Source organism: Spermophilus citellus, assembly GCF_964194105.1.
Source record: "Spermophilus citellus genome assembly, chromosome: 5".
NCBI lineage: Eukaryota > Metazoa > Chordata > Mammalia > Rodentia > Sciuridae > Spermophilus > Spermophilus citellus.
The window spans coordinates 20,958,019-21,102,197 of NC_138186.1; the positions used below are offsets into that span (position 1 = coordinate 20,958,019).

Consider the following 144,179-nt stretch of genomic DNA (forward strand, 5'->3'; position numbering starts at 1 on the left):
TTAAACTTGCCAAGTTCAATGTTGTTCTATTTATTAAGGGAATGGCCTGATTTTGATTCCTAGGGCAGCTTTTTAAAAAGCAGTTAATATTCTGGTTTAACTCAAAAAAAGAGATGTGCATTTGAGACAGACTGTCCCAAGTTTTCTGGGAAAATAGAAATATGAATATAGGGATATTTTTGAAAAAAATATGTAGTTTGCCCTATGGCCACGGGCTCAAGGACCACAGGTTGGGAAGGAGACAGATGAAGCAGACAACCAGCCATCTGGCCTTCCACGGGTTGCGCTCTCCTTTCCTACTCCCCTTTGCAGCCCCCTCCCTACCCTGTGGATTGCACTTCCTAAATTTTATCCAAGTCTGTCTCCTCCTCTTTATTCCCATTGGCAGCTTAGTCTGGGTCTGCATTGTCTCTCCCTAGAGAAGAGGGTGGCAGACTGTTCCTTTCTGAGGCCAGAAAACGCAGCCATGCACTGAATAATGACATTCCAGGCAAAGATGGACCACATATGTGGCGATGGTCCCTTAAGACTAATAGAGCTGAACAATTCCTATGGCCTAGTGACGTCTTAGTCATCCGGGCACCAGAGCACAGCTCATGACTCACAGGTTTGTGGTGATGCTGGTGTAAACACACCTGCTGTGCTGCCAGTCATGTAAAAGTGTAGCACATACAATTATGTTCAGTTCATAATACCTGAGTTAACAAACTAAGTTACTGGTTTGTGTATTTACTATGCTCTACTCTGATTATTATTTTAGAGTGTACTCCTACTCATTAAAAAAAAAAAAGTTCATTGTAAAATAGTTTGTGTAAGTAAATTCTACAGTGTTCACACAATGTCAATGTCACCTAAGATGCATTTCTCAGAATGGATCCCTGTCATCAAATAGCACATGGTTGTAGCTTTAGGCTCTGTAGACATATGGTTTCTGTTTCAACTAGTCATATCACCCCAAGTTCCAGCAACCACAGACTGTGGGTATGTGAACAGGTGTCGCTGTGTTCTGGTAAACACCTCCCCACCATGGTGTGGGCTGGGACCTCAGGCTGGCCTTCACCAGCCTCTGTATAGCATCCCTCAACCCACTGTTGGCCTGTGCTTTATACCCCTAGGGCCTATTACAGAGTGTCTGGCACTTAAGAGACATTCAATAAAAATGCATACTACCAAAAGTGCAATGCAGATTTAATGCAATTCCTATTAAAATCCTAATGACATTCTTTTTTTTTAATTTATTTATTTATTAGTTATTGGCGGACACAACATCTTTGTTTGTATGTGGTGCTGGAGGATCGAACCCGGGCCGCACGCATGCCAGGCGAGCGCGCTACCGCTTGAGCCACATCCCCAGCCCCTAATGACATTCTTTATAGAAATAGAAAATCAGTCATAAAATTCACTTGGAAAAAATAAGAGACCCCAAATAGCCAAAGAAATCCTCAGCAAGACAAGTGAAGCAGGAGGCGTCACAATACCAGCCCTTAAACTATACTACAGAGCTATAGTAACAAAAATAGCATGGTATTGGCACTAAAATAGACACATAGACCAATGGTACAGAATAGAAGACACAGAGACAAACCCACATTTAAATATAGTTATCTCATACTAGACAAAGGTGACAAAAACATATATTGGAGAAAAGATAGCCTCTTCAACAAATGGTGCTGGGAAAACTGGAAATCCATATGCAACAAAGTAAAATTAAATCCATGCACAAAACTTAACTCAAAGTGGATCAAGGACTTAGGCATTAGAACAGAGACCCTGACCCTAATAGAAGAAAAAGTAGGCCCCAGTTCACATCTTGTTGGCTTAGGATCTGACTTCCTTAACAAGTCTCCTAAAGTGTAAGAAGTAAAATTTAGAATCAGCAAATGGGACAGATGCAAACTAAAAAGCTTCTTCATAGCAAAGGAAACATTCAAGAATGTGAAGAGAGCCTTCAGAATGGGAGAAAATCTTTACCACATATAACACAGAAAGAGAAATAATCTCCAGGATATATAAAGAACTCAAAAAACTGAACACCAACAAGAAAACCAAAGACAATAACTTAATCAATGAATGGGCAAAGGAACTGAACAGGCACTTCAAAAAAATATGAAAAAATGGGGGCTGGGGTTGTGGCTTAGCAGTAGAGCACTTGCCTAGCACGTTCAAGGCCCTGGGTTTGATCCCCAGCACTACATAAAAATAAATAGATAACATAAAGGTATTGTGTCAAACTACAACTAAAAAATAAATTTAAAAAATATGAAAAAACATTTAATCTCTCTAGCAATTAGCAACATGCAAATTAAAACTACACTGAGATTTCCTCTCACTTCAGTCAGAATGACAATTATCAAGAATACAAGCAACGATAAATGTTGATGAGGATGTGGGGAAAAAGTCTACTCATACATTGCTGGTGGGACTGCAGATTGGTACAGCCAATATGGAAAGCAGTATGGAGATTCCTTGGAAATCTGGGAATGGAACCACCATTTGACCCAACTATTGCTCTCCTCGGTCTATACCCAAAGGACTTAAAATCAGCATACTATAGTGACGCAGCCACATCAATGTTTATAGCAGCTTAATTCACAATAGCTAACCTATGAAACTAACCTAGCTGCCCTTCAACAGATGAATGGATAAAGAAAAAAATACACACACACACACACACACACACACACACACGCACACACATACACACACAATGGAACATTCCTAGCCATTGAGAAGAATGAAATTATGGCATTTGCCAGTAAACAGATGGAACTGGAAACTATCATGCTAGTGAAATAAGCCAATCCTAAAAAAACAAAAGTCAAATATTCCCTCTGATATGTTGATACTGTCTCACAATCGGCATAGGTGGGGGCAGTAAGGGAGGAGTAAAAGTTCACCCAGTGGGACAGATGGAGTAGGGAGAGGGAAGGAGAGATGGGACTGGGAAAGATAGTAGAACAAATCTGACATTACTATCCTATGTACATATATGATTACACAACTAATGTAATTCTACATCATGTACAACCGAAAGAATGAGAAGTTATACTCTCTATATGTACAGTATGTCAAAATACAGTCTACTATCATGTATAACTAATTAGAACAAATTTGAAAAAGCAAAAAAACATTGAACCTATATTTTAGCAGGTGGACCTAAAAAAAAAAGTGCATTAGAAGAATGAATGAGGTCCCTAGTCACCTATGCATACCTATACCATTCTATAACTAAGCTGCAAAATATTATTTCTAATTTCATTAAAATAAAAGATTTGGAAGCCAGGTGTGGTGGCTCATGCCTGTAATCCCAGCGACTCTAGAGGCTGAGGAAGGAAGACTGAGAGTTGAAAACCAGCCTCAGTAACTCAGGGAGGCCTTAAGCAACTCAGCATGTCCCTATCTCTAAATCAAAAATAAAAAAGGCCCAGGGCTGTGGTTCAGGGGTTAAGGAGGCCACTGAGTTCAATCTCAGGTCCCCGCCCCACCCCCACAAAAGGTTGGAACCCTTTTGAGATTTACTGTAAATTACAAGAAGTCTTTCTCCATTCTAGCAACATAATCAGCATATTAACTTATTGTTTCACACACAGTCACTGGAGAAACAGAATTCAGCCTCTCTGATTGTGGTATTTTACAACACATTCCTCTTGGTGAGGGTAAACGTGGTAAGTCTGATCAGGGCTTAAACAAGAAGGGTTTTGTTTTTGTTTAAACAAGAGCATCTCAGACACAGCATGATGAAAAGGTCTACAGCTGGCAGGAAGAATATCATATCATTAAACTTGGTGTTTGGTCAGACATATTTTGCATACCTTTAGGGTTACTCATTCTTGGGAGAAAGAAGATCCTTACCTAATGACTCTAAGTCACAGCAAAAGGGTTTTTGCTTTGACTGTTTGCTTTTGTACAGAAAGGTTGCCGGGCAGCACAGGCTTCCTCTGTCTCAGCAGAACCTGAGGTGTGCCCCTCGGGATTGCATGAAGCTCGGGTGTCCCACATTGGGTGGGCACAGCCACAGCTAGGATGCACCTCTGAGTCACAATAAGATTTGGGTGAATTAACCACCAGCTGCATTAGCAAACTCAAGACACTGTGATTTTGCTCTCTCTCTCTGTGTGTGTGTGTGTGTGTGTGTGTATGTGTGTGTGTGTGTGGTGCTGGGATGGAACCTAGAGCCCTGAGCATGTTAGGAAAGCACTTGGCCACTGAGTTAAACCCCCAAGCCCCTGGCCAACACTGTCACTGTGCTTTTATCAAACTGTTAGAGGATCACAAAGCTAAAATATCACCCAAACAGGCAAATTAGGCTTGGGGCTAGACTCCTAATATATTCATCTGCAAACCACAGTAGCCAGTTAGGTGCTGGAACTGTCTTTTATCATCTAATAAGAGCCACTTGTGTACATCTCTTCCCCGTGACTTCACACTGGTGGCCTGAGGTCAATGATGGGGCAGTAGGTACACAGTGGGAACAGATAAGTAGTATGCATCCGAGTTTTGGGCCTGGAAAACTGATGGTCAACATTTCCTATCACATCACTGCTCTAACTCCTTTGTAGTGTCAGTTTTTCTCACCCTCCCACCCTGGGATGAGACACCCTGTATCCTTTCTGCATCTCAGTTAAAGCCCCCTAACCTCTCTGCATCTCAGTTTTCTCATCTGTGAAATGAGAGTTGTTATGGTTTGAATGTCCCGACCCAAACTCATTTGAAATCTCATCTCCATTGGGAGGTAGTAAGAGGTGGGAGGAGGTGACATTACCAAGTCCTGTTGGCTTTGCCCATCTAAATGGAGCAATCCATTCACAGATTCATGGATTCATGAGTGATCTCTGAAGTACCTTTGTTATAAAATTAAGCTTCTGGCCTGCTTAATCTGTCTTATCATTCAGTGCCTCCAGCAAATCATGAATCTGCCAATGTCTTGGCTGGGCACAGAATCACGAGCCACCACACACCTTGTAGATTCAAACAGCAATTCTTTATTCCCGAACTCACACCGGCCTCTACACACGATCTGGGGAAATCCAAGTTCTGCTGCCGCCCAATTCACCTACTCCACGAGGTTTTTTTCCCAAACTTTTTTTCTGAATCTCACGAGAACTCAACGGGAACTCAGGTAGCAGGAACGCCCTAATCCCAGCAGCAATAATCTTCAACCTCCAACTTCCCTAAAACCCATATTGTCTTAAACTGGGAACGCCCTAAACCCAAGGACCGGGATACTTCCTCAAACCTGATCAGCTCTAAACCCGGGTCCGCCCTGGTCCTTGAGCAAGGTCACCTTACATGCAATGTCAACAGCTAAATTCCAAGGCAAGTCCATTTAACATGGGGTACGCTGGCAAGGAAATTTTGATGCGTCATTTCTACTTGGCAATGGCCCTCAGCATGAATCAGTTTGCAGGCCCTTCCAGATGCTGAGAAAATGCTGTTTGTGTACTCTTACTTTTCCAGCCTCCAAAACATGAGCTGGAGAAACCTTTATAAATTAACCAGTCTGTGGCATTTGGCTATAGCAACAGAAAACAGACTAAGACAAGACTAAGAATACTTAATTTACAGAGAAGATTAAATTATGTATAAATGACAGCTAGATTATTGCAAGATGGACTGTATTATTACTAAAGTAGATAGGGGCCAGATATGAGAAGGGTAGCAGACAACTAAAAATTTAAAGCAGTGGTTTTAGTCTAGAGATCACCAAGTAACTAAAGGGGCCAGTGTCAGGCATCTGGTCTACCATCAAAGCCCAAACAGAACATAAGAACCTGGCAGGCAGAGACTTGGTTCTGCTCCTGAGTTCATGTCACCTGTGACTTCAGCTTCACTCACATAGCCTCATCAAAGAACTCAAAATATAATCAAAAGAGGAACAGCTGTTCCCCAGTCCTACTTCTCCGGCTACCATCAAGGTCTCAAGAACTGCCGCAGCATAAGCCTGGTATAAAGGTAATGACATGTGGAGCTCACAGTGGAGCTGATGTCTGTGGAAGCAGGAAGGAGTCATATGATGGCTGGAACCTGTCTGAGTTGGTTGGCACTCCACTGAGCTTTGATAAGGAAGTGCTTAACTGTGATAACTGGGTCACCGTGGACATTCTGAGCAACCACGAAGGAGAGATGAGCTAAGCTCTGGTTCCCTTCCAAGAAGTAGAAAAGATTGTTTCCTGTGCATATTAGGGGATCACTACAACAATTTAATTGATATCACCATACTCCCCGGATGATGGAAATCCATATTCGCAAAAGGAAAATTGTTCTGATTATTTTAGACACCAGGACTTAGAGTTGTAGCTGTATATATACTCAGAAGAGATAAGGAGGAAGAAGTTTTGCTAACAGTGGATTTATATCAGAAATTTCAGTTGTTGTCAATATGATAGTGCTAAGAGGTGGGCCTTTAAAAGGCGACTAAGCCATGAGGGTTTCTTCCTGGTGGATGGGATTCAGGTCCTTATAGAAGAAGCACAATGTTTAGTTAGCTTGCTCTTCTACTTTTCTGCCTTGTGAGAAAACAGCACTCCTTGCCTCTGGAGGATGTAGCCTTTACCAGAAAATTGAACTTTCCACTACCATGATTTTGGACTTTGCAGCCTCTAGAACTGTGAGAAATAAATTCCTGTTCTTTATGAGTTACCCAGACTCAGGTATTTTGTTATAGTAACACATATAGTCTTAACAAACAGAAAACAGTTTTGCTAGCTTAAGCAAAATGGGAAATGATTGAAAGGATATTGAGCCCCAGAACTCTTAGAAGGTGGATATCCAAGCTTAGAAATTATGCAGTCAGTAGCCCCTCTCTGCCAGCTACTTTCAATAATACTTCGATGGCTACAGCTGTGCGTTTCCAACTCCTGCCACACTTCTGATTTGGGGCATCATCAGTCCCTGGCTGCAGTTGTAGCTATAGTCACCACCACTACTTCCCATGGGAACTGGCCTCCTTCAGTAGAATAGATTCTGCAACATCTTTGTTTCTGTATACCACTAGCCTCTAACTTAAGGTTTGGCATAGGTGTGTTTGATTGTTGGAGCTCAGGTAATACGCCCATTCTGAATTGCACAGGGAGTTGGGAAAGTGAGCAATTGGCACTGGAAGGTGTGCTCGACCATTTAAGGTAAGAGATTCCACAAAAGAATTCAGATCAATAGATACGCTTTTGACTGCAAATAATTAGTTCAATTCCAACTGAAAGTGGTTTAACTAAACAGGACTAAGGACTTATTTTCTCATGAAATCCAGAATTAGGTGTTTCCAAATATGATAACGTGAGTAACAAATAATCTTATTAAAGATTGAGATGTGTTCTTTCTGCTCCACCATCTATAGAGCAATGCCTTCACCTTTAGGTTTAGATTGTTATGGTTTCGTGATGATTGCTGTTTTAGTCAGTTTTTGCATTATTGTTACCAATATACTGACAAGAACAACTTAGAGGAGGAAAAATTGATTTTGGTTCCCAGTATTAGAGGCCTCATTCCATAGATGGCTGACTCCGTGCTCTGGTCCCAAAGTGAGGCAGCACGTCATGGAGGAAGGGCCCAGAGGAGAAAGCGGCTCAGCTCGTGGTAGGGTCAGGAAGCAGAGTCAAGAGAGAGATGGGGCCTACAGGAAGAACAGCCCCTTAATAGCATGCTCCCAGTGACCCACCTCGTCCAGTTGTGCCCCACCTGCCTACAATCACCACCCAATCAGTGTGTTTGAGCTCAGACGGTCTCATTAGGTCATGACTCATAGTCAATCATGTCACTTCTGGATATTCCTGCAGAAACACAGGAGCCATGGGAAGACACCTCCTATTCAAACCATAACAACGGCCACAGCTCAGAGACCACACTGGCACATAAGCCAGTCCCAACTGCAGAAGGTGGTGTTCCTCCTCACACATGAGAAAATCATCACCAGAAGTTCTGTAGGAGACGTCCCCTTGTGTCCCATTGGTCAGAGTTAGACATATGTCTGTCATAACTGCCAAGGAGGCTGGACAATGGAACACCTGACATTCTAAGCCTCCATAGCACAACGTAGATGTTGTCAAGAAAGAAGAAGAGCAGGGCAGAAGAATGGGATGTTATACTCCATTTGTGTGTGATGTGCCAGAATGCGTTCTACTGTCATGGGTAATAATTAGAGCAAATTTAAAAAGACAGAGAGGAAACCTGAGCCCTTCCCTCACTCTGGCTTCCTAACCGGCAATATATGCTCTTGTTACTGGCATTCCTACCGTTGTGATGCCATCCACCGTGAGGTCCTAACTAGAACTGAACTGATGCTGATGTCATGCTCTTAATCTTGAAAATCATGTCCTTCATAAGCCTCTTTTCTTTTTATAGTATTGAGCCTTAGATATTTCATTATACTAATGAAAGACTAATACAATTGGTTACAGGATTATTTTCACTTTATATTTCTTCTTGAGTCAGTTTCTATAGTATTTTTTTTTAGAAATTTGTCCATTTTGTATGATTTTTAAAGTGAATTTATATAACATTGATGACAGTATTATCTTATTTTTAAATATGGGCTAATCTGTATTGAGCTTAAAATATTTAAAATATTTTGCCTTATTTCTTTTCCTTGCTAAATCTATTTTTGTTAATTTTTCATCTCTGTTGATTTCTGCTATTATCTTTAGTAGTACATTTCTAATTGTCTATGAGTTTATCCTTTTCTTTATCCATTTTCTTTTTTATGTTTCTTTTTAATTTTTTTAAACATTTATTTTTTAGAAGTAGTTGGACACAATACCTTTATTTTATTTATTTATTTTTATGTGGTGCTGAGGTTGAACCCAGGGCCTCACAGTTGCTAGATGAGTGCTCTACCGCCGAGCCACAACCACCCCCATCTTCATCCATTTTCTTAAGTTAGATACACACCCCAGTCATTTTTATCCTTCTGTTCTACTGTAAGCATTCAAGGCAATCAATGTATTTTCTAATATAAATACAATTTATGATATAAACACTTAGAATATAAGCATCTTTTAAGATAAAACTTTTGTAACATAAGCGATTCTCTCATTTTAACATCAGCTTTAGATACAACAAATTTTGTTTTTAAGCATAAAATATATTTCTAATATAAGCATTTATTAAGTGTAAGCATTATTCCTAACAAAGGTATCCATTCTTAACCGCTGTGGCTCTTCCTATTTTCCTCCTGTTTTATTTATCCCCATAGCATTTAATATCATTTGATCCATTTTATTCTTATTTTATTTTGTTTTTGGTGCTTTAAAAATTCCTTATTTATGTGAAAGTTAAGTGATGTAATAAAAATCATATTTTAAAAATAAAAAAAAGAGAGAGAGAAAGAAGAGAAGGATAGTAGCTGTGCAATCGGGTCCACTATGGTCACCACCCTTGGGAATGTTGGGTGACTACCAGGCTGATAGAAACTGGGGATACCATTAGGGTTCATCCTGTGGCTTCCCTTTCAGTAGCACCTACCTGGTGTGTTTTGTTGGGAAGGATTCTGGATGCAGCAGAAAAACACTAAAAAAAAATCATCAGCTAGTGATGTCTTCCATGGGTGTGGGAGAAGGAAGTGTTGCCAGGTGAGCCACTATTTGTCATACCCATCCTGGAGAGGGACCAACCTGTTTATGAACTCTTCCTTTCTTTTCAATCTGCTCTTGAAGAGCTTTTCAAGCCAGCACAGTTCCAGTGTCTGAACTTCTTTGATGTGTCATCCACATACCAACCTGGATTGTTCTATTCCTGGTGTTTGTAAGTTTTTTGAGCAAGTAATCTTGAAGGAATTAAGGATTATACAACTATGGTTAAACAACCACTGTTATTTTGCAATATTGTAATATGTTATTTCTTTAAGAGCTAAACTTGATTAATATTAAAAACATCAATGTAATTGTGGTGCTGTTACTCATCTTTGTATATTAAAGGTGTTCATATTTTCCAGGTATACAAGTCTTTAAGGTAAAAGCTTTAAAAGAGCATTATATCAAGCTGGTGTTCTCCAAACTAAAGTTGCATGGTGATTTTTGGCTTATAAAAATACTGTATTAGAGATTTATTTATATCATTTAATGTCCTGTAACTGGACCTGTTAATATAAAGTTCTATGCACTGGGGTACAATTTAAATGTAATATCATATTGTGTTAACTAATATTCATGTGACCTCAAACAACAATATATGTAAACTTTATAAAATGATATTTAAGAAGCAAAGATCAGCTTCAAAACTAGAACACTTTACCTAAGATTTAAAAAGAGTCACACATCTTACCTGAGATAAGGCTCTGCCTCTCATCTTACTACATGTCAGAATGACTCCAAAGTAGGCCAGACTTTAGTTAAAGCCCAGTACTCTTAATTTAAGAATGATGAGACTAACTTGCTAGATGTTTAAGATCAAGACTTAAAGTTAAAGTTAAATTAAAATGGCCAAGAAAACCAACAATTGGCTCTTACCCTCAGATTCAGTCTGAATCCAGGGAACAGGGAACTTCTCTAAAGAGCTTTGCAACACTGAGCCCCATAACCTACTCAATCAGGGAGATTAATGAGACCACTGGAGAATGAAAAGCCAATCAGTGCACTTGCTGTGAATAGGAGGGTCACTGGAGAAAGGAGACATGCCTGATGCTTCCAAGGGAAGCCACATGGTCAAGCAAGACCTGGACCCATCCTAGCACAAATGGCACTAGCAGAACTAAGAAGCTGCTCTCAAGTTCCCCCACGAGTGACCCCTATGGAAACTCAGCTGACTCTTCACACTAGATAGAAACAAAGTCAATTTTGACCAGCTTGATTTTAAACACCTAACAAAACCAGTTAAACCAAAACACAGTCATTCCTGGGAGTAATGAAGGACAAGAACAGCTAGAAAAGAGGAGACAGCAACTAGGCCAACAGTCTCCATGGGAAATGTTCAGTCAAGTATGGCCTTGGCTCCTCCCCCTCACAGGACCCCTATTAATCCTCTTTATGTTTCTCCTAATAGGACCATGTCTATTAAATTGCCTACAGAAGTTCCTACAAGATCAGATACACAAATTCACCAACCAGTCAATCAACTAGTTCTTTAAGACTACCAGCCCCCAATGCCCAAGAGACCTATGACGACTCATGACCAACTCCTCCAGCTCCAGAGACTCTGCCCCCATCTAAAACACTCCTGGGACATTTTTCCAGTTTTTACAACCCCTCTTGTACTTCCTAGGAATGAGAAGTACTCTCCAACAGGACCACTTCACTTGTTCTATCTGCTCTACAGAATCCCTTCGAGGAAGCATCAAACCTAAACTCCCCAAGCATCAGATGAGGAGCACCAGCCAGGTGAAGCCTGGCAGATCAACTTCACTCATGTGCCTAGGCAAAAAAAGCTTCGCTACCTACTTACTTGGGTTGATACTTTTTCAGGTTGGATGCCTTCCCTATCTCCAGGGAAATTGCTGACACCATCACAGATCATCCCCAGGTTCAAACTTCCCGCCTCCATCCAGTCAGACAATGGTCCAGCCTTCACTTCTCAGGTTATTCACCTAGTCTCCAAAGGCCTCAATATCACTTTGGAGGTTTCACATCCCCTATGGACCTGCATAATCCTCAAGTAAGGTTGACAGGGCTAACAGCATTCTCAAGGATCATCTTGCTAAACTTGCTATTGAACTCAGGCTCTCCTGGCTCAATCTCCTGCCATTGGTCCTCATCTGAATTCAAGCAGCCCCTCAGGCCTTAGCCCCTTTGAGCAACTCTATGGGTGCCCTTTCTTAATCAACCAAAGCTTTCCAGTCACTCCTCCTCCCCTTGTGTCCTACCTGACCTATCTCATACTTCTACACAAAATCCCAAGGGAACATGCAGACTGGTGTCTTCCTGCACCATCTGCTGCCTCAATCCCAATGCAACCACTAACCACATTGGACTCTCTTCAACTGAGTGACAGTCTTACTTCCAGAACTGCATCCTCAATTGTTGGAACCTTGCAGACAGGATCCCATACAGTCATATTTACTACCCCAATGGGTGGCCAAGCTTTTGGGCTACTCCCCCTGGTACCATGTCTCCCATCTCAAAAAGGTGCCTGTTCCAAATGTCCAGTCCTAGACTTCCACCACTCCTACCAAACACAAAATTTCTCGCCAACTCTCTTCTTCTTTTACTAATCATTAATCTCTCTCAAACTTCTATCCCAACCCACAGATGACACTTCTACATCCAAGAGACATAGAACCAGGATGACACCACCCACTCTCAGTTTATGGGTCAAGGTGATTGCCCTTCCACTGGTTTGCAATTAGCAGTCACCCTTAACATTACTGGATTCAACCAAGCCACCTCTGATGTTTCCTGGAGTCCCCACGACAGGACCAATGGCTGATACCAAGGATCTGTTCTGCTCAGAAAGGAGATAATTTGTGGTTTCAAGGAATCTTTATGGACTTTATCCCTTCCAAGATAACTATATATAGCCACTAGATGTTATCTCTAGCTGCTCTGGTATTCCCAAGCCTGTCCCCGAACTTTTTCCCCCACTCCTGCTCTCCAAGGTAGGTCCCACGCCACCTCCTCTCAGCAGGAAGTAGCCAGATGAATTTTCACCACCCCAACATCACTTAGAAAAAAAAAGGGGAGGGATGTAAGTGCAGGGTAGGCTGAATGAATGTTAGCTGCAGAATAACCCAAGAACTCAAACTCCCCTCTGTCTGGTCTTTTATCACTTGTTTGCGTCAAGTCTGAACACTTAACCACACTCAAGGCTGAACACTCAGGCATTCCAGTCAGAATGACGCCTGGCATTTGCCAGAGGGAATGTTTGAAAGGTGATGCCACCGAACCACTGAGATGATGATTTGAGTTAAGCTATATATAATTGCTGTGATGCTGGATTGATTGTATTGTATATTTGACCTTTACTGTTGGGCAATGGGGCGGCTCTTGCTGCCTCGGGCGCCGCTACTTTGGAGTTCTCCTGGGGATTCTCAGAGAGTTCCCATTGGTTGGGGAAGTGCCAGGGGAGGGATTTCCCGGAGGAGGGATTTCCGGTTTGTGTGTGGTGTGTCCCGGGAGAAGGCCGCGTGGGTGGCATTGGCAGAAAAGCGCTCGTGCAGTGCCGGTAAGAGTTGAAATAAAGTAGTTGCTGTTTGAACCTACAAGGCTTTGTGGCGTCTCGGTTATTCGTGCCCAGCCAGACTGCGGCACTCAACCCCCACCTGTCTGGTGCAACAGAAACCCACATCTGACCGCTGCCCCATCTGCCTGCAGGCAGAAGATGACACCCTCAGCAACTACTGTGTGATCCAATCACTGTACGCCAACAAGGCAGCTTGCATACCCAAGGACCCCATTAGATTTTGGCTATAAAAACTCCCTCCTGCCAGGCCCCTCTCTCTTGCTCTCTCTTTCTTCTCTCGCTTTCACTCTCTCTCTCTCTCACTCTCTCTTCTCTCTCTTTTCTCCTCTTTGCACTGCTGCAGTAAAGATCTCCTGGTCACTCCGAGTGTTGTGGTCACTGTCCTTTTAGTGTTCATACTGTCTCTTAACCACACTTTTCCAGCTGGAAAGATTGGCATGAGTCCTGGACCTAGGAATGAAGGCTGGTTGGTGCCAGTACTGGCTGGGGGAGAGAATCGCCTGTGTGTGGGAAGGTCCCATGTTTTCTTCAAATGTTTATTTCACCTATAGTGGACGCTGTAGATAAACTTGCTCTTGTCTCACCCACTGTCTACTCTTGAAAACCAGGGGTATTTGGGTTAAATGTACATATTACAGGCCAAAAGGAGCTGAGTCATTTGGCCTTTCTAAATGCATATAACTGCGAATAAAATGTTTAGTAGTAAGCACTTGTCACAACCACAGCTACTGTCACCACTGCTAATGATAAGTAACTATAGAGATTAAACTCCACAGTTTACAAAACACCTGTGTATACACGTCACCACTAAGTTTTAAGTGTGACAACAATCTTATGAGTTGGTCAGTGTGGGTAATAACAGTAGTTAACTTTTGTTGAGTATTTATAACTTTCTAGTCACTAAGTGTTCACATACATGCATTTAGTTCTTGAATCAATAACATGAGCAAAGTGCTGTTGTCTTTCATTTGTCAGATGAGGAAATTCAAACCTAAAGAACTTTAGTAACTTCCTCAATGTCACATTGCTTGTAAGCGGTAGACTCTGTCTTCAAATACATATGTGTCTCACACTAAAATCTAAGTTTCTACCTCTCCTTTATGACTATTTTTATTTTAGTGTCATTATTATTCCAACTTTTGGTAAACTGAGATCTAATAATTAGGAGTGGTTAATCCAAGGCCACCAGCTGATAAAAGACTTCTTATTTCATTATCTCAGGGGCTAAAGACAGATGATTGGGGCTACAAAAAAGTGGGGTTAGAGCTTTTAGAGAAGTTGGGTAATTGGGATATGATTGCTGGATTTCCCAGTTCATCAAATATTGAATGAACTCGGTAGAATGCTAGGTAGCCCAGGTGAAAGAGGATAGGCTGGGAGGCAGATACACCTAAGTGGGAATTTGGGTCAATTACTTAACTTCTCTGAGCCTCTGACTCATATTTGGGGAATACATCCTATTCTGTAGAATCTTTGGGAGGATTAAATGAGATAGTTGTACAAACTAATGCCTCTAATGCCTGATAGTTAAGTACCCGACTATCCTTTGTCATGTCCACATGCTTCTCATCTTTTCTTCTGTTTGCAGAAGGTCTGTATTTCCCACACTCTCCAGGGAATGTTTCATGAGTTTTTTTCCCACAGGGATTGACGGGAAGCCTGGACATTCTCACTGTTTTGCAGAAAATTCCTACATAAAGGCTTTCGGCTTGTAAAGAAAAAAAACAAAACAAAACAAAAATTACATTAGATGTCCTTGTCTCATGTTTGATGTTAAATGCCAAGTCTGAACAGCATTTACACTTGTGTTTGAAATCAGAGATGGCTTCTTCAGTATTAGAAGGTCTCCGACCTACAACTTTGTTTGGCTGATGGAGACAAAAAAAAATCGGCGTGACCACCAGTGGTAATACATCATTATTCATTTACTTTCTTCAAAATGGACTTTGAGATCTTTAAAGAGAGCTACAATTTAGTCATGTCTTATGTTGACTGCTGCTAACTTGGGAAAGTGTTCCTGATCATAGCCTGTATCTAGCTATGTGAGTCGGGCCCTTCATCAAGCGGCTTAGATACTAAGTTCCCTGAGGGAAGGGACATCATTCTAGCTTAGTCCATAGTTGGTGCTCAGTAAGTGGTCATGCTGGGTGTTGCTGGTAGAGGGATGAACGGATATATGGATGGGTAGACAGAAGGATGGAAGGATGGATGGACAGATGGATGGATAGAAGAATGGATGCATGGCTGATCCCAAGTCCTCAATAATGGAAATATTATAGAACGGAGACACTGTAAGTACAGAAATAGAGACCACTTCCCTCTGGGTTTTTGGTAGAAAAATTTCCCCCTAAATTTACAAAGAAATGTACGTCAAAGGAACACTGGATAAAGGAAGTAAGACTCTGTCTGGGATGACATTCGTCGTGGCCACAGTGGGCCACAGCAGAGGAGCAGCTATCACCAGGCTCCAGTGTGGGCTGCAGCCAGGAGGACAAAGCCACTTCAGCTTTCTGTGATGAGCTCACACTCACGCCCACAGTCTTCTGTCCTTGGTTAAGAAGGAAGTGGCACCAGAAGTCAGGAGACCCATTTTAGGTTTTTCTTTTTTGAATGTACAGGATGAATAAACATGAAACAAAATTTCCTTCTCAACCTTGCAACAGCCTTGGGAAATTGGTTGTAGCTTCATTTGAAAATCTACAGACTTTGCAGACAGCCACCGCAGGCATTTTAAGTCACAGTTTGGAGGAGAGATGAGGGCACTCATCTACAAAGGGCCTACTGTGCACTAAGCACAAAGCTGGCTGGATTTACAGGTAGTTTCCCTCAGCCTCACAATAGCCCTCTGAATTAGGTGTTCTGTTTTGTTTTGTGGTTTTTGTTTGCAGTAACATCCATGGGCATGCAAGTTAACATTTTGCTAAGTACGTGTTAGGTGGGAATAAATTAGATTTTATCTTCATTCAGGTTAAATGAAGGAAAAGTAAATCCATAAGGAGGTCACAGGACCATGATTCAAATAAAAGTACAGAGTTAATAGAGTCAAATCTAGCAGTAAAATAAAATTATTAAGTCTAATGAGAAACATTCATGTGAAATAATAAGGAAGTAGAAACAGAATTCAGGATGGCTTAGCACATTTGCTGTCTGCATCAACCATAAATGATACTACAGTGATCATATAGGTTCATGCTTTGATTTGCTGACACACAGTCTCTAAATCATGTGCTTTGGCTTATTTTGTTTCCTGCTACTCGAACTCAATTCATTTCAACATCTCTACAATCATTCATCTCATTGCTCTTCTACTCACCCAGATGCTTGGCATAACATTTACCTTTCGGCATCTCCCAAACTGGTGACTTGTAGAATACTTCTCCACCCAATATTATTAAAGGGGACTCTAAAAACATCTTGCATGAATGAATTTAAGCAAAATTAAAATTAAGCAGATGCACTTAATGCAGGTCTTTTCAGTTTTCAGGACCTTTAATCTGCTAAAATGCATAAGAAGTTGTCAAGGGACACAGAGTGGACAATATTTACCAAAATTATTTGAGCCCCAGTCCAATTTTTTATTTTGATGTCACACTTAAGAACACCTCCAAGAGTATGAAATACAATTTGGGAGAATTCAGACTAAATGGATTTGTTTTTTTTTTTTTTTTTTTTTTTTTGCAAATCAATCCTTGGAGGCAACTTCTGCCTAAGTACCTTGTCTGCAATTTGAGGAGCTCCTATCAGACTGTGACTTTATTCTTGGTGTCTGGTACCAATGTCCTCCATGACACTATTAACTTAGGCTGATTAGGTGTTTGAGAGTCCCAGACTGATGCTTTTGAGGATTTTGATGACCTCCTAAACTACAGCCATTCCATAAATGTCAAACAATAAATACCTGTCTTGTAAAGTACTTTGAAGTCTCAGAGTTCTTCCTTTTACCCATACACCAAGCCATAGTCATTTACGTGTTGATTTTTCATTGAGAGCAGGGACCGTGTCTTGCTCACCTTCCTATCGTCATTGTTGGCCAGTCATGTCTGTGGGAATGGTCCTCAGTTAGATACCCGCCTGACTCTGCAGGTAGGCAAGGCTGGTCCTACTGCCTCCAACCGACAGCCAGGGAAACAGGCACAAAGAGGCCAATCTCCAGTTGATGAAAACTGGACACAGCAAAAACAGGACTGGACCTCCTGACTTAGGAACTCCCAGCTTGAATCATCAGATCCTCCTATGGCACCTTGAGAAGGCTCTAAATTGTCAGTGAATAGCCTTCCAGAAGGGGGGGAAGCAAGATTGAGAGAATGAGTGCATTGGCCTCTAGCTTAACTTAATGCAGACAGAATGCCCATGTAGCCTCTCCGATCACACCAGTCTTTCTGAACAGCCCCCAGCCCCCAGCCCCTGTTAGTTGCCACAGGGCTGAAGATGTTAACAAGCAAAAATAATGAAATAAGCTCTTTCACAACTGTGTAAGTAAAAAGAGTAAATCAGAGCCTTCCTGCCGCTGCCCATGGATAAAACATGCATGTTGAAACCATTCCCACTCGGCCTTTCTGTAAAACTTGCCTCCGCAGACTCACTGTTCAAAGCTGGGTCCCCATGTGTTGATTATGCTCAGCCCTTTGTCTGTGAACTCTATAAGGGGAGAGGCAATTCCAGGGATATAAAATAGCTTATAAATTTAATTTAGGCAAAAAAAAAATTATCCTGTGTATTTCTGCAACACAAAAGTGCATGAGGTAGTGAGATTTACTGTTGACGTGAGCCATATGGGGCCACCTTTTTCTCAGGTTCTTTATCACAGCTCCCAAGTTGGAGTGCACCGAATAAATCTTTCTAATGATCCATTACTGTGCCTAACCCAGAGACGAAGGAAGGAGATTTAAAAACTATCTGTCCAGTTAAAATATTGAAACTCAGGGAAAGAAAGCTTCCTTAAGCATTATTTTAATAAAATAATGCTCATTTTGGAAAAACTTAGAATGAGGAACAATTGACTTCATGCTTGTGATTTGCCAAAATCAGTAGCAAACCGCAAAATTTCCATGAGGATAAGAGAAAGCTCCATTTCTAGAGCCATTTCAACAGTCCCACTTAGAATTGTAACCCGGAGAAAAATCCAGAGAATGACACTGTCACCCATGGGCATAAATGACCCGTGAGGTCAGACTGGGAATATTGAGTTTGTCTCTAGAACACGTCGAATGCGAGTGAGCCGGTCTGAAATTACAATCACAGGATATTAGCCTTTGAGCCTAGGGAGGCCTGGACCACCTTCTTGTGGCCATGCCGGTGACACTAGGACCTGCCGCCTCCCACAGCTGAAGAGCATCACAGGGAAGGAAGTGGGCTCCAAAGATAATCTGATGCAGTGCTTCCTGCCCTTTTATGGGAAGCAATAACCGGCTGCAGTGGGGAGCGTGGGTTGTGGAGTCAGACGGCCAGGGGTGGAATCCTGGCTGTGCCGTTACTTGCTGTGAGTTGAACGAGCTCCTGGCACCCTCTTCCATGTGGAAATGACAACAACGGAAACACGGAGAACAGTGCCTGGCTCGGAGTGTATGCTCATGAACAGTAGCCGTTGGCACAGCACCTCTGACCCAGGAGAGGGGCCCCGGCCCAGGCTTTACAGGGCCCATCTGGACCCCACTGTTGGGCGAGGATGTGCCCACCAGGGCCCATGTGTCTTTCTCTAGGTCATAGTTCAGGTAACTGGGACCCCAGATTTCCTGCCTGAACTGTGCTTTGGGCCCACATGGGTCTGTTTCCTGGGGTCTATCCTGTAGGTGACCTTACCCTGGGGCCCAAGGAGGGAAGATAGGCAGCTGCTGAGGGTCTGTGCATGAGTGTGGACGTGAGAGTAGGGGAGTCTATGTCATGTATAAGGGGACACCAAGGTGCTGGAGGACAGGTGAGCAGGCCACGGGCCGAGGGCTGGTTTCTCTGGTCCTGCATCTTACATATGCCTTTAACTTCAAAGTGTTCAGAAATTCCGAATTGTAACCTGATCTTCAAGTTATTACATAAGTAAATTTGCAAGGGTGGGAGATGAGAACCACTTTAACAGCTTGATGAAGTATGCAGACCTATGGGGTATGGACTTCCATTTGTGCTTTTGCCTGAAACCCCTCAAACATTAGGGGCAGTAATAACCACTTATATTTTTCAGTGTCCCATCCACTCTCTTGAAGACCCCCCAGTTGGACACGAAAGTCCACTCTGGCCTGAGAGGCTCATCGATAGGGCTTCTTTTTTATGTATTCCCAAGGGAAGTGTGGACAAACCCTAAAGAAAGACCAGCCTGCAGCACAAGCTGGCCTCCGCACATCAGAGTGTAGTTCCCTGGAGCTTGTTCTAGAGTCCGCATGACCCTCGCAGAATGGTCACCTTGGCTTCCTCAGAAGCAGGAGTTGATTGAGCCCAGTTCCAGCTCTGTCATTGGTGATGCTCAGCTAACTCCTTGGCCCCAGACTCTTTCTCTGCATCTTTGAAACAAATGTTTTCCCTTCTAGAAACTCATTCTATAAAAACCAGCAGAGCCAAGTTGGAAGCCCAGGATGAGGAGGGTGGCCACATCTGCTTTTCTTATGTATGTCTTTCTACTCACAGTGGGATGCCCAGCACATAGCAAGTCACGGTCAAAATATTTGTGAAGAAAGATGCTTACTGAGATGTTATGGGTAATAGTGAAAATATTGTGAACAATCCAAATGTGGACACTTAGAAAAAAAAAATGTTTAACATTTTGAACATATGATAGAATGTCAAGCAGTGATTAAAATGTTTTTCAATTAATTCCAGTGACACAGTAAAGTTACCACAATCTATTTTTAAAAAGCAGGATATGTAATTACATACAGAATATACAATGTAAACCTAAGTGTGTAGGGAGCACCCACATTTAGTAGAGTTGTCATCTATACTCTGAGCATCTGGAATTCGGAGTAATTTTTATTTTTCAATTCATTCTCTATGCAATACAAAGCTATCTCATTTATTATTTATTAATTTATTTTTGCAGTATTAAGAGTTGAACCCAGGGACTCTTTACTACTTTGTTTTGTTTTGAAGCAGGGTCTCTTTAAGTTGAGATCCTCCTACCTCTGCCTTCTGAGTTACTGGAATTATAGACTTGCACCACTGTGCAAAGAGTTATTTTTTACAACAGAAAGTCCCATAAACAAATTTCAAGTGAAAATTTGTACCAAAGAAGAATTTTGCAATATACCCAAGTCATAAGATTACTATCGTTATATCATGTATAAAGAACTCATGTATCAAAAAGCAAAATTGGTAAAATGGGTAAGAGATCAGCTTTCCAATAAAATCTGCGTCTGCTCTGCAATCCTGGCTTTGTGCTGGGTCAGCCTATCCAGTTGCACTGTGTTTTCCTTTAGAGTTAGGTGTGGCCTTAGGACCACATTCTCTCCAGTTAAGGATGATGGAAGTAGTGTGCACAAATTTTATGTCTGCTTCCACAACCCTCTGGGGCAGTTGATGAAACAATAGAATCCTGTTTCCAAAACTTAGCATATATTGAGCTATTAACATGTGCTTAACACTTTACAGACAGGATCTCATTTAGCCCTAACAACAAGGCTTAAAACAGGTATTATTTTCCCTACTTTCAAGATAAGGGTAGAGACAAGGTCCACCCTTGACATGTGGAAGATGTATTTATGGAAATGGTTTGAAAGGCAATAAATTGAAACACTATGGTGGTTATTTCTGGATGTTTAGACTACAAGGACTGTGTATACACATGTTTTCTCAGCAAACACACGTTATTTATATGATTTTCAAATAGTAAAAATATTTTAAATGACAACAACTGATTAGAATTTCATAGACATAGATTCAACAACTTAAAACAGTTGCCAAAGAATTTTCAGAGGTATATAAATAAACCACCCTCCCCTCTTTTTTTTTCTGGCACATTCTTTAGACAGAAAACAATAATAATGTTCACCACCAAAAATTTAAACCAAGTCTGAAAGTTTCCAAAGGAGGTAAGAAATGCTGATAATCACTAGGACTTTAGTATCTACCCTGACCTTTTGTCTGTTATAGTGACACAGAACTGTACTTCATTTTAAGCTACTCCGACTTCTGAAGATTCCTACAATGTTTTTGACAAGCAAGAAGAGGCTCTCAAAGATGGCCAATAGTGTCGCTGCCCATTAGGAAATGTGGTGAGTGAATAGTACTACCTCTCCTGGGGACAGACAGGTGGCTGCTTCTGCATGACAGAGTGAGACCCTCTGACTCACATCCTCTTGCAGTAACGCAGCCTACCTGCCCGGGTTTTTGAGTTTCTGACACATGTGCTAATATTAGCATGTTATAAACCTGGGCCTGCACATTTTTTTCTATGAAAAGTCAGATGGTAAATATTTTAGACTTTCAGGCCATATAATCTGTTGCCACTAGTCAATCCTGACATTGTAGCAGGAGTAGGGTGTGGTTGTGTCCCAGTAAAATTCTTTACCCAAACAAGCAGCTGGTACCAAGCTACGCTACACACTCATACCCTTGCTACTCAAAGTGTGGTCCCTGAGCCAGCAGCATCACTTGAGAGCTGTCAGGCATCCGGAAGCCCAAGCCCCTTCCCCAGTCTACTGAGAATTTACAGCTTAGGAAGATCCACAGGTGATTTGAGTGCAAATCAAAATTTTTTTGAGTGCAAATCAAAGTTTGAGAAGTGCTGTCATAGAACCTGATTTTCAAGTCTGGCTGCTCATTGGAGAAACCTGTGGAGTATTTTTACATGTTATGTTATAGGGTAGACCTGGCATGTCTCCCAAAGGCTCATGTGTTGGAAGTATAGTCCCCAAAGCAGCAATGTTTAAAGATGGGGCTTTAGGGAAATAATTGGATCGTGAAGGTTTTGATCTCATGCATGGATTAATCCATTAATGGGTTCATATTCAGTGGATTATTGGGAGGTGGTAGAAACTATAGCAGGTGAGTCTAATTGGAGGAAGTAGATCACTAGTGGCATGCCCTGGAAGGATATATATTGTCCCCAGCCCCTACCCCCTTTCTCTCTCTCATTCTCTTTCTTTCTGTTTCTTTGCTTACCATGAGGTGAGTAGCTCTGCTCTGCTCTGCCACATGTTCCCTGTCACGACATTCTGCCTGGATGAAGTCTCAAAGTGACGGCACCAAGTCACCACGGACTGAAACCATGAGCCAAAATAAACCTTTCCTCCTTTAAGTTGATTCTCTCAGGCATTTTGTCACAGAGATGAAAAGCTGCCTAAGTACTGAGGCCCAGAGATGCTCATTTATTCTGGCAGAGTTCTGGCACTGGGATTCTTAAAAGTCCCCAGGAGATTCTAACCAACAGCCAGAACTGGTAATCTATAGAGATGGGTACTTGAACCATATCCAATTCATGATGCAATAACCAAAAATTCTACTTGTCAAGAGGACAGATAAAGCACTCTACAAAACACTTGCCTGTTGCAAGAGAAATTACATTATTTATCCACAGGTAGCACTCAGGCCTGTTCCCCTGATCCGTGTTCTCGGGAACTGGTTCCTGTGTGGCTTTCATAGCCTGTTCATGGAAGACACGGAGACCTAGGAGCCAGGCGGAGCCACACAAAGAGTAAGACTCTTGGGCTATGATTTAGCTTAAGGAGAACCTGGAAATACTTAGATTTCATCAGTCCAGAAAGAAAGGATGATTGTCAAGTCAGGATGAATCACATGATCAGAAAGCCTAACTCCCAATTGTATCACAGAACTTATTCATAAAAAAGAACAAACATCCAGACTCTGAATGCCAGATGGAGTCCTTTCCTTGGGGTTGGGGAGGGTAGAGCACACGCTGCAGCCATCAGATCTGTGGTTGGGGGGAAGGGGATCACCAAAGGCAAGGCACCCTCCAGAGATTAAAATGTATTTGAATATAGAATTTGTGCAGAAGCTCTCACTGTGGCATGGGAACTGAGGGAAAGCAATGTGACAGTGTGGTGACATATAAACCTGCCTCTAACGGAGCCTGAGAATGCATTCCTGTGAAACTTAGATTTTCCCCTCAAACCTGAAATCTGTACCCAAAAAGCAACCATGCAAGGGTGTAAATGGAAGAATGACCCACCCCTTGACCTGGAGAAGGCACCCATCACCTTCATCAGCCCAGCGTCTTCCTCATTTGCAAATGGTCTGATCTGGGGTCTTCTCCAGCTCAGATGCACCTTTGGGCCTCTGAAATCAGCCAACGAAGCCTCTAACTAAGCTTACGCATTCGTGAAATAGCATCCATGAATTTGGCCTGCTTATTTTTGGAGAGCTGGCTTTGTTCTTTTACATGTTTGCAGACAGAATGCTTTAAGTTTCCTGCCACAGTCTCATAATTAGCTCAAAATGAAGGCTATGGATGTTCCCACTTTGGAAAACTTACCTGGCCTGTTATTTTCCAAGGCTGGGGTTGGGAGTGGCTTGAAGGCTTTGAGCAGGAAGTTGGTGTACCTCCTCTGAAATTAGTTAGCATGAGAAACCTCATCGGAACAGAAAGGGAGGTAACCACAGACTACATGGTTCAAGTTGGAACAGCAGGCCCACACTGAAGCTGCTCTGGACAAGTCAGCCACTCAGTGACCATGCCACTTCCCACTGACACATCACATTGTGTCCTCTGGCAGAATAAAGAAACTAGGGTGTCTTGATTTGGCCAGGAGGGCAATCCATGGAGAAAATATAAGAGCTTCATAATGTATTTCTCTAACAGTCTTACTGTGACACATTTCTTGTGCCATACAAAAGCCACTCCTCCTTCTTCTATGCAACTTTGTTCATAAAAAAGTGCAACACAATTCACAATAGCTAAGCTCTGGAGGCAACCTTGGTGACTTTCAACAGACGAATAGATTTAAAAAATGTGGTACATATATACAATGGAGTATTACTCAGTCATTAAGAAGAATGACTTCATGGCAATGACTGGTAAATGGATGGATTTAAAGACTATTATGTTAAGTGAAATAAGCCAATCCCCCAAAAAACAAAGGTCAAATGTTTTCTCTGATATGTGGAAGCTAACCCACAATATTAGGGAGCAGGGGTTCATTGAATTAGATAAAAGGGCATGAAGGGAAGGGAGGGGGATAGGAATAGGAAAAACAGTGGAATTAATCTGACCTAACTTTCCTATGTATGTATATGAACATACCCAGTGAATCTCACCATTGTGTATGTCCTCAAGAAATTAATTAAAAAAATAAACAACTATGGGTAAATGACAGACAGATCAATAAAGGGGAGGGAGTAGGAGGTGGAAAAGGGATGTGGAAAGAGAGGTTCTAGGGTCTGATTTAGATTAAGGTCTATTCCTTCCCCCCCAGTTTCCCTGATGCTCAACTGCATGTCATTGTTTATGTGATTCAATTGTTCAACATTTTAATTGTGTGAGTCATATTCATATCCTTTCAATATTTCCCCTTTTATTTTAACTATTTTGAGTTGGAGGTATGAGAATTTCAATCCAGATTTCCCCGTCCTCACTTGTCCAGTCTTGCCATGCATTGGAATCTTCTCCATTAAGGTGATAGTCATCAAACTCTAGCTGCTGGATGCAGAAGAAGTGAATATTGTGATTGTTGGTTTTACTCCATTAAATTTGGGATAGTTTGCTACACAGCAATAGATAACTGAAACTCCTATTGTACTAACATTTCATGAAATATTAAACTCTAGGATGTTTCTCTAAAAAAAAAAAAGAATAAGCCTATTCCACATTTGCATAAGTATATCAAAATGGATTCCACTGTGACGTGTAACTAAGAAGAACCAATCAGGAGTCAGGCTGCTGTCTTTTGAGGATGTCCAGGTGCATCAACACAACATGTTCAGGAAATTATTTACAGCACAGACCTCATGTTGGAGGCCTCCAGGTGTGTACCTGGGCTGGCCCGGGCTGCACTTAGATCCATTCTGATATGTAAAGTTGCCCTTTCTAGGGTATACAAGATACTATGGCCCACACGACCTCCTGTTGTGAAAAATGCTAAGTGCATGCCCTTAACTATTCTTTAATAAACTGGACACTTTGCTGTTAGGGAGACTGAATAGCTCATCTCTAAGCACAAACTGCAGATATGAGGCAAGCAACTATTTACTAGTTTAAAGAGGAGGAAGAACAATAAACCAACCAAACAAATGCTCCTATGATGCTTTCACCTTAGGAATGTTTTCCTAAAGAATGTTTTCCTAAAGATTAGGGATCACTAATAAAACTGGAGAATTAAAGAATAAGTTTCATCCACTTATTTGCTTTGTAGACTTGCTTACCCTGCCTCAGCTTTCTCACCTGTGAAATCAGAACAGTACTGCTATCCCCATCTCTTAGATGCCAAATCAGGTGCACGCAGGACTTTCTTGGCACAGTGAGGGGCATGTGGTACCATTCAATTACTTCCTCAGTGGATGAATCCAATGATACCTGAGTGGACTACTGAGAGGTGGGACCTGGTTGGGGATGTGTCATGGGAGGGTTTATCTTCTCCCCTGCCCTTTCTCTCCTCTCTTTGTCTCTCCCTCTCCTTCCACTTCCCAGCTTCCATGAATGGACAGATTTCCTCTGCTTCGCCTTTCCACCATGATGCTCCTACCTTGGAGCCAGCCAATCAGCTGGCCGTACCCTCTAAAGCCATGAGGCAAAATAAATCAAAGTGGATCCCAAGTTGTTCTTGTCAGGTACTTTGGTCAAAATGATGAAAAGTCAACTAACACACCAGGTGGATCGTTAAGGCCAGGAGACCCTGGCCATGACTCTCCAAGGACAGCAACAGAGAACATACAGCAGTTGAGGAGTCAGTGAAACAGCAAGTTCCCAGGACCCTGAACTTGTCACCGGCATGGTTGTGCTTTCTTCCAAACCCCACTTAGGTGTGTCCTCTGAGCAGCTACAACTCGTCCTTATCCCAAGGCAGGGATATCAATACATCAACACGAGAGATGTCATACTTGGTGCCAAGGTGGCCAGCTCACAGCGCTCACCCAAGAAAAGAAAAATATGTTTTTGAAACATATCTAAAGCCAATTAACATTCCTAAACTCTACTCCACCCTGGTCACCCCTTCCTAGGAACAAAACTAGCTCTGTCCTTTGTCCTGGGAGCCTGCATGACACTCTCTTGGTCAGTGCTGTATCCCCCTTGCTGGATGAGGAAATCCCAACAGTCTTGTTCCCTTGCAGTTGTGCCTTGATTCTTCTGTTGGAGAGCTCGAGAGCCTGTTGAGCTGGTAGCCGATCCTTCCCTGGGATGGCGTCTGTCTCCAGTGGCTGAGCCACTCCTGAGACACTTTCTGCCCTTTGGCTTCCCTGGCTCCCCACCACCCTGGGAGGAAACCTGCACCACATCATTGCTTCACCCTCCTCTTCTCTTTGCTTCCACTGGAAAGCCATTGGGTGTCCCAGGGACTCTGCTATGGTGTGTCCCTTTTGAAACTCATGGTGGGCCCACTGTGGCAGTGTCAGAAAGGGGGCCTCTCCGAGGTCAGTGGATGAGTCCATTCATCAAGCCAGCTCTCTCCAGGGCTGGCTCACTCTGTCTCAACACACCCTGAGCTGAAGCAGCACAGGCTCTCGCTTGAAGCCAACCAGAAGTGGCCACTCTATCTTGGGCTTCCCAGAATTTGTAACTGTGAGCCTAAATAACTAGGTTATCTAGTCTTAGGTGTTCTGCTATGGAAACAGAAAATGAACTAAGACAGGCTCACTATGAGCTGGTCTCCCCAAGATCACCTCTGGCCTCAGGGTCTGGGGTGGCCAGCCTCAGACAGCCCTTGTCACTCAGGTTGACCAATCTCAGTGTCTTCTGATCAGCAATCCCTATCGCTGATGCCTCTGTTTAATTTACCCACGTTCTTGTTGCTCAAGAAGGTTTGTGATGTTCCTGTGCTGTGCCCTAGGACGCACTCCCTCGTCCACTCTCCCTCTCTGGGTTTCTGCAGAGTGGAACCACCTCTGCTGTTTCCCAGGGCCCTTCCTCCACTTCCAGGGCAGCTGGGGCCCAAGGAGCCTGGCATTTGTCTGCACTCTGTACCAGCTCAGCATATGAGGGAGGGAGGGAGCGTGTGACGGCCATCCTCCCCATGTGCGTAGCCGAGGACACCTTCACTTACCTTCCCACCGTCTTTTTGCAGAGTCTTGGATCATCTTAGTAGCTCAACACATCTTTTAAATGGAAGTGGGCTAGAGACTGACGTAAGAGGCCTGACCAGAGCCGGGGCTGGGATCTCCCATGTCCCCTCTCAGTGAGGCCATGGAGACAGTGATAAGTTGGCAGTGCTCTCTGACAGAATGGCCATCAGCCATGGGACCCACCCCCAATGCCCCTTTCTGTGCCTTGGACATCCAGGCCCCTCCCAGCATCCCTAAATCCTCCACGAGCCCACATCCAAAGAGTGACCGGGACACAGCAGAAGGACTCCAGAGTTCTGCTCCTGCATTTCAGCAAACGTCCAGTCTGTCCCTTGGTGCCTATGAGAGTCTTTTTTTTTTTTTTTTTAAAGAGAGAGAGGAGAGAGAGAGAGAGAGAGAGAGAGAATCTTAACATTTATTTTTCAGTTCTCGGCGGACACAACATCTTTGTATGTGGTGCTGAGGATCGAACCCGGGCCGCACGCACGCCAGGCGAGCATGCTACCACTTGAGCCACATCCCCAGCCCCTATGAGAGTCTTATTAAATATAGCAAACATAGTCTGAGCCTGCCCCTGAGTATGTACACTTAGAGGAATATAATGCTAAGTGATTTTGGGTTGTGCAACACACCAGTGTGGTCTGGGTGCATCACCCACGTGGCCTCTGGGTACAATCAAGAGAAGCAATAAACACGAGATGGATGGGCTGCTTTCAGAGTCCCACTGCAGACAGGTTTGTAGAAAACCTGTTTTTCCTAAGTAAGAGTACTCCACAGTAACCATAAATACCCAGTGCCAGTCACATGGATGTTTCTTACCATTCTCCAGCACCACACACTGTGCCTGATTGCACGTGTGTACTCTACCCTGCTGGTGGCACAGGGGTTTTGTCGACACTGGTGTCTCCACAACCAGGTGAGGAATGTGCTGTGTTTGGATGTTGTGTTGGCTACAATGTCACTGGAAGACAGGAATGTTTTAAGACCCCTATGATCTTAGAAACCCACATTCGCAAAGCCTTTTGTTGACCAAAACATCGTTGTGCAGCTCAGGCCTGTATTTTGTGATAAAGTTCTGTTGTGTACTGATAGTTTCAGGTAGGAGTAAACAGAAGAGGAGTGTGTGTCCCCCCGACGCCAGGAATCACAGGTGAAGAACACACTAGCTTCAAACTGCAGCCCCCTTCCATGGCGGTGCATGCCAGGTGCCACGGCAAGGGTGAGGCATGTGCAAAAAGAGTGGGCAGCAGCCTCCAGGGCACAGAAGTGCTCTTGGCTCTGTGACAATCAGGAGGGAACAGCTTTGGCAAGCTTGCTACCCAGCACCCAGGGCGTCTCTTACAAGAGCGATCCCAAGTCACAGCAAACACAGAGGAAAGAGTCCGCAGGGCACAGAGCAGACAGGTGCCCGCTGAGCAGCCCCGGGGAGAGAGGCCGAGAGGCATGTGACGCAGTGTCTTTTCCAGGTAATGCCAAAGTTAGGGTGTTTTTTCCCCCAGCAGGGCAGGAAGGATGCCTACTTAGCATCCCAGGAAAGCTATCTTCGCTACTTACCTTCAAATGCAGACATCCTGAGGAACTTCGAGCTGGTTTGGACATGCAAGATTTGAAGCAGGGAACAATAAAATCGTTTACAAGATTAATTAGGACGGGAGTCAGTGCAATTTGTCAGATAGTTCGATATTGCCTTTCATGCTAATTTTTCAATGGCAGAGGTGATAGGGTTGGGAACCAATGCTCCGTGTCCCCTTGCTGGGCAGACAGGAATAACATCATAGGCTATCCATCAATGCCACAGCCCACAGGAGAATGCTTCACTGGGGCTTTTATTGGCAGGGCTGGTCTTCTGGTGTCTACAGCTGTGAAAAGTTTGAGTGCCCTTGGAGGAAGGAGAAACAAAGCAATACACACACACACACACACACACACACACACGAGAGGTACATGTGCTGATGTGTAAAAATAATAATGTCAGTGTGGTTTCAAAAGTAAACAGAGATTTCAGCTATGAGTAAGAGAAAAAAAAGCTGAAATGATATTCCTGCCAGCTGAGCTGGGTTAACTTAAACACACACTGCTTTTCTGGTCAGGAAGGGTCTGTATTTTCTTTGCAAGCAGCGGCCTCAGAGGAGATGAGCTTACGCTTTGGCACATGCTTAGCCATGCATGTTATTACACATCCTTGCTGATTTCATCTCATTTTGTTTTCCTGGAAGGGATTTCAAGCTGGTGCGTGAGAATTACACGTTAGTGGCCGGAAAAAGAAAATAACAACAGAGAAGCTGCTTTCTTGACCAGCTTTCAGTAGTAGGGAGGGGTGCCTCCGGAGCTGGAAATCATCTCTTTCTCTTTTGCTGCCAATTATCACGTATGGATCTATTATTTATTTGGAGCAGAAAAGAGCGGACACAAAAGGCTCTCTGTGGAGTTCTGTGCCGTGGAACAAAGCAGCACATCGCTGGAAGTGGGCTTCCCTCAGAGGATGGCCCTGTGTGGCCTGCCCTCCTCGGCCCCCTCTGCAGGCCTGTGAAAAGAATTGGTCACCTCCAGCAGTGTTAGTGTGACACCGAGGAATGACTGGCATGTGCAGGTCCCCGGGGGCTTGGCTCAGCGTCCCTGGAGGGTTCACACAGACTCCGGGGAAACACTGCATCAGGGACCTCACATTGTCCCACCTCCCTGCCCCAGTGAAACACTTCTTCCTCTCATCCCACTCTCCGATAACATCTTAAGTATTTCTTTGGTGTTTTAAATAAACAGAATTAAACTCTTGAGTTTCAAGTTCCTTTGAGCAAAATTTCTGCGTCTCAAACTCAGCCCAACCCAAAACTTGGCTTCTCCGCCATCTGCTCCTGAGCACTCTGCCTGGGTTAGAGGCACCGTCACATGGGAAGAAATCTCAGAGCCACTCCCATCCTCCCCTGGTCCCAAATCTAGTTAGTGCTCAGGACTGACGATGGGTCCCTCCCATGCTCCTTCTCCCTCTGTTTCTGCCAGTCCTTCCCAAGTTCACAGCTGCGACCTGCTCTGCAGTCACAGCCCAAGACTGTCTCTCACAGTGCCTCCTCCACACCACACCTGGCACCTTCCAGGACAGGTCGGCTCCTGTCACACCCAGCCCAACACAGGGGCATGTGCACCACACACGCAACACACATGCAACCAATACACGCAGCACACACACAGTAAACACACTCAACACATACATACACCCAACAATATACACTCAACACACATACCAACTCACACACTCCCAACATACACTCTTAACACACACGTGTGCCCAACACATATATACATCCACTACACGCCTGCCTAAAATACAACCCCAACAGACACACCAATGCGCACATGCCCAATATACACAAATACCCAGCACATATAGCCACTCAACACACACCAGTAACACACTCAATACATACCAAGTACATACATCCAAACACACATATGCACAGCACATACGTTCCCAGTACATATACATAGCTAATATGTACACTATACACACATATACACAATACACATACACACCTAACATACACACCAACACACACCTAATATACCCACACAGTACATGCATACCATAGTACACATCCCCAACACACACACACACACACACACACACACACACACACTCTTATAAGCTCTTTACAGATCCTCATCATACTCAGAATAACACCTCAACACTCCTCGTCTGACATGCTCAGCCCACCACAGGTAACTCCAACCCAGATCGCTGGCCATGTATCCCACCAGCCGGTGCCCCAGAGACAAACCGTTAAGGGACTGCTTCAAACATATGTTATCACTTGAAGCAGAAAGCAGTTTTCAATGGTGTATTTCCTGTTTGTGTTACGTGTTGGGCACAAGAACAGTAAAAACAGCATATATACTGCATACGAACACACAACACACACAACACATACACACACATGTCAACTGTCACAGGCTGTGAATGTCTGTGAAGAAGGGGGAAATGTTCAGATGCAGGCCGCCTGACCTGGGGACTTCTGGAGTGGAGAGGGGGCGTTCCCCACAGGGTTCAGATGCCACCCTCCGACTCGCTGTTGGCGTCTCTGCTATGGCTCTTCCCACAGCAGCTGTCATCCCTGACGTCCCTGCCTGCCACTGGATGAAGATTCTGTCACGAGTGAGCCCTAGTGGCCTCGTGTGAAGCAGGGCTCAGATTTTATCACTCGGTTTGCTGAGCACCATGGTGCCTCTGACAGCCACAAATCTTACGTTGCTCTCAGTCATAGTTTTCCAAGGTTTAACTCAGATCCAGAATAGACCATTGGCCAAATAAACAAGGCCTCCGGGATGTTGAGCTTATTTAAATGCAGGAGATGAAGAAAAAATATATGATCATTCCTCAAACAAGCCTCAAAAATGTTTCCAACTGCATCCAGAGAACTGAAACTCTTAGAGGATATCTGGGAAGCCATATCTCAAAACCACTGATTGATTTTACACTTATGGTAAAAAATTTAACAAAGTACATCTTCTCTGTTACCATTTTTAAACCAAATATGAACATTTTCTTTAAAAAACTGAGTTCATAGTCCATTTTTCATACCTTAAACATGGTTCATTTCAATCTTCTTGTTGTTTGTCCAGACCCAGTACAATATAAGAGGTCATTAAGTCATGTTTTTTCATATAAGATTAAAATGTTAAAAAGTACAAGTCACTCCTTAAATGAGAAAAAGTAAAAATGCATCAAAATCTGATCATCATAATATTACATTTGAAACATTTCATAAGACTTCCTTTGCTATACTATTGATCTAACGTAAGATACTAAAGTTGGGAAAATGTTTGGTTATAGTTATATGGGAAAGGGGTTACATGGGTTGGAAATAACATTTTCCTATAATTTGGTGTATTCATCTGTTTTCTGTTTCTGTAACAAAATATCTGAGGCTAGTCACTTAATACAGGGGAAAAAAAGGTTTATGTAGCTCACAGTTATGGAGGCTCAAGGGCATGGTGCCAGCCTCTGCTTACGTCTGACGAGGGCCTCATGGAATGGCATCACAATGGTATGAGAACATGTAAAAAGAACACAAGTGATAAATGTTGGCAAGAATGTGGGGGGAAAGGTGCTCTCATACGTTGCTGGTGGGGCTGCAAACTGGTGTAACCACTCTGGAAAGCAGTATGGAGATTCCTTGGAAAACTTGGAATAAAACTACCATTTGACCCTCTATCTCACTCTTTGGCATATACCCAGAGGACTTAAAATCACCATAGTGTTCATAGGAGCTCAATTCACAATAAGCTATAGAACCAACCTAGGTCAATGGATAACCAACAGATGAATGGGTAAAGAAATGTGGTACATATATATTATACACAATGGAATATTACTCAGCCATAAAGGATAATGAAATTATGGCATTTGATGTTAAATAGATGGAACTGGAGGTTATGGTGCTAAGAGAAATAAGCCAATCCTCAAAAACCAAAGGCCGAATGTTTTCTCTGATATGTGGATACTAACACATGATGGGGGCGGGGCGGGGTTGGGAAGAATAGAAGTTCATTGGATTAGACAAAGGAGAATGAAAGGAAATGAAGGGGTAGGAATAGGAAAGAGTAGAATGAATTGGACATAACTCACCTATGTTCATATATGAATATGCCACAGGTGCAACTCCACATCATGTATATAAAGAACAAATAAAAAGATTTTTTTTAAAAAAGAATAATCAGACAGGAAGATAGGAAGAAAGAGACCAGAGAGGGTCTAGGATCACTCTTTTTACTTCTCTTTTTTTTTTTTTTTTCAGTACTGAGGATTAAATCCAGGGGTGCTGTACCACTGAGCAACACCCTCATCCCCCTTAGTTTATATTTCGTATCTTGAGACAGGGTCTAGCTAAATTACTGTAGTAGGCCTCAAACTTGTCATCCTCCTGCCTTAGCCTCCTGAGTGGCTGGAATTATAGGCATGCTCCGGTCAGGTTTCCTTTTTTATAAAACCCACCCTCATGGGAACCAATTCATTCCAGGGCATTGTCCCCAGTAACCGAATCACCTTGCACGAGGCCCTGCCTCTTCAAGTTCCCACCACCTCCCACGGCCACACTGAGGACCAAACCTCCACACGTGAATGTTCGGGGGACCCACGCACACCATTTCCGAGCCATGGCACAGAATCAGAATCACACAGTAAGCTTGTTAAACAAGGAGACTTCTGATTCTCAGGTCCATGAAACACAGTCTCCAAGAGGGATGCTGGGCACCTCTATTTTTAACAAGCATCCGAGATGATTACGAGCATGAATCTGGTGTGGGAAACACCCATCTTGTCAGAAAGCAGATCCCTTAGGCAAGAAGAAGCCAGAAAAGCAGGTTTGCTGGCTGGCAAAGCAGAAGGAGCCCAGATCTGAGGGTGGTGCTGCCCTGGAGGATCCTAGAAAGTTGGGATCAATGGAGAAGATCTGGAAGGAATGGATCGAGAATTAGGGAAGGATTAAAGACGCAGATTATCACTCTGGAAAGCAGTATAGAGATGCCTCAGAAAACTTGGAATGCAACCACCATTGGACCCAGCTATCCCACTCCAAAGGACTTAAAATTAGCATATTATAGTGGCATGGCCACCACAATGTTCACAGCAGCTCCATTCACAGTAGCTACGCTATGGAACCAACCTAGGTGAATGGATAACCAACAGATGAATGGACAAGGAAATGTGGTGTATATATACACAATGGAATATTACTCAGCCATAAAGGATAATGAAATTATCCAGTAAATTTGCCAGTAAATGGATGGAGCTGGAGAATATCATGCTGAGTGAAGTTAGCCCATCCCCAAACACCAAAGACCAAAAGTTCTCTCTGACATGTGGATGCTGACTCACAGTAGGTGGGGTTGGGGAGGTGGAGGGGTGGAGGTTCACTGGATTGGAGAGGGGAATGGGATTGGGCAAGGCAGTAGAATGAATCAGACATAACTTTTCTGTGATTCATATATGTATGAATACACGACCAGTGTAACTCCACATCATGTACAACCACAAGAACGGGAAATTATACTCCATATATGTATGATATGTCCAAATACATTCTACTGTTATGTATAACTAAAAAGAACAAATAAAAACATGATGCAGGTTATTGCAATTGGGCAGATTCAATTACTAAACTTAGTTCTACCTCTTACCAGTGACCTTGGTTAGTTACTGGCCTCAGTTTCCTCATCTGTATAATAGGGACTTTCAAAAAAAATCATCCACCTAGAATTGTGGTAACGTTTAAACAAGAGCAAAGTAATGAACCCACAGCAGCGAACCATAAACGAGAGGGTGGGAATGGCTTTGAAGAGTGGTTTTGACTCTGCCTTTTGGCCTGTCCCAGAGAAATTATTAGTATATATATTTTTGAAACTGTAACTTGTCTCTTGTCCTATTCTTTCAGGTATGGACAGTTTATTCACAAATCCAGCCATTCTGGGTACCCATACCATTTCACTCAGGTGGTGCTTCAGTCATTAAACTCTCTGAGTTTGGAAATTATTTATTCTTTGGAGTGGTCAACTTAGAGCATTTGGTTTCTGGGCTTAATCCATGCTGTGTTCCAAATGTAGTTTTTCTGAGATTTTGTGGGAGAAGATGGGTGTTCTAGAGAAAGAGAATCTTATAACATAGACTTCTCTGGAGTAATCAAAAAAGCCAGGTTGGGGGTTATGGGATGGTCTATGCTGAGATTTTTTTTTACTCTGGTCTCACCACAAACATTCTTCTGTTTAACATCCTCCGGCCATGGAAATGTAATGGTTAGCCTGGCTTACAAATGGGAGAGACGGTTCTAGAGGCTGTAAAATAACTCACTGGAAGCGTACAGGCTGGTAATGAGATTAGAGACTCAATTCTCAGACATCACACAGAATAAAATACATATTCAAATGCCCTCCCCTACCCTTCAGGAGGCCCGGACATGCAACCCAGTAGATGTTATGCAAATACAGAGGGTAGGTATTAGTCAGGAAAGTGATGAAAATAGAAAGAAAATAATCTCCAGACGGCTCTTTTCCTTAAAGAAAAGATGTGACTGGCTCCGAATTGCCCCCTGAGAGGACGCCTCCTCCTCCTCTCCGTCCCGGCTGGCTCTGAAGAATACAGAGTGGATCAGCAGCTCTGGGAAGCCTTATGCAAATAAACCCCCGCCTGGTTTCCAGCATCCAGGGCGCCCAGGATGCTAACAGAGCTGCAGCAATCAAGCGAAAAGGAGGAAAAAGAATGCAATGATTATTTTCCTCTTTGTCCCTTGTGGTGAGACATGGTTACTCTCAATCTATTGTTGGAGTTGATTACATTTTCCTATCTCTACCTTCCTTACAGGTAGTGCTCTTAACTGATTAAAATTATTAGCATATTTCAGTAGAAATTCTGACAGCAGACCTGTGCCACCCAGGGATCGATGTCTTCTGAGTAGAGGAACGAAACTGGAAGTTTAGGACATTCCCATTCATAAAGTTATGTATCCACAGACTCTCTCCTTGATGGTTCTCTGCCTTCTAGTATAGACTGACTGAAAGCCAGAAGGTGTAAGTGAATTTTAGAAGGAGAGCATGAGAGATCTGTTAGGACTCATCCAAAGTGCCATTTAAAATTTACTAGAAAGGTCTGAAATGAGTGCTTCTCAAATTGGGAATGCAATCTATAAATAGGCTTGTTACCACGGAGAAATTGTTCCCTCAAAATGGGTGAGAAGATTCAGGCAAAAATAAATGGTGTGGCTGGGGTACCTGTGGCACAGTGGCAAAGCACCTGCTTAGCATGTTTGGAGCCCTGGGTTCGATTCCCAGCACCAAAACCCAAACCCAACAAACAGACAAAAAAAATAGAAATAATGTTATGATGTCTGGATGTGTAAACAGACACACACACAAATCTTATTATCCAGGTAGTAGCATTCTATACAAAGTGAAGCTAGCATCGACACTAAGGAAATGTAAAGCAACATTTTAAAAGAGTTCACTTTGATTACCGTCAGGGACACAGTCACTATTGCTTACATTACACAACAAGTTCCTTCTACTCTGAAAACAAAACCACGGTGGAATTAAAAATTGATAATGGAACTTATCAGAGACACCAGATGATCAGGTTCTAGAATATCATCTTTCTCTCCCTGCAGTGTCCAAGAGCTGGGTTAATTCATGATCTCTTAGGCTGATGTGTTAGTCAATTTGGTGTCACTAACACAAACACCTGAAATAATAAAATAAGTGGGTGGGGGGATGAGGGGGTATTCCAGTGCCCAACTACTGCTGCTGACAAATCTGAATTTTTAAAAGATAAACAATAATCCTGAGACCTCCACAGCTTCTTCTCAAGGCATGGAGTGATCATTTATCTTTTATTAAGAGGCAACCAACAATAGAAAAGAATTCTCCAGTAACACAGGCACTACTCTCACTGGATTAGCCACCTCCTTGTAAAAATTGGTTGAGTCAATGCATGAATGAGTGGCGAAAGTTTGGGAAAGGTGTGGACAAAAGGGGACTTTTGAAGTGCTGGATAAATAAATTTAGATTCAATGGGAAAATATACATGAAAGACACACATGCTTATTTTGGGAAAATAGACATAGGTTTTGTGTCTGCATTTATATCAGGAAAAAAAAAAAAAGACTTCTCTCAAGATGAGCAATAAATCTTCAGGGCCTTTAGGAATCTCATTTCCCTAGGAAGTGTGCCGCTCACATGCGTTGTCATAGAATCTTTTTAAAAATGTGGGTCTCCAGCCATGTTGTTTCACTGAGGAACCTGGTAGACTCCCAGCATCCCTCACACTCCTCACTGCCCACCCGCCACCAGCAAGGAGACCATGTCCCTCCTCTGGCAGAAAAGATCCTGGAAAGGCCATTTGTTTGAAAACACCCCTTATGGCTCAGAACCAGTGCACGACAGGGGAACACGCAGCTATCACAGAGTAAACCTCAGGAGGCAGAAGCCAGCCACAGGCTTCAGGAACACATGTACAGTCAAGTATCTAATTGGGGATAATTTGGAGTATGTGGAAATATTTCCAGCCACCTTATTATTAAATTGCTTGACATTCAATATTTACGTGAATTAGTTAAATGGCATGAAAAATTAGCCTAAAGAATATCCTTAGGGGGCTGGCGGGGGGGGGGGGGGTAGTAACTCAGTGGTAGAGCGCTTGCCTAGCATGTGTTCGATTCTCAGCACCACATATAAATAAATGAAAATAAAGTTGTATCAACAACTAAAAAATAAAATTGATTAAAAAATATCCTTAAAAAAAAGAATATCCTTAGGTCTATTTGTTTTCCTATGAGTCTCTGATTTGAACAAGGGTATTTCCAGACTTAGCGTTGCTTTCCCCTCACCCATCACCCTTCCTCATTTCTAGACACTGTGAAATAAAATGAGAAACCCAACAATAGGGAAATGAAATGAATCAGATGAACCCAGTTTCTGCCCAATATCCTGAGTTATCAAATGTATTCATTTTGGGGGGGGAAGCTACTTCAATCCCTTTTTGGAATGAGATAGTTATAAGTTCAGGGGTCCCTCCATATACATGGGATCCGTATCTGTGAGTTCTGCATCCAAGGATTTGACCAACCAAGGATCAAAAATATTCAAAAAGAAATTGCACTGGACTGAACACTTAAACTTTTTTCTTGTCATTATTCCCTAACCAATACAGTATAACAACTACTTGCATGGTATTAGAAGTCACCTAGAGATGATTTTAAATATGCAGGAGGATGGGCACAGGTTCTATGCAAATACCACATCCTTTTTAGAGAAGGAGCTTGAGTTTCTGCAGGTTTTCACGTCCCTGAGGTGTCCTGGAATCCATCCACAGGGGACACCAAGGGACAACTGCAATTGAACAGTATGCGTGCAGTTACATTCTAGGAAGAATGACATTTCTTCTAATGTGGGACTCAAAATTATTGGAATTAATTCATTAGAAAATACTCTCCTCAATGCCATTTTCTCTCTAATGAAAAATACTGACAACATGTCAAAACCTGTTTCCCTGAAGGGAGCCCCAAACAGCAAAATTAATCACCAAGAACTGTTATCTTTGAGTACTAAATTACATAAAGGCCTCTGAAGACTAGACAGGGCTTAAACTACACCCGGGTGTGGTTGTGGGTGTGAGATGTGGAGAGCGTGTGAGCTTTGGCTGTTTGCCAGGCATGCCCACACAGCTGCCCAGGCTAGACAGCTACGCCAGAGGCTTGACCATTTTTCGATGTGGTTGAAAGGGCCATTTAGGCTCTGTCAAGGCAGCTACTCTTGTGTTGTCTGTCTTTCAAATGCAGTGCACTTGCAAACCAAGAAAATGTACTGTCAGACAGGGATTTGCTGATGCTGAATTTGGAGTGGAGTTTCAGACAGAGTATAATCAGAATCAAAAGAGATGCCAGTCTGCTGAACTTCGAAATGGGTTATTAACAAAAAACAAAATCTGTGGAGCAGTCTGCAATTGCTTAGCTTCTAAACAATAGCTGTAGTTTAGTCCAAGATTGGGCATAAAAACCAGTATTGGTTTTCTAGGGGGAAAAAAAGTATGTATGAATATATATATATATTTTTGGGGGGGGATTGGCAAGAGAGTGGTGGCAATAAAGACCCCGAAACAGAATTGTGTGCGTGCATTTATTCTCTCTCTCTCTCTCTCTCTCTCTCTCTCTCTCTCTCTCTCTCTCTCTCTCTCTCTTTCTCTCTCCACCCAGAGGTCCAATATAAGCAGTATAAACAATTTTTATTAGATAAATAGGAAGTAGATGTTCCAGTTTTTCTTAGTTCTCCTTCAATCATTGATCCAAATTGGATTTGGGAGAGAAGACAGTTCTTTTTCTAAATCTTTAAACATTTATACATTTATGTTTTCCATCTTGGCCTATGATATCTGTTCTGGACCGAACCCAGGTTGTTTTGAATGTCTGAATTACAGAGCCCCTGGGAAAAGAGGTTTCAAGTATTGTCCTGCCTGGGTAATTGTCAGAACAATTCATCCTGACAACTAGTACAAATGAACTGGAGTCTAGAAAAGTCACTCCTTGAATAAGACGGTAGATTTTGTTTCATTGCCCTGGGCTTTTTCCTGGTTTCAGTTCACCAAACACTTTACCTGAGCAGAATGTAATTCTCCACTGAGAAGGTGTACACAACCACAAGACAATGTAGAGCAGAAAGTTGACAACCAGCCAAGATACTTGGGACAATACAGACCACTAAGTAATTTGGTAAGTAATAAGGTAAGTAATTTGGGCCATACTTCAAAATAAATATTCTGGCCAACTAGGGGTGAGGGGAGAAAGGTAAAATTATAGATTTTACTGATATAGCCATCTGCATTGAGCAAACCCAGGTACAGATATATTAATACAGCAGTTTCCTCCCCATCTGTAAGTCTGCATTTTGCAGTTTTACTTACCCATAGTCAACCATGCATCCAAAATGTTAAATAGAAAACTCCAGAAATAAAAAAATAAAAACTTTTAAATCATACTTCATTTTGAGCAGCATAATGAAATCTCGAAACATCCCAGACGGGGTGTGAATTATCCTTTTTTTCAGTGTATCCATTCTCTATATGCTATCCCCTCATTAGTCACTGGGTACCCATCTGGATCATTAGATCGACTGTCAAGATATCACAGTGCTTGTGTCCAAGTAATTTATTTTACTTAATAATGGCCCCAAAGCACAAGACTAGTGATGTCAGCAAATGTATTATAGTCTAGTGTTATAGTTGTACCATTTTATTATTACTTGCTATTGTTAACCTCTTGCTAGGTCTAACTTATAAATTAGACTTTGCTATAGGTATGCTGGTATAGGAAAAAAAAATATAGTGTATATCAGGTTCAGTACTCTCCATGGTTTCTAGCATCCATTGGGGGCTTGGAATGTAGCCTCGGCAGTAAGGAGGGTGTAAACAAAATGAATTTGGTGATTCCTCTCTGAAACTGGGAATGGCTTCCTCGTGCTGAGAGTAGAGGCTGGGTGGGGGGCCAGATGGGGACCAAAGAAGCTGAAAATGGAAATTGTCTCCAGCCCCTGCCTGTATAGCACAAGTTGATGAGATCTGCATGAGTACATTCTTTGCCATTTTTTCTCACTCCTCTGACTCTTCTTTAAAAGTTCTGCTCACCTTCAGGGATTCTGATGATGGAATTTCTGGAACAATTAATTTTCTTCTCTCTTCCTTCAAAGATGGCTTTGAATAAAACCTGTTTTTCTACCGATTGGACTGAATGTTGCTGGAGCAGCAAGCCTAGCCTCTCCTTCCCTGGGTTGGTACTGGGGCCACCTGGTAACAGGGGGATGACTGTATACATGAAAGCCAAAATGGAAATCGGAATGTGGTTATTTTTGTCACGTAAGAGGGTCACCTGGAACTCTGAAGTCCTCTTGACTGGTAGTAAGGTATCTTCAAGTATTCATATAATATTCCCCCACTTCCTTAGACCAGACTTCAAAAAAATAATCACAATTATTATGTCAGGAATACAAAGAGAAATAAACCAAAGTTTCTCCCCTCAGGATATGAGATTCCAAAAGGAAGGCTCTTGAGATTCCCATAGGAAGACCACAGAAGATCAAGAAATAATGGTTATGCCTTAGAAAGAAAGGAAAGGAAATGTCTAGAGTCAGGTGGGATATGGGGCAGGGAACGTAGTGGCCGGGGTGCCTTGGCACTGGATGGGAAGGGAATTGAGAATAAAGAGGACCAATTGGTAGGCGGCACATGCTGCCCCATGGATGCCAGCCACGCCTCGTGCACTGCAGATGTCTAGGATCTGCTTTCCTGTCCTTGTTGGGCCAAGACCTGGCTGTATATGACTTCCCTTGAATGGCCCAAACAACATAATTCCTCCAACACAGCAGGGTTTTGCTACTCAGTAATGCTGCTGGGAATAAGTCCAAGTCTTTTTAGGTGGGAGATGTTAAATGGTAGGATATACTAACTATTGCAAATCTGTGTCCATTCTGATACGTGTAAAAGGATGTATTCTATCCACATCTTTTCTGCAATACACTGACTTTATAAGGTGAGAGGCACTGGGATGCATCCTTGGTCTTCCACACCATGAGCTTTTGCTCACTTAGTCCTAAGTGTCTGATCATGTGATCAGACTGAGACTGCACCGAATGGGCAAGATGCTTGGCATGTAGACACGAGCAGATGTCCAACGGAGTGAGCATCAACCCAAATCTCCAGCCACAGCTCCTTGGACAAGCCTGAAGGAACTACATCCCCTTTCACTGACTCATAGAATAAAAAGCTTACTGAGTACCAGCCTCAAAAGTCTTCATGTTGTGTGATACAACTAATGCATTCAGGACAATACCTCTGCCCCGCAGAGCTTGAATAATTTCACAACCGACGTTCACTGCAGTTAAGTGATGATTAAAGTCCCCTTTCAGCTGGAAGTTTAAATGATCCTCTTGAAGTTGAGTTGACTATCTAACTTGGGGGATTTGGATATAAAATGCAATATTCTGGACCTAATTTACGTGGGGCTCTTTTGTTGAGGGAGGTGTGCAGTAAACTCAGACTTATCAGGAATAAAGAGGCTTGAAATACAGCTGCTGCCACATCTGTCACCGTGTGGCTAACTGTGAAACTGTCTTATATGCTCCATGAATACTTTAGGAAGTTGTGATACCCACTCTGTAAATATTCTGTGAAGTTGTCTTACATGATTTTGAGTACCCCATGAAATCGTTTTAAGGAAGGTTCATTTTATTTTACTTTTTAAATTTTTCTGTGTATTTTTAAAAATTGTTAACTGATATCCCCAAATTTTAAAAGCTGTACACAGTAATGGGGTACCCATGTACTGTTTGATACATGTGTATATGCATTGTATTATGTTTAAATTAAATTAAGCATATTTTTTCCTCAGATATTTATCATTTCTTTGAGGTAGAAACTTTCAAACTCCTTTTTTCTGGCTTTTTGTAACATACACTGTATAATTGTTATCTATAATTGCCATACTGTGTACTAGTACCCCAGAGCTTCTGTTCCTATCTGACTGTAACTTAGAACCCATTGGTTAACTTTTCCCTATCCCTCCACCTCCTGCCCCATTGTGGTTGGTCTCTGGTAGCCACGTTCTACTCTCAACTTTTATGAGATGAACATTTTTAGATTGCACCTATGAGTGAGACCATGCAGTACTTGTCTTTCAATGCCTGACTTACTTTCTTGAACATGATGATCTCTAGTTTCCTCCACGTGGTTTCGAGAATTTCATTCTTTTTTATGGCTGAGTACTACTCCATTGTGCACAAGAAACAAATTTTCTTTATTCACTTCTCAGCTGATGTGCTCTTAGATCATTTTCATTTTTTTGGCTATTGTGTATAGTGTTCAGATGTCTCTTTGACATGTTGACTTCATTTCCTCCAGGCATATACCCATAATGGCTGTTCTAATTTACATTCCCACCAACAGTGTGCAAAAAATCCGTTTCTTTCCTCCACATCCTCACCAGAAATTGTTTTCTTTAGACTTTTTTATATTAGTCATTTTTACTGGGGTGAGATGATACCTTTGTGTGTTTTTGATTTGTATTTTCCCTATAATTTGTGTTGTTGAGCATTTTTTTCATGTACGGATTGGTCATTTTTATTTTGAGAAATGTTTATTTAGATCTATTGCCCATGTTTAAATTGGATTTTTTTTGTATTGAGGTTTTGGAATTCTTGATATAGTCTAGATACCAGTATCTTGTCAGATTTATACATTGCAAACATTTTCTTTCATTCTGTAGGTTATCTCTGCATTCATTGAGTGTTACCTCTGTTTTACAGAAGCTTTTTGTTTTATGTAATCTGTCTATTTTTGCTTTTATTTATTATGCTTTAGATGTCTCAATCAAAAATTTCTTCCCATTCCAATGTCCTGAAGCATTTCTCCCTAGGTTTTCTTCTAGTAGTTTCATAGTTTTAGGCCTTACATGTAAGTCTTTAATGTTGATCTTCATAACTGGTGAGAGATAGGGTCTACCTTCACTTTTATGAAGTTATTTTTCAGATTCTGTAAACACTCTATGAAGTTATCTTACGTGCTCCATGAATACTCTATGAAGTTACCTTATAAATTCTACGTAATATGTGTCTTCTATCATAGAAGATATTGACTGACTTTGTTTTACTTTTTCCTTGACCTTTGGCTCAATGAATAGTCATTGGTTTGAGACTAATGTTAATATGATTGATAAAATCCTGTGGCTACTCATGCTGATAGTTAATCTCAGCCTTAATATCATGGTGAGAATAGCAGAAGAAATAAATGTGTTCTCAATGCAGAAAGTAGGGCCTTACCCTTCTCTTTTTTTAAAAAAAAATGTACAGCTTGATGTTTGAAATTATGCATATATTATCTGAATTCTATAAAGAGTAGAAAGATATTATTTTTCCTCCCCAACATTTTTTTTTGTGTGTAAAATTTTTCACGTATTCACAAAAGGTGAAAAAATAAAATAATATGATAGGGCCTGAATCCCTTCTCTCTGATACCACAATTATTAACATTTTGCTATAGTTCTTCATATATCTATATATTTACCTATCTGTATTTATTTATTGCAGGATCAGTTGAAAGGTGATACATCATAATGCTTTCATACTAAGTACTTCAGCCTACAAACCCTTAAAAAAAAAAAAGGACATTTCTATTACAAAGTACCATTAATATGCTGCCTTAGTCAGTGTTCCATTACTATAACAAATTCCGGAGGTAGAAAACTTTTTTTGTGGGGGGGGGGGTATTGGGAATTGAACCTAGAGGTGCTATGCCACAATTCTAGCCCCTTTATTTATTTATTTATTTTTGACAAGAAGTAAACTTGTCGTCCTCCGGCTTCAGCCTTCGGAGTCACTGTGATTACAAGCATGATGGGCCACCATGCCCAGCTTTGAGTTAAATAAACTTTTGAGGAGAAAAGGTTTATGGTTCACAGTTTGGGTGGTTTCCGTTTATGCCATTGGTCCTTCAGTGCATGGCCTGTTTGGGGCCTGTGGCAAAGCAGCACATCATGGCAGCAGAAGCCACTCACCTTGTGGTGGTCAGGAAGCAAAGAGAGTGATGCAAAGGGGTCAGTGCTTTAGTCCCCCAAAGGCCAATCTGTTGTAGGTTTGGGCCCCAACCCTTAACACTCTAGGGAGGTGGTGGGACTTTAGGACGTGGGGCTGGTGGAAGGAAGTTAGGTCATTGGGGGAGTGCCCTTAAAGGGGATGTTGGAGCCTCTTGGCTGCCATGAGATGAGCAGCCTCCTCTGCCATATGTTCCTGTCCAAAAGGGACTGGGTTAACCATGGACTGAAACCTCAGAAAACATGAGCCAAAACAAACCTTTTACCCTTACAAGCCATTTGTTTCAGTTTTTTTTTTTTTTTTTTTTTTTTTTTTTGGCCATGGTGATGGAAAGTTGACCAGCACAACTAGAGTCCCAATATCCCCTTTAAGGCACACCCCCAATAACCTAAATTCCTCGCACTAGGCCCCACCTCTTAAGGTTACACCACCCCTCAATAACACCACAGGCTGGTGATGAAGCCTTCAGCACATGGGGAGATTCTAGGCCCAAACTCTAACATACACGTAGAAAAATAAACAGAAATTCTAAAATAGCATATTAATCCTGTTTATATTTAAGTTTTCCTAGTGATCTAAGAATTATTCTTTATGCTTATTATGTGGTTTTATTTTTATATACTAGGTATTTTAGTCTGCTTTTTCACTGCTATGACTTAAAGACCTGACAGCACAATTGTGGAGGAGGAAAAGTGTGTTGGGGGGCTCATGGTTTCAGAGGTCTCAATCACAGATAACAGGCTCCATTCCTCAGGGCTTAAGGTAAGGCTGAACATCATGGCAGAAGAGTGTAGTGGAGGGAAGCAGCTCACATGATGATCAGGAAACAGAGGGAAAGAGCTCCACTTACCAGATGCAAATATATACCCTAAAGCCATGCCCCCAGTGCCCCACCTTCTCCAGCCACACCCCACCTGCCTTCAGTTACCCCTGGACTAATCACATCAGTTAATTAATTCACTGATTGGGTTAAGGCTCTCACAACCCGATCATTTCCCCTCTGAACCCTCTTGCATTGTCTCACATGTGAGCTTTTGGGGGACACCTCACATCCAAACCATAACACTAGGAGTGACTATATTGACACATGGGCCTTTCTAACTATTGTCAGAAAGCAGGGCTTAAGGGGCTGTTCTAATGCTGAAGTTGTCATTTATACTCCTAAACTGAGTTACCTGGAGGCACGTGCTATTTGACAACAAAGTTAACCTGGTGAAGCCACCAGAAATCTATATTTGGAAACATGTGAAAAACAATGAAATAATATAACTGAAATTTTCCCAGGTCCAAATCACCATGGACACATTTTAGGGCAGATGACACTGGGATCCTGATTGTTCCGTTGTCCGTGCATCAGAGCAGTTGCTGGGCTGCAGGATCTTTCAGTGGCCGCTCCTTGCCCTACCACCATGCAGCAGTGAGAAGCTCCTCAGATGTCATTGTGAGGAGTAATCAGATTCAGACAAGCTTTTCATGTGAAGGGAAGCCTGTCCAATCTGTGTATTCAGTTGGTTTTAAAAAGCACAGGGAAATGCCTCCAATCAGCAAAACAGAATACCTGCACTTTGCCCCAGGCCAGCAAACATGACCTCAGTCATTTGCTGTTCTTGGGATAGAGTAGTCTACAAAGCAAAAAGCCTTCCACAAGTTTACCTCGTAATTAGGGGACAGTTCACAGATATCTCACACACACACACACACACACACACACACACACACATATCCTCTGAAGAAACATAAAGCACAGTTTGAATGTGTCTCCTGAAAGTTCATGTGTTGGAAACTTAACCCCCAAATTCATGTTGATGACATTTGGAGGTGGAGCCTCAGGTAGGGAAATTAGGACTAGGTGAGGTCATGAGGGTGGGCCATCACAATGGCATTAGCTAGCAGCTTTCTAAGAAGAGGAAGAGAGACCTGATCTTGCCTGCTTTTGCTTCCTCACCACATGATTCCTTCCACAATGTTATGACACAACAACAACAACAACAAGTCCCTCATCACATGCAGGTGCCATTCTGTTGGACTTCCCAGCCTCCAGAACCGTAAGAAATAAGTCTCTATTCTTTATAAAATACCTTGTCTCAGTTATTCTCTGATAGCAACAGAAAACAGACAAAGACACATAGCAAAGAGAAAGAGTGTTGAACAGGAGTGTGCCCCTTCAGGCAGGAGGTCAAGGGTGACTTCTGATGTCTTAAAAATGGTGGATTTGAGCAGAGATCACAGAGGGAGATCCAGGAGGACACAGGGCAGAGTGTTAGGTGGATGCAACAGTTACTGCAGGACACTGAGGTGAGGCCTTCCTGGCATATTTAAGGAGCAGACTAAGAATGTGAGTGTGTCAGGGAATATTGGGATGGCAAGGTGACAGAGGCAGCCACGGGGAAGTCTTGTAGGCTAGGCTAACATTTTGGAGTTTAATTCTAATACAGAAAGTCACTGGAGGGAAGCCATTTGAAATTCATGTTTGGTAATTGAATGGCTTGTTATCCAGCCATTCCTCACCTCCTTCTTTCTTCTTCTTCTTCTTTTTTTTTTTTTTTTTTTGGTCCTGGGGAATGAACCCAGAGGTGCTTAACCACTGAACCACATCTCCAGCCCTTTTTATTTCAAGATAGAGGCTCACTAAGTTGCTGAAGCTGGCCTTGAACTTGCAATCCTCCTGCCTCAGCCTCCAGAGCCACTGGGATTACAGGAGTGTGCCACCACACTGGGCACCTCCTTATTTTTCAACATTTCCCTAGGCCTTAAATTCTGATTTATGTACTTTTTATTGTACATATGTTTTGGGAAGTTATCTCAATTCTTTGTGTAATCAAATAAGACCTATATCTATCTCTATATTTATATGCATGTCACTATTCTGTATCAATTTAACTATGTGGCAAAAGTTTATATCCTTGTTTTAATATTAGTGTTTGGTATGAGGCACTATGTTATCTCAAAACAGGTAAGAATGAAATTCAGGCATGAAAGTTTTACTTCTATTCAGAATATAAGGAAATGCAGAATCCTAGCAGTAATAATGATGTCTTATTTAACGATGCAGAGAGACACAATGTTTGTCCTAATGTAAAAGACAACCCTAGTACAAATATTCTGGGTAAGCACTATGTCTGTCTTAAGTCACAAGGTTGATCCATAAATATTTCAAAATTAAACTTTAGACTTTCTTCCTCCTACATAGTTTCCAGAGATAAGCTCACTAACTATGCTTGCGGCAACTTAACGGCCAGTAGGTTGAGCAGATGTGAGCTAAAAGGTGGGTGGAAAAAAGCTCAGCTTCAAACCAAACATAATGTCAATCATGTCATATATTCATGCATTCCTACATTTGGGATCTATAGGGGCTGGGGTTAGTACAAAAGCTCTGCTGTCCTAAAGCTGTTTGGACCTCATGGATTATTTGTTTACTTGAAGATTGTTTACTGAGTGCCAGTAGGAAGACTGTAAAACTCTAGCAACCCTTCCCAATGGGATTAGTTAACCCTGTGACTAATACTGATAGTCTTAAACATTCTTAGGTTTTCACAAGTCTTGGTTGTTACAAGAATGGTGACTGATGTTGTGTCTAAGCCTTTGCAATGAACAAAGCTAGATGATACAGTTGGCCTTCCATGTTCATGAATTCAGCTAACTGCTGAATTAAGATATTTTTTAAAATTGCATTTATATTGAACATGAACAGGCTTTTTTCTTGTGATCATCCCCTGAACAATACAACAACTATCCATATAGAATTTACCTTATATCAGGTGTTACAAAAACTCTAGAGATGATTTGAAATATCCAGAAGGGTGTATACAGATTATTTGCAAATACTAGACCCTTTTAAAGAAGGGACTCATACATTTTTGGATTTAGGGGCTCCTAAAATCAATCCCCCTAAGAAATACGGAGGGGTAACTGTAGTGATTATTTTACAAACAGAAATGTAAATGATTATTTCATATAAATATCACCAATTCAAACTTGTGATTACAGGAGTTTTTCTTCTTTGATTTTATATGTATCTTTCACCTAAAGTCTTGATTCTTATGGATATGATTTCTCAATTACCTTCTCCTACCAGGTATAAATAAAAGTTTTCAAATAAGAAAAGAGAGAGAGAGAGAGAGAGAGAGAGAGAGAGAGAGAGAGAGAGAACTTATATCCAAACACCTCCGAGGCAGCTAAGGGTAAAGTCTATTTCTTAGGCCTTAGATCAGAGATTCCATCCTCAGAAAAGGGGTAGCATGAATCACAAGTGTTTGGCAGGAGTGTGCAGAAAGGAGGCAGTCAGGATGGGGCGGGATTGCCTCGCCTTGGAGTAGCAAGGCTCAGAAGGTACAGAAGACATAAAAAGATAGATTCATAGAGAATTCACATGGGGAGAATCTTGATGGTCATCTGTAGCCCAAGTTGACTTCATGGTGGTTGTGGTTTGGATCTTAACTGTCCTTTGAAGTCCTATGTGCTAAAGTCTTGGCTTGCAGCCTGTGGCACTATTGAGAGGTGGTAGAATCCTTAGGAAATGGGCCTCCAGGGAGAAAGTTAGGTCACTGGGGGCATGCCCTTTAAGGGGCTATTGATACCCTAGCCCCTTCCTTTCCTCCTTTGCCATGAGACAAACAGAACTCCTCTGACATGGCATTTCCACCAGGATGTGCTGCCTTGCCACAGACCCAAAACAACAGGATTAAGTGAGCAGGGACTGCAACCTCTGAAACTGTGAACTCAAATAAAACTTCACTGCTTTATCTCAGGTATTTTGTCACAGTAACAGAAAGCTCACACAGTAGTTGAGGAAACTGAGACAGATTAAGCTCAATTGATGGACCGTGGCCATAGAGTAGCTCATCATCAGCAATGATGCAAGAGAAGTGACCATGCAAATGAGAGAATTTGCCTGGATGAACTTTCAAATCCTTTTCAATTACCTCAGTAGTGCTCAATCATTGGGTTGCATTTGGAAAACACTGAAAGTGCACAAAGAAAAATAGAAGTCTGTAATCACATTCTTGAGAGAAAATTACCATGAACATTTGGGTTTGTCCCTTTTAAGATGGTTTATTGCCTGGGGTTTGTGTCTCTGGGAAAATCTGGAGTTGATGATGGTTTGTGAAACTTGCTAAAATGTCTCATTATTGGAAATCAAGGGATGGCTTTGTTTCTATGAGGACAGTTTTGGTTTGCTGGCTCATTCATTCAGGTATGTCATTCAGTCAGTTATTGAAGAGATATTTAGTGAGCACTTACTGGATGCCAGCCATTGCACCTTGTGAATACGAATATGCATGAGACGGTGATCATTCTTGGCCTCCTAGAGATTACAGTCTAGCCAGAAAAACATGAGGAATACTTCACGATCATTATGAACCTATGCAGGTTCATAATGATACGATTGCACCACTTTCTAGACAAAATGAGGTTTATGCTAGGATTAGCCTTGCTACTTAGAGCAGATTACAGAAGGGCAAGCTCTTGCATTGTATTAGAAATGAAGAAGTTCAGGCCTCCACCGAGAACTTCTGCATCACAATCTGCTTTTTAAGATCTCAGAGAATTCCCAGGTACTTTAGTTTGAGAAGCACTGGTCAGAAAGATGAGTGGGAATCAACAGTCCAGGCATGGGTGAGGAAGGCCATTCTACACTGAGGGCCTGCTGGGTCTGTTCGTGGCTCTGGGTGGGAAGGCACTTGGTGCTTTGGGAAAGTGAAGGAAGACTGGGATCAAGGCCAAGAGACAGTGGTAGAATAAGTATCAAGCAGAGCCTTGGAAGTCCTTGGTATGGGGCCAGCTCTCTGTCCAGAGCCACTCTGGACCCCTTAGGAACCTTTAGTTTCTACTTCTGCCAAGGAAGAATGATCTTCTCCTTCCTGTCCCTTTGGGCTGCTGTAAGGATCACATCAGTCAGTGTATTCGAAAAACTGTTTACAACTGTGAGATCCTGTCCCTATTGTTTTGAAGACACACACACACACACACACACACACACACACACATCAGCTGCACTTTGAGGGATGCTTACTGAATTATTTCACTGCTTCTAGAACAACCAGAGAGGCAAAAGTCAAAACGGAAATCATGGTGCTCCTATGAGTATTTTATCAATCCGAGAGCTTCCAACTCATCCAAGCACAGGTAGCCTGTCTTTAGCTCTAGCTTTTATATTGAGGGAGCCAGAATGAAGTGGGAATGGGAGTGGTAACAAATGCTGGAAACTGTAAGTGTGGGTCACTCTGGGGCCAGCATCTCCTCTCCTCTCCTCTTCTTACCTCCTAGCTCTATACTTTGGGCAGAGTACTCAATCTTATTTCAGACTGAGCTGCTATTGTGTTAGATGTCAAAGGAATGGGTTACAGAGGGTGAACTGGGGAAATGACTGTCAATTTTGTGTCATCTTTCTCTTAACATTGAAAGCTGGGGAGCAAGGCTAGAGTGAAACAAACGAACAAAAACCCAAAAACCTAAACCAAGAAAAAACAAAGGAAAAATCAACAAAACATTCATACATCCCTTCCAAAGTGAAGGCCTTGGATTTCATGAAGACTTTTATTCTCATTATTTACTCTTATTAATTGGGCTGAGTGTCTTGTTTCCAAGGCTCTTACCTACAACTAGGGCCCTTCCTTGGATACACCTTTGTAATTTTAAACCGGGCTTGGATCTGGGACAGGTGACCCAGAGAGCTCCTATTTGTTTTCCATTTCACCTTCTATTCTGTAGCCCCAGGCACTGGACTAGCTAATCAGCTTGATTTATAACCCGAAACCACTCCTGCTCCTCTGGATGGCTTCCTGACATTTATATAACACAGGTCCTCAACGGTGTTTACAGCACGCTTTCTGCCATATGCTTTTTTATTATCCTTAACAACAGTTGAGGACTTTTTTATATTTTGGTTTTAAATTCCCAACTCAATTGGAGATAGCACTTAAAAAGTTCCAGATTTCAGAGTATTCATATTTTAATTAGGGATGATCAACCTGGTGAAGCTTATGAAAATATTCTAAAATTAAAAAACAAAACAAAAAACTCTCGAGATCTGAGACATTTCTAGTTCCAAGCATTTGAAATAAGGGATAGTCAACTTGTATTTATTTCAGGGATTCTTTCCTCATTTTCTTCATCACCCTTAGAAAATATTTAAAACACAGAAAAATATTAAGAAGAAAATATTAATAGCACTTATTCCCACCATCTAGAGTCAAGCACTACTGACTGGCCTCCCATAGGCCCTGTTCCCCTATTAAAAATTACACAAGTAATAGATGCATTTATTTAATTAAAAATGTACATAAGAGCATTACAGAAAAAGCAAAAATTCTCTTGACACCCTCCCATCTGGACTTGTTCACCACCTCTAACGGAACTTTACTGATTTGGTAGGTCCCTTTCTAAATTTACTGTTGTTTTGTTATGTGTAGCTATATTACCATATTATACCCATCATCTATTTCCACTGACATTCTGTAACTGAGATTGGTCCACGCTTTTTTAACTGATTCATTTTTGTGGATGCGTAGTAGACCATCATGCTGTAATTTATTCATGTGGCAGTAATTTATTCTTCTCCCTTTCCATGAACATTTAAATCACTTACAATTTCTCACTTTAGTAAACTGTGCAACAATGAATGTCCCTGTGTGTTTCTCTTAGTACATATGTGGAAATGTTTTTCCAGGATTGAATCCTAGAAAAGGGAATTGTTGGGACACAAGTTATACACATTTTTTTGTTGTTGTTGTTTTAACAAATACTACAAACCTGTTTTCCAAAGAACCTCTTCCAACTGATGCACCAATATTAGTCTATAAAGGTCCTTGTCTCTTCACACCCTTGCAAAAGTTCTTGTTCTTGTTAAACTTGAACAAGCAATTTTTTTTTTATAGGTTAGAAGTATGACTCTCAAATGGTTCTGCAAATATGTGTCAAAAATATTCTACTTGTTAATTAATGAGAATTTGTAACATGATAAGGCTGATTCAAAGACCATTTGAGGGCCTAGGTTTATATGATCTTTTAAAAATAAAAGTTAAAATAAGCTTACTAGGCTAGATTTAAAAAAACAAAAAACAAAAAACAGTTAATGTCCTAAAGGGCAATAAAAGATAACCTTTAGGGTAAACTTTATTTTTTTCTGGACAAAAATTATTTGTATCGGTCCTGGGCATAAATCTACAAATTTACATGACTTCACAGTCCTAGCATTTTGTTAATAATAAATAGCAAAATAAAAGAAAGGTATATGGTCCAAAGAAATTAAGTAATCTTTGGGCTTTTAAACAATAATTCAACATGACATTGAATGCATGATTATCCTTTTCATCTTATTTCCAGAATTTGGATAATTTCTCTTATTTAAGTAAAATGCACCAATTAGATGGCATCTCATTGTGTTTCAATCTGAGCAACTTTTCAGCATTTGCTATTTTTACTAAGCCATCTAGTTTTCTCAAGTTCCAGGTTTCTTTAAACAAACACGTGTCACTAATATGAAAACACTTTTTTTTTTTTTTTTTTAGTGAACAGGAATGCCTGGCACAAACTGAAGGGATTAGGCCTCTTAAGGCAACAGGGGAACGAAGACCTGATTGTCTCTAGCAAAGACTGTTCACACAGCAAGGGTTCATAAAAGCACCATAAACCTGGAGGTCCCAGAGATGCTGATGGGGGAGGGGAGAGCAGAGAGGGAAATCAGGTGTGTGTCCAGGGAGGATGGAGAGACAGAAGTGCCTCCACCGGGCTTTGAAGCTGCCAGCTCCCTGAGTGCTTCTGTCTTCAGGCCTCTCCCTTTGGCCAGTTATCCGTCAGTAAACACTGATTACCCTGGTTGGGGGTGGGGGTAGTTTGGGGAGTGGTTCCAGATTGTGGAAAACATCTTCTCCAGTTTGCAGGGCAAAGGGGAGGCTGACCAACAGGGAGAGGGGTAAAGACAAACCCTGATAAAGAACTTTGAAGATATATATTCACAAGTCCCTGGGGGCAGTCTGAAAAAGACTGGGGGGGGGGGAGTAGGGTGGTGGAAGACAGACATCTGGGTCCGGACTGGACACAGAGAAAAGCCACCTGTCTTCAGCCTCTGACGTTTCTAACGCTGCGTTTGGGCTCATTTGGGAGCTGTAGATTTTCTGGAACAGCGTAAAAGGCTGTAGGGCTTCTCTTGGTCTCCCACCCAGACCTTAGCAATGTGTCGTCACCGAGTCACTTACGAACCCAACTTCCAGTTCTTACTATTGTTAAACATTATCTTCCAATTAGAACAGCCTAAGAAATACGCAAATGCCTACTTAATGTGGGCAAATTTCCCAGTTCCATCTCCGAAATCCCTCAGCTCTCAAAAGGGTTGGGATTCACTCCCAGATGCCCTTTCCGAGGGGACCCCTTTTCCCATTACTGTTTTGTCCCACGTCCCTTTTTGGAGAGCTGCCCCTCAGCTAGCTGGCTGAGCTCCTAGGGGCCCTCCACCCACGCTTCTGGTCTGACTGTCCCGCCGCGTCGGGGCAATGGCCAGGCTTAGGCACGACCGGAATGCGCGGGAGGAAGCGGGGCGGAGACGTCAGGCACCCGAGGGGACACGGGGCGTCCAGCCCCGGTCAAGGCCACCGGGCCCGGGTGGATGGGATGGGGGCGGCGAAGAGATCAAGGCAAAGCCAACCGTGCGGACTCCTGGCGTTCCGCCCGGCCCTCGCCCCCCACGGGGACATGCGCTGGCCTGCCTCGGGACGCCGGCCCGCGAGCCCGGCGACGTGCTGTTTCCATCCCCTCGCGGAGCGGGTGGGGCCCGCAGCTCCTAGAACAGAGAAATCCTGAAGATCGAGAAACGGAAAAAGAAAAAAGTCTCCACCAAGCGCCCCCGTGAGCGCAGGGCCAGCCCCGCCCTCCCCTTCCAGCTTCTCGTCCAGTCACCGACCAGCGGCGGGGGGCCACGGAGGGAGGAAGCGGCGGCGCGGCCCGGAGGCGGGGACGAGCGCTCGGGTCCCCGCGGCCGCAGTGGCGCGGGCTCCGCGGAGGCAGCGCGGGGCGTGGGGCGCGGTGGGTCAGGCCACCCCCTCCGCGCGCGGCCCGTTGCGGCCTTTCAGAGGGAGGGGGGAGAGAGGCGGACGCCACCAGGACTCGACGTCGACAACCGCACCGCCCGCGATGGGAAGTGTCTTATAAAGCCGCCGCCGGGCCGGACAGACCGACTTTTGTCGCGGCGGCGCCCGGATCGCGGGCAGCACCGGGAGTGCGCGCAGAGACCGGGCAGACGCGGGAAGACTCCTGCAGCTCCGGCAGCCCCAGGACGGACCTCAGACCCCAGTACGACCCCGGCTGGGGACAGACCCCGGCTGGGGACCGACCCAGGTCGACTCCAGTCTCGCACAGACGCGGGTCCCTGCGGATCCCGGCCCTTGACGCACTCGAGACCGGACGCACCCGGCCGGACCCCAGCTTCAAACAGACCCCCGGCGCGGGCGCGCCTCCTGCCGGCGGGTGGGCAGGCAGGGGCCGAGGGCGCCCCCGGCGGCCAGGGCATGCCAGGCCCGCGGTATGGCCTCGGCGGTGTTTGAGGGCACGTCGCTTGTGAACATGTTCGTGCGCGGCTGCTGGGTGAACGGCATTCGCAGGCTCATCGTCAGCCGGCGCGGCGACGAGGAGGAGTTCTTCGAGATCCGCACGGAGTGGTCGGACCGCAGCGTGCTCTACTTGCACCGCAGCTTTGCCGACCTAGGCCGCCTGTGGCAGCGCCTCCGCGACGCCTTCCCCGAGGACCGCCCCGAGCTGGCGCGCGGGCCGCTGCGGCAAGGTGTGGGGCTGCAGAGCACCGGGCAGGGGTTGGGCTGGGAGGACCGGGAGATGGGGAGGGGGCACGTCGTGACGAGGCAATGCAGTGAAATAAGCAGGGAAGAATAACTTAAACCGATTATGCGTCTTTCCGCTCTGTTGCCGGCGGGACAGGGGACACTTAGACTTGGAGCTTCTAAAAGAAGGACGCCAGGGCAGACCTAGCGCCAGCCCTGGAGCCAGGAGGCACTCACTCCTGAGGGAGAGATGAGATGAGATGGGAAAGGGGCCGAGGCCGGCAGACGGGTCCCCTGTCTCCAAGGACAAGTCACTTCTGAGGAAGTCACGGTCTGGTCACTACTCAGCCCTAGCCCCCTAGGCTGGAGCGATGACCCCATACCTCCACCCTCAGAAGAGCCAGTCGGTGGCAGAAGGAGGGTTGGGGAAGTGTTTGAAAACAATTAAAGCGTGTCCGAATTGGGGATGGAGACGGCTGGGACAGCTGCCTCTGAGTCGTTCCACCGGGAGACCGCGCCTCCTTTTCCCTGGGAGTCAGCTGAGCTTGAGTGCGAGGTGCCACGCAGCAGCCCTTTCACCCCTCCCCAAGAGGGGGCCGCCCCGCCTGCGGCTGCATGGACAGCACAGGGTCCCCACCCCAGGCCTGAGTCCACATTCGGGTTTGATTAGCTGCGGCCGCCTCCTCCCTGGCCTTGTGACTAGTCCGGCTTGGCCAGGACTCTTGTTTTCAGAAACTGGTGGCTTCCCTTTTCCTACTGCCAGAAAGGGGGCTGGAAAAAGGGAAGAAGCAAGAAAGAGAGGGGCTGAAGTTGAAAAGGGAAGAATGTGGGGTGAGTAGGTTGGAGACATGAGGGCAGAGAAGATGTGAGTTGTGTGGTCACTTGAGTCGTCTTCCAAGCAAAGACCCCTGGCAGCTGAGGTGAAGTTACCTGAGCTGGGCAGCCAGCACAGGTCTCTTTGGCTGCCTGTTTGGCTGAGGTCTTGAGATAACCTCTATTTTCCCCTGGCAATAGGCCCCACCCCATGTGTGAATTTTGTGGATAATTAGCTCAGTTCTCATGACAAGTCCTCTGGCAGACACATCACTTGGAAAGGCTCCCAAAGTCAGCCCTGGGTGAGAAAACCTGCCTCTCCACTTCTCTTTGCTTCCCAGATTCTTACATGTGTAACTGTTTTTGAATTGGAGTATTATTTCAAGTATGGAAACAGATTTCTTTGAATTTGCTATTTATTATAACATTTGTAATTCAACAAATGAATGCCAATTGAAAAAAGGATGATGAAGGAACAGCAGTTTATTCAGTGACTTTTTCTGGAACAAGGCAGGCCATAAACAAATGGGACTTCCTGAGTCTCACTCACTCTGGCCAGGTGTCTGAGCTCAGCTGTGACCCCAGGCAGACTGGTGGGAATCCAGCTCTTCCCTGTGACATAGTACTGACTGCCTGGTGTCTTTTGCAAAGATTAAAATGCATGATAAAGTGCCTGACAATAGTAAACCCTTGGTAAATACCAGTTGTTTTCATTACTGTCAGCATTAGCTACTTCTGGCTAGGGTGGCTGCTCCAGGTGGTGGGGAAAGGGGTGTGGCTTCATTGTGGAGGCCCAGATGAAAACACCTTCCCAGGAGCAGAAGGTAGGTGAGTGGGGGCAATTTGCCTTGTCATGCACATGTCCCAGCACTGCATGGGGTCGATTTGTGCTGGGGTCAGTTCCTGGAATGGAGTGTCTCTGCAGAGTGACTAAAGAAATATTTAGGAAGTGGTTGATTATCATGAAGAAAAATAAGAAGGTTTGTGATAGCTGTCTTTACCTTTTAAAAAAGGAACAAAAGTCAGAAATGGGGATTGGAGGCCAAGGTGATAGGACTGGCAGAGGGCGGTTAGGTTGAGGACCAGTTACCGGATGTAAAGGACTTCCTGACAACCTGCCATGTAACTGTTGGAACTGTTGCTGAGGCTGATGGTGACCTGTTTGGTGGGGGCCTCTTGTAAGGACCAGCCCACAGCTCCCTAGAGGGGTTGAAAAGAGGCCCAGATGAGGAGTAACCTTCAACCCTGTCTCCCTTCCAGTCCTTGGTCTCTGCTTGGAGGCAAGCTGGGTCTGCCCCAGTTCCACCAGAGTTTTGTTGTGCCACACCAGGGAAGTCCCTAAATTGTCTGCTAAGCAAGGTATATCATAGAAATAGAAAAGTAGATTCTTCCTTTTTCTCATGGAGATTTATTATTTGCATAGAAAGATTATCAGAATTTGCAAACTATAAACACCAAAAGGCAACCAGATGCATGTATTGTATTGGCAATGCCAGCTTCTCTCCCTATAATTTATCTGTTAAGATTCTCTGGTCTACATTTGTTGAAATTTCTGGGCTGTGTTAAATTTGCAGTCTCTGGTTTCATGAAAAAGCTTGGAGAGGAAGTCTGAGTTCTGAGCTTTGCTGGCAACAAGCTGGTAGCTCTCATCAGTGTTTGGCTGCACATTCTCAGACGGTATGGAAGCTTTGGTCCCCTGCTTTGCATTTTTGAATCTGTGTGCAATTAAAATGATGTGGAGCCCTTTTTCTTGGTCCCTCAAATATTGCAGTGGGGGGAGAGTGTGCATTTGGAGACAATTATACTTTTTGTCCTTTGCATACTCTGGAGTCATGCTTGGTAGCAATCCGTGGGCCCTTGATGACACATCTGCAGGGATATTAACCCCAGTATGGGATGGAGATTCAATGCTCACCAGCTTCCCTTCCTGGCCTTTTATTTGGGTAAAGTAGGACAAGGCCTTTTCCTTGGAATCTGGGCCTCTCACCAGATCCTAACCTTCTTCTTGACTTGAGTCTAATACCTCTTCCTTTCTAGTCCCCCAGCCCTAGTGGAGGGAGGTAGCTACTTATCTCCGGATTCACAAGATAATTCCCTGCACTCTAGCACCAGTAAGGGCCAGGCCTTGAACTTAAATCTCCTCTATGCAGTACCTAACAGGGTTCAGGGTTTCCTCCCTGGAGCATGATCAAGTTCTCTTACCTTATTTCCATCTCTCACATTTAGGAAAATTTGGGATTTAGAACATCACCATGCAATATTTATTCATTGAATGAGTTTGTTTTTTTTTTAACTATTTTGGTCCTTTTAAAATCACACCTGTTTCGGGCCTGTCACCTTTGAGCTGGCCTGGTCACATTTGCTGCAGCAGATTCTATTTCTAAGTAGTTGGGTGATCTTCAATACTTGGGGATTATACCATCAACATTTTGATTTTACATTCATTCATTCAATCAAATATCTGCTGAGTGCCTACTGCGTGCCAGGCTCAGGTGCTTTGGACAATGAAATGAAAAGACCACCCTCCCCACCCCACCCCACCCCCCGCCCTCATGATTTTTATATTCTGATTGGAAGAAATCCAATAATAAACAAGATCAACAAGTGGATAAAATATGTTAAATAGTGATAAATGTTGAGAAAGAAAATAAATAAGCCAAGAAAGGGCTATGACTTTAGGGGAAGGGGAGGGGCTCAGCTTTCAGGATGGTCTGGGACTAATGACCTTTGAGTGACCTTTGAGTAGACACTTGAAGGAAAGAAGGGAGCAAGCCAGTGGATATCTAGGTAGGGCACCCAGGTAGAGAGAGAGCCATTGCAGAGGCCCTGAGTCCCATGTGCGCCTGTTGGGTTTGAGTAGTGAGTCTCTACTGCATCTGCAGTAGAGAGCATGGGCTGGGAGTGAGGAAGATTGCAGTCAGACTTGGGCTCCTATTCAGAGGTAGCCACCCTCCCTGGAGGGCTCTGAGCAGATGACTGATTCGATCTCAGGTGAACTCAGATGGCTGTGCTGAGAAGGACCCTGAGCTGGACAAGAGGGAGACACTGAGACAGGCAAAGAGGTACCGAGCCTGGGGTCAGGGCAGCAGAGCCAGTCTAGAAGGTGTTAAACTGGTTGGTCTGGAAGAGGGAGGCACAGGAGCCATTGAGGGACCACAGGTCCAGTGTGAGCAGCCTCAGGATGAACCCAGAGTGTTGATTCTGGGACGTGGAACTGTCATGAGCTGGTGTAGGCAGGAGGTACCTCAGGAGCTTGGCTTGGAATTAGCATTTAGCATGTTTTCCAAGTAAGTTCTATAACGTTAGCCAGTGTGTGGTGCTCATGTACTCCTCGCCGTTCCCCTCATTTCATGCTGACAGATCTCACGCTGCCCCAGGTGACACATGAGTTACCTTGCCAGTTGTAGAAGAGCCAGCCAGGGACTTATGTGGATGGATCTGAGCTTGCTGCCAGGTTGTGCTCACTTCTCACCAGATCTTAAAGGAGAAACTCACTTCTGCTTCCCCGTCAGAAGTCACTGTGAACCCGCTGGCAACATCCGGCTGCCCTTGCACTTCCCCCAGCAACATGGGCACCCTACCCTTTAAAAATGTCTGGGCCAGATACTTCTCTGCTTTTTGTTTTTTCTTTTTCTTCTTTCTATTGTGGTGCTGGGGATTGAACCCAGGTGTGCTCTACCACTGAGCTACACCCCCAACCCTTTTAAAAAAAGTTTTAAGACACAGTTTCACTAAGCTGCCCGGACTGGCATCAAACCTGCGCTCCTCCTGCCTCAGCCTCCCAAATAACGGGGATTATAGGCGTGCAGCCCTGTGCTTGGTTGTGCCGTTTTGATGGATATTTTCCCAGGGTCCAAAGATGTTCCTGCATTGTGAATAGTTAAAATAGGGGCAGAGTCGAAGTTCTGGTGAGCCCGGATTGTACCAAGCAGTTTATCCAGTGCCTGTTGAGTTTGGCACCTCTACTGGAGTTTAGCATGCAGGCAAGTGACACTCAGGGGAGAGACTTGGGAGGCTGCACAGACTTGGGAGAACCTGAGCCCAGGGCTCATTTTCTCTGAGGGGCATCAGTAACAGATGGTCCACGCCATGACCTCCTCCCCTGGGCAGTCGCAGCCTGGAGACAGTAGATAGGAGGGTACGTTGCTATCAGTTGTTGGCACAGAAAGACTTTTATTCTCATTTATTTATTTAGCAGGGCTGAGGAGGGAACACAGGGTCTTGTGCAGGCTAAGCTCGTGCTTTACCACTGAGCTATACTCCAGCCCCTTTTATTGGCGTTTTTGTTCACAGAAGGTATCCAGTAGCTGGTTTTGGTTGTTACCCCTAAGAATATTGTTCCTTTCTCACATAACAGGCCTGAGAAGCCCCTAGTGCCCTTGATGTGAACTCTCTCCCTGATGATGTGAAGGGCAGGGAGGGAGTGTGAGGCCCAGGGCTCTGTACTCCCTTCTTTCCTTGTATGATACCATGTCACTGAAGCACATACCCACAGTGACCCTCCTCCACACAGACCCCTCCAGCCCCTGCCCTCTTCTTATCCCACCTGCCAAGCTGAGTGATGGTGGTGGACAAAACATGGTTACTCTTTTGCTAACTCACACTTGCAGGTTTTCTCCCCATTCATTTTAAGAACAAAAGTCTTAATTATCCTTTGCTGACATGTAATTTAGAATCAAGTTGGAAAAACACGAAGAGCAGCACCTGGACAGAGGGGGGAAGGGAGGAGGGGGAAGGCACTTTTACACACAGTGTCTCCTAGTCCCTGCAGTCACCTTTCCTGCCTCCTGTGTAAGCATATCCAGGCTCTGTGAGATTGAGTGGCAAACCAGGGTTATAGCCAGGTGATGGTGGAAGAAGTCAGGCTTGGGGGTCCCCTGCCTGGGGACTCAGCCAAGTGACGGTCAGGTTCTGGTTGAAAGCACTGGCTTTGGACACACATAGGCCGGTATTTGGATACCGGCTCTGCCACCTGCTCCTTGCTGAGTGACTTCAGCAAGTTGCTCAGGGCTCCAGGGCTCCAGGCCCTGTGGATACAAGAGTAATAATGGTATCTGCGTGGCATGTTTGTTAAGAGTCCTGCTAATCTGTAATAGCCACAAAGTGCCTAATACCTACTGGACCCATGTGAGTTGCTGGCCTTGAACTCGGGCTGTCCACCCTTTGCCCTGGCACAGGCAGTGTCCCTGATGACAGCCTCTTAGAGGGAGAGTGAGGGAGTGAAGTGTCCTGCAGGACTGACCCACCCGTGTGCCAGCCTGCTGTTCCCTACAAAACCTTCTGCAGCTGTGGCCACCCCTATCCTTCAAGGATATCCCTGCCTGGACTAAGGGGAGCACTCACAAAGGAGGGTCACCACCCTACCTTGTTGGGACCCTCATGGATTGACTCATGGCTTTGTTGGTTCAGAAACTAGAATTTGGTGCTTGCATGTGAGCTGGGCTTGAGTTACTGTGGTATCCTGGAGCCAATGTGTAGTTAACCCCAAGAAATAGAATTGCCACATACATAGAGCTCTTGTGGCTAAAACTTACACAGGAAGCTGTGGTCCCCTTAGCTCTCTGGGAAAACCCTTATGGGTTCTGCCTCCGCTCTCCCCACCCCTCCACTGTCACCAGCTATCAGGGCCTCCTCACTCCCTGATCTCACCTGCTTCCCTCCCCCTGTCTCACCTCTGCCATCTGCTCACCCGCAATCCTCCCCTTCCAGGAGTGGGGCATGCCCTGCTGTGTCGCTTAGCATCTGGAGTCCGCCTCCTAGGTGACACTGTATGGTCAGTGTTGGCCTCCTGTCCACCTTCCTGGTGAGCAGGAACACATGGGGGAGGCAGGGATCCTGCCTGTCTTGGTGGCTGTATTGTAGAAGCTCCTGATGGCCTGATGGGTGAGCCCCACAGATTGGTGTGTGAATGAACCAGTGCTTCCTTCCTATTTAGAGAACTGAGGATGGGCCAGTATCCTCGATGCTTTTCATGTCTTAAGACACACTGGCCAACTGAATGGCTTTTTAAAACACTTTAAGTCTAAAACACTTTAAGTGGTAGTTTTGCTTTTGGTGGGGAGAATAATGAAGAGGCCCAGTGAGGAAGAATTAAGGGGAGAGCATAGTAAAAATCAGAAAATTCAAGTCAGACATGTTTTTTTTTTCCAGTTCATGAATTGACTTACTCAAAGAGGCCACTCCCCAGAGCAGGAAGCTGTCCTGGAGGGGAAGGAAGTACAACTTCCTCTTTCAGGGTTCTCCGGAAGTTTTACTTCATCTCCACCTCTTCTGTCTCTTCCCTCTGCATTCTCTGCCCAGCTCTTCATTCTTGGGAAAAATGTAGAGCAGAATCGACCCTCGACCCCTATTGATCGTTCCCCAATACTGTGCAAGGGGAGCCACAGTGGAGGGGTGAACCAGCCCGCCAGTGTCCCCTTGTGAGTGAGTGGGGGGGGGAGCAGTGTCCTGCCCTGGTCAACACTGCCAGGTGCACTGCTCTTGCTCTGCAGTTACACACTGGGACACCGCTGGGGGAAGCAGGTGGGGCCCCATACTGAAGGGTGTGGCCATTTTCTGGGATAATAGAACTTCCTCTGGGATGCTTCAGTCATGCAAACTAGGACCTCCTCATTCCTTACTCCCTGCCGTCTGGAGTATTAACTACCTGGTTAGAAAGGTGGGGGTTGGCTATAGCTCAGTATTTGAGGGAGCACTTGCCTGCATGCTTGAGTCCCTCAGTTTGATCACTAGTACCAGTACCACCCTCCCCTGCAAAAAAGGGAAAAAAGAAAAATATGTAGGAATACTAAAAGTTTTCCTAAAAAAATTAAAATATTGTGTTTCCAAACTTTGTATTACACTTTCAATAGTGTATATCCAGGGCTGGGGGTGTAGCTTAGTGGGAGAGTGCTTGCCTATCCTGTGTGAGACCCTGAGTTTGATCTCTAGAATTGAAAAAAAAGATATAGATATATATTCTTTTGGGGGGATTGATTAACCATGTGTTCTATCACTGAGCCACACCCTCAGCCCTAAGAATACATATACATAGACATACAAATACATGTATATGTGTTCTTGATGACATCATTTAGCACTTTACGGAGCAGTGTGCTTCTGTGCACAGTACATCGATGTGCATTTGTTAAATGGAAAAGAAATGATTTGAATGCAACTTGCTATTTGACTGTGTTTGAAAATTCCCTGGGTAGAAAGCTTCCCCCCCGGGCTGTCCATTGTGTCTCAGTCATAAGCTTGCTGTCTTCTTATAAGAGAGGCCTTGCTTTGGGTCATGGACGTTCCTTAATGTGTGCTCTTCTCAGTTCACCCACGCAGTGTAGTGCCTTTATGTCCAAACTTCAGCCACATAAGCACTCAGGTTAGATTCCGACTGCCCAGGTCCTCCAGAGAGGAAGCCTGGGGGGTGTCAGAAGTGTGGAGCCCCCAAAGTCTCAAAGAAGGCAGGGAATGGGAGTCTTGGACCCTGGTTTGAGATTAGGAAACTGCATTTATTTATGTTTGCTTTTGCTGACAGATCTGGGGTCGTTTTGGTTTCAGGAATAAACCAGTTATTTGCATTTGCGTATGATGGCTAATCCCAAGACTGACTGAAGCACACCTTGTGTTCTCAATTTCCAAGGCCCAAGTCATTTAGGAAGAAAGGGCACCTGGTGCTACTTCAGACTGATATTGAACCCCTAAATGTATGTGCAATTGACTCACTGAAGTTTATATACAATAGTATTAATAATTTTTCAGTTTCAAATTCTTAACTGCTTGGATAAACCTGGCTAAAATTATTCTGTCATAAATTGTGTGAAGTGAGATTTTTACTTTCATCAGAAGTTAGAAACATTTCTAGAAGATGTGACACTTTCTGGGTCAACTTCTTTAAATATAGGTAGTGGACAGTTGTCCCTTCCTATGCTGAGGAATCCCTGAATCAAACCCAGCAGCTTCCACAGAGTGCTTGCGCCCCCTGTTGGCCAGCCCTGGAACAACATCCTTCTCATCAAGAGGGCGTTGATTTCCTTTAATTTTCAACTGTGCAAATAAATTCACAACCATCCCACCCACATGCAGCGTTTGTGAGCCCACATAGTAAAACCGTGTTAGACAAAATTTTTATGCTCTCAGTAATGTTTGCAATACAAAAAATAAAAGTTTTATGTTATCCTAAGTTACTGTATTTAAGCACAGTTTTGAAAGTAATGTTTAAAAGTGTTTCTTATGACAAACAAGCAACATTTGGAATAGCTGCACTTGCCCTTAAGAGTCAAAGGACCTGAGACACAAAGGGACAGAACAACAGGGAGGATACCAAGGCACAAAGGCCACAAGTAGTGTGTTTTGGGGGTAGCAGTCCTTACTGGACTCATAGCTCTTGTCCTCTGTCCTTGAAAAACAAGAAAGCAGTGTCTCACATGTGGACTCCTCAGAACTGCATCTTTCAGTATGTCACTCTGAGAGCTTATGATAATCTGGGGCCTGGGCAGCAGGTGTTGAGGTTCCCACCAGCTGTGAAACCAGAACCCCAGGGAGTGTGAAACAATTAGAAATTTCAAAAGGGGGCTGGGGATGTGGCTCAAGCGGTAGCATGCTTGCCTGGCATGCGTGCGGCCCCAGGTTGGATCCTCAGCACCACATACAAACAAAGATGTTGTGTCCCTTGAAAACTAAAAAATAAATGTCAATCTTTCTCTTAAAAAAAAAAAAGAAATAGAAATTTCAAAAGATTTAATTCATTTCTGCAGCACAGATTCTGGTTCCTGAGTGTTTTCCTTCCACATTAACTATATCCAATCTTTTTGTGGATAATACTGTTAAAACAATTGAAGGGGAGTGGGAGAAGGGCACTGTGAACGTCAGTGTTTGGGGCTGTCAGAAGCCACGTGGCCAGCGGTGACTCCTCCATGTCCTGGGGTGGGGCCTGGGCTGGTCTGGGCAGCCTGCCTGGGCTGAGGGCCAGTTCCGAGGGCCAGTGTGTACTTTCTCATCACTGCTCTGCAGCCCTGCTCGTGACAGCTGAAGCAGTGCTGTTCAGTAGGTGGGTTTCAGTAAGTTCAACAGAGTCAGGTGGGAGGGTTCCTTGGAGAAAGGAACCACATGGCTAGCCTGATTGACACCCTGGAGCAAGGATGGGGAACTAAATGATTAAAGTGCCCTTAAAAGCCCAGAGCTTCAGAAAGAATCACCTGCCATTTCTGTGCTTGCAGGTCAGGGTCCAGCTTCTTCCCCTTGTGCTCAGCCTCGTTTAGTTTTCAAGCAGGTTTGTTTTTCTAAGGAGTGACACTTGGATTCCATTCAGAAACATAGAAACTGGAGAAAGGAAGCAACCTGCTTCTCTACATTTCCACAAATAAAACCCAAGCAGAATGGCCAAGTCTTAATGTCCCTGGGATGGATCTCCCTGAGGAGCACTGCAGGGGTCAGGTTGGCCAGCAGGGGGACCTGTTCCTTGGTGTTGCTATGAGGGTGTGGGGAATTACAGGGTGCAGAGCTGGTAAGGTGGCCTGGGGTCAAGTCCAGGAGGGTCTGCTGGCCCAGCCAAAATACTGATGCTGTTTCCAGAGGCCTGATGGGGCACTCTTGCCTTTCTCTGCCTCCATCTAGAAAATGGGTCACAGAGATGACGGAGTACAGGGCACACAACTCACTTGGAATATCAAACAACAAATATGCTTTTAGTGTGCCAGGCCTTACTATTGTATTATGTGTTGTTTATCTGAATTGAAAATTTAACTAGGTGATATATATATAAAATCTGGCCATCCTAAAAGATAAATCTGAAGTAGGATGTATTAATCTCACTAAGAGTTGCCCTCAGAGACTGTAAACCCACCCAGGAAAATCAAAGAGGTAGCCGGAAATATGTCATCAAAGCAAGCATGCAAAGACTGTAAAACCCTGTAATGTTGCAGAATTGTTGCACAATGCTTTACATCCTGTAAAGTGGGTGTGAACACGCCAGATGCATTGACTATACAAGAGGATAATCTTCAGAACATAAAAGTACGAGTACTGTGTCATCAATTTGCTGGGTTCAAAGCTAGTACTCTAAGAGCCGAAGGATAACAGTAGCTTGTCTCAGAATAAAGAAGCTCTTTGTGGGAAGGAGTTATATAATTGTCTTCTCTTTAAAAACATTTTTTTTTCAGAGAATTTCGAATTAGCTCTCGTTTCCTCTGTAGACTTCTCCCTAACAAGGAGGGGATCCAAGCATTTTGGTGCAAAGAGCAGCATTTACACACACACACACACACACACACACACACACACACACACACAAGCCTTCACGCACGTGCAGCCATGCTTTGCGTAAGGACAGGGATGTTTTGAGAAATGTGTCATAAGGTGATTTTGTCATTGTGTAGACATCCTAGAGTCTGGTGACATAGACTAAGCCAGCTGTGGGATCACTGGGTGATATGCTGTGCAGGACCACTCTCATGGATGCAACACCATGATGGTATGTGGCACATGATGTGAAAACTGAGATTCATAACTATTTGAAATTCTATGCAAGGCATTTGAGCTTGGGCAGAGATATCCATAGAATATGGCATTCTGGTGTTTTCTATTTTTCATTCTTCTTCCTGCTCTTTCCAGTGAGCAGAGTGGTAGAAAGGGACACAGGGTGAACTGGTCCCTTTCTCTGGTGATGGCCCGGGCATCATGCTCTGGTGTATTCAGGGGCCATGTGGACAAAGCCCCAGACTTTTCCAATGGGCGAGTCACAGCCTGCACTGCTGTTTCTCAGACCCGTCATCTCTGATGGGCCAGGTAAAGGGGTCTCCTGGATTGTACTTTGGGCCCATTTTCTGACCTTGACTCCGGTTGTGAGGGATCCTCCTCCTAGGGCCTAGGCTTTCAGAAATGCACCCCGCTATGTCTGGGGAGTATCTGGTGGGAGTTCTCAAGAGCTAAGGTGCTGGAGCCTCTTTTTTTTTTTGTACCAGAGATTGAACCTAGCCCCCCACCCCCTTTTTTTTTGAGACAGGGTCTCTAAGTTGCTTAGGGCCTTGCTAATGTTGAGGCTGGCTTTGAATTTACAATCCTCCTGCCTTAGCCTCCTGACTCACTGGGATTATAGGCATGTGCCACCACACCTGGCCTATTGGGGCCTCTTAATTTCAATCAGATCATTTCGTAGACCCAGGCAATGAGTGGCCTAAAAACTGAATAATCCTTTCCTCATTTGTAAAACAAAAACAAGTCACTTCTGAAGAACTTCTCAGTGACTTCTGTGAACTTCTCAACGATCACAGTTCTGGGATTCAGGCTTCTGTGGCTTGATTGTAGTTCACAGGGACAGGACAGAAATATCCTAAATCTCCCAAAACATGGGGGGAAAAGCCAGTGTCACTGGGAATCTAATTCTCACCCTTAGGAATCTGATGGATAGAAATTGTAATGGGAAGTCTTACATTTGCGTTGCTCATGGCGAGGCAGAAAAGCATCCCATGTCGCCTAAGAATGTCCTGGTGTCATAGTATTTTAAAAATAAAATACTGTGCACCCAAGAGCCAATCACAGCCTCTGGTGACTGTAATAAGCATAAATGCTCAGATTCCTGGAAAGTGCCATGACTCATGACCACTTTGTTTTTCTCTGGGCAAAAATCTGACTTTTCCCCTCCCAAATACAGCATTTACATGACTTGTCTAAATATGAGCTCTGTTTACATGGGCCTTGTGGTCTGGGCATCTGCGACCAGCAGAGTGAGCCCTTTCCTGTGTTGTTGGGGGTGGTAGATCCTAGGCCAGCTAGGCTTATCCCTTGCTGCAGCCACCATGCTGGTAGAGACAGAGTGGTCCTGGGTCAAGTCTGACAATGTCCATGGTGTTTTCAGAGTGGTCCCAGGACATCCCACACTGGGTTATCTATCACATCCCTGCTTTTCATTTCACCACCCTGTATTTGGGTTTACTGTATCAACCCCAACAGAGCCATAAACCATTCACTGGGTTGATAAAACCTGAAATGAAATTCAGAGCAGGACTTTGAGAATAGGGCTTCCCATACATGTGGCTGAGTGAGTATGGTAGGCCTTCCTCCTTTGAGGTTTTACTTTTTATTGTTTTACCTGTGGTCAACCACAGTGTCAAAATATTAAATGGAAAATTCCAGAAGTCAACAATTTGTAAGTTTTAAATGATGAGCCCCTTTTGAGTGACATGATAAAACCTTGAGCCATCCTATTTCATCCCACCCAGGTGTTTCCATGCTGTATATGCTACCCTCTGTTTAGCTACTTAGTAGCATTTTTGGTTAGACCTATTGTGGTACTGAAGTGATTTTACTTTATAATGGCTTCAAAACACAAGAGTGATGCTGGCAATTTACATATGTTACAGAGAAACTGTAAAGTGCTTACTATCCATGAAAAGGTGAAAGTTCTCAATAAGAAAAGGGGGGAAAATCATGTGCTGAGATTGCTAAAAATTACAGTAAGAGGGAATCTCCAAAACTTGTGTTGATTTTGCTCTCTTTCCTCAAACTGCAAACATTACAGGCACAATGAGATACATGCTTAGTTAAGATGGAAAAGACATTAAATTATAGGGTTTGGGACTATCCATAATTTCAGGCACCCACTGGGGTTCTTGGAACATATCTCCCTCAGATAATGGGGGACTCCATATTTCCAGACATCTCATTACAGAAGATGACACCTGGGGGTGATGCTCCTGTCTTGGGGCTCCTGTTGTGTATTTCGTTTGGGGGATGTGTGCCCTGGTGTGATTTTCCTGACTTGGGGCATTTCTCTCTCTATTCCAGGACTGGTTGCCATAAAGGATGCACACGACATAGAGACCAGGCTCAACGAGGTGGAGAAGTTGCTCAAGACTATTATCAGCATGCCGTGTAAAGTAAGGACAGCCGGGTCTGCAGGAGGGAGGGAGAGGGCCTGTCGTCTTCCATGTTTAAAAGATGTGCACCCTCACAGGTAACTTGCCTGTGTGCTGTATGCTGCTTGGCATTTTGTTTCCTCCCTGGGAGCACCCGGCGAGAGGGAAGCAGGAAGATGTCATCAGGGAGCGGAAGACTTTTGTGGGCTACCTACTACTTTCTTTTTCTGTCCCCTGGCACAAAGGGGAAGCAAAGGGCCCCAGGAGGGGTGGAGCAGGAAGGGTCACAGGACCCTCTTCAGATGAGGGGTCTTTGCTTCCTTACCTCAGCTCAGAACCTGCTCTTGCTCAGGGGATTTTAGAACAGGCACACAGAGGCCCAGGGGAGTGTTAGCATTTCCACATTGGCCGGTGACATTGCTGGGACTTTGCTCTCTTTAGGTGGTTTGTGAGCTTTGGATGGAGTACCAATTAAGTACCTGGACTTGAGAGTCAGGCAGAACCATGAACTTCTTTTTTCTTTCCATATTTTTTTATTGGTGCATTATAGTCGTACATAAGGGACTCTGTTGTTACATATTTGTACATGCACACAGCACAACAATATAATTTGGCCCATATTGCTCAGTATTTCCCCTCTTCTTCTTCCTCCTGGTCCCTTTCCTCTGCTCTGCTAATTTCCTCTTGATTTTCCTGAGATTCTCCTCCACATATGAAAACAAAAATGACCTTTGACTTCTGAGTTTGGCTTATTTTGCTTAACACAGTGTTCTCATGTTTCATCCATGTTCCTGCAAATGACATAATTTCATTTTTTCTTTATGGCTGGATAAAACTCCATTGTGTATATATACACCATGTTTTCTTTATCCATTCATCAGTTGATGAACACCTAAGCTGGTCCTATAGTTTGTTGTGAATTGTGCTGCTATAAACATGGTATGCATGTGTCACTGTAGTATGATGACTTTAATTCTTTAGGCCAAACATGGAGGAGTGGTCTAGCTGGGACATAGGATGGTTCCATTTCTCGTCTTTCGAGGATTCTCCATTCTGACATCCATAGTGGTTGTATTAATTTATAGTTCCACCAACAGGCTGCTACTAGGACGACTGAACTCCTTTAAGCCTCCGTTTGCTCAGCTGGCACATATGGAAATAAGTGCAGCTCCGAGTTTCTCATCCAGAAACAGGGAGATGTGGGGAAAATATGGACCTGTGAATCCCTGTGAGAAGCGATGGCCATGGCGGTTATTTCTGTTATCCCCATGCTATCCTTGAGGCCTTGCATCTTAGCCACAGGGGACCACACAGGACGAGAAGTGGGCCTTGGCTGTAGCCGTTCAGGTCTCACTGGAGCCTCTGCAGTGTTGGAGGTTGCTCCCTGGGCATCAGCATCAGGCAGGACCCACCTCCACCAGGGAGCAGGGCCCTGTCCCAGGCAAAAGTATGGGGCCAACTTACGGGAACTCTTCAGTTTGAGTAATTACTGTGTTTCTTTCCAGTATTCTAGGTCTGAAGTTGTGCTCACCTTCTTCGAAAGATCTCCGCTGGACCAGGTGTTAAAAAATGATAATGTACATAAAATTCAACCCAGTTTTCAAAGTCCGGTCAAAATATCAGGTAAGAGCCACAGTGAAGGTGTGGAGGGAAGGTCCCACTGTTGATGGCCATGGTGTGTCTTTGGATATAATATCCACCCTAGGGCTCCAGAAAGACAGTTATTGGAATTTTGTGAAAATAGTGGTTGAGAAACTGTTTCTGATTTTTATTAAGCTATGTATTTTCTACCTATTGCTCTGCATGCAGTTCACACTCTTCCAACTTCCAGAGGGATTTATTTTGCATTTAAATTGGAACTTATTTCAGAACTAGGAAGACAGTTATTGTGTAGTCTTGAACTTGGTTCTTGGTTTTAGGGCAGCCAGCCCAGGGGAAGTATAAAGAGTGGGTATAGTTAGTGTGGACATTGGACCTTAGCTTCTGGCTGTGAAGATCAGTAAAAGCAGGCAGGGTAAGGGGGGGATCACCCACAAGAGAATGGATGGTGACCTCCTGGGACCAGGTGGCCTGTGTCATAAGAATAGTAGACTTGTATTTTTTCAGTGCTGTTTCTTTGAAAGCTTCTGAGAAGAATTTTGTAGAAAAAAAAAAAAAAGAGTTCTGTCCTGGGAGTTCCCAAGACTGGGTTTCACCAAGTAAGGGGTAGTCACCTTGTAATAAGAGGTCACATAAGAGTACGATCTTGCTGGGGCTTGCCAGTGGAAGAAGGGCAAGTGGTTACGAGAGGAGACATGCTTGGCTAAGGGTGGGATTCTATGTAACATCATGATCTGTAGGAAGGTGGGGAGAGGGCATAGGAACCATCTTTGCATTTCTGAATGGAGGAGAAGGTGGGGTGAAGAGGAGGGGACTCAGAGGAAAGCTGAGCCCAGAGCTGTCTATGAAAAGGAATCAGGGAGAGAGGACTTATAGGGACAGAGCGATGATGCCTAGGTGTAGTGTCCCTATGAAGATACATGCCACCCAGGGATGAGGTTCCCGACTGTGTGTGTGGGTGAACTGCATGGGTGGGCAGGTTCTGGAGCCTGGAGTGGAAGAGGTATTGGTAGGTACCCCTGGGAGTGCAGGGTGGATGGACATCCAGGTTTGATACCTCCCACAACAGCTTCTTGAGTGTTCTTAGAAGAGTGGGCAGTGCAAGGGCCCCTCCTTAGCTGGCACCTGGTCTCCAGAACTTTCTTTACAGCAAAGTGAAGATGGCTATGTTGTTATCCTGTTTGGGTGTCTACAGACCCTCTTCTTGCAGGGAAAACAGAGAGCTCTGGAATCCTCCATTGGCTATCATGTGGGATTCTGTATTGCATAGCCTGGGGGCATGGAGAAGCTTCTCTTTAGTCTGGATGGGTAAGGTCCTTGCACTGAATCTTAGTGTCTGTGCTTTGCTCTATTTTGTTCTGTTTTAGGCAAAAGAGAAAGCAAAGAATAGCAGAATTGTCATAGAACCTTGTGTCATGGGAGGAACTGGGCTGTTGCTTTGGAATGACCCAGAGACTCCAGAGTTGACGGGACAGGCTGGAGCTGTGTGGAGCTGCCTCTTGGGGAATGACTTCTTGGGAGGAATAACCTGGAAGTCCCTTAAACCCTATCCTTCTGTCCTGCTTTTATTAGCAATGTGACTGTATCTTTCCTAAAGGGCTGAAAGTCATGAGATGAATTAAAAGGGATAAATGTGGAGTCTCACACTAGGGCTTTAAGTATGTTCTTTGTGTCTTTTTGAAAGGATTAAGGACAGGTTTCAGCCCACGGCCATCTGTGAGCCTCCTGGAGCCTCCTTGGGGCCTTTCTACATGCCCAGGGCCCAGCATCTAGGTCTAGGAAGGTAGGGGTTTTGACCTTCTAGTGCAAGTCAGGACCCTAGGCCATGTGGGATGTCCTATCCAGCCCTGGAACCATTGCAAAACAGCCATTGCATCTGGAGAAGAGATTCTGGGGAGGGGAGGGGTCAGAAGAGTGGGAAGAAATGGAGAAGAGAGATTGAGAGGAAGAGGATATGGCTCTGGTGTTGGAAGGCCCCCACTGGTGTGGCACCAGCACTTGGGAATAAGTGCTGCTGACTTTGGCTCAGCACAGAATACTCTCTAACAACCGAAGAGTGTAAATGGCCTGTAGCTGAAAGTCTCGGTGCTAAGGCTGGGGGAGCCATCAGGGCCTTGGTGCCTGAGCCTCCCTCCAGAGAGAAGCGTCCTCAACCCCTTGGGATATTTCCTCCCCTTCCTGCGGGTTCTCTCCATGAACTCTCCCAGTCCTCTGGCTTGGCTTCCCGAGCAGCCTACCCTCAATTGTCTGTCCTCTCACTGTCTGAGCAAGGGCTTCCTGACAGATCAGTGCATGCCCCTTGGCACCCCGACCCACTCAGCGCAGGAAGTGCTTCATTACTCAGTGAGCGAGGAAATACACTGATAATGACCCACGGCAGCTACCGGAATGCTTCCAAATGAAACTACGAGTCCCAGTAGCAACAACATCTCTTGAGAAGAGAGCTCCCACGTGGGGCACATCAGGTCATCGGTCTCAGTGCCATATCTGGGGTGGACTCTTGGGTTCCCAGGTGGAGACTCAGGGTCCAGAGAGTACTGGCCTCACAGGAAACATCTACATGGCTGGCATTTCCTGCTGCCTTCCTTATTCTCTAGAAATGTACCCCGAGTGCTGATGCCAGGCCTCCCAAACTGACTCCCAGGGTTCATTAATTTCTTTAAACCTCACCCTCAGAATAAAGCCTGGTCCCTTGGTTGTCCTGGGTGTGTCAGAGTCTGAACTCTGGCTGCTGCTGGCCTGGTGACCTTGAGGGTCCTTCAGGTGAAACCTGCCCATCCATTGCTATTCTGGTAAATTCCATTCATTTGGGAAAACACTCTTCATGGCTGAGACCTATATCTACACTTCTCCCCCCCTAATTTCTTGATGCCTTCTTGTGCCAATGTGTCGTTCATCGAAGAGGTGTCACAGGTGGGGCACTGACCCTCTCTTTACCAGCACCCAGACTCTGAATGCTCCTTTCTTTCCAAATGGTGAGACTGCTTAGTGGTCAGGGCTCCACTAGATGGCGCCAGGCACTAGTCGTGGTAAGAACCCTGTCCATTTCCTGGCTCCCCAGCAAGGCTAGCCCTGCAGCCTTAAGCATTCTTGGCCCCATGTTAATCTAAATGCTCATCAGATCTAAAGAAGCCAAAATCTAAAGTATTCTGTGCCAACTGTGTCTATGCAGAGTGAAAGAAAACATAGTTTTCAGCCTTCATCTGCTATGGCTAGTTGGATGGATGGTTGAATCTCAGCCACAGAACCTGATCATGCAGGTCTGAGGGGCCTGAAAACAATCATTTTAATTTTCATTATTCTGGCATCTGTGCAATCTCAGCCTTAATTTTTACTATCCAGAGACAGCCCAGTTAGCCAATTAATAGAAAGACATCGGTTTGGTTTTTGTCTTGTTGCTGGAGTATGCTGAAAATATACTGGGAGAGAGAGGATTTGCAAGCAAGGAAAGCTATATCATGAATACTTCTGAGACAAAATGTCTGCTGAATACAAGGTATAGAAAAGTTAGTGGAGTGACAGGGTGGTGGCTTAAGGGGACAAATGAAAACTTAGATGCAGTGAAAAAAAAAAAAAAGTACACCGTTAGGACAATATGCACCATGGTAGTTGTTGCAAAATAGATCTACAAGTGGATATATGCTGAGATTATTGGGTGATAGTTTGAGGAGAAACAGGACTTTGGTGCTCTCAAGCCCTCGTCCTCTGAGATATTTATTAATTTCAAAGGAAAAGAGAGTAACTTTACTTTGGAGACAAGTGGCAGAACCCTCCTTCCTCAAGTGATCCATACCAGCATCACTAGTAATAGGGCCTGTGAAACACGCGCGTGCGCGTACACACACACGCACGCACACACAATACTGCTACACTGTGGAGAACACAGCATTACTTCCTGTAGGATCCCTGCCAAAGGTGTGTCACCTGTATCTCATGGCTCAGAAACCCAACTGAGGGACATTCCATAAATAGATGGCCCACCCTCCTTACAAGTGTTATAGTCATTAGAGACAAGAAAAGAGGAGAAAGTGTCCAGGTCCTAGGAGACCAAGACTCACCAGCTGGAAGCACCAGCATTCTGGATTGGAGGCCAAGCAGAGAAAAGGGACATTAGTGGAAAAGCTGGTGAAACTTGAGTAAAGGAGGTCTCAGTTAACACTATTGTCCACACGTGAATTGCCTGGATTTCATCCGTCTGCCATCCTTGTGTACAATGCGGACGTGGGAGAAGCCGCTGAGGGAAATGTGAGAACCCTCTCGACTGTGTTTACAGCTTTTCTGCAATTCTAAAATTAGCTCAAGATTAAAAGTTGGGTGGGGGGAAGACATACTAAAAGTAGGGCTCTTCTCCATGTGAAGATAGGAATGCAAAAAAAAAAAAAAAGCTCGAAAATGAAGTATTTTATGGAGTCAGTCACGTATGTGATCAAAGTAATCAGACTGGCCAATGATTTTTGTTGGTGGTGCTAAATTGACATCTAAGAAATTCACATTTTCAGTGTGTTTGAAGACAGGCTTCAGGGGCTGTAATTTTTCTTTAATCATACCATTTCCTTCAGGTCTCTCTCTATATATTTTTTTCCATGTGTCACAACAGACAGGAAGACAGTACCAACAGTGAGGGTAATCATTGAGCTTATTTGAGCTCCCAGCACGTGTTAGATGCTTTACATCTATCATCCCTAATTTGAGCGTGTGCCCTGTTGAATGGATACAGTTATTCCCATTTTATGGATAAAAAAACTGGGCAAGAAGTAACTTGCTTCCTAAGCATCCGGAGGAGACCTGAGCCTTGAACCAGCCCTATTTGAGTTCTAAGTCCACATGCCGTGTACCCTGGAGGACCCAATCTTTTAAACTGTAGGCCTTCAATGCTTGCTGATGCTGCGTTCCAGGCAGGTTAACAGGAGGGTCTTGTTACAAGTCAGATTCTCCTATCCAATAACCATGAATCTCAAGGAAACCTTTTGCTTGAAGGTCTGAGTCCCCTGTCCATGCTACTACCCTTCTGTGAAAATTGACCTGCCAGGGTTATTCTCAATCGAGCATTTGCTGTCCTGTTTGTCAACAGATAGGAAAAGACAGAGCTAGAAGGTTATTAGCAAAGAGGATCTGCTTAAACTGGTGGTCCCGGCTAGAAATCTGTTATAGCTAAATGCTTTCTCTCTCCCTCAACCACTAATTTGTATAACTCTTCTTAAGACTTTTTTTTTTCCCCAAGTGATGGCGTGAATAAAAATACAAACTGTCACAGAATCTGTGCTGCTTTTTCAACTAGCACAGGATATAAAAACCGCGTATGTTTCCTAGACTTTCAGGCTGCTGTGATCTGATACTTGTTTACATATTAAAAGATCATTTGCTTTTCAGTCAGCCATCCCTTTACAAACCAGAGTTGGGAATATATGTTGCTAAAGCGGTTGCAAACCCACCAGCTCCGTAACCTGGTTTGCCTCTCCGTTGTTGCAGAGAGAGCAGAACCAGAGTTTCTCAGGGGCCCTCAGTTGCCCCGAGGAAAACATGCAGTTTGAGCCAGGTCCCTCCCAGGGACTGGGCCTGAAGCTTCAAGCACTGACAAACCTCAGTGTCCTAAGGGGCCCAGATGGCCTCGCTGACAATTAAGCAGCATTTATATGCACAAAGGCTTTTTTTTTTTTTTTTGGTCAGATAATTAAGAAATGATTAGTTTCAGATATTTTTGGAGGGGATTGGTAAAATTCCATTTTCTAGAACTCCAGAGTTCACATTTAAGAACCATTAGGAATGTCAGATAACTTCAGAGTTTTGTTCAGAAATGATTTGCAGCAGTGACATCTGTTTGAACTTGTAGGGTCCCCCCGCCCCAAATTCCCTTGGCAGAGGAGTGGGGAGAAAGGGGGGATGAGGGCTGTCAGCTTAGCTGTATGGAGGCTGCTCCCGAGTTTTGTGTGCTTCCTCAGACAGACAGATTTGGGTCAGAGTTAATAAAAACAATAAAGAAAGTGGTTCTTTGCTGCCACAAACCTTTTAAATTGAGAGGGAAGGGGATCTGAACCTACCTTATTAAGGTTTCTAATTTTCAGAGTCTGCCTGCTCAGCCAGACCTAGCTAAGAGTCTTCTTTTTGTTCTTTTCACACCTAGAAATGTAGTTGACCCCAGAGTTCCCAGACCGATGTGTCATAGGTTTGCAGAGCCTCTTCTAGACCCAAAGTCCCCACCAGAGTGGAGCAGGGAGGAAGACCCAAACAAGCCATCAGTGGATGCCCCACGGGGTGTGGCTAAGTGTCACAAGAGACCCATGGAACATGAGCGGCCCCCTCTCCAGAAAGTTAGGTATAAATCCTAGCAAGAACTTGGCTCGTCTGATTGATGACTCGTCATTTTGATCCCATCGGGAGAAAAATCTTCTATTTTTCTTTCTTGTTTTTTGGTGTTGTTTCCCTAATTCTCTTCACATGGAGCAAAGTTCAAAGAGCTGAGAGCCGAATGCCTAGAAAGATCAAAGGTATTCAGGAAGTGACAATTTCAGTTAGAAAAAAAGCAACTTCATCCTTTGGAAGAATTTAGAATAAACTATGCTAAGGTATAAGAAAAAAACATAAATAAATAAATAACAGAAAACAATTCTCCGGACAACAAAGGGAAGATATTTCCATGGACACTGTGGGCCGGGAGTGATGCTCTTTTTTGGGGTATGGCGGGCTCAGAGGATGGGGAGGCTGATCCCGAGCGGCCTGTGAGCGTGAACTTGGCTCTGCATGGTGGGATGGTGACTTCTTGCATTTGAGAATGCACCAGGACTTTGAGGTGTATTGTCAGCATGTCTTTTACAATGCACTTAGCCTGATTTGATAGGACAGCTGAGGTGGTCCAGGGTGTGGTGCTGAGGAAGGGAAGGGAGCCAACCTCACAGGGAGGGGAGGACTTCAAGGCCAAGGAGCATTAATGGACAGCAGATCTGTTCCTGTACTGAGGGAAGGGATGAAAGCAGACCTTTGGGAAATATAAATAAAGACTAGAGCAGGAGAGAGGCAAACCACAGCTGGCTCTTATGCAGTCGGCCAGTATGCATGGATGCAGTCAAACACAGGTCAAGAGAATTGGAAAAGAAACCCTGCTGTACTGGACACGTACAAACTCTTTTTTTTTTTTCCTTGTCATTATTTCCTAAATAAGGCAGAATAATAACTACTTAAGCATTGTATTCGGTATTTTAAATCTTCTGGAGGTGATACAAAGCATACAGGAGGATATGTGCAGATCTCATGCCGGTGCTAGGCCATGTCACGTGTGGGCCTCGAGCATCCGTGGATTTGGGTATTCTTGGAGGTCCTGGAACCAATCGTGCATGGATCCCAAGGCACCACTGTACTTAAATGGACAAGACAACATGCTGAATCATATCCCATAATGAGGTTTTAGAGTGAGAAGGATCCTCAGGGGTTATCTCATACAATTTTAAAACTGCAGTGAAGCTCACAGTCAGGCTGCCTGCAGTGTCTGGGCCCCCAGCCCAGTGCTGGTCCCACATCTTTCATTCCAGCTCACCTAGCCATGGACCCGAGCCCCAGACCTCCACCTTTGCAAACTAACACCATTCAGCCAATGTAAACACAGGATGTCATTTTTCTCTGTTACCAACATCAGTGCTTATTGTGTGTGTTGGGGTGGGGTGGGGGGATCAATGCCTATAAAGAACTATATATAGACAAAAAGTGAAAGTGTCCTGCTTGGTTCAAAATGCACATTTGATTTCATTTGATGCTCACCGGAAGGCTTGGTGGTGGATGTTGTCAGCTCTGCCTCAGCCCACAGGCGAGAGCTCAGAAAAGGTTGGGTGACCTGTGAGATGGTGCATGTCACTTTAAACTCAGTGGGAGGGCCTTGGGGGGAGGGGTGCTCACAGATCCAGAGCCTCTCCCCAGGCAGAGCCACACTGGCTGACTGACACAGGGTCAGCCCGCATGGCTCCCTCAGGGACTGGTGTCTGGCCGAGCACTAGAATGAACCTCCACTGTGCAGAGTGGGACAGAAAGGGGGACAATAGGTAGCGAGGGACAGTGGGTAAATGGTGTAATCCCTGAACTTCAAAACCTCAACTCTGCCCCTCCCCAATACTCACTTGATGGCTTTGGTTTTCAGAAATCATGAGGTCCAATGGATTCTGTTTAGCCAACACAGAAACGATAGTCATTGACCACAGTATACCAAATGGAAAAGACCAGCACCTGGGCGTGGATCCCGCAGAGCATCTGTAAGTATCTTGGTTTGACTGTGGTTTTATAGAAAGGGTCCCCAAGCTGCCGGCCCCTGCTGGAGACTGGGGTTTGCGGCCCACACCGGCTCCATCGGAAGGAACCAAAGTGGTCAGAGGTACCCCGCAGCTGACTCTGCCCACCTTTGGATACTAATTTTTTAAAATGTGTCCTTTTCTAGAGTTTGGTGAGACCTTGGTTCATGGACGTTACATCTTGAGGATCTCTTGAGACTGGGGATGTAACATCCATGTTGGCCTCACGTCAGTGGCTCAGGGTAGAGCCTGGCCATTGGCCCTGTTTTGAGACCGAGGGCATGTCCCATCATGGAGGCTGGATGGACAAACACACCATTGTCCCCTCCATTCCTTCTACCTCTGATAATACAATTCTTGACCATAGTATGTGCTCTGGAAAGCACAAACACCTGGGCACCGAGGCACAAGACTTCCTTCTGCTCGGATCTCTGTCTGGCAGCTCCTTGGTGAATTCCTGAGGCAGCAGCATCCCCAGACACTGAGAGGGGGAGTTACACCTTGATTCTGTTTATGTCTAGGCCAGGTCCAGGCTTCTTGGTTGTGTGAGTTCAGGAAATTATCTAGCCTTCTATGCTTCCCTTATCTTCAAGGGGGACCATTCTGCTCTCTCATGGCTGGCTCTCTGAAGACTGCAGATGACAAGCATAAACTGTCTGGCTCAGGAACCAGGCTGCAGAATCTCCCTGGGAACCCCATGAGTGACACAGAATGGGGATAGCTCATATCTGGAATGTTCATGTCCAGCCCCAACCACTTGGCAGCCCTCAAAGGCAGAAGGAAAAATAAACAAAACACCTAAGATAAAGCTAAGCACCCATGTGACACACCTGGGCGAGTCAGCTGCAGGAGACGCTGACCCACAATGAGCCTGGGCTCTTGGAGGTGGCCTGAGCCTCCTGTGCTACACTCCTGCTCCATCACAGAGCTTGGTGGCTTGTGGGACTGGCACCAGCCCATAGCCACCCCTTCCCAGTTTTTCAGGTGTCTCTTGGGTATTTGATGCGAGGATCCTTCACAGTGGATGTGCCAGGAGATGCTGGCACGAGAAGCAGTGCTGCTGGCAAGGTCGGCTCCGTGGCTTGGCAGGCCTTGCCAGGACACCCGGTGGCACTGAAGACCCTCTGTATAATTCACCACTTCACTGAGGCCTCTGGGCACCACTGATGTGGATCAGTGGGGGGAAGGGAAAGAGTCCTGTAGCTTTGTGGTCAGGGATTGTCTTGGTGGAGAAGATAGATGGAGACCCTTCCTCACCACTAGGGTCTGGGTTCTGACTCTACCATATCCCTAGGGGGACACCTCTGTCTCCAGAAGCACTCTGGAACAGGGTCAGGGTTTTCCCCAAGTGCTGGGATGGAGCCCCGAGCCTCACGTGTGCCAAGCACGCGCTCTACCACTAAGCCACACCCCCAGCCCACGATGCCAGATTTACAAAGTAGTTTCCACTGTGGGCAGTTTTGAGCTTAGAAGAAACAGAGAGAAAAGAAAATCTGGCCGGAAGCACGACTCCCCCAGCTGGCCAGCACTCTGCATGGACAGGAATGGCAAATCTTGAAATCGTGGCCACCTGCTCCAGGACACCCATCTGGCAGGAGAGTAGGAGCAAGGAAGAAAACCCAGTGCTCCCAGGGAAGCCTTTGGAGGCTCAGAGGAGCACTTAGAGGGAGTTTCTGACGGCTGGCCCGGGATGGCTCCCGGTGCCTGATCTAGGACAGTGAGGCCCAGCTCGTGGTCTGGCTGCAGTTGGCTTCCTGGGAGCCGACCGTGGGAGTGTTTGAACTCCAGTGACTGTCAGGCAGGTGGCACTCGAGGCCACTGTGTGACCTGCCCCTAGGGCCGTGGTAGAGTCTGTACAGGCAGCCCCCACACTCTGGCCCAGGGTAGGGTGGACCCCAGGGCTGGGAACTGGAGATGAGCTGCAGTCAGAGAGCGTCAGACCCCTGGTCGCAGCAGGCTGAAGGGATTGCCAGTCTCCTGGGCAGACACCCAGGGCTGAGGCCTTGGGCAGTTCTGCCAAGGGCTGGACCTCAGCCCCATGATTCATCTTGCTCTAGCCTCCCAGCCTCCCTGGAATTCCTTCTCCTGGTCTTGGGTCACCCTCTGTTCTGGGGTGATGAGGGCAGGTGATGGGGGGCTGTGAGGACAGTTGCCAAGACCCTGTCCTGGCTGGTTTGGGGGGAGATTTAATGCCTTAAGGTGAAGCTGGAGAGTTGGTCTGGTCCCATGAGGTACTCTGACCAAGTGGAAGCTCTTCACGGGCACCTTGAGCTGCCAGGGGAGTAGGGGGCCTCAAGGAGGAGCCCGAGGCCAGATCTGGGCCCTGCATCCTTCCTGAGCTGGGCACAGAGGTTGGGGGGGGGGTGCTGGGGGGGGGGGCTCCCCTTGCCTCTCTCACGCCTCACTGGAGTTAAAGGAAAGCCCCCCTCTGCAGCCCTTTGTATTCAGACATTTTAAAGCTATCATCTCCTCCTCTACATTTTTTTTAAAATCACCAATTACTTAATTTGCAACTTAGAGGAAGCCTGCCGGAAGCCCCATTGTCTGAGGTCTGCTGGGTTCCACACAGTCCTGTGTACTCAGCTTGCAGGAAGACCCACCTCTTAGGGCCCATTGCATCATGTGCCAGCATGTCCACATCAATGGTGGTGACCTGTGGTCTGGACAATTCATGGACTTCCTGGTCACTGAGCAAGTAGCATCAAGTTCCTATCACTGTCCTGTGGTCAGAGGCATCTTCAAGTGCTGGGAACCAGCCCAGGGACTCAGCATGTGAAGTGGACTCCAGAGCTTCCTTCCTGCCCTCCTGCCTCCTCCTCCCGTCCCCCTCTCCCCCCTCCTCCTACCTCCTGGGCACTGGTTTCAGGTTAGGAAGATGGAGGCAGCACAAGCAGGACCCGTCTCCCTCCTTGGTGATACCCCAATATGTGTGGCTAAGAAACAGATTCTCACAGTTTCTCACAGTTGTGGAGATGGGAAGTCCAGGTTCAAAGTGCTGATGCCTGACTAGGGCCTTCCAGTGAGAGACAGAGAGAGAGAGACAGAGACAGAAAGAGTGAGCAAGAGAGAGATGGAGGATGGGTGCTGAACAGGCTTTTAGAACAAACCCACTCCCATGATTACATTAATCCATGCCCATGGGCAGAGCCCTCATGACCTAGACTCTTCTTGACCCTGTTGCACTGAGGATTAAGTTCCCAGCAAATAAACTTGGGGGCACACACATGAATCATAGCAATCACACTTTTTTCTTTGTTATGCCTTTTTTTTTTTTTTTTAAGATTTGGAATCTTTTTCTGGCTCAGGAGGTCACATCTGGGTTGGACAGGCAGCAGAAACATTTCTAGTTCAAGGGGAAACCCAGCAGGAGAGTACTTACTTGACTTGACTTTTCTTTACATTTGGGTACTCAGTTCCCTTCCACCCCACATCAGCCTCCCACATTCAAATGCATCTTATACTTCCCAGCCTGAGTTAATAACAGCCCAAAGGAGGCTTCCTCACTAGAAGGACCCTCTCCATACCTCCACGGGCCTCCTGCCCCTCCCTGGTCTCCTTAGTAGGCTTCTGCTTCCTCAGGAGAGGCGCCACCTGTCTTGTCCACTGTTAGACCCCAGAACTGATAATGTACCTGGCACCAAACAAGAGAGGAAAATGATGGTCCCATAAATGTGGGAATGAATGAGGTCCTCACTAACTATTAAACCAGCATGGATAGCAGCCACATAGGCGGAAAATCAGAAGCTGAGATGGATTTTAGGAGGGCATCCATTTCACCCAAATAATTTGTAACCATGGTTCTTTTCATGTGTCCTAAGCATACCTGGAAAGGCCACCCTGTAGGTCCCTTCACACCCTGCACAGAGGGTTGGCCCCTCCCTTTCTCTCTGCTCCATCTGGGACTCCAAGAGCCAGTCTCACCTCTTTTTTCCTGTTTCAGGTTTGAGAATGGTGGGGAGTTCACCTCAGAGCTGGAGAACGGCGACGACCCAGCAGCTTATGTCACCAACCTGTCCTATTATCACCTGGTCCCCTTCGAGACGGACATTTTGGACTGAGCCCCTCCATTGGGACTCCCCCACCTCAGCCCTTGACTGCATGTCCTGACGCTGTCCAAAGCTGCCACTCAGTCCTGGATTTCCTAGGGTCCCAGACCCCATCCCTGGTGAGGGCTGGTGTCCGACAATTGGAGCTGCAGGGCTTCTTGGTGGCTGTGGGCTGATGGCACGTCTCCAACAACCAGGGCTCATGTCCCTGAGTCTCCGCAGCCTGCAGTTCTGTGGGGCCTTCTCCTCTCTCTCCACTTGACACACCAGGACGCCTCTTCACTCCTGGGACTCACTGCCTACGCTCAGTGCCTGCAGGGCGTGCGCTCTGCCAGGCCAGGGGTGCCAGGCTGTGTCTGGCCTCCCTCTCACTGTTACTCCTTCTCTGCGAGGGACATTCCCTTATACCAATGGCCTCAGACTGCCTGGCTACCTTGATTCCCCGCCATTCCTTCATACGTGAAAGGCAGGAGGCATTTCAAGGGGAGATTTTGACAAGTCGCCAAGTTCTGGATGACTTAAGCAGGGGATGTTTAGTAATCCCGATTTCCCTGGAACCAGGATGTGTGGCTTTTGCTTTTGTGTTTCATCTCTCTGGAAACCAAGTCCGGGGTCAGCTCGGAGGAGTGTTTACAGAAGGTCAAGCACACCTGGGGAGTATTGGCCTCAGAGCAGTGGAATCATTGATGACCAGGTGCGTGCATGTCTGAACTTGGCCTGAGAGTCAGTGATGCCCCTCAAGAGCAAAGGAAGCCCGTTCTTGGACCACCAGCTTCTCTCAGTCAGCCCTTCCACTTGGGTGTGATGCTGTTACTACCGCCTGCAGGCGGCAGGGGTTCCTCTCTCCTGCCCTCGGTGCCATCGTTGTCATAATGAACTTGAAAGGATGGAATTGGAAGGAAAGCTCAGGGCCCCGTGCCTACAGGGGTGGGTCTGAGTCCTCTGAGATTTATCTCCCCGGTGTCTACTAACGACCAGCATTTGCTAATGTAAATAATAGTAAATTATTGAGAATTCTAATTCTTTTACACAGTCTGTTTTTAATCTATTTTAATTAAATAAAATCTATTACTCTACTTTGATATGTTTGTGTAGAAAGGTGTGGTTCATTTGTCCCCTTTCCGGGAACAGGACGGAAACCAAACACAGACCCCTGGTGCCTGGCTCTGAGCTCTCTCCCTGTCACATTGTCATTTAGGAAATGTGGTATGTTCTTCCCGTGGGGAATGATCTGTCCAAACTGAAAAATGAACAGACAAGCTTGGTAGTTTTTTTTTTTTTGGGGGGGGGGGTTGGTGATTTTTTTTCATTTTTATTTTTTTCCACTTAGGATTTTTCTCCTTCTCCTTTTTCCTCTGTGGAAGCCACAGGAAACCTCTCTGGTGACCCAGCTGTAATACATCTGATATTTCCATGGATTTTACATTTCCCTTCTGCTTTCCGGCCTTGTTCAGTTTCATGCAACCTGATCTTCAAATATGCCATTAGGTGGCTGACTGAGGTTGACCAGTTGCCTGTTTCTTTTCTCTCTTAACAGAGTTCTCAGTTCCATACACGGATAGAACTTTTTGCCTACCACTTAAAGTTAGAATTGATCAACACGTTCAGTTAATTCCAATGCAACTTTCAAAGTGTGATCCATGGATTAGGCTAATCACCCATGTTCCACAGGGTGCTTCTCTCCAGCCACTTACCTATTGAGATGGTGACTTCCTCAGCTCACCCACCTGCACTGACTGTATTTCTGTATGTGTATGTTAAGAGCTGAGTTTGGGCTCCCCAAGCACTCCTCTCAGCTTTATTGAAAAAGTATCACTGTTTACAATCAGTGCACAATGAAGCCTCTAAACAGGGCTCAGATGTTTGGAAATTTATTGGCCTGTCAAAGCTCTGCCAGAGCATCCTATAGCGTCCATTTTTATTTTTTCTTGGAAAACTTTGGCTTGGAATAAAACATACTCTTTATGTTCCCATCTTGGAAAGAGCCAGAGTGGAGATAAATAAATATGTTAGTGCAGTGAAACATGGTTAGTAGCACTCAGCATCACTGTGTGAGGACCATCTGCAGCAAACGGAGAGCCCATGCACTGCAGGAGAGGAGCCCCTACTGCTCTTCAGTTTAGCTGATCCGAAGTGTGGACCCAGTGTGGCCAGAACTCCAAGTTTTTCAATAGAAGCTAAAGTCAGAACTTTTATGCGCAAAAACCAACTTTGATGTGTTAGAAAGAAAAATAACAATAAAATAATAACAAGAAACTTAGCCAAGGAAAAGAATCATCAATTTGCAGCGTCTACCCTAAACCATCAGTTGAGAGACTAATACCAGAGGAGCTCGGGTTGGCATGTGACTTGTGCACTCTTGCCCATATCTTCTTCCAGAGACATGCTGCTCTCCTTTGTTGGTTCTGTGGCCACATCTTCATGCTACTCTGGCAACCAAAGGAGTCTTGTCCACAGTGTCCAGGACACTTCCTTTATTACTGACAATTGTGTGACAGCTACTATCCTGAGCCATGCTTACTACATTAGACCAGCCTCCTGCAAAGTAATGTGCAATTAAATTCTTTTTGGCAAATCAAATTATTTAAGTCACCTAATTTTCCTGTTTGAAAAGAATGTTTGGCAAATGCTATTTATAGGCTGAGGAATGGTCTCCTCTTTGTTTTGCAAATCCAGGCTGGTTTTCACACAGGCTTGCTTAGAGTGAAAAATGTACACTGTGAACACGAAGTAGGCCCACCCTCTAATGATTTTTTGCAGAGTGGACACACTGTAATACATTCCCTCATCGTGGGATACCAGATAAGCACGAGTCACCTGGTAATTGAGCAGACCGTGGGCTCATTAATAAACATACAGTTCTCATGGATATGACACTTATTAATAGAAATATATGCAGGAGTGTTGGCAGCCAAATCATCCTGAGTGATGTGTCCTAATCAGCACCATCTCCTCCTGGGGACAGAACACATTCTTGGCTTTCATTTAAGAGGCATTTTGTCAAAGCACAAGTATTTTTTTTTTTATTGCAAATGCAATTTCTGACCCACATTCCATGGTACTAATGTACTCTTGCAGACCAGGATTCTATTCTAGGTTCATTCTGTTTTAACATGTAGATTTTATTATTATTTGATCATGGCCAGGTCAACAGATCAGGAAGTGACTGCCATTGAAAAATGGTTTGTTGTTGTGCTTGCAGAATCCAGGAGGAGAGGGCATGCCATGCCACAGGAAATCATGCAGGCATGGACCAGAGTAGGTTAGAGGGCAGAGGGAAAATATAGCAAGAACCTTTATGCTGGTTTCTGTGGGAAGTAACAGGGTGAGGCAGGCTGATTTAGGATTGGTGAGTTTGAACAGTGGTCTCTGGGGCCTAAGCCCTGGACTGATTAGGTTTTGACCAGGTAAATAGTGTCCTAAAGTCCTGGAGCTCAGTAAAGAAGGTCACTGGGGGTGTGGGCTCTGTGTTGGTTGGTTTACAGGTGAAAGTGTTGCTAGCAGGTAATTATTACCTCTTAAGAATTAAGATTAGTCTTGAAGGGGCAGACCAGTTTCAGCATGAGCCCAAGATGTCAAAGCATCAGATACAGAAATTAGAAATCATTGTTATTATTACAGATATTTACCCTATGAACCCTGGGGCTATGGGAGGGATCTGATTTTATCCCCTGCTGGGAGCACAGAGAAAAATCCCAAATGTGGCATATCTGTGTTCTCCAAGCAACAAAATTTTCCAACAGGAAACAAGATTCCTTATGGATATACAAACTCTTTTTCTTATTTAAATAAGTGATATATTCCCATGGTCCAAATAAATAGAATGATGTAAAAGATTTTCAGCAGAAAGTAACACTCCCATTTCTGTCCTATCCTAATTCCCACCAACACCCACATTAATTAGTTTCTAATATGTTTATATGCAAACACCAAATAAACATGACCATATGCTTTTCAAACAATAGCTGGACGAATTCCTCTGGAGCCTACATAAAATTCAGCATTTGTGGTCAATAATAATATGTCTTGAAGTTCTCTATATATGCACTTCAGAAATAGATAATCTGTCTAGATTTCATACATTTTCCTTCTAATAAAAATGTGAATGGCTTAAGGGCTTGGCTGATGTGGAGCATAACATATCTGAGATATGCTTAATTTTGCTAGGCTTCTAGGTAAAGCTAGATTTTTTGTTGTTGTTGTTGTTATTTGCTCCCATCTGTTGAGGGTGGAGGTGAGAATTGGGGAGTGGAATGTAGTAGAGGCTGGGAGTTTGCTACAGGGTAGGGTCTAACAGTAATTTGTAGTAGACTTGAGGGCAAATCCCTCTCCAGTGAGCACACTCACCTTAAATGATCTTGAGGCAGATGTCCAAATGCCATAATGGCTGCCCATGTGTTAATTTACAATAGGAACAACTCACCCAGAAATCAGAATATGTGGAAATTATGGCTGGCCAGTACCTTCTCTTTCCCTACAACTGGGAAGTCAAATCATGATCTGAAGCTGGCTCCATCAATATAGAAATTGGAATAGAGGGAAATAATTAGATTAACACCACGGGAAATATCACTGGGACCAAGGTTTTAGAGTTTTCATGGAAGGCATTTTCACATCTCATTAATTGAATAAATTAGCAGTATAAAAAGAGACTCGACTATGCTTTTCTCATTTTTCTTTGGGCAAGTAAAAACTTGACAAAGACAGGCAATGAATTTATTGGAAATCCTGAGTTGAACAGAGAGACAATAGGGATGACTTCACTAATGGAAATCTAAACCTTAATATCTCCTCAGTCAGGGTAGCCTTGCCGATAGGCAGCTGTGACTGAAATGTCCAGATGAGGGTGGGGAGGGAGGATGCTCTTCTTGGTCCTGAAGCATTCTTGATCTCCAGGGAAATGCCTCTCCAGGAGGAGCATATTGGTAGGAGGATAAGCACTTTTGTTTTCCTGCTTTACCCACATCATCTTAGAGGGAGCCATTAGGGCCACCTGCAGGATCAGACACTCAAAGGTGGTTGGCTGGGTCAAGATCTCTTCTCCACTAGCTGATGCTTGAAGACACTGAACAGACTTGTGCTTTCCCAGACATATTCTTTCCTAGATACTTCATACATTCATATAGGTCTTACACTAATGCATTGGGGTTCATTCTTCCAATTTGAAGAAAATTTGCGTATCTCTTCTCCAACCGAGTGTTAACTTTAGAGTATAACCTACAAATAGTCATCTTTTATTAGGATTTTATTTGCACATGGTACAAAATTTAAGAGTAAAAAGAGTTGCTCATTGAAAACCTTGTTCCTGCACATCCCTGTCCCTCGACTCTCAATTCCCATGTTTAGGGACAGTTATTATTACCAGTTTCCTGGGTAACACTTCAGAAGCATACAGTCCTTTTAAAAGGTAGCATACCCTTTCATACACCTGGATTTCTCACTTAATGGTTGGGTTGGGGATTATTTGTAGAGCACATTCATTCTTTTTACCTATGTACCTGTTTTTTTTTTTTTAAGCTAAGCTACATTTTCCCTTTTCTTTTATTTCTCCATAGATCTTCTCTATTTCTTTTTCTACTTTAATTTAGTTTTGAAAATAGGTAGACCACTCATGGAAGGGAGTGAGGGAGCAAGTCACATGGCTATCTGGGGGTAGCCTTGAGGACTTTGAAGCCATTGCAAGGCTTTGGCTTTACTCTGAGTGAGAAGGCAACCACTGGAGGGTATGGGCAGAGGAGTGAGGTATAGGACATGGGTTAGGATCATTTTGGCTGCTGAGTGGAGAACAGATTGGAGGGGCAAGAGTGAAAGCAGGGAAACTTGTGTCTTAATTAATGTGAGGCTACCGTCACAGAATGACTTAAACTGAACACGTTATAAACCACAGAAGCTTTTCTCTGAGTTCTAGAGGCTAGAAAACCCAAGATCAGGGCATTGATAGATTTGATATCTGGTGAGGGTCCCTTTTCTGACAAAGAGCATCTTTTATGTGCCTTCACAAGGCAGAAGGCACACATAGGCTCCCTTTGACCTGTTTCATAAGGGAGCTAATCCTATTCATGGGGGCTCCACCCATGTGACCTAATCACTTCCCTCTTCATTTCAACGTGTGAATTTTGAGGGGAAAACACCAACACTTAGCCCACACAGCTACTTAGGAGACGTTCCAATAATGCAGGCAGGAGAAGAAAGTAGACCATGGCCCATTGTAAATGGTAAGTTGTGATTGGATTGCCCTAGGCAAGAGAGGAGTGGACTCAGGGTTGGCAACAAGATGGAGAGTATGAGCCCAAGATCATTCCGTTTACCTCAACTGCAATGGCAGAGAAGTTTTGAAAAGGAAGATCAGAAATTCTGTTTTAGATATGTTAAATTTGAGGTGACTAGTAATTACTATTGGAGTTCGGAGTTCAGACAGGAGAATAAATATGGAGGTGGAGGTTTGGGGAGGTGTCATAAGAAAGAGAAAATATGTAAAGCCATGAGGCTGGACTTGATCACCATGGCAGAGGATTGAGGTAGAAAAGAGTTGAGGACTGAACCCTGGGACTCTCCCATGTTAACAGATGCTCCCACATAGGAGAGTGAGGAGCTTGTAAACTTGTGTTACACAGCAGGAGCTGTCTCGTGCACAAAGAACTTCTACAAAGAACCACTATGAATCCACAAGGAACTTTATTGATTGCTTTGCTGATTCTCACTATGTAGATTGAGATGGGCCAGGGAATAAGAGCAAAGCCAAGGGAAAACAGCATCCTGGAAGCCAACAAAGAAGGAGTTTGAAAGAGCCGAGAAGTCAGTAGGTCAGTTGCTGCTGACAATCGTGTATAGTGCAGATTGAGAAAAGAACCCTGGGTCTGAGCACAGCCAAAGTGACTGTCAATCTCGACAAGAGCGGTTCTAGTGGAATGATGATGACGAAGACATGATTGGAATCGAAAGCATACAATAAAAATTCTTCCCATTCCTATAAACCATCTTCCATTTCTGAGAACTCTCTACCTCTGCTAAGTAACCCATTTTATTAATTTCTTATCCATAGATCATGAATTTTTATGCAGATATTTCTACATGAAAATATGCATTCTTTTTTTTTAATATTTATTTTTTAGTTATTGGCGGACATAACATCTTTGTTGGTATGTGGTGCTGAGGATCGAACCCGGGCCGCAAGCATGCCAGGCGAGCGCGCTACCGCTTGAGCCACATCCCCAGCCCTGAAAATATGCATTCTTATTCTTCACTTTTTAACATACAAGCATACTATACTCATTTCTCTATACCCTGAAGTTATTCCTTCTAATAGCCTGAGGATATTAAAAGCTTCTTCACTCTTCGTTTTCTGTACAATGTTTTATTGTCATTATCTTCTGAGTGGTCCCCTATTGATGGACATGTGTGCAACACACCAGTGTTTTGTAATTATTATTTGATTGTTCAAACAATACTTCAGTGAACAGCCTTTTCACAGCACATGTGCAGGTATAGCTATAGGACAATTTCCCCAACAGTGGGTTTCTGTGACAAAGGGTAGATGAACTTATAATTTGGTAGATTTTGCCAAATTTCCATCAATAAGTGTCATTCTAGTTTGCATTTGAATGTATGCAATGCATGTGGATATTGTTAGGTCATCACTGATGGAAAGAGGGATCATTTAAAATACTTTTCTATAGCAAAGTATTAAGCAAAACACCTGGATATACAAAATTTCTCATGAACAAGGATGCATTGTAGAATGAAGTCTCTTATTGACTTTTAGAGATTCTCTGTATGAAAAAGTTAAATAGGAGTTCTTTGTATATGAAGAAAATGATACCTTGTATCAGTCAGCTTTTGCTGCATAACAAGCTCCAAACATGATAGTTGAATGGCTGCTTATTTAGCTCTCAGCTTTGTGAGCCCATAATTCGGATTTAGCTTAACTGGTCATTCTGTTATTCAGGGTCAGGGTTGAATGGTCTTGGTGGGGTCCACGGAGGGATAGCTAGCATAGGAGAGCTTCACTAGAATAACTCATCCTTTCCACTCCATGTAACCTCTCATTCTCCATCTGGGTCAGCGAGTTTTTTCCCCCCACATGGGAACTCATAGTTCTAAGAGCAGTTAGAAGGAAAACTCCAATGTACAAGTACTTTCCAAGTTTCTGATTGCAACTCACTTGTTACTGTCTCATAGGTTTAAGCAAGTTACATGGCCAAGTTCAGAGTCAGTGTAGTGAGACACTACCCAAGGGCATGAATTCAGGCAGGCATGGACAAAGTGGAGTCAGTACTTTGTTGTAATCAGTCAATCCATAACAGTCCAAAAAGGTCCACTCTTAACCCACTGTTTCACATATTTTGGGTTATTACTCTCACCCCCTTTATTGATAAAGGCAGGCACGGTGCTAGGATTGGCCATAATCCTCAAAGAAGCTGAGTGTAAGTTTCAGTTCTAGAATGAGAGTCTCTGTCCATGAAGCTCTTTCCTTCTGAAGACAGACGGCCCTCACAATGGCAACAGAGCCTGGGAGAGCCCAAGATCAGGGGCAGGACTACTACAATATAAGGGGTGTACTTCACCTTCATGGTTTGGAAAACAGATTTTTATATTCCAAAGCGGTTTACTTTTCTTCATTCAAAAGGATCTTGATGGCCAGGTATCCCTTTGGCATTCTATACAGCCCAGCAGGGGCAGATTTGATCTTTGCTGATTTCAGCTGCTAATGTGTCGTGGTGGAAACAACAGAGAACGAGGGCTTTCAGAAATGCCCTGGAACAATTGGATGATTGGATTGAACATTCCCCAGTGACTTGAAATTTTGACTCATCAAAAACAGCTTCTTTACCTTTTTCCCCCATTCAACTTATTCTTTTTATTTCTTGAGTAGAGTGGACTTGATGTAGTCAGCCCTGGAACCTGCTGTTTTGGGGAGAAAGGTCGATATTAAAGCCCATGAAATTAGTCTTCTGAGAGTGTAGGTAGATAGTGACAAGGACCTCATAGCCCCTGAGGCATGACTATTGCTGTGACGTGACAATTGTCCTTCACATCCAATCTGGAGACCAAGGAAGGCCTTGACAAGGAGCAGGAAGAGGGGAAGAAAGAGAAGGGACTTTTATTTAGCACCTACTGTATATCCCAAGCATGTGTAAGATACTGAAGGTACAGAGATGTAGGAGATGCTGTTTCAGTCCTGAGCGGACACGAGTCACCATGAAAAACCCCACTTAAACATAATATGGGGGAAGGAGAGGAAAGAGCAGAGGAGACAGGGAAGAGGGAAAAGGAGAAGACATAAAGGTAACTGGAGTAAAATAAGGATAATGAGAAGTGAGAAGGTGTGCGAGGGATAGCTACCTAGCAGGACTTTTGAAGGTTTTCTTTAACCATTGTAGGAAAGAGTCCCTGACTGTGTCAGTCTCTGTTCAGCCCCAAGCCTCTGGGAGCTCCAGCCTTCCTGGTGGCAGGGGCCATATGCTCCAGCCTGCGTGACTTCTCCTTGCACCTAGTCTGCACCCCTAGCTCAGACTGGGTGTCATGGGATGCACAAGCAGCTCTTTCCATAGACCTGAACTCTTCTGGTGTGTGATGGGCACCCACACAAGAACTGAGCACTGTGACAGTCCCAGAACTCCTCCAGGGTCCCTTGGGTTGGTTAAATGAAATCAGAGACCTAGCAAGTCTCGCTTGCCAGTCTCATAGTTGTCCCTGGAAAGAGGCCTCACCTGTGGGAGGCGCCAGACAACCACGGAGCCAGCATATCCTGCGCCCCAACAGGTTAATACCTCTCCCAAGTGCCAGAGCTTCCCCCAGGGAGTCTTCATTTTTTCTTTTGTTCTGGGAATCCGGTTCAACTTGCTCTTTAATAGTCCCTGGAGGGAGATTTGCACCTTTCCCTTGCCAGAAAGAGGTTCTCTCTGACTCACCAGATGGATAATCAGATGGAAAAATGAGAAAGTGTCTGTGGCATGTTATCAGGTCTCACTTAGCTGCTTAAAGGAACAGCATTAGGGATGCCCCACCTTAGGGTACGGGAGCCCTTGAGGTTCAGAAAGTCCCAGCTTGGCCAGAGGTTGGCAGAGGTTGGACCTTCTCCCCAGCCCTTGGCAGGTCGGCTGTGACCTGGGTGTCAGGAGTCACAAGGACCCAGGGACTGGCTCACTTTTCTCTAACTCCTGTCACATGGGCTCAATGTGGAGGTAGACTTCAGCTGGGATTTGCTGGAGGGTCCAGACGCCTCATGGGTAGGGCCTTTCCTGAATATACCTTCTCCTGCGTGGAGCCCTAGCACCTGCCTTTCACCTGCCAGGCACCCTGCCCCCATCCCCCCTGCTGAAGCTCTTGGCCCTGTGGGACCCCAGAGCCTGCACAGCTAAGGCTCTGTCATCCACCAACTCAGCACATGGCATGGCTGCAAGGAGGCTCCTGACCTGCAGTGGATTTAGTACTTTATGTGTTTTGTTTACAAAAGTGCACCTCCCCCACAGGTGTCTGTCCTGCTGCACTGACCCCCACAGCTCAGAGCCCACATAATCCACTCTGTGTGGCCAACTCTGTCACAGTGAAGCAGATGCTGGTTCTGGAGATGAATCAACTGGAGCATCACTTAGAAGTTCTGTTTCACAGATCTTTAACGAACATCTAACAGGCTTGATTACTTCATCATACTCTCAATAATCAATTGGAAACACTGACATTGAGCAGGGCCTGGGTGACATTGGTCTAGCGGGTTTGGAGGGATGACCGCCATTGTTTCTTGAGTCTGACTTTTCCCCTTCTCATACCTGAAGTTGCCAAGCCCACCCTTGGAAGTGATGATTTACTTTTACATTCATTCCTGATTATCTTAACCAACATAGGTTCAAGTGCCATTTAATTGTTACCACTAATAATTATTATTATGCTTTAGTAGTGAAATCGTTATTGCTATCATTTCTCTCTTATAATAATAAACAAATATCATGGTTGCTGTTGTGAATCTCCAAGGAGCAGTAGAGCACAGAGGTTGAAGAGTCTTTGGAATCAGACTGACCTGGGTTCAAATCCTGACTACACCCACTAAAAAACTCTCATCCCCTTTATTGATGAGCCAATCACATGATTTCTCTGAGTCATTCACATGACCTCTCTGAACCAGTCACATGATCTGAGTTTACTCTACTGAAAGCTCAGATAATCATAACTACTAATCAGTGTTGTTGTGAGACTTGAAATAAAATAAGGATGGAAAGCGCAATGTCTAAAAAGTGTGGTTGCTCAATGATAGATTCTGTTCCTAGGTTTCTATTTTCAGCAATTTGTGTCACAGTTTGGTCTGGAACAACTTATTTTGGTTTTCTTAAAAATGAAGCATTTCATATTTTTTTGATTATTTGTTCTTTTTAGATGCACATGATAGTAGAGTGTATTTTGGCATATTACACATACATGGAGTATAACTTATTCTAATTAGGATCCTATTCTTGTGGTTTTACATGATGTGGAGTTATATTGGTCATGTATTCATGTACAAGAACAGGAAAGTTACGTCTGATGAATTCTACTGTCTTTCCTCTACCTCTCCCCTGGCCCTTTCCTTCATTTCCCTTTGTCTCTATTCTTTCCCTCTCCACCCTCCCTTGTTGTAGGGTTAGCATCCACATATCAGAGACAACATTTGGCCTTTGGTTTTGGTGGGACTGACTTATTTTAGTTAGCATATTATTCTCCAGTTCCATCTATTTACCAGTAAATGCCATAATTTCATTCTTCCTTGTGGTTGAGCAATATTCCATTGTCAAAGAGCTCAAAAAACTTAACACCAAAAAAAACCCAAATGACCCAATCAATAAATTAGCAAAGGAACTGAAGAATCGCTTCACAGAATAAGTACGAATGGTCAAAAATATATGAAAAAATATTCAACATCACTAGCAATTAGAGAAATTCAAATTAAAACTATAGTGAGATTTCATCTCACTGCAGTCAGAATGGCAATTATCAAGAATATAAGTAACAATAAATGCTGGTGAGGATTCGAGGAAAAATGTACACTCATATACTGCTGGTGGGACTACAAATTTGGTGCAGCCGATATGGAAAGCAGTATGGAGATTCCTCAGAAAACTTGGAATGGAACGACCATTTGACCCAGCTATCCCACTCCTTGGTTTATACCTAAAGGACTTAAAATCAGCAGACTACAGGGACACAGCCACATCAAGGTTTATAGCAGATCAATTCACAATAGCCAAGCTATGGAGCCAACCTAGATACCCTTCAACAGATGAATGGATAAAGAAAAGTGGTTCATACTTAAAAACATAAACTTATATCTCTAAATGAGCATGAGGAGGGTGAGAACAACTCACAGTGTGCGTATCTACGACTGACTGCAGAGGGAAGCTGAGTAGACCCAAGGGCCAATTCATTTCAGAGGTCGGAACAAACCCTATCCTCCCATGGGTACCCTGTGCCTGATGTTGGTGGCCATGAGCTGGGTGGATGGCTGGTCAGACTGAGTGAGGCTATTCTTACATTTGCAAGGATGATTCAGATGAGAACACAAAACAGCAGGTATCAGAGGGATATGCTCAAGGAACAGGACAGAGAGAATAGGTGAAGACAGTGGGAGAAGGATAGTTGGTTTGGGTTTAACCAATTTTTGTTCATTTCTGTTCAAACTGCGGGAAGAAAGCTCTTTGGCCTGTGGGAACTTGCAGCCCAATTGGCTTATGATGGTGGCACCATCCCTCTATGCCCCACCTGGGTTTTCTCAGGACTCCAGTCCTGAGCAGTGGTCTGGTCCCCATGTCCTCCCACACCTTTGTCCTTGCACACAGAACCACTCTCCCATCAAGGCCTCCCAGCTTCTTATGCTCAGCAGCTTTAGTGCAGCAATCACACTGTTTTTATTTATTTTTTTAACCTAAGGTGCTCAAACCTACTTTTAGTATAAAGAACCATCTCTTAAACATCTCTTATGTTCTAGCGGAGTGACATGTCATGCAGTGTCTAATGGTCATGGAGATATGTGTCCATGTAGGAGCATGTGACACAGAGGGAGCCCATGCAGTTGGGGGCCTGACTGGGCTCCTCTGAGTGAGTGTTAAACTGAAATATGGAGAGAGGATAAGGTAGGGGGCAGGTGGTAGGGAAGAGAAGCCCTCGAGCAAGAATAGCATGGGAAGAGGCAAGATGAAACTTGACCCTAAAGGTGGGCACACATTGGTTTACTACCATCTTCCTAAACTGGTTCAAGAAGAATGAGTTCAAGGAAACAAACGCCTGGATTTCCTTGTCCAGTGTGGGCACATAGTAGGCCTTCTCTTTCCAGGAACTATAAACACACCACTTCTTATCACCAAAGCCTTAGCACATTTTTGCTCCCTTCACAAGGTTTGTGAATGTTCTGGAATTTAGTTGATTCTGCAGCCAGAAGCCCCTCACAGCAGGAAGAATCGTGAGCTCCAGCACTGGCATGGGAAATGACAAGCAGGTGGAATCGTGCTATTAGCACACAGTACGAGCAGGCAGCTATTACCTCAGGGAGCTCCTGGTAAACCTACGAGGTTGGATGAGCATGTTCTATCCTCTGTCACCTCTCCTATCCTTGTCAAAGAATTATTGGTGCTCTCCTTCACACAGCAGGAAAAAGCCAAACAACTGCAGGATTTCTAAACCATAGGTCCCAACTGAGCCTTAATTACTCACATGGGCTGGATTAATTATTCAAGCAGATGGATTAACATGTGGAGCTGGTAGGTTTACCCCGTGAAACAGGAACCCATGTGAACAGTCTGCGGCACATGAGGCAGGACCTGTTGTCTTCTCAATGACCTACTGTGTGCATGGGCAGAGGGGTGCATGCAGTCCCGGCTTGCACTTGACCTCCAGGGCTGCACTCTTTGCAGGTGTCAAGGGTGATTTTGATAAGATTTTCTGGACCAGGAGGGGGAACCTTGCCAGGCCCTGTTCCCAGGATATGGCTTCTGGGGCCAGACTGTGTTGACCTCAAAGTGAGGATAGCTCTGCCAAGATCTCTTCTGTATTTACATCTTGATCATTGTGGTGAAACGTGCTTGTTAGTAGTCACGAAGAATAACTGGCACAAATTCTCATCTCAGCGTGGAGTGCATGAAACTGAAAATTGGCAGAGGCAGGGAGAGGGAGCCCAGTCTCAAGACAAATGTGAACTCAGCAGCGTCAACCTCCGAGGACTGCCAGAGCAGCTTCTCTGGCACCTCTGTGCCCTTCCCTTGCTCAATGCTGCCTTCTCGCCTTCGTTCACTCCCAGGACCCCACTTTCCTTGCACCCCTTTCAAGGAAGGTTGCTTGTTTCCTGTGGCAGACCATGAGCCTTGTGTAAATGCCAGTATTTCTGAGGCTTGCTCTCCTCCACAGAGCATCCTGGTGGTCCACCAGGGCCCTCCGTATCCCCATCACCCCCATGACCCTCTTCATTCACAGGCATGCTGATGGTGTCATCTTAGCTCCTTGTCCTGTTGCCCTCTAATAATGTTGTCTTCTGCCCTCAGACACCCAGGCAACACCCAATCCTAAGCCACACCTTGGACTCCCATAGGAAACTCAGCAATCTCCAAAATAATTCAAGCAAACATGCCACCCTCGAATAGCAACCTCCTGTTCTTTCTAGCTGACTTTCTGATTTTAACTGCAAAAAAAAAAGTGATATATATATATATATATCACTTTTTTTATATATATCACTTTTTTTATATATATATACACACACACACACATAGATATATATGCTCATATACATACTATATATCCACATAAATGTAAAAATGTTAAATATGAAATATGCATAAAATGTATATATACCTATAAAATATATAAAATATATCAATGGGGACTGGGGTTGTGGCTCAGTGGTGGAGCACTTGCCTTGCATACGTGAGGCACTGGGTTGGATCCTCAGCACCACATAAACACAAATAAACAAAATAAAGGTATGGTGTCCATCTACAACTAAAAAAAATTTAAAAATATATTTTTTTAATAAAAATATAAAATGTATAGATACATATATAAATATGTATAATTATACATGCATATTAAAATATATTTTTGTTTTATTTTATTGGCTATTTTTAGTTATACATAACAGTAGAATCAATTTTGAAATAATTATACAAGCAGGGAATATGTCATATTCTATTTAGGACCCCAGTCTTGTGGATGTACATGTGGTGAGATTCACTGTGGTGTATTCTTATATTTATGTAGGAAAGTTATGTCAGATTTATTCCACTGTCTTTTCTATTCCCATTCCCCTCCCTTCCCTTCATTCCCCTTTGTCTACTCCATTGAACTTCTATTCTCCCCCCAGTCTTATATGATGGTTCATCTGAGGATATTTTTGATGCAAAGGAGATATAAATTCAGTAGAACCATACTTGGAATTTGGAATTTGCATGTGCTCCTGGGCTGGCCAACCTCCCTCACTATACTGAACAGCAGCAGCCAGTTGCAACTCTTAGTCTGCCCTGTGATCGGGAGGTAAAATAAATGACACTCTACAGTGACTGTCGTTGTGCTAGATGCTCAGCAGATTAAGTGCAGCAAGTGCATTTTTTTACTTATATGATATTTTCAACTTAAAATGGATTTATTGGGATGGATGTAACCCTCTCCTAAGCCAATATGCATCTGTCTATCTGCATATCTATAGATATGTAGATATATAAGATTTACTGTTTTAACCATATTTAAGTGTACAATTTAGTGGCACTAAGTACATTCAAGTGGTTGTGTAGCCATCACCCTCATCCACCTCCAGCACTGTATTGGTCTTCCCAAATTGAAACTCTGTGCCCATTCAACAATGACTCCCCATTTAGCCATTAGGGCTCATAGGGTAGGAGTGGATTCTGTCTGCCTGGTTGCTCTTTGGTTCCTACAAATGGAGTTCAGCTGAGCTCAACTCCTGTCTTGGCAGAACTTAAGAATGTGTGGAACCACATGCACATCAGACAGAGTATTAATCTCTAGGATATATAAAAATCTTAACACCAAAAAACCAAATAACCCAATCAATAAATGGGCCAAGGAACTCAACAGACACTTCTCAGAAGATGATATACAATCAATAAACAAATATATGAACAAATGTTCAACATCTCTAGCAATTAGAGAAATGCAAATCAAAACTACTCTAATATTTCACCTCACTCCATTCAGAATGGACGCTATTAAGAATATAAACAACAATAAGTGTTGGTGAGGATGTGAGGAAAAAGGTACACTCATGTATTGTTGGTGGGACTGCAAATTGGTGCAGCCAATATGGAAAGCAGTATGGAGATTCCTTGGAAAACTGGGAATGGAACCACCATTTGACCCAGCTATCCTTCTCCTTGGTCTATACTCAAAGGACTTAAAAACAGCATACTACAGGGACACAGCCACATCAATGTTTATAGCAGTATAATCCACAATAGCTAAACTGTGGAACCAACCTAGATGCCCTTCAGGAGATAAATGGATAAAGAAAATATGGTATATATACACATGGAATATTATTCAGCATTACAAGAGAATAAAATCATGGCACTTGCAGGTAAATGGATGGAACTGGAAAATATAAGAATGCTAAGTGAAGTTAGCCAATCCCAGAAAAACAAATGTCAAATGTTTTCCCTGATATAAGGAGGCTGATTCATAATGGGGTTGGGGCAGGGGAATGGGAGGATTAGATGAACTCTAGATAGGGCAGAGGGGAAAAGAGGAGGGAGCATGGGGTTAGAAATGATGGTGGAATGAGACGGACATCACTACCCTAAGTACATGTATGAAGACACAAATTGTGTGACTCTACTTTGTGTACAACCAGAGATATGAAAAATTGTGCTTTATATGTGTAGTATGAATTTGAATGCATTCTGCTGTCATATATAACAAATTAAAATAAATAAATAAATAAATAAATAAATAAATAAATAAATAAATAAATAAATAGAATGCATGGAATGTCCCATGCTGAGACTTGGGAGGGAGATGAACCCAGCTCACAGCAGCCCTTGAGAGACAAGATGGCAGGCTGGGGCCCTCCCTTTCTGGAAGAGCCTGTTGGAGAGCAAGGACCAAGGCTTGCCCTCAATGGTGCACAGCTGACTCCTCAGGACGGGCAGGACCCCTGGCTGAGCTATCAGACTCCCCTTTCACTCTGGCTCTGCACGTCCTGGATAGCCTTCCTGGGTAGTCAGTCCTCCAGGTCTCAGCTTATTAAAACCAAAAAGGAATCTGGGCCAAGGGCTTTTCAAACATTTTCTCATTTAATCCTCAAAATAACCCTATGAATTGAACAACAACTTCAACATCATCATCATCTTCTTTTTCTTTTTTTTTTTTTATTTAGATAAGGAAAATGAACTCAGTCGTGAATTAGCACACTCAAGGTCACCAAGTTGCAGTGTTGGAGCTGAAGCACAGCTCTGATTCCCGGGGCCCTATTTTGATTGGTCATCTCCTGCTGGACCATGCCATGCTCCAAGGCATGCAGCCGAGGAGGGCCCAACAGGGTTCAGAGTCAGCCCTGCCTCTGTATCCTTGAGTCACTGTCTGTTTATGCTTTGAGTACTGCTTGTCAAGTTCTGGGCCTTCTCAAAGGGAACATCTTTTCTTGCTTGGCATAAAGAGCTGTTATGACCTAAAGGTCTCCAGTATCAGCACCCTGTCTTTACCACATTGTCACTGAAGTTTCAATCTTTTATTTACATGTTACTTTCTTCCCATAGACTATTGGTCTCTGAAGGGCAGAGATCCTGCTCTTCTGTTCAGCTTGGGTTTCTAGTCCCTAGCATCCAGAAGGCACTTCTGCCTTTGTGTGGAATGAGGAGTGGTTGAGGGAGGAGGCTTTAGCACCTGGTTGTAAATGCCTCACCTTGACCCTGGGGCTCGTGAACACTGACTCACATCTAGGGATGTGCCCATTAGGATTCCAGTACTGGGCCAGGAACTTTGGAAAAGTTGTTAGAGTTTTGTAGATGGCTTTCATGCAACCTTCACAGTCCAGAAAAGTACCATAAGGATGATTGAAAGAAGTTATTGCTACTTCCAGATATAGAGCTCTGGAACAGATAGATGTCTTAGCAAATACGAACAGAGCCCTATTAGGGAAGCAATCCTCTTCACTAGTCTTGGAGATGTGGTCATGTTATTTACATCTCCTGACCTCAGTTTCCTTGCCTCTGAGTGGGAATAATCATGTCTACCTCACGATTGTTGTTCGGATTAAGGTAGGTGGCCCGTGGAAAAGTGTCAGGATAGGACCTAGTGCAAATTAAGCACTCCGTACCCACCAGCCATGTGTTTAACTGTAAGTATAATTATTATTACCAGGTGGAGGGAATGGACTTTGAATCCAAGTTGATTACCCTTTAAAGTAAACAAAAATAGGAGCAGCAGAATAACCCACAGGGAGCAAATGGGGGGCATCACGGTGGCAGAGGTGAAGCTGGGAGCCTGGGGCTCAAGGAGGCCAGGAGAGGTGTGTGTGAGGAGGGATAGGTAGGAGTTAGTAGATTGGGGGCAAGAGCAATTTCAAGGGCAAGTCCAAGAATGAAGAGGTATGGAGAGAATAAAAGATGTGTGTGTCCCCCCGACTCCCCCAACTCAACTATGAGTCTCAGCTTAAACGACACTTCTCAAGCCTCCCCTGACCCCTCAACCAGCCAGTTCCCTTATGATGTGCTCTTTTGCTGACACTGAGTCTCTGGCAGCAAGTGGGTGTCCTACAATTCAATTCTGACTTTATCTACTTGATGTAAGTGCAGAGCCCACAAATTAAAGGGCACAGTCTCAACAAAACTGCTCCCAATACAGATACAAGCTGCACTTTGGGGGTCCCAGGCCACTCACATTTCTGTCTGACTTGACTACAAATTCAGGGGTTCCTGCAACCCTTCCAGCTTGATGATTTTCTAGAATGGCTCACAGAGTTCAGAAAAGTACTTTAATTAGAATGACAGTTTTATCATAAAAGGTACAGTTGGGGAACATCCAAATGAAGAGCTGCACAGGCCATGGATGGGGTGAGTGAAGACAGAGCCTGCGTGCCCTCTCCTGCTGGTGTAGGGATTCAGCTCCATCTGACCACAGCCATCTTGAGGGGTAACCATCATAACTGCTCCTGTGTAACCCCGGCCAGCTTTCCTACAAAGTTTCCCAGCGTACAATAAATAAACAGAGCCATTAGAAAGCTATGTGGAGCTCTACCACTGGACTTTTGTGCTGTTGGTGCCAGGCATGTGCGTGACATTTTTTATATTAGTTTGAGATAAACCAGGTACGTTCCAACTTGAATGAAGTTGCTTTTTCCTGACTGATATGTAAACCCCCTTCCTCTGATTCAAATGTAGGAATTCACTGTTCTTGCTGCCATCTGAGACATACTTCTATATGTAAATTCCAAATAAACTGTACTCTGTATTTCTAGATCTGTCTGCCTCTCTCTCTCTCTCTAGTTACTTGCAAGCTGGCAGCCAGTTCCCACACCACGGGAACAGGGTTTCCTGAAACACTGGGGTGTTTTGCCCTCCCAGAATGTAAATATGATCACAACTAGAAAGTTCCACTGAGCCTTGGGATCCAGAGTTTGCACTGGGATTTCACACCTTGGCATGATTGATTGAATCATCTGTTAGGTAGGAGTTCAGGACCCAAGATGGCGGAGGCAGGGTAAAAGAAGGAGGCTGCTGGAGGACAAGGCAAAGAGAGGAGGTATGTCCCTGTTTATGAGAAGTTCCACTACCATGACAATTCCCACCACTGAGGACTCATTACCATGACAACTCCTGCCACAGGTTTGGTATTCTAAAATGACCAATGTTGGTAGATGGTATGGTATTCTAATTAGGTTTTCTAAAGTAACCAATGGGGGAAAATTGGACAACATTCTAATCAGGTATCATAAGGTAATCAATGGGGGCAAATGGGGTGAGGTCTCTAATCAGGTTCGTACAAGGAAGAGAACACTTCACAGCTCAGCATATGAGACACTAATTTCCAGACATGGGGTCCTTGATCCTCTCTTGTGAGGCTCACTCTCTTTCTGCCTTATGGAGTGCCAGCTCCACCTTCAATAGGTCTGTATTTTGCCTGATACTTGTGCGTGTCTTGTTCAGTTCTTCATTGGGGACACTAAGGACCTGGATCCCAGATGGATACCCCAATGATAACACATCGACCATGTGGTTAAACACAATGTCCAAGGCCCCTCCAATGCATGGGATTTGGACAGCTAAAAGTTCCAATCCCATAATCATGGCTTGGTCTTTCTGGTGACCAGCCTCCATCTCTCGGATACCTGGGAGCCTCAGTAGTCACTTCAATAACATAACCAAGACCCTCATTTCACTTAGGAAATTCCAAGAGATTTTGAAGCCCTGTGCCAGGAACTAGGGACAAAGACAGTATGTATTTTTATTATCTCACAGTTCTTATAGCACTTTGCACAACTGAAATTGATTGGATAATTAACATTTAATTTTTATTTCTCCAATAGACTGTAAGCTTTTTGAAGGCATGGGGTTTATTCCACTGTAACCTTAGTATGTAGCTCAATGCCTAACACATAAGACTTGCTTAATATGTCTTCACAGAGCAAACAAGTAGTGAGGGAAATCAAAGCCTAAGAAACATATAGTGAGGCTAGACTGTAGAAGACCTTAACTGCTTTATGGCCTTAAATATTTTCAGGATTTCTCTCATTTCATCTCAGGAACTGCTAGGATAACATTACTGAGGAGGTTTATAAAGTAGTCAAGGTCTGCTCTGGCCTCATGGAAGCCCCTTTGCAACATGAGCCTTATGAAGGCTGGGAAGTAAGGTTCTAGAGGAATGGATGACCCAGGATACGGTTGCAGTCGGGGGGGGGGGGTGGTGAATTCATCTCTTGGTAAAGGGAAAAGGGCCCAAAATACAAGCAAAATACAAGCTGTGGTAAGATCTGTTTCTCTCTTGCATTTAAGCCTAAGAAGTGGAGAGAGGAGAGAAGAGGAGAGGAGAGGAGAGGAGAGGAGAGGAGAGGAGAGGAGAGGAGAGGAGAGGAGAATGAGAATATGATGCATGATGCTAGGGCCCATTAGATAGGAAGCAGGTCCTGGTCCTTACTGAGTATCAGTAGACATTTAGTTGGGTGGGGAAAGTCTGAGGGGGAGAAATCTAGGTTCTCTAGGAGAAATTGACGGAGTCCTTAAAGATTCAGTTCTTAGGTTTCCATCATCCCCTGCTAATGGCCAAGTCAAAGGAAAAATTTATGTTCATTCATGAAAATAGACAACAATGAAGTGGGAAATGGATGACGTTATGGTCCAGCAATGGACAACTGGTCTAATTCATACCATCCATACACCCCCCCGAAGACATAAATAAGAGAAAGGGGTCTGCAAATTTCCATCATGCCTGTGGACATAGGTTATAAAACAGTAGTAATATCTTGCTGGATTCCAGAATCTCATGACATAGCTAATTTTATTCTTTAACCACTCTTAGTTCTTTATCTGCATACTGATGTCAATAGAATAATAACTTGCAGAATGCTCAGCTCCTACTTATCAAAATTTTTATCTGGAGTGATTAGCTCTGTGAGGATTCAATAAATGCAATTGTGACACCCAGTTTGCTGTGTCACAATTATTATTATTATTATTATTATTATTTGATTTGTAAAACCAGTACCTTTGGATACCATTTTGGAGCACTTACTCTGACAACTAGGATACATGTTTTCTCAGGTAACCATCCTCACTTTGGCCCAAATAAATTCTTGGTTCTTACATTCAATGTGCCTCAACTTGCCTTTGATGCTTCTTTTCAGAACAGAATGTGGGAAATAAATATTCGGATAAAGTTATTCTTCATTTTTTATTTTATCTAATTATGTGGTCTTAGCTTTGCTGTTGAGAAATAATATTCTATGATCATAGAATATTAGATCTGCAATGTTAGTCAGCTTTCCATTACTTTGACAAAATAGCTGACATAATCAACTCAAAAAGAGGAAAGTTTTATTTTAGCCCATGGTTGCAGTTCATGGTCAATTGGTCCCATGGTTTAGGGGACTGTGGTGACATAGTACAACATGGTGTTGGCACATGGTGGAGGAGGCCTGTTTGTCTCAAGGCTGCCAAGAAGTAAAGACAGAAAAAAGGGCCAATATCCCGATATCTCCATCAAAGTCACCCCTGTCAATCATATAACTTCCAACAGCTTGGCCCCACCTCTCAGAGGTTCTACCATCTTTTGAAAGTACCATGTGCCTGGGAACCAAGTCTTTAACACATGGAACCTTGGGGGACATTACAGATCCAAACTATAAAAACCTTACACAACCTTTCAATTGTAACCCTAGTAAAATGCCAGGGTCCCTCAGATCCAGTCTCTGCATGAAGTAGAAGTCAAAGGAACATTAGCCCAGAGGAATAGAGAACTATGCTATAGGCTTTTGTTTTAATGCATACTCTGTTGGGAATCGCCCCACCTCCAAAGACTAACCTCCCCATCCCCCGAGATGAGCCGTCCAATGGTGAGTCCTACTGACTCACATGATGCTTACCCACTAATCAGAACTTCCCCATCACTGTCCAATGGTGAGTCCTGCTGATCTCACATGATCCTTACCCACCAATCAGAAAGTACCCCATGCCAGCTGCCAAAACTGTTAAACTGTTTCAACTGTCAGACCATCACAGGCTCCATAAATATGCAGAGCTGCCTCAATAAATGGGCATTTTCTCGGATGGCAAGCCTTGATGGTTCTTTCATACTCCTTCCCCCCAACGTATTGCGCAGTGTATGTAGAGAAAGTTTCTCAGAATATTCTTTGAAAGTTAGTCCCCTCCAAAGTTCCACAGTGAGGCAGCCACTCTCCCTCTCTCTCTCTCTTCCCACATCCCATGATTTTTCATTGTCATGCTTCTCTTCTTATTTGCTCCCCACTTCCTTCCACTTCACTTTCTGACCCACTCCTATGAGAGGGGACCATTAGGATTTGGCTGCTGGCTGTGTCATGGAAGCTCCCTGGGCTGAGTAGACCTTCCCTGGCAATGAAAACTTTCCTCCAAGAAATTCTTACTCAATATTTCTGGTGGAAAACTGACCATCTAGTTATCCTCTTGGACAGCTACTGTGTTAGTGATGGACATACCATAGAGATTGCTTATATACAGGCAACAGAAGGTTTTGTGGGTAAGGTTCCATTATGGTTTGGATATGAAGCATCCCCTCATCCTGCAACCCAAATCTCATATGTTAGTTAAGGTAGGAATGTTCAGAGTGAAATGATTAGATTAGGAGAGTAGTAACCTAATTAGTGGTTTAATCCATTTGAAGGGTTAATCATCTGAGTTTGTTACTGGGTAGTAACTATAGGGTATTGCTGGAGGAAGAAGTCACTAGGGGCATGCTCTTAGGGATTACATTTTGTCCCTGGCTTCTCACTCACTCACCCTCTGCTTCCCAGTGCTATAGGCTGAGCATCTTTCCTCTGCCATGTTCTTTTACCGTGTTGTTTTGCCTCAGGCCCCAAACCATGGAGTCAGCTGACCATGGACTGAACCTCTGAAACTGTGAACCCAAAATAATCTTTTCTTCGTCTAAGAGTGTTATTATTGGGTATTGTTTTAGTCAGCTTTTTCACTGCTGTGACTAAAAGATCTGACCTGAACAATTTTAGGAGGAAAGGTTTACTTGAGGGCTGATGGTTTCATAGAAGGTCTGAGTCCATAGAAGGCCGGCCCCATTTCTCAGGGCTTGAGGTGAGGCTGAGTATCATGGCGGGAGAGTGTGGAGGAGAGAAGCAGCTCACATCATGGTGACCAGAAAGCAGAGCGAAAGAGACTCCACTTGCCAGATACAAATATTTACCCCATAGCAATGCCCCAAGTTAATCACTTCCTCCATCCATACCCCACCTGCCTCCAGTTATCACTCAGTTAATCTCATCAGAGATCAATCCACTGATTAGGTTAAGGCTACAACCCAATCATTTCTCCTCCAAACCTTCTTACTTTGTCTTACGTGTGAGTTTTTGGGGGATATCACATCTAAACCATAACAGGTATTTTGATCACAGTGACAAAAAGCTAACTAATACAAATTCCTTTCTTCCAAGGCCATCAGCAGCCTGTCTGTGTCTCATGGACTCATGGAATAACTTATTTTATTCCAGAGGACAAAGACAAGCCATTTCTGCAAATCAGGGGTCTTGGTTGGAGTTCTTTGATGATTCTCTCTTGGAATGCCCTTTCCACTAGACGAGGAGGGTCCATCTTTTTCTGAAGTTAAGAGAAGGGCCAGAGATCTATAAATTTACCTGTCTTATTGAAGGGAACATCTCTCTGTAGGATTTTAGGGTGTTGAGGAGCCTGGTTCAAAAAGTTCTCTATTTGAAAGAGGAAAATTCTGTGAAAGGCTCTATCCTCCCAGGCTGCTGATGCTCTTGAAAGGAGACTGCCCTTCCCGTTGCTTCCATTTCTCAAGATTCTGTGACCTTCAATAGTAGCCAACAAAATTACTTAAGTTGGTGAAGCAGAAACTTCTTCTTTCCATTCAGTCATCTGGTCTACATTGTTTGGTGTCTTTTTGTCCTAGCTGAAGGTTTGCAAAACCAACATGTATGAAATTGCCCAATTTCTGCAATTTTACTTGCTTTGAGGGTAAGTCATCACTAGATGGATGATGAGAAGAACTTGCTAGGGTACCTCATCACAAAAGCAAAGTGTAGTTAACTAAGCTCAGAATACTTTTGACCCAATTATGCTTTTTTTTTAAACCAACTGAAAAAAAATTAATACAATAAACAAATATTTTATGCTAATTGAGTAAAAATGTGATTTTCAATTTAGAGTCAGACTTTAAAAGATTGAAACACTGAAACATAAACAGCAACCTAAAAGTATCCTACATTTTCACCCATAATTTAGTAATTACAGATTCACTGAATCATATTTTCTCAACATATCCTTTTACCCACCTACTGTATTTCCAAGCTTGAAGAGGTTTTTTTTTTTTTTCAAAATGGTTTAGCCTTCCTTTCCCCTGAATGAACTCCTCTCTTTTTTCCTTTCCTTTCCTCTTTTTTCTCTCTCCCCCATTTTCTTTATTCTTCTCTCCCACTCACTGCCACACCTGTTTGGGGTTGTGAGATTTCCAGAAACTTCATCACACAGTGAGATTTTCGTGTTCAGTTTTAATACCCACAACAGGAGACTTTTTTCTTTTTCCATAGCTTTCTCATTCACTCCATATTGTGAGTATTCTTGGTAATAACTTCTCGCTGCTGTTCCCCAGTTCCAAGAAGGAGCAGTCTTTTAGCTTATCAGGCTAGCTACAAGAAGGGGAAAAAATCCAAACTTCACACTCTCAGCAGCAGTCTAAACCCCAATGATTAGCTTTTGTCTACTAGAAATTTCTTTATACCAAGAAACTACTTCCCCTTAAAGCATCATTTTGGTTTGAAGTAATTTAAGACTCAGAAAAGTTTCAAAGATAGCTCAGACCATCTCTGTACATTCCTTCACCCAAATTCTTTCCTGTTAACATCTCCATAACCAGAATTCAGTAATGAGAACTCTGATTGAGGAATGAGCATTGGTAATACAATATAAAACTATATTCCCCATATTACGACTTCCCCAGTTTTCCAAGAAATGCCTGGGATCCAATCCAAGATCCTACCTTGCTCTCTTCTTGTCTCTGGAGTCTCCTCCAAGGTGTGGGTTCCTCAGTCTTGGCTTGTCTTTCGTGACCTTGGCAGTTTTGAAGAATACTAGTTAGCCATCTTTGTATTTTGCCTACCCAGTTTGGGTTTGTCTGATGTGATATATTTGGGGAAAAAATATCACAGATGTACTATGGTCCCCTTGTGGTTCATATCAAGGGGACTTTATGCCACTATGTCTTATTATTGGTATTAATTTTGGTCACGGGGTCAAGGTGATGTTTGCTGGATTTCTCAATTTTAAAGTTTCTTTCTTTCCATTTGTAATTAATAATATTTGGGGGGAGATACTTTGAGGTAATGCAAATATCCCTCTTATAACATTAGCATCCAGTAATGGATCTTGGCAGCAACAATTATTGTAATGTTCAAATGGTGATTTTCCTATTTCCCTCATTCTTTCTACATTTACTGAATTGGAATCCTTCTGTAGGGAAGACCTGTCTCTTCTTTTGCTAATATTTAGTCATTCAATTATGTATTTACCTGATTAGATTCATAGATATTAACTTTATTCTGTGGGTTATAATCCAGTACTATTATTAGTTATTTCATTACTCAAATTGTTTCAGTTTTGGTATTGGTTACTCCCTGAAGGATCTCCGGTATTCTTTTAATTAAATCTCATCTTATTTCAAGTACTTCCTAACTTTATTGCACTTCAAGATACTCCAGCACTTTTTATTGTATTTTTCTTGCCCTAGAACCAACCACTCCTCTGGTGTCTTTTTTTAAGAAACCGATATCTGTCACTAGATGTGTTCATTGCTATGGAAGTGCCATTGCTTCTAGGTTCTTTTGAAAGACAAAGAAAGTAAATGTATATACACACTAACCCATGTATACACAGGTTTCTATCTATGTATCTGTCATCTATTAAAAACCCCATGAATTCATACTGTAAATTCAACATAATGGGGTTCATTCTAGCCTTTCTCCTTGCCTTAATTGTAACCTTTATTAAAACTGTTATTATTATTAGAGATTATTATTATTAGAGATCCATGTTGCCTGTCCTTCCTGTTCAGCAGTTTAGCTTGGTGTTGTATTGACTAAATATGCACCTCGTCATGTCCTTTTTCACTGCCAGATCACTGCACTTTTTCTTTTAAGATCTTGGAGTTGCAATATTACAGAATTCAAGTTTATCATGCTTGTATAAGACACATTTTAGAAAGCATAAAATGTAAATAGAGTATCAAAGTGTTTTTCTTACAACCTCTTTGGTGCATATCTTGCCCTAAAAATGTATTTTATAACACAATGATGAAGCAGATGAGAAAAATAACCTATCAATTAAGTGTTTCTTTCTCTGATCTCTTCTGTTACTAAGCTATGAACTAAGCTATAAAGCTGTAATATATGAGACTTCAAATCCTTCTCATGACCTCTCAAAACCAACACAGATAAACATGAGATATAAGGAAAAGCATCGTTCTTGGGATTCCAACTCAAGATGAAGATAAATTGCAACAGAAAACATCTCTTCTGACACCATAAATTTATCCTTAAAATATTTTAAGGCTGAAAGTAAACAAAAATTGCATGTCACATAAAGGGAACAAAACTGGAAAATCATCATAGGGATGGGATTTAAATGGTAGGGACGAGATTGAAGTTTTAGAAACACTTTGAACTAGGCTTTTCCTCAAAGCCTGGAGCTAGGAAAATGTTCTTCTGTATAAGAAGTGAGTCTAGAGAAATGCTGTTCATGATTTATGATGTGACCTGAAAGCAGGTCTCTGACTGTGGAAATACAATCAATTGTAACAAACCAGAAGCCATAACTTCTATTGAGTGTTGGTGTATGGCTGGAATTCTTAACATTACCCATGTAGGGACAAATTCTATAATAAAAAAATTATTTTAGTTCTGGAATAGTTTCAGAGGCAATGGGAAACATTCTCTTAGGAAAACATCAGCCACTCAGAGATTCCCACTAAAGTTGTGTGTTAACATACAAAAATTGTAAGGCAGGAAAGGAATTCAAACCAAACATTAGCATGACACTATTGACTAAGCACAATAAATGGTAGAAAAAGTATGCAAGGAACTATGAATAACAGGGGAATCTGACAATAACTTAAATAAGAAAGGAATCGACTCTATAAGCAAAAATAGGACTGCATTTTAAAAAATTTATTGAATATAAAAAAATTGTCAAATAAACATTCCAAATAGAAATTCTAAAAGAAAGGAAACTATGGTCCTTGAAATATTAATCTTTAGTAGACATATTGAACAATAGCTTAAAAGAAAGTGAAGAGAGAATTGATTAACTAGAAGGGATAGCTGAAGAAATAATCCAAAATAGAACACATTTATGATAAGAGATATAAAATATGGAAATGTAGAAAAAAGACACGGAAGATAGAATGGGAATCCCAATATATATTTTTTGAAATTCCATGGTGAAAATACAGGTAAATGGAAGGGGTAATGGTTAAATAGAAAATAATTGAAATTCTTGAACCAAAGATAAAACTGTTTGTATAAAAATTGTGCCAAACTGAAAGGAAAATGACATAACATAAAGTTATGAAAAGCCTAAGAAAACAAATATCTTAAAAATTACTAAGAAAAAAATGGACAAATTCTGAAGAAAGGACAGATTCCTCATTAGCCCTGATAAAAATTAGAGAACAATGTCTTCAAAGTGTCAAGAGAGAATAATTGAAAACCTGGATTTCTCTAACTCGTAATAGAGAAAGTAAAATAACACATTGTCAGATGATTAAAATCCAAGGAGTCTACCTACTGATCTCTTGTTCAAAGAACTACTAGAGGATGTACTTTATTAAGAAGAGAAGTGAATCCACAAATGAGCTACTGGCAGTTTTATCCAAAAATTTACACTTAAAAATTTATAACTCATTCTGGAGGGGAGTTTTTAAAACATAGTGATGATTTAATACCACATAATAATAATACAGATGTTTGAAAGGGGATTAGATGTTCTTGCCTCTTTGAAGACTAAGACAAACATATAGACTATAAAATATAAATACATGTTAGAAAGTGGTAACTAAAAAAAAGAATGGAAAATAAATGTTTAAAATTGAAAAGCACAATATGTGGGAATAAAGAAAACTTAATTTAATAAGAAGCAGAAAAGGAGAAAAAGAGAAGAAAAAGAAAAAAGTCATGGCAAATTGAAAAATGTAAGAGAAAATGATAGAATTAGTCTATATTAGTAATACAATAAACATAAATGAATTAAACTCATCTACTTCAAAATAGAAACTCCCCAATTTAATTAAAAAAATTGTCAGTTAATATTTGGAAGAAACATTGTATCTAAAAAAGGTTATATTTTAAAATTAATATTAGAAAAAATGAATACAAAAAGAGCATTAATCATATAGAAAGGTCATAAATCAATGATCAAAGAAGCACTCCAACAGTAGTTATAAAAAGTGGTGAATTGTATACCTTTAAAAGTTGGCCTCAAAACTTATAAAGCAAAAAGGATAGAAATACAAGTGGGAGTCAATAAACGCAATGATAGCTGGAATTTTTAATAAGCATGTCGGACATGATTAGTTACACTCTTATTTGCTAACATCACATCATTCTAAGAGGGTAGGGGAATTGCTCCAGAAAGCCTTGGGCTGGCATTTAGAAAAAAATTCTGACTTAGATTTTCTGAGATTTTTAAAAATCAGTTTATCCATGCCAAGAGTGTTTCCCAATGAACCAGTTTTAGATAGAGTGTATTGATCCTTTCTTTCCCCTTGTAATATGAATGAATAGCGAGAAGGAGAACGTTCTGAGGTCTGCTCAGAGATTTCTGATGTCTTCTACTGGAAAAATGTCTTTCATTTGAGAGTCTCAAAACACTATATTACCATTGTTCAGAGCAGTCATGGGGAGAAGATAGAGGGCAAGTGTTTATGACACTGAGAGGCCCTGCAGAGCCCACATCCATAACCAACTCTGGTCAAATAAATTTAGGATAGCTGGTCTTCTGTTTCCTCACCCCTTACTCTACCCGCCACCTTCCACCTCTCCTATATTCCCCATCCATCCCATTCAGTTTTACATTCAGTTTCTGCATAATAATAAACTATGGATGCTTTTGAAATATTTTCTATCAAGACCGTAATTTTAAAAATATTTCTATCATAGTTCTTTGAAACAAAACTCTGCATGATCAACTTTTAAGTCTCTCTCTTTGGACCTTATTGCAAAATTTTAAATTTTAGGTGTATGTGTGAAAAATGAAGACAGTTTTTCTGTTCTTTTAAAAAAGTTTCCTTAAATTTGGTCCTCGCATTGTGTTTGTACATGAGGGAAACTTAACCTCTGAGCTGTTGCTGTGGTAACTAGAGAGCTAGCTGTCTTTTTGGAACAAATCCATGAAATGTAAATAAATAAATGGGATGAATGCACTGTATAGTAACTATATTTATCCTATCTTTGAAGCTTCTATTGATATAGAAAATATATCTGGAAAATACCCTAGAATCAAGACCCATGGCTAGGTAAGCACATCTCTTCATGGTAATCTCTTGTGTTAGCTATCTTCCAAGATGGTACCATTCTGGTATACACATCCTCATGCTTTTACTTGCTTGTTTCACTGGGGCTTGATCTTTTTAGCCAATGCCATATGGCGCTAGTGATGGAACATCAAGACTATGGCTTTCATATCTCTCAAATAACTCTGTGGGAAGCCAGCTGTCATGTCATGAGGACACTCAGGTAGTCAGTAGAGAGTTCATGTAACAAGGAACTAAAGTGTCTGGGTAATGATCAGTGGAGATGTGAGCCCTGCCAATAATAATGCATAGAGCTTGGCAGCAGATCTTCCTTCAATTGAACCCAGAAATGACCGCAGTCCTGGATGACAGCTGGACTTCAACCTCATGAGCGACTTTGGGTCAGAACTTCCCAGTTACTGCTCCTGGATTCCTGACCCACAGAGAGTAGAAGATAAGCAATGTTTATTTTAAGCATCTAAGTTTTGGGATAACTTATTATGTAGCAATAGATAACTGATATAACATTTTATTACAAAAATATAGAGATATAATAAAACAGACTTATAACCAAAGGTAAATGTAATGTAATCTTCATTTTGTTCAGGAGAACCTTCTGGATTTTGCAAAGTCTGAGGTTTCTCACCATGAGTGTAACTCTACCTTCTTCACCCTTGTGTTCCTTGAGTCAAACCTACACATGGCACACAGCACGTATTCAGTAACTATGTCCTGCCTTTCTGACTTGATTGGCACCCTAGGACCCAGTGACTGCTGAAGGCAGTGGTTGAATTTCCACTGAGCTTACCCTAAACTCTAGAAGGATCTTTCTTGAATGGATTCTTTGCATCATCTAATTTCCCATTTGTCTCTATTTCTTAAGAGTTAATAAAAAGGAATGGATTATTAATGTCCACAGTGTGTGGATGAATCTTAAAATAACTGTGCTGAGTAAAGGAAGTGAGATAAAGATGATTTCATACTACGTAAGTTCATGTACATACAATTTTAGAAAATGCAAACTGGTCTATAATCACAGAGAGTAGCTCAGAGCTTGCCTGGGGTGGGGGTTGGAGAGCAGGAGAGATTACAAAGGGCATAAGGATACTTTGGGGGTATGATCATATTCATGAAAATAAAAACAGCCAGGTTTTTGTCACTAGGTCAAAATACACAGGATAATGAAAAGGAGGAAACATTTATTCTGGCTCACAGTTTCAGAAGTTTTAATCTGTGATCCCTTGGCTCTGTTACTTCGGGCTTGTGGTGGCACAGGACATATGGTGAGAGCATGTGGCAGAGGAGAGCTTCCTGTCCTCATGGAGGACAGGAAGGAGAGAGAGAGAGAAATAGAGAGAAAGAGAGAGAAAGAGAGAAAGAGAAGAATGGCCAGGGTACCACCAGAGGTCACACCCCCAGGGACCTAACTTCCTCCAACTAGATCCCCCTACTTAAAGAGTCAACCACCTTCCAGTAGCGCCTTAGGCTGGGAAACCAAGCCTTTAACATGTGGGCCTTTGGGAGACACTTAAGACCCAACAATAGCAGAGGGCCTGGAAGAGTCTATTGTCTCTAAATCCTGGCTTCTTCCCACTATATTCTGTGTCTTTTGTCTGTGGATGACTATTTGTCTTAGTCCATTTTCTGTTACTAAAACAGAACACCTGACACTGGGTATAGAGAAAGGAGGTTTATTTAGATCACAGTTCTGAAGGCTAAAGACTCCAAAATTGGGCAACTGCATCTTCTCAGCTTCTGGAGAGGGCCTTTGTGTGGCTCCCCGTGTGGTGGAAAAGTGGCAGAGAAGCAGGCACACGTGGAAGAGACAAAACACTAGGGGTAGACTTGTTTTATAACAACCTTCTCTTAAAATAACTAATCCAGTTCTGGAAGAGTGTGAACCCACTCACTCCCAAGATGGCATTAATCCACGAGGGATTCACCACCGTGAACCAGACACCTCCCACTCCCAACACTGTCACATTGAGGAATTAAGCTTCAGCCTGAGTTTTTATGGGGACAAACCATATTCAAACCATAGTTCTATTACGGACAAAATATCTCCAGCAGCTTCAACAAAAATATATGTTTTAGCAGAAAAAGAACTAGTTCTGCCCTGGTTTTCAATTGCTTGAATTCTGATGAATTGGAGATTCACTCGGACGATGTCTCTTTTCAAGATAAAGCATTTGTGCAGTGCCTCCTCGGCTGCAAAGCTACCTCCCCTGGCTGCCTGTGTTGTGGGCACTGACCATGGTGACTCTGGAGCCCCCCGGAGGTCTGCCATCTCCTTAGGAGTCTTTATACACCTCGCCTCTAATTAGAGAAAAAGACCAAGAACTATGAAGGTTTAAAGTGGGTAGTTTTCTCTTTTTTGTCAGTGTGGTCTGTCCTTATCCATGGATTCAAACAACCACAGATGGAAAATGTCTGTACTGAATATGGGTAGTCATTTCTCTTGTTATTTCTCCCCTAAACTATAGAGCATAGCAACTATTTGCATAGCATTTACATTGCAGTAGGTATTATAAGTCACCAAGATGATTTTAAGTCTCTGGGAGGATGTGTGTAGTTTCTATGAACGTAATATTCCATTTTACATAAAAGACCCGAACATCTTCAGATTTTAAAACCAATCCCCCATGGACACCCTTTGTATTCTCCTTTGAGCAGAGATGTTTGGAGGACCAGGTCTCTCTTTCTAATACTCCCAAGTTAGACTTTCACTAACCTTTCTCTTTCAGGATGAACCCAGATTGGTTTTTCCTTCATCTGACCCTATCTCCTCCGTTCTCCATGGAGATTCAAATCTCTGGTATAGTGAGTGGGTTAGGGTTTTCATTTTGGAGTCAAAGCAGCCCAAGTTATAGTACTGGCTTCAAGTGACATTATATGAATTAACGTACTAAGCCTTAGTTTTTTTGATCTTCAAAATGGGGATCAAGCTCAAGCTCATATTATGAGAATAATATTATGAGTTCATGCATGTCAAGTAGATTAACCCAGCCCATAGCACATAGTATATAGCAAGTACTTAATGAATGTCTAACATTATAACATAATGAATAGTAATGAAAAATATCTGCAGAATTAAAAAGAAGACAGTCACTATAAACACTCGAACTTAGCATTCTCATTTTGGAATTCCATGCATCAAATTTGTCTATGAGTTCATCACATTTGCTTTCTATGGCCAACTTTCCATATAATTCTTCTTATAAAAATAAAGAAAATTGGGGCTGGGGATGTGGCTCAAGCAGTAACGTGCTTGCCTGGCATGCACGGGGCGCTGGGTTCAATCCTCATCACCAAATAAAAATAAAATAAAGATGTTGTGTCCACCGAAAACTAAAAAATAAATATTAAAAAATTCTCTCTCTCTCTCTCTAAAAAAAAATTTAAAAATTTAAAAAATAAAGAAATTTGGAAAAATAAATAAATAAAGAGAATTTGTTGTTTATGTTATTTGTTGCAACTCCTTAAACCACATTCCAAATGAGAACTCTATGTCCTAGCCAAATGTCTCTTCCTTTGGGGGAATTTGTAAATACTATTTAAAAAAGTCATGAAAGCAATAATTTTACATCCCAATATTAATATGTACTATATAATTATATATTATGAATAAATATACACATGTCACAGCATATTAATATAATATGTTACTATATTAATAATAACTTTAATGCATATAAATACATTTTAAATATAATATATAATGTACAACATATCTTTATAGTATATTTATCTATCTTTTTATTAAAATTAATAATTATGCATAGGATAGGAAAGACAGAATGAATCAGACATAACTTTCCTGTATTCATAAATGAATACAGCACCAGTGAAACTCTACCATGTACAACCACAAGAATGGGGTCCTAATTAGAATAAGTTATACTCCATGGATGTATAATATGTCAAAATACCCTGTACTGTCATGTATCTCTAAAAAGAACAGATTAAAAAAAGAAGAAAAAAATAACTAAATGCATTTGACATGGCATATTTGACATGCTTAATATACCTATCATTTCCACTCATTATTATTTTCATTTTTACTTATGACTTATCCAGCTTCTTCTCTAAGATTAGTGCCAAAATCCTGAGAGAGAAGTTCTCAGAGGCTGGCATCATAAATAATTGAAGGTTCCTTGAAGTTATCCACAACTTGAAATATCTGCCTCTAGAAAAAATATTCTTCACTGTAGTGGATGGTAATTTTCCAGGGCTACCACTCAAGAGAGGCTGCTGCTTATGGAAGACACTCATGCCTGAGGTCTGTGTTTAATCTCTGACAGAATCAATAGGTGCCAGGAGCTGCCCCCTTATTTGATTGGATTGTCCATCAGGATGGGTTCCTCTCTCCATGACTCTCTCCCTGCCTAACCTCAGACCTCCTTGAGTCAGATCATGCCCTGGTTCCTGTCATTCAAAAGAAGATAAATGCACATGCACATAGCTTTACATGGACCCAACCCCTGGGGTAAGACCAAATATAATTCTGGCATCTTTAACTCAGGCTTCTATTTTTAAGCAAATGTGGCTTCTGATTCAACTGTTGATTCAATGATTGTCTTTCTACAACAAGCACAACCAGAAGGAGAAATTATACTCCATTTTTTTGTATGATGTGTCAAAATCCATTGTACTGTCATGTATAACTAATTAGACCAAATTTTAAAAAATAAAAAAATACATAGATAAGTGTAATAATGTATTTTTAATATATATCTCTTATTTACTTGGTATTATCCATTATTCAACCTTGATTTTCTGATATTGTGACTGTAGTCACTTTCAGTCACCAAGTGACAATCACTCTCTTCTTTCATAAAGGTCTGTGGTACTATTAACTAGGTCCTAAAAAATCACAACCAAGAATCTTAAATTTTTAGTGGCAAGGGCTACGGACTCAATTCAGGTCAGGTTAACTCAAGACTGTTTGTATTTTTGAGATTAGTTCTGGATAATTCAGAACTGTCTCAATGTATACAGATGGCATTAAACAACAAGACATACACAATGTTCGACTACAGTTAGTAATTACCATACAAAATGACCAGGGGAATCTCTAAATAACATAGACGTTATCGTCTCCTAGATATGCCATTTTCTGTTTTGCACTAACTTCTTATCTGCATTTCTGTTAAAACCATTGTGCAAGCAGACTGTCCCATCCGATCAGACACGCCACTTTTCCCCATAAGTCCCTGACAGGAGCAAACTCCCCTGCTGAGTTCATTACCGCTTGTTCATTTATTTATTTTCACCTTTTAGTCTGATTAAGTGTTTATTAGCTTCATGAGGCTAAAGATTTTTCTTTCAGTGTCAATCATTCTGCAGCCCAGGGATGCATATACTGTACCCGACAAACCTCCCCTTCTTTCCAGAACCTTTAGTGTGCCTTTTCCTAGGGTGCCTCTGAAGGAAGGAAGCCCCTTCTCAATCCCACATGGACTTCAAACCAAGCATCCAAACACCTGTCACAGGTTCTACTTAGAACAAATAATCTTAGGCATAATTTATTAGAAGATTAGGAGAAATTCCTAAGGCAGATGCCTACTTAAGATCTACTTTTGGCCACAAGGAGAAACTGTTGGTTAAACAAACAAACAAACAAACAAAACTTAAAATAAACTTGAGGTGAGTTGGCCATTTTGCAGAAGTTTTGAGCTAGCCAAGGAACCCAGGGGTCAATAAGGAGGTGGGTACACCAGTTGCTAAACCGGTTGATTTCTGAATCTCATCCAATGGAGTTAAACCCATAAAAGGAAACATTTCAAGAAAAACTATGGCTCTGAACATTAAACAAGATAAGAGGGAAACAAAAGGAACTTTCTAGTCTAAATTAAATGATCCTGGTAAGGAAGAAATAATAATAATTTAAAAAAAAACATGTAAAAGGGTCTATGGAAACTGAAGCTTAAACATGAATATAGATTAAATGTGATATGGTATCCTAGACTGAATTCTGGAATGGAAAAGACATTAGGGAGAAAACTAATGAAATCTCAGTAAAGTTTATAGTTTAGTTAGTAGTAATGTACCAGCGTTCATGTCTTAGTTTTAATAAATATGACATAGTGATACAAGATGTTCACATTAGGGGAAACTGGGCACGGGGTATGACAGCTCTGTGTACTAACAATTCAACTTCTCTGTACATCTAAAGTGATTGCAAGCTCAAAAGTTATTAAGCAAAGAGGAGAGAGGAAGGACATTTCTAAGGAGGAACAGAGAGAGAGAGAGAGAGAGAGAGAGAGAGAGAGAGAGAGAGAGAGAGACCCTTAAGGTCAGGGTTAGGAGGCTCAGCCAAACAGGCCATTTGCATTATGTTTATAACAAGAGAAGGAAAACAAACAAACAAATAGTGGATGGTGTGATCTGGGCAAACAACCCCAAAGAAGCTATGTCGGGGTGCGAGGGTAGAATGGGCAGTGTTTGAGGGATTGGATGGCCAAGATAGACAAGGAGACTATAGAAGAGCAATTGGATGCTCTACATGATTGATAGCTCTCTGGCCAGGATGAACTTCCAGCTGAGTGAGATGATCTATGAGAAACAGTGAAAAAAAAATGAGAGAAAATCCAGGAGACTCGAGGGAAACAGAGGTGATGCTTCTTTGGAAAAAATGAGAAGAATGCTGAGGCTGCAGATTGTATGTAAATTCTAGAAAAAACATTGAGGGGATAATCAGATCAGGGGGCCTGTGAATGCTTAGAGATCACAGGCAGCCAACATGGGATCACCCAAGAACAAGGGAGGCTGGATAAACTGCAGCCCCTTTTTGGATAATGTTACTAAACTGTTAGAGCAGGAGAGTGACATGGGCATAGTATATTTGCATCACTTGAAGACAAAGCTTTTCATTTTTTTCTTGGTGGACACAGTGGACTTTTGAGAGCTGGATGATAATGCAGGTAGTAAATTTAGCACCCAGAGATCTCAGATTTATCTGAAGAGAGCTGGCCTCCAGTGCTCAGCTTTCCATTTTTTCAATCAGTGACTCTGAGGGAATCATTGTGTTGAGGTTGATTGTGTTTAGCTTCTTGCAACAGAAACCCAATAGCCATGATTTAGCCAAGCAAGGTCAATTTTCAAGAAAAATATTTATAGGACAATTAACAAGTCCAAAGAAAACGATCCAAGGCTGGCCAATGCTTTATGGTATTCTTAGTGATATTTAATAGTAAAAGGAATAAAATACAGTTATGCACCAATTATTTTGCTTAAGGGTAGGCTGCATATATAATAGTGATTCCATAAGATCACATTGAGTAGAACTGAAAAAAAATCCTTATCTAGTGAATGTAGCCATTGCAACAACACAGCACTGGACATTCTTCACATGCTTGTGAGGATACTGGTGTAAGCAAACCTACTGTGGAGCCAGTCTATAAAAGAATAGCACAGGGCTGGGGTTGTGGCTCAGAGGTAGAGCACTCACCTACCATGAGTGAGGCACTGGATTTGATCCTCAGCACAATGTAAAAATAAAGATAAAAAAACAGCACAAATGATTATGTACAGTACACAATCCTTGATAATGGTAATCATTGACCATTGTACTGGTTTATATATTTGCAATGCTATACTTTTTATTGTTATTAAAATATTTCTTGTAAAACAGTCTGCTGTGTGATGCTGGCAACAGCCTCATCCATCTCACATTTATAGTCTCTTGAAAGCATCATTTTCTCTTGTGCTTGATTCCATCTCAGGTTGCTTTTGTCTTCATAGTCTTAGGAGGACAGACTCTATACTATGCAGTCCAGGTGTGTGGTTGGCTATGTCATCCAGGTTTCTGTAAATACAACCTGTGATGTTTGCACAATGAGGAGCTCCCCAATGATGACTTCTCAGAAAGTGTCCACATCATTAAGTGACATTTGACTATCAATCCCTGCTACAACACACAGGAATGTTAACTAAACTAGTATGCTAAGCAAATGAGGCCAGACACGGAAGTCCACAAGTTGTAGGGTTGCATTTATATGAACTGTCCAAAATGAGCAAATTCAAAGACATAGAAAGTAGATGAGCTGTGTCCAGGGTCTGGGGGTAAAAGACAGAGGAAGAATGGGAAGTCCATATGTGACTCCCAGTGGGTAAAGGATTTTTTCTTAGGAACAGATACAACCTTCTTGGGTGAGACAGTGGTGATGGTTGTGCAACTTTGTAACTATACCAGGAAACACTAATGCATACACTTAAAAAATAATGAATGAATGAATGAATGAATGAATGAATGAATAAATAAACAAATTTCAGTAAACTTCTCCATCCCTGCCCATATGTTGCTGGTGGATGTGTTCCCTATCTTGATTGTGGTGATGGTCTGTTGTTTGCACACACTTCACACACTTACAAAAACTTACCACATAATACATTTTAAATATGTGAAGTTTATTCTATGTCAAATGTATCTCAATAAAATTCTTTGGAAAAAGAAAAAGGATTCAGGGACTTGTCAGAGGATAGCAGGACTGACCATAGAGCATGGGGCTAAAGCTTGGTCTAAATGGCTTCTAAATGTACTACCAACATCCACAGGTTATGAATATATAGAATTAGAAGCACCCCAATAAAATAGATTCCATTTAGTTAGAGGTGTTTTTTGGGGGATGGGGTGGGGGCAGTGCTGGCCATGTGACCCTGGCCCTTGAGCATGCTGGACAAGTGCTCTACCCCTGAGTTACAAACCCAGAGCCTGTTTTTTAGTTGTTTGCTTGTTTTTCCAATATGTGCTACCTGGAAGTCCTAGATTCTGAGCTCTGCACCCCTTCACATTCTCGTCTCGTTGGAAGAAATTTAAGGATGTTTTAGTTAATCCGGAGGAGACAATGATACATATTTGAGGTGATGGATATGTTAATCAGCTTGATTCAATCATTCCACATATAAATATATCAGAACACCAATTTGTAACCAAAAATACATACAATTATAATTTGTCAGTATTCAATAAAATTAATAATAAAAAGAAATGTGGGAACTCGAATCTTAAGAAAGAGGACTTAGGTGATGGTTTTAGTTTTCATTTGTTTTTGTCTTTTAATTGACATGTTAAAACACAGATGGCCTGGGGATTTTTTTTTTAAACCACACTGGACAGTGGTTCTGAACAGAGTGAACCAATTGCAGAAAGCACTCTTGCTGCTAGGTGCCCAGAGACTCTCATTTAAATGTCAATATTTGAAGATTCAGTTTCATCATGGTTCTGAAACCATGGCAGCGAAATATTCTGGTAGTAAAACTAACTTTCATCATTTACTAGGAGGAATCTTGTCTAGGGTCTGTATTCTCTACTAGATCTTAGAAGGTATAGACATGAACAGTGTCACTCACTGCCTCTCTGGAGTTCTTCTCAACCGGGCCAATAGGATGTGCCATTGTATCCCTGCTGACACTTGTAGGACATACTCCACGCTTCAAAGATTAGGATAATGGATGAGAGAGACTTCTTGGCAATGTTGAGAGCAAAAATACCTCTGGGGTCCAAAAGATCTGTCTGTAAATTCCAGCTTCTCCTTGAGCAATTTGCTTAATGTGTCTCCCTCAGTTTTATCATCTGTGGAAATTAAAAATAATGGCTATGTCTCAGGCTATTGTTGGCAAATAGTACAGTTGGCCTTCCATGTCCACAGGTTCTGCATGGAGGGCCAACATATTGTACACAGCTTTTTCATACCATTATTCCTTTTAAAAATGCAATGTAACAGCATTTACAAAGCATTTACACTGTGTTAGGTATTATAAGGAATCTAGAGATGGCTTAAAGAATATGAGAGGATTGTGTAGGTTATATGCAATTATTATTCTATTTTATATACAGGTCTTGGGCACTCACAGAGTTCACTCTTTGTTGAATTCTGGAATCAGCCCCCCATGGCCACTGAGAGATCACTGAACGATAGTAGCAACAAGGCAAGAACACTCTGAATTACTGATTACTTATTAGTTGTACCAGTCAGAGACAAACCAAGAAAACAGAAGATGAGGCTAATGTTTACATCAGAGAAAATTTAATGAAGGATGTTGGTTATGCAAACAATGGAGCATCCATGAAGCCACACAGAGGCCAAGGGTCCTAGGGGTAGGTATCAGCAGAAAGTCATCGCAAATCCTCAACTGCAGACACAAAACATGGGGCTATGTATTTAGAGCCCCCAAAGGAACTGGATATGACATGATGGGAAGTGTGTGCTGTGGTTAAATATGGTTTGAGTGTGTCCCCTATGGGTTCATGTGTTGGAAGCTGGTTCTCAGTTTGGTGGTATTGAGTGGTGAGACCTTTAAGAGGCGGGGCCTGATGGGAGGTAGTTAGGTTGTGGGATACCACCTTCAGCAAGGGTTACTGTAGTTCTTGTGAGACCTGTTAAGTTTCCTCTAGAGTGACTTGTTACAAAAGTGCAAACTTAGCCCCTGAACCTCTCTGGCTTCTTATCCTAAAAGTAACCTTTCTTTCTTGCCTACACTTCTACAGTGATGTGACAACCACCCCCCGCCCCATGTTGGGAAGTAGCCAGAGACTCCTCACAAGAGCTAAGCAGACGCTGACACTATACTCTGGAATCTCTTGAACTGTGAGCTAAATAAATCTATTTTCTTTATAAAGCGCCCATCCTTAGGAATTTTGTTACAGCAACATAAAATGGACTCATCCATGGAGGCATAAAGAAGGCATTTTGAGAGGATGCCTGGAGTCAAGCAGAAGTAGAAACATCTCACTCCTTCCTGCCTTCTTCCTTCCCTCATCCAGTCAGTTCCTCCTTTGATAGCATTTGCCTATCCAGTCACATGACTCAGACACTTGGGAAGCACAGCCTCAGGGGTAAGACCAGCTACCCAGAGGACAAGAGGGGAAGGGTGAGCATGGATCTGAGGACTCACCAACCAGTATCAGTGCACCATGCACCTTGTAACTTATTCAATAAGTCAAAGAATGGGCATTGTGACTGGCATCTACAAGTGGCTTAGTTAAGATTTCCCTTTCTTCACTCATAAATTAACATGAACATTGATTTCATTGTTACCTTGACAGGTCATGTCTCTTTATGCTGTAGGTCTATATCAACATGCACTCTCTGTCAAACTTCCTAGAGGATAGAAGTGTCATCTGCCCTTTCCTGTGCTCTTCACTGGGCAAGACACATAGCCATGTTCTTGTCATTTGGCTCTGCCCTCTCTAGCCACTTCCTCTTGGTCACCCCTGCCTACATCTGCCTCTGCTCTGTGCTCAGGGAAGATGGCCGGATGTTGCCAGTGCTCCTCCAGCCTAAACCACGAGTGGAAGGCAGCAAGCCTGATGGTTGACCATGAAGTCTTTCAAGCAGGTTGAAGTCCCTTTTAATCCTACAGAAAGATCAATGAGTTCTTGGTCTCCCCTTACCCATTGCAGATATGTCCAAGACACTCAGTGAATGCCTGAAACTATGGGAGGTAAGAAACCCTGTTTATACTGCTTTTCTTTTAGACATAAAAACGTATGATAAAGTTTAAATCATAATTGAGCACAGTAAGGAATTAACAATAAATAAAATAGAATAATTATAACAATATATTGTTATAACTATGGAAGTTATTGAATGTTCTCTCCCTCAAGATATCCTGTTGTGCTGTTCTCATCCTTCTGCTTGTGATGAGCTGAGCTGATTGCAATGCCTGCTTGATGAGATGAGGTGAGGGGAGTAACAGAGGCCTTGTGATGCAGTGTGAGGCTGTTACAGAAGGGTTACTTGAGCACAAGCACGGTGATACCACAACAGCTCAATGGCTGCTAAGTGACTAATGGGTATCCAGTGTGGAAACTCTGGACAAAGTGTTGATTCACATCCTAGGAGGGATGGACAGGGATGACTAAGGATTTAATTACATATGTTCAATTCAAAACTTACAAATTGTTTATTTCTGGAATTTCCCACTTAATATCTTTGGACCACAGTTGACTAAAACCATAGGAAGCAAAACTGTGAATGGAAGTGAGTAGTGTAATATCTATCAAGAATGACTCCTTTACATAAGCCTATCAGTCTTTGCTGCCCTTTCTTAGCTCTTTCCACATGAGTGCTAGAGATTTCTCTTGTAACCTCAGTCTTGACCCTGTCCTGATGTAATTTGAGGGTGGAGAATGTTCAATATTACAGTCTCCGAGATCTGGAATGCAGTCTTGTTGCATCAAGTCCACAGCATCTGGCTCAGCAATGTGCCCTGTGGTCTTGTGTAGTCATTAGGTGTAGCTATACCTTCTTCCTGCTGGCAGTGAGTACAGAGAGGCAGACCTGATAGGACTTGACAATCCACTAGATGCTCTATCCTCCTGTTTTCTACTCTCCTTCTATTATCTTACAATTAGCTCTAATTTCAATTACTTGTATTTTTATTGCTTGTATATAGTAATATAACCGACTTACTTTTGTATATTGGCATTGCATTCTGTGACTCAGTCATTTCACCTGTTAGTTCTGGTAGCTTTTGTGTAGATTATTTGGGACTTTTTATAGGGATAGTCATGTCATCTAAAAAATAGAAAACATTTTTATTTCTTCCTTTATTATTTGGATACCTTTTTTTTCCTTGTCATATTTCACTGGCTAGGAAGTCTAGTACAATGTTGAATAAGAGTAGTAAGAGTAAATACTCTCATCTTGTTCATGGGGAAAAGGCTTTCAGTTTTGGATTATTAAATATAAAGTCAGTTGCAGTGGGTTTCTGTTTGTTTTGTTTAATTTTCATTACCCTTTATCAGTCTGAGGAAATTACTTTTAATTCCTTGTTTGTTGAACAGTTTTTTTAATGAATGGTTGTTGAGCTTGTCAAATACTTTTTCTGTGTCAACTGAGATTCTCATAAGTCTCTTGATACAGAGAATGACATGGATTAATTTTTGAATGTTGAACCAACTCCACTTCAACTCCAAACCTCTTCTCCATTTGAAAGCAGGGGCAAACATTATTTATGTCCAAATGTTTTTTATTTTGTTTCTAATGAACATTGAAGATGATATGAAGTAGGTAAAGCACTTAGCACAGCATGACACATGGTAAGCCTTTAATAAATTATAATAGATGTTATCATTTAATTACTTGCTCTTGCAAAAAGTATCCCACCCTCTACTTCTGCTCTAGGGCTGGGTTGTGTCACCTGTGGATGTGCCCGCTGTGTGAATCTGAGGCATATAGGACACACCTGCAGCCTACTGGCTCCTGCGTGTTTCACAACAACCTGGAATTCCTGCTGCTGTGCTTTCTTCCATGAGAATGGTCTTTCCGGCACCAAGGGCTTTCCTGAATCATCCTTGAGGTGGCTCTATTGGTACACTGGGATCTGAAAGGTCTGACTGCCCTCACAGGCTACCTCTGGATCTGGGCTATTTTTCCCATCATCTGCCTCTTACTGTCTCTATTGACTCCATGTGTCAATTAGGATGAATTTAATAGAAAATTCAGTACAAAGTCAATTCCTTAGCTCACACAAGCAGAAATACAGAAGGAGAGAAGGCTTATGACTTCAAGGTTGGCAGATCTAGTGACATCACTGAGAACTGTGTTCTTTCACATCTCTTGCCTATAGTCCTCAGTGTCAATCTAAGACACTAAGATTGCTGAGATTAGTTTGTCCTCTCGTGAGTATTGAACAGTATTTGGTGGCAATTCCAGCCACATGCTAACTTACATTCAGTGGGACAGTTTCTTTCCTCCAACTATAGAATAATAGTCCTGCTGTCAGTGATTTTGGGATGACGTGGTTACTTTTTCAAATTCCTCCGATCCCTGAAACTAGAATCAATTTAACCACACTGCTGTTGCCCTGTGAGGACAGAGGGAAGAGGATACATATGGCCAGCCACAAAGCCCACTGCCCCACTCCATGCTGCTGTTATGAATCCTGTACCAGTCACTACAAGAGTCCTAATGGATCTTTCATTTGTAGACTTAACTGAAAAGACTATCTGGGTGGAAATTTTTATATCATACAGAGAAGAAGGGGCAAATACTTCCTAATCAAGCTCATTTCTTCCTGCCATTTTTTCTTCACTGTCTTCTCTTTTTCTCCACCCTGAAATATGGCTCATATTTGAAGCAATTCTCTGAAATGGATCTTTCAGAAGTCACCAGTATGGTCTTAATTGCTCGATTCAATACCATGATTTCTTCATCTGGTCCAGTGGTTCTTAAACTTGGCTCCACTTTGGTATTAACTGGGATGCTTTAGAAAGCCCAGATGCCCAAGCTGTACTGGAAAAGTTCAATTATTTAAGAATCTCTGGGAGTGAAGCCCAAGCATCATTACTCTTTAAACCTCTCCAGGTAATTTCCATGTCAGCTGAGGATGAGCCTCATTTTGTGGCCCAGAAATTCCACCTGTGACATCTATGGTGTCATTTCATCCTCATTTGCTCAGAACCGTCCTGACTTTAGGACTGAATGTCCTGCTCCTGGAAAACTCCATAGTCCTCATCAAACCCAGACAGCTGGTCACATAAGTAGCTCCTGTCTCTGTGGTCCTCCACTCCGGCTTCTCCAGATTGGGATCACTGAGAAGTTTTTAAAAACCTACAAATATGCTTTGGGAGTGATATTGACCAAATGATATTGTTGTGTGTATGTATGAATATGTAACAAATAATCCCATCGATACATACAACTATAATGCACCAATAAAAATTAGAAAAAAGAAAAAACTTCAAATAATCAAAAACTACCCCCAAGAAACGCATTCAGTTATCTAGACTGGGGTTCCTGCACCAGTTATTTTTCTAAGCTCTCTCCATGATTTTAATATACCTCCCAGGAAGATAGTCATTCATCCATATCAGTGATTCTCAAAGTGAGGGTGCCAGACCATCGGCATTGTCCTTACCTGAGGACTTGTTAGAAATGCACGTTATTAGATTTTACCTGAGACCTACTGAATCAGAAACCCTGTAAGATAGGCTCAGCCATCTATTTCAAGTGCATTTAGGTGAGTGCAATAAATGCTCAAAAGACCACTGATGGACACTGTTGACCTGATGCATCTTGTATCATCTTATTCTCAGTTTTAAGGTTTTTTGATTATTGTTGTTTTCTTTTGTTTTGCTTTTTTACATTATCAACCTAACAAAATTTAAAAACATTACTGAGAACAAAGACCATTCTTAACCTGCCTATAGCTCCTAGTACAGGGACTGGCTCACATTAAGCCCTAATAAATGTATCTATTTAAGTGGTTTCCTCTTGGTATGGTCACATTTTATCAGAATGGAGTTCTGATACTGCAGTTGCTCCTCTAAACAGACTGAGTAGTTTTCCAGCATGCAGGGCAATTCATGCTAATGCCAGCTCTCTGCTAGAAGGTAAGCTGCCCATCATGCACCATGAAGGGAACTTTAGCAAAAAGAAAACCTACTTCAAGTTATTATATTATTGATGTTAAGTGCTCAGAGTTTTGAGAATAAGACTGACAATATTCCCTTTGCAGGTCCACCACTTGCTAGCTGATAATTACTTCAGCCCTCTGTCCATGAGTTTCTTGATATGAAAGAGAAAGAATAATACTTATCTTTTATAGTTGTAGGAAGAATAAAGTAATAATATAAAGCCTCATCTTTCAGCACCAGCTTGTTTCTGAGCCTCTGGAGCACCTTCAAATACCAGCAAACTCCCCCTAGAGACTCAGTCCTCCTCAAAAGGAGTTCCAGGTCTCCAAGGACCTTCCTCTTTGCAGCTTGTGTACTGGTCAGCTTTCTGTTCTCCAGGGCCTGACTGCTCCACAGCCCTACAAACACTTTGTTTTGTCAGTCATTTTAATTTAAGCCAGACTAATAGGGTGAAGTCATATCCCATTGTGGTTTTAATTCTTGTTTCCTGGGTAGCTAGTTTTCTTGAGTATATTTTCATTTTCATACTTGAAAGTAAATGAAAGAGAATACAAAAAGATAAAGAAATGGAGACAGATCTCAACACATCAGTGATGTTTTATTAAGAAGTGCAGGGGTACATTTTCAAGAGGAAAATGAAGACTGACCACAACAAGGGTCTGAGTTTTAGCAGGGCCAGGTCATGAGAAGAGTTGGTTAGATCCTTTTAGTGGGCTTACTTTGGACAGGCAGGGAACTTTTTCAGATAAGGAAAATTGGAAAGGTCAGAGACCTCAGTTTTCCTTTTCCCCCAGAGGTTTGTAAATTTCCACCTCCTTCATTTCAACTCTAAAAGGAGTATAATGAGTTGGGGCAAAATTTAGCTATTTCCTGCTGAAGAGGGGCAGAGTAGGGGATCCCTGACCGAGACTGGAAAGAGGATAAGGAGATGAGGGGTATTTTAGGCTCCTATGCAGTACTTGAAGTGGCTTGAGGGGGGTGTAGAGGGAGAGACCTTTAATGTCATGATGGGTGATTCCTTTTGTACAGGGCTCAGGAGAGTCACATTGTGAGTGGAGGAGGATTGAAGATGAAATAAAAATCTTCCATGATAAACAAAAGTTAAAAGAATTTGCAGCTAGAAAACCAGCTCTTCAAAACATTCTTGGCAAAACATTACAGGAAGAGGAAATGAAAACCAACAGCAGGAGGTAGTACAGTAAAGGAAAAACTAAGCATAGAGGAAAAACAAATCATGTTAAGTATCATACATAACCAAATATGGCTGGAAATACAAACCATATCTCAATAGTAACCCTAAATGTTAATGGCTTAAATGCACCAATCAAAAGACATTGGCTAGTATAATGGATTAAAAAAAGATCCAACAATATGCTGCCTACAGGAGACTCATCTGATAGGAAAAGACATACACAGACTGAAGGTGAAAGGTTGGGAAAAATCATATCACTCATACGGACCCCGGAAGCAAGCAGGGGTGTCCATACTTGTATCAAATAAAATAGACTTCAAGCCGAAGTTAATCAAAAGGGATAAACAAGGACACTACATACTGCTCAAGGGAACCATAAACCAACAAGACTTGACGATCATTAATATATATGCCCCAAACAATAGTGCAGCTACGTTCATCAAACAAACTCTTCTCAAGTTCAAGAGTCTAATAGACCACAACACAATAATCATGGGAGATTTTAACACACCTCTCTCACCAATGGACAGATCTTCCAAACAAAAGTTGAATAAAGAAAACATAGGGCTCAATAAAACAATAATTTAGACTTAATTGATATATACAGAATATACCACCCAACATCAAGAGGATACACTTTCTTCTCAGCAGCGTATGGATCCTTCTCAAAAATAGACCATATATTATGTCACAGGGCAAATCTTAGCAATTACAAAGGAGTAATTGCTTTCTCAATAATAAATTGAGAAAGGAAAAATCCTACATCACATGGAGATTAAACAAAATGCTACTGAATGAACAAAGGGTTACAGAAGACATCAAAGAGGAAATTAAAAAATTCTTAGAGGTAAACGAAAACTCAGACACAACATATCGAAATCTCTGGGACACTATGAAAGCAGTACTAAGAGGAAAATTCATTTCATGGAGTTCATTCCCTAAAAGAAAGAAAAGCCAACAAATAAACGACCTCACACTACACCTCGAAGCCTTAGAAAAAGAAGAACAAATCAGCAGCAAATACAGTAGAAGGCAAGAAATAATTAAAATTAGAGCTGAAATCAATGAAATTGAAACAAAAGAAACAATCAAAAAAATTGACAAAACTAAAAGTTGGTTCTTTGAAAAAATAAATAAGATTGATAGACCAATAGCCACGCTAACAAAGAGAAGAGAGAACCCAAATTACTAGCTTACGGGATGAAAAAGGCAACACCACAACAGACAATTCAGAAATACAGAAGATAATTAAAATTATTTTGATTTGTAGGTCTCAAACTGACTCAGAAAAAAGCTTGTGACTCTAACAGTCTCTTTTGATAGTTATCAGGCACTTCTGTCTGTGGAACTTTCCTTCAGAGCCTGCAGCCTGACTTCCTTTTGGTGGGGATTCATCTGTTATTTCAAGGGCAGTAAATAAAGAGAAGGGCTGGCAGTCAGGATCTAGGGGCTCATGGAGCAGGGAGTCAGCAAGAATTAATTGTGGAGCAGAGCCAGGTTGGCACAACGAAGGTCTTGAGCGAAGGTCAGAGAAAGCGTGGAGGTAAGGAAGTTCGGGCCATTTGCCATTTCATTGGAGGAAATTGTTTAAGTCTTGGAGGATTTTTGGATCAAAGGCCCCAAATTACAAATTCAGGCCATTGACTGAGAGTGTCTAATTTATATTGTGGCCTGATATGAGTACTCAGCCAAACAAGATGTTTGAGATCAGATTGGAAGTGGAGGATTTAAAAAAATTTTTAATGAGACTACCTCCCAGGGGAAGTCCCGTGGAATGGACCAGTTAGCCCCCATGGAGAGGTTTGACTGGGGTGATCATCAAGATCTAAATGTCCCTTGATGCCTCCCATCACTGGACAGAAGAGTTCCACCAAAGAATGAGAGGGCATCCCTTTCTGCAATCCCAATGGTGGAGAAGCCTTGGGGTCTGGACTAGCAAAAGGCAGAAGGTCTGGGACAGGGTGCTTCTGTGAGACCCTGGAAGAGAGCTTACCTCTCTGAAGATTGAGGAGGTCCATGTTGCATGTGAGACAAAATGGCAGAAAGTGGTCTCTGATCCAGAGGTGAGAATACGTAAGAGAAAGAAGGAACTGGAAAGGATAAGGCTGGAAGGAGGATGCCTCCAACACCAACAAAGGAACCCATGCAAGTCCTCGCTCGGTCCAGGGCAGTAAGGCAGCAGCCATCCAGCCCAGGATTAAGGTTGATTTGGGGTCACGTACCAGCCACCTTTTAGCTAAAGTGGACCTGGAGAGTGTGAAGGGCCACATGCTTTCAGGAGGAAAGAAGGAAAAAAAAATAGAAGGGAGAAGAGAAGAGAAACGATGGTAAAGTTTCATTAGGACCAGGAAGGGTAGAGGGTCCCAAACCCCTTCCCTGGTTTTGGCACTAAATGAAAACAAATGAAATAGAATACAAAAAAGAAAGAAAAAACAGAGACAGACCTCAATGATTCATGATGCTTTATTAAGAAGCAGAAGGATACATTTTCAACAGGAACATGGCAACTGGCTACAACAGGGTTTAGCAGGGTTACATTGTGGGAGGAGTTTGTCCAATACCTTTGATGGGCTTCCTTTGGGACAGCAGGGGACCTTTGGCAGATAAGGGAAATTGAGAAACTTTGAAGTCCTCACCCAGGGGGTTGTAATTTTCTATCTCCTTCAATACTGGCTATTAGCCTGTCTCCTCTTATAAAGTGTTCTTAGAGTCTTTTGCCCATTTAAAGTAATTGAGTCATTTTCTTACTGAGTTGCAAGAATTCTTTACATTTTTTGGTCACAAGATCATCCTCAGATGTATGTATTTTGGAAGTTTTGCTTCACTCTGTGGCTTGACTTCTCATTTTCTAAATGGAGTATTTTAAAGAACACAAAATTTTAGTAAAGTCTATTTTATCAATTTTCCCCTAAGACAAAATTTTTTGGGTGCTTTATATTTGTTTTCTATCACTGTGACATAATGCCTCACATAATCGATGTATAAAGAGGAAAGGTTTATTTTTGCTTAGGGTTTCAGAGGTTCAGGTCCACAGTCAGTTAGATTTGGGGCCTTACGGTGGAAGGAACACGTAGTGGAGCAGAGGTGTTCTCCTTAAGATACCTTTATCAAATATTAGTTGACGGTAGAAATATGAGTCTCTTTCAGGGTCCTTTCTGTTCCATGGGCATATGGGTCAATTCTTATGCCAATACCATGCTGCATTGGTTCTTTTAATTTTATAACAAGTCTCAAGATTAGGAAGTATGAGGCCTTGAACTTTTTTTATATTTTTCAAAATTGTCATGGTCATTCCTGGTCCTTTGTATTGTCATATAAATTTTAGAATTTGAATCACTTTATATGGAGGAAAAGCCAACTGGGATTGTGTTCATCTGGAAATCAGACTGAGGGAAAACATTTTAGCAGTCCATAAATAGTTAGAAATTTGTCATTTTCTTTAGTTAGAAATTTGTCATTTTCTACCTAGAGGACAGGCACATATTTTGTCAAATTTATCCGTATTGTGTGATTTTTTATTGTACATTAAATTGTATTCTACACTGAATTGTGGGGGACATGATCACTGAGCCATATCCACAGCCCTATTTTGTATTTTATTTAAGAGACAGGGTCTCACTGAATTGCTTAGTGCCTTGCTCTTGGTGAGGCTGGCTTTGAACTCTTGATCCTCCCACCTCAGCCTCACAAGCTGCTGGGATTACAGGTGTGTGCCACCACACTTGGCTTAAATTATATTTTTAGGTCGATTTTTCAATATCTATTACTAGAACATAGAAATACAATTTGTGGTTTTAAAAAATATTTATTTTTTAGTATTAATTGGACACAATACCTTTTTTATTTATTTTTATATGGTGCTGAGGATTGAACTCAGGGCCTCACATATGCTAGGCAAGCACTCTACCTCTGAGCCACAACCCCTTCCCTACAATTAGTTTTTTTTTTTTATTTTATTGTTGGTTGTTCAAAACATTACATAGTTCTTAATATACCATATTTCACAGATTGATTCAAGTGGGTTATGAACTCCCATTTTTACCCCGTATACAGATTGCTGTGTCACATCAGTTACACTTCCACTGATTTACAAATTGCCTTTCTAGTGACTGATGTATTCTGCTGTCTATCCCATTCTCCACTATCCCCCCTCCCCTCCCCTCCCCTCCCCTTCTCTCTCTCCACCCCCTCTACTATAAATCGTTTCTTCCACTTATATAATTTTTCTCCTACCCCTCCTTTCCTCTTATATGTAATTGTGTATAACCCTGAGGCTCACCTTCCAATTCCATGCAATTTCCCTTCTCTCTCCCTTTCCCTCCTGCCTATCATCCCTGTTTAATGTTAATCTTCTTCTCAAGCTGTTCGTCTCTACCCTGTCCTTGGTTACTCCCCTTATATCAAAGAAGACATTTGGCATTTGTTTTTTAAGGATTGGCTAGCTTCGCTTAGCATAATCTGCTCTAATGCCATCCATTTCCCTCCAAATTCTATGGTTTTGTCATTTCTTATTGCAGAGTAATACTCCATTGTGTATAAATGCCACATTTTTTAATCCATTCATCTATTGAAGGGCTTCTAGGTTGGTTCCACAATCTTGCTATCATGAATTGTGCTGCTATGAACATCGATGTAGCAGTGTCCCTGTAGCATGCTCTTGTTAGGTCTTTAGGGAATAGACCAAGAAGGGGAATAGCTGGGTCAAATGGTGGTTCCATTCCCAGCTTTCCAAGAAATCTCCATACTGCTTTCCAAATTGGCTGCACCATTTTGCAGTCCCACCAACAATGAACAAGTGTACCCATTTCCCCGCATCCTCGCCAGCACTTGTTGTCTTTGGACTTCTTAATGGCTGCCAATCTTACTGGAGTGAGATGGTATCTTAGGGTGGTTTTGATTTGCATTTCTCTGACTGCTAGCGATGTTGAGCATTTTTTCATGTACTTGTTAATTGATTGTATGTCCTCCTCTGAGAAGTGTCTGTTCAGGTCCTTGGCCCATTTGTTGATTGGGTTATTTGTTATCTTATTATCTAATTTTTTGAGTTCTTTGTATACTCTGGATATTAGGGCTCTATCTGAAGTGTGTGGAGTAAAGATTTGTTCCCAGGATGTAGGCTCCCTGTTTATCTCTCTTATTGTTTCTTTTGTTGAGAGAAAACTTTTTAGTTTGAGTAAGTCCCATTTGTTGATTCTAGTTGTTAACTCTTGCGCTATGGGTGTCCTATTGAGGAATTTGGAGCCCGACCCCACAGTATGTAGATCATAGCCGACTTTTTCTTCTATCAGACGCCGTGTCTCTGATTTAATATCGAGCTCCTTGATCCATTTTGAGTTAACTTTTGTGCATGGCGAGAGAAAGGGATTCAGTTTCATTTTGATGCAAATGGATTTCCAGTTTTCCCAGCACCATTTGTTGAAGATGCTATCCTTCCTCCATTGCATGCTTTTAGCCCCTTTATCAAATATAAGATAGTTGTAGTTTTGTGGATTGGTTACTGTGTCTTCTATTCTGTACCATTGGTCCACTCACCTGTTTTGGTACCAGTACGATGCTGTTTTTGTTACTATTGCTCTGTAGTATAGTTTGAAGTCTGGTATCGCTATACCGCCTGATTCACACTTCCTGCTTAGCATTGTTTTTGCTATTCTGGGTCTTTTATTATTCCATATGAATTTCCTGATTGTTTTATCTATTTCTACAAGAAATGCTGTTGGGATTTTGATTGGGATAGCATTGAACTTTTGGTAATATCGCCATTTTGATGATGTTAGTTCTGCCTATCCATGAACAGGGTATATTTTTCCATCTTCTGAGGTCTTCTTCTATATCTCTCTTTAGGGTTCTGTAGTTTTCATTGTATAGGTCTTTCACCTCTTTTGTTAGGTTGATTCCCAAGTATTTTATTATTTTTGAGGATATTGTGAATGGAGTAGTTGTCCTCATTTCTGTTTCAGAGGATTTGTCGCTGATATACAGGAATGCATTTGATTTATGCGTGTTGATTTTATATCCTGCCACTTTGCTGAATTCATTTATTAACTCTAATAGTTTCTTTGTAGACCCTTTTGGATCTGTTAGGTATAGAATCATATCATCTGCAAATAGTGATAATTTAAGTTCTTCTTTTCCTATTTTTATGCCTTTAATTTCTTTCGTCTAATTGCTCTGGCCAGTGTTTTGAGGACTATGTTAAACAGAAGTGGTGAGAGAGGGCATCCCTGTCTTGTACCAGATCTTAGAGGGAATGCCTTCAATTTTTCTCCATTCAGAATGATGCTGGCCTGTGGCTTATCATAGATTGCTTTTACAATGTTGAGGTATGATCCTGTTATCCCTAATTTTTCTAGAGTTTTGAACATAAAGGGATGCTGTACTTTGTCGAATGCTTTTTCTGCATCTATCGAGATGATCATATGGTTCTTATTTTTAAGTCTATTGATGTGGTGAATAACATTTATTGATTTCCATATATTGAACCATCCTTGCATCCCAGGGATGAACCCTACTTGATCATGGTGTATAATTTTTTTGATATGATTTTGAATCCGATTCGCCAGAATTTTATTGAGGATTTTTGCATCTAGGTTCATTAGAGATATTGGTCTGTAGTTTTCTTTCTTTGAAATGTCTCTGTCTAGTTTAGGTATCAGGGTGATGTTGGCCTCGTAGAATGTCTTTGGAAGTTCTCCCTCTTTTTCTATTTCCTGAAATAGCTTGAAAAGTATTGGTGTTAGTTCCTCTTTAAAGGTTTTGTAAAACTCTGCTGTATACCCATCCGGTCCTGGGCTTTTCTTAGTTGGTAGTCTTTTGATGGTTTCTTCTATTTCCTCTATTGTTATTGGTCTGTTTAGGCTGTCTATATCTTCCTGACTCAATCTGGGCAGATCATATGACTTAAGAAATTTATCGATGCCTTCACTATCTTCTATTTTATTGGAGTATAAGGATTCAAAGTAATTTCTGATTATCTTCTGTATTTCTGAAGTGTCTGTTGTGATATTGCCTTTTTCATCCCGTATGCTAGTAATTTGAGTTGTCTCTCTTCTTCTCTTCGTTAGCATGGCTAAGGGTCTGTCGATTTTATTTATTTTTTCAAAGAACCAACTTTTGGTTTTGTCAATTTTTTCAATTGTTTCTTTTGTTTCGATTTCATTAATTTCAGCTCTGATTTTAATTATTTCTTGCCTTCTACTTCTTTTGCTGTTGTTTTGCTCTTCTTTTTCTAGGATTTTGAGATGATATATGAGATCGTTTATTTGTTGGTTTTTTCTTTTTTTTAAGGAATGCGCTCCAAGCAATGAATTTTCCTCTTAAAACTGCTTTCAATGTGTCCCATAGATTCCGATATGTTGTGTCTATGATTTCATTTAACTCTAAGAAGTTTTTAATTTCCTCCTTAATGTCTTCTATAACCCATTGATCATTCAGTAACCTATTGTTCATTCTCCAAGTGATGCATGATTTTTCCTTCCTTCTTTTATCGTTGATTTTCAGTTTCATTCCATTATGATCAGATAAGATGCATGGTATTATTTCTACTCCTTTATATTGTCTAAGAGTTGCCCTGTGACATAATATATGATCTATTTTTGTGAAGGATCCATGTGCTGCTGAGAAAAAAGTGTAACTACTTGCTGTTGGGTGGTATATTCTATATATGTCAATTAAGTCTAGGTTGTTAATTGTGTTGTTGAGTTCTATAGTTTCCTTATTTAACTTTTGTTTGGAAGATCTGTCCAGTGGTGAGAGAGGTGTGTTGAAGTCTCCCGTGATTATTGTATGGTGGTCTATTAGACTCTTGTACTTGAGAAGAGTTTGCTTGATGAACGTAGCTGCACCATTGTTTGGGGCATATATATTTATGATTGTTATGTCTTGTTGGTGTATGGTTCCCTTGAGCAGTATGCAGTGTCCCTCTTTATCCTTTTTGATTAACTTTGGCTCGAAATCTATTTTGTTTGATATGAGTATGGACACTCCTGCTTGTCTCCGCAGTCCATATGAGTGGAATGATTTTTCCCAGCCTTTCACCTTCAGTCTATGTATATCTTTTCCTATCAAATGTGTCTCCTGTAGGCAACATATTGTTGGATCTTGTTTTGTGATCCATTCGACTAGCCTGTGTCTCTTAATTGGTGAGTTTAAGCCATTAACATTTAGGGTTATTATTGAGATTTGGTTTGTTCCTCCAGTCATATTTGTTTATTTATGTTACTAAACCTGATTAGTTTTCCTCTTTGATTACTTTCCCCCCTTTACTGTCCTACCTCCCACTGATGGTTTTCAATGTTATTTTCAGTTTCCTCTTCCTGTAATGTTTTGCCAAGGATTTTTTGAAGAGATGGTTTTCTAGCTGTGAATTCTTTTAACTTTTGTTTATTGTGAAAGGTTTTAATTTCATCTTCCATCCTGAAGCTTAATTTCGCCGGATACACGATTCTTGGTTGGAACCCATTTTCTTTCAGTGTTTGAAAAATGTTATTCCAGGATCTTCTAGCTTTCAGAGTCTGTGTTGAGAGATCAGCTGTTATCCTGATTGGTTTGCCCCTAAATGTAATCTGCTTTCTTTCTCTTGTAGCTTTTAAAATTCTCTCCTTATTCTGTATGTTGGACATCTTCATTATAATGTGTCTAGGTGTGGATCTCTTATGATTTTGCACTTTCGGCGTCCTGTAGGCTTCTAGGATATGGGATTCTGTTTCATTCTTCAAGTCTGGGAAGTTTTCTCGTATTATTTCATTGAATAGATTGTTTATTCCTTTGGTTTGGAGCTCTGTGCCTTCCTGTATCCCAATGACTCTTAAGTTTGGTCTTTTAATGTTATCCCATAATTCTTGAATGTTCTGTTCATGGTTTCTTAGCAGTCTTGCTGAGCTGTCTATGTTCTTTTCAAGTTGAAATACTTTGTCTTCATTGTCTGATGTTCTATCTTCTAAGTGATCTACTCTGCTGGTAGTATTGTCAATTGAGGTTTTAAGTTGGTTTATTGCTTCCTGCATTTCTAGGATTTCTATTTGTTTGTTTTTTATTACTTCTAACTCCCTGTGAAATTGATCTTTTACTTCCTGGATTTGTTTCTGTAGTTCCTTGTCAATGTGATCTTTCATTGTCTGATTTTGCTGTCTCATGTCTTCCTTGAGACTCCAGATCATCTGAAGCATGTATATTCTGAACTCTTTATCTGACATTCCATCTGTTGCAGCTATTACCTCTTCTAGAGTTGAGTTGACCTGCATTGCTTGTGGTCCTTTCTTTCCTTGTCTTTTCATATTGCTTGCGTTTCTTTCTGCTTGGTGAAACTGTTGTGTTTTTGAAATTTTCCCCCTATTTATTTATATTGCTCTTGTATAGTTGGGAGATCTCTCTTGTAGGGCAGGTAGTGGCTGTGCTCCTCCTCTAATTAGGGTGATCTGTCTACCACGCTGGTCGGTCGCAGGTCTGCCCACCCTGCGGGCACGGGTGGCTGCTCTACTCTGCCCCCACTCCAATTGTGGTGACATTCCTACCACATCCTCGGATCGTTGGTCCTGATCTGGATGTGGGCGGCAGCTCTGCTCCACCCCTACTCCAATTGGTGTGACGTGTCTACCACGCTGGTCGGCCTCTAAGCCTGTTCCGCCAGTGGGTCTCAGATCTGCCTACCTTGCGGGCTTGGGCGGCAGTTCTGCTCAGCCCCCACTCCCAGTGGGGGTACCTAACTGCCTCTCCAACGGGTCGCTGGGCCTTTTCCGGACACTGGCGGCGGCTCTGTTCAACCCCCACGCCAACCAGTGTGACGTGACTGCCTCGATGCTACTTGTCCACCACACTGGCAGGCTGCCGAGCCTGTCCTGCCAGTGGGACGCAGGTCTGCCTACCTTGCAGGATCAGACGGCGGCTCTTCACAGCCTTCACTCCAAGTGGGGTGACTTGGCTACCCTGCCGTCGGGTCGCTGGTCCTGTTCCAGGCGTGGGTGGCTACTCTCCTGGGCCCCAGCTGCAGTTGGGGTGTCGTGATACCACACCAGTGGGTCCCTTAGCCTGCTCTGGGTGCAGGTGGGAGCTCCACTCTGCCCCCCAGGCCCCCGCAGCACCCAGCAGGACCCGGACCAAGAAGCAGTCCCTGTAGGATCCCCAACCCTGAGCCAGAGCAGCTTCGGGAGTCAGGAGCTGGCCTCTCCGATCCCCGCCACGTTCTGCTAGGAGCAGGCTCCACAGAGCAACCGCCGTGGGTTCCCCAACCCCAGGCCAAAACAGTCCCGGGAGCCCAAGCCTGGCCGCACCAGACTCTCCCTGCTCGGTGCCCAAGCCTGGCCGCACCAGACTCTCCCTGCTCGGTGCACGCTCCGCTGGGAGCAGAGTCAAAGACGCAGTTCCCACGGGCTCCCCAGCCCCGGGCCAAAACTGTTCCGGGAGTCAGAGTCCCGCTGCCCCTCGTCGCAAGTTTCACTTGTAGCTGGCCTCAGCTCGCGGTCCCCGCAGGTTCCCCGGCCCTGGGCTCAAGCAGCTACGGGAGCCAGAACCCAGCCTCTCCGATCCCTGCCACACTCTGCTAGGAGCAGGCTCCACAGAGGTACCCCAGCCTCAGGCCCCAGCAGCCCCGGGAGCCCGAGCCTGGCCGCTCCAACCTCTCCCAGCTCAGTGTACGCTCCGCCAGGGGCAGGGTCAAAGACGCAGTCCCCGCGGGCTTCCTAGCCCCGGGCCAAAACTGTTCCGGGAGTCGGAGTCCCCGAAGGATCCCCCGCCCTGGGCCAAAGCAACCCGGGGAGCTAGAATCTGGCCGCTCAAAGTTCGGCGCCCGCCTTGCCAGGGGTGAGCCCCGAAGAGTATTCTCCTCAGGTTCTCCAGTCCCGAGCCTGAGCGATCTGTCTGCGAGACGCAGGCAAATACCAGCCTGGAATCACCTGTTCCGTAGTTGGATGAGCTGAGATCAGTAGAAAACAGGGATGATTGCATCAGCTCTCCAAGATGGCGGCTGCTGTCCTCCTCCGTGTTCCAACCGGTGTCGGGAATCGAACTGGACCGGTTCTCTCCTCCGTCTCAAAGCCGGAACTCAGCACTCAGCGCGGCCAGTGCGCCGCTGGCAGGAGCCTCCAGAATCCGCTTCGCTGTAATCCCGCTCTGGTACCTTGCCACTAACTAACTAGCGCGCGCCCCAGACTCCATCCGCGGGGCGGTCCGCCGACCAGGTACTGCTACCCTCCGTGCGGAGAAATCACCCGCGACCAAGCCCCTGCAGCCGAATCCCGCGCGCTGGAAATCTGTCCTCTAGATTCTGGAGCACCTCAATTTCACTGGAAATTCCCACCAAGGTAGCCTTCAGCCGTTTCACCTCGTCTTTCTCCCACACAGTGACACCGCGCACTGGGGTGCTGCACTCCCATCGCCGCCATCTTCCGGTCCTACAATTAGTTTTTTATGTGATTTTTATTTGTTCTTTTTAGTTATACATTACAGTAGAATCAATTTTGACATATTTATACAAACATGGAATATATCTTATTCTAATTAGGATCCCAGTCTTGTGGATGTACATGATGTGGAGATTCACTGTGGTGTATTCATATACGTACAGAGAAAAGTTATATCTGATTCACTCCATTGTCCTTCCTATTCCTATCTCCCCTCCCTTCCCTTTATTCTCCCTTGTCTAATCCTTTGAACATCTATTCTTCCCCTCCCCCACCCTTGTTACATGTTAGCATTTGCATATCAGAGAAAACCTTTGACCTTTTGTATATTGACCTAGATACGTTTATGTCATTCAAAAAAAAATGACAGATCTATTTCTTCTTTCTCTGCACACCTTTTTCTTTTTCTTCTCTTATTGCATTGTTAGCAGTTTCCATGCAATATTGAATGGAAGTAAGAGTGGGCATTTTTACTTGTTCAATATTTTACCGTTAAGCATAAGGCAAACTGTAGGTTTTGCAAAGATGTTGTTTATTAAATTGTGAGAGTGCCCCTCTATTCCTTGTTGTCTGGAAATCATTTGCTTTATGGATCATGAACAGGTATAAATTTTGCCATGTGTTGGAGTAATGATATATTTTTTTCCCATTTATCTTGTTAAAGTAGCCAACCACATAGATTGGTTCTCAAATGTTGCAATAACTTTTTATTCCAAATAAATGTCACTTGATCATGGTGCATGACCTTAGACATTGCCAGATTCAACATGTGCTAGGATTTTACTGTGGGCTTTTGCATCTGATGGTCTATGGTTCTCTTTTCTAGGAAGGTCTCTGTGTTTGCCTTCAGGATTCTTTCAGATTCATAAATTACAATGAAATTAATTCCTTTCTGCTATTTTTAGAAGATATAGTGTCAGATGGGTATCAGTTATTCCTTAAAATTGGTATGACTTACCCAGGAAACTGTCTCAGGTTAGAATTTTCTCTGAGGGATGGTTTTAATAACAAATTAAATTTCTTAGATATAGAATACACTCATATATATTATTCCTTTTTGATATAATTTTCATAAGTTGTGTTTTTCAAGAAGTGTTTCATTTTATCTAAGATATGTAATTGTTGATATAAAGGTATTCATGATATCGAATTATTTTCATTGTAACATCTATGGAATCTCTAGCATTAGTCAGTTTTTTATTTCTTCTATTGATCATTTGTGTTTCCCTTCTCTGTTAGTATTTCTAGGGCCTTGTCAAGACCATAGATCTTTTCAAAAAACCATTTTTGTTTTTTAAAATTTTCTATATTTCTTGTTTTCTATTTCACTGGTTTCTTCTAACTCTCTCACTTCATTTTAATTTGTTTAACTTGTTTTGTGTGTGTGTTGATATTCTACCTTCTTAATGTGGAAACTCAGATCATCATTTTGAACTTTTTTCTTTTCCAATACAAACTTTTAAAGTTATAAAATTCTTTCTCCATGCTGTTGGCTACATTCCAGAAACTTTGATGCCATGTGTTTTCACTATCATACAATTAGAAGTCACAGTCACTCTTCCTCCTATCCACAGGGATACAACCAAGACCCTAGTGGATGCCTAAAACTGTAGATTGTAGTGAATCCTATACATACAAATATATGTAGTTTTTCTATACATATATACTCGTGGTAAAGTTTAATTTATAAGCTAGGCAAGTAAGAAATTAATAACAATAACTAATAGTAAAATAGACCAATGAAGGCAGAATAGTGTAATAAAAGTTACGTGAATGTGGTCCTTCTCTCTCTTCCATCTTATTGTGATGTATTCACCCTTCTTTTCATGATGTGTGAAGCTATAATGCCTATGTGACAGGATGAACGGGAGCAAATGACCAAGGCATTGTGATGTGGTGTTGGGCTATCATGTAAGGGTTACTTGAACACAAGCACTGTTGTCCTGTGACAGTGCATTAACCAAGATGCTACTAAGTGACTAACGGGCAGGTTGCATACGCATTGTGGACACACTGGACAAAGTAGTATGATGACCTCACACTACTCAGAGCAGCATGCAATTTGAAACTTACTAATTGCTTCTAGAATTTTCCCATTTAATATCTGGATTTCAGTTGACTGTTAGGTAACTGAAACCGTGAAAAGGGAAACTGTGGCTATGGGGGAATTACTGGATTTTCTAGTTTCACTCCTGATTTCTTCTGTGTAAGTGATGAGTTGTTTAGATGTGTTTTTAATTTCCAAATATGTGGAAATATATGGTAGGTATTTTATGATTGTTGATTTTTAATCATTGTAGATATTATTACTAGGGCTTCCATCCACATGACTCCCCAGAGTAAGACACTCCTCGATATGCCCAAATCTCTTCTCAGGTTCCCTAGGCATAAATAGTAGGGCACTACTTTAGTGATCTGAACTTCTAGCCAACTCCTTGGCACTATGTAAATCAATACAAAAGCATTTAACAGTCTAAAGTTGATGAAGGGCAAATGGAATGTGAGTTATGAACCAGAGATCCTTTAACCTCTCAGAAACTCGTCACTTACCAGAGGCTGATACACTTTTCAGGGACACAGGGGACTGCAGGGTGGCAGGTGTGCTTTCTGTTGGGTAGGCTGAGGTTGGACAAGGCTCAGCCCCCTCTAGTTCTGGAGTCCTGGGCCCTAGGTCTTGGTGGTTTTCCCCAGGAAAGCACGGGGCAATGAAAACACGTGGGAGCTCATCTGAAAATGAAAAGCTTCTTTGAATTTTGCTGCCAGCTTGGAGTTGGCTAAGGCCATTTGTGGTGGCTGGTACAGTGTGACAATTGGTTCTGAAGCTGTCTCCCTGAGCCCTGGTGTGTAGGCTGGTTTGCAGCAGAGCAGACAAGACAGCCAGGCTATGAACTGACTAAGAATTACTCTCAGGACATAGCAGAAACCACCTACCTCTTATTTAAAAAAAAATAAATAAATAAGTCGGAAAGATGGTAAGTTTCAGGAGGAAGGGTCATGCAAGAAAGGGATGGCTTTAAGTGCTGAATTTCAAAAATCTTTGACTATGACAAAAGCAATTAAAGAACATTTTTAATAATCACTTGCTTTTTTTTTTTTTTTTTTAGAGAAGAGGATTGCCCAGTGACAGTGATCCAGCATCACCCCCCAAGCACTGCATTCTCAGTCCTCCCTGATAGCCTGGTCCAAGCCTTCCTGCCATGTTTGCTCTTCGGCTAATAATGGGGCAGTGCTGACAGCTTCTCTATAGGATTAAGAACACTTGTTAGGATGACAGGGCGAGGTTTAGGATTGGGGCCAGCGAGGCAGGAAAGGGTCTGTAGCAAATTCTTTTAAAGATTAAA

The 144,179-nt window shown here is 42.9% G+C and overlaps 1 protein-coding gene across 2 annotated transcripts; it reads left to right on the plus strand.

Moving 5' to 3' along the window:
• The first annotated feature begins 53,885 nt into the window (after positions 1 to 53,885).
• PXDC1 (PX domain containing 1) lies at positions 53,886 to 83,779 on the plus strand. 2 transcript variants are annotated; one of them, XM_081296101.1, is made up of 5 exons: positions 53,887 to 55,141; positions 68,712 to 68,803; positions 70,288 to 70,405; positions 78,504 to 78,615; positions 82,592 to 83,779. In XM_081296101.1, exons 1-5 carry the CDS (start codon positions 54,886 to 54,888, stop codon positions 82,707 to 82,709), a joined length of 696 nt encoding a protein of 231 aa, XP_081152227.1. In that variant the 5' UTR covers positions 53,887 to 54,885; the 3' UTR covers positions 82,710 to 83,779. The 2 variants fall into 2 exon arrangements, with proteins under 2 accessions (XP_081152228.1, XP_081152227.1); XM_081296102.1 differs by lacking the exon at positions 78,504 to 78,615 and having other exon boundaries at positions 53,886 to 55,141.
• Positions 83,780 to 144,179: the final 60,400 nt, after the last annotated feature.

What these genes read in the sequence shown, in the direction of transcription:
- PXDC1 (XM_081296101.1), top strand. Translation starts at nt 54,886, where the DNA reads ATGGCCTCGGCGGTGTTTGAGGGCACGTCGCTTGTGAACATGTTCGTG. An exon ending in GCGCGGGCCGCTGCGGCAAG is followed by an intron (nt 55,142 to 68,711) that starts GTGTGGGGCTGC and finishes TCTCTATTCCAG; the next exon opens with GACTGGTTGCCATAAAGGAT. An exon ending in TTATCAGCATGCCGTGTAAA is followed by an intron (nt 68,804 to 70,287) that starts GTAAGGACAGCC and finishes GTTTCTTTCCAG; the next exon opens with TATTCTAGGTCTGAAGTTGT.